At 34.9% G+C, this 133530-nt stretch overlaps 7 protein-coding genes, 2 long non-coding RNA genes and 3 other non-coding genes across 20 annotated transcripts in view; 7 read left to right on the forward strand and 5 right to left on the reverse strand.

The window, feature by feature from the left end:
• Positions 1 to 27146: 27146 nt before the first annotated feature.
• Positions 27147 to 40130, forward strand: LOC141664714 (uncharacterized). 3 transcript variants are annotated; one of them, XR_012552050.1, is made up of 7 exons: positions 27147 to 27334; positions 27820 to 27967; positions 28077 to 28137; positions 29241 to 29392; positions 31522 to 31602; positions 32428 to 32488; positions 37841 to 40130. It is a non-coding gene; the product is annotated as an uncharacterized LOC141664714 (long non-coding RNA). The 3 variants fall into 3 exon arrangements; XR_012552048.1 differs by lacking the exon at positions 28077 to 28137; XR_012552049.1 differs by lacking the exon at positions 28077 to 28137 and having other exon boundaries at positions 27876 to 27967.
• On the reverse strand, positions 31800 to 31883 carry TRNAL-AAG (transfer RNA leucine (anticodon AAG)). Its single transcript has one exon. It is a non-coding gene; the product is annotated as a tRNA-Leu (tRNA).
• On the reverse strand, positions 37085 to 37164 carry TRNAR-ACG (transfer RNA arginine (anticodon ACG)). Its single transcript has one exon. It is a non-coding gene; the product is annotated as a tRNA-Arg (tRNA).
• TRNAL-CAG (transfer RNA leucine (anticodon CAG)) lies at positions 39003 to 39086 on the reverse strand. Its single transcript has one exon. It is a non-coding gene; the product is annotated as a tRNA-Leu (tRNA).
• Positions 40131 to 42984: 2854 nt separating the features above from the next.
• LOC141664712 (large ribosomal subunit protein uL16c-like) lies at positions 42985 to 46696 on the forward strand. 2 transcript variants are annotated; one of them, XM_074470667.1, is made up of 4 exons: positions 42985 to 43184; positions 43261 to 43370; positions 44475 to 44947; positions 46539 to 46696. In XM_074470667.1, exons 1-3 carry the CDS (start codon positions 43078 to 43080, stop codon positions 44900 to 44902), a joined length of 645 nt encoding a protein of 214 aa, XP_074326768.1. In that variant the 5' UTR covers positions 42985 to 43077; the 3' UTR covers positions 44903 to 44947; positions 46539 to 46696. The 2 variants fall into 2 exon arrangements, with proteins under 2 accessions (XP_074326768.1, XP_074326767.1); XM_074470666.1 differs by having other exon boundaries at positions 42986 to 43184; positions 46515 to 46696.
• Positions 46697 to 46851: 155 nt separating this feature from the next.
• On the forward strand, positions 46852 to 49233 carry LOC141664711 (zinc finger protein ZAT9-like). Its single transcript, XM_074470665.1, has one exon. It carries the CDS (start codon positions 47894 to 47896, stop codon positions 49133 to 49135), a length of 1242 nt encoding a protein of 413 aa, XP_074326766.1. The 5' UTR covers positions 46852 to 47893; the 3' UTR covers positions 49136 to 49233.
• A 1715-nt stretch (positions 49234 to 50948) lies between these two features.
• Positions 50949 to 52094, forward strand: LOC141667194 (zinc finger protein ZAT9-like). The gene has a single exon (XM_074473590.1). It carries the CDS (start codon positions 50954 to 50956, stop codon positions 51932 to 51934), a length of 981 nt encoding a protein of 326 aa, XP_074329691.1. The 5' UTR covers positions 50949 to 50953; the 3' UTR covers positions 51935 to 52094.
• A 1762-nt stretch (positions 52095 to 53856) lies between these two features.
• LOC141667270 (asparagine--tRNA ligase, chloroplastic/mitochondrial) lies at positions 53857 to 59621 on the reverse strand. Its single transcript, XM_074473689.1, has 15 exons — positions 59112 to 59621; positions 58959 to 59027; positions 58268 to 58378; positions 57731 to 57835; positions 57220 to 57357; positions 56940 to 57020; positions 56239 to 56316; positions 56065 to 56133; positions 55891 to 55965; positions 55708 to 55791; positions 55482 to 55568; positions 55150 to 55245; positions 54983 to 55057; positions 54376 to 54502; positions 53857 to 54111 (listed from the first exon to the last, which is right to left on the reverse strand). The coding sequence occupies exons 1-15, from the start codon at positions 59538 to 59540 to the stop codon at positions 53996 to 53998; spliced, it is 1740 nt and encodes a 579-aa protein (XP_074329790.1). The 5' UTR covers positions 59541 to 59621; the 3' UTR covers positions 53857 to 53995.
• Positions 59622 to 60251: 630 nt separating this feature from the next.
• LOC141668734 (peroxisome biogenesis protein 19-1-like) lies at positions 60252 to 62895 on the forward strand. Its single transcript, XM_074475730.1, has 5 exons — positions 60252 to 60444; positions 60568 to 60616; positions 60740 to 61022; positions 61853 to 62169; positions 62702 to 62895. Exons 1-5 carry the CDS (start codon positions 60405 to 60407, stop codon positions 62745 to 62747), a joined length of 735 nt encoding a protein of 244 aa, XP_074331831.1. The 5' UTR covers positions 60252 to 60404; the 3' UTR covers positions 62748 to 62895.
• Positions 62896 to 65805: 2910 nt separating this feature from the next.
• On the reverse strand, positions 65806 to 71750 carry LOC141666875 (protein arginine N-methyltransferase 7). Its single transcript, XM_074473111.1, has 14 exons — positions 71385 to 71750; positions 70736 to 70970; positions 69764 to 69889; positions 69497 to 69661; positions 69302 to 69420; positions 69114 to 69208; positions 68112 to 68389; positions 67740 to 67976; positions 67564 to 67637; positions 67386 to 67479; positions 67163 to 67312; positions 66968 to 67042; positions 66777 to 66873; positions 65806 to 66207 (listed from the first exon to the last, which is right to left on the reverse strand). The coding sequence occupies exons 1-14, from the start codon at positions 71720 to 71722 to the stop codon at positions 66053 to 66055; spliced, it is 2238 nt and encodes a 745-aa protein (XP_074329212.1). The 5' UTR covers positions 71723 to 71750; the 3' UTR covers positions 65806 to 66052.
• A 961-nt stretch (positions 71751 to 72711) lies between these two features.
• LOC141664740 (uncharacterized) lies at positions 72712 to 73539 on the forward strand. The gene has a single exon (XM_074470694.1). It carries the CDS (start codon positions 72712 to 72714, stop codon positions 73537 to 73539), a length of 828 nt encoding a protein of 275 aa, XP_074326795.1.
• Positions 73540 to 131864: 58325 nt separating this feature from the next.
• Positions 131865 to 133530, forward strand: part of LOC141668865 (uncharacterized) — a 2740-nt gene continuing 1074 nt past the window's right edge. For 2 of the 6 annotated variants that reach the window (XR_012553243.1, XR_012553244.1), the window contains exons 1-4: positions 131866 to 132502; positions 132574 to 132774; positions 132862 to 133104; positions 133359 to 133457. This is a non-coding gene — a long non-coding RNA (uncharacterized LOC141668865). Of the gene's footprint in view, positions 132503 to 132573; positions 132775 to 132861; positions 133105 to 133358 lie in introns of all 6 variants that reach the window. The other 4 variants (XR_012553242.1, XR_012553245.1, XR_012553246.1 and 1 more) reach the window with 4 other exon arrangements.

The following is a 133530-nucleotide window of genomic DNA, read 5'->3' on the forward strand; positions in this document are numbered from 1 at the left end:
GAATTAGGGAGACAACTAGAATCCTAACCTCTGAATATGAATATTTCAAATCAAATCCAGGAGAAGGAATCACTGAAGTGTTTGAGAGGTACAATGCATTGATCAACAACCTGAATATTAATGGTAAATACTATTCCATCAGGGAGGTCAACAAAAGTTCCTTTTAAACACTGCCAACTCATCTCGAACATAGAATCACTGCCATAAGAGAAGCAAGAGATCTGAGTGAGATTTCTTTGGAAAGGCTCTATGGTGTGTTAAAGACTTATTGAGTTGGAGCAGATTCAGCAGAAGGAAGTTTACGGGAAAGGAAGAGTGGTCAGCACGTCTACTGCTCTAGTAGCTGATGACAACAACAACAAACCACAATATCAACATCAATCTCAACAGTCAGAAAGAATGGTACAGTCTTCCAAGGTTGAAGATAATGTGATAGTAGCAGAATTTGATTCTCCTACTACAATCAATCAGGAGATGATTATTATTCCTTGGAAGAACTGGAGCAATTGGAGGATGAGTCAATGGCCCTGATTGTCAAGAGATTCTCAAATGTCAGATTCAAAAGGAATCCCAAGTTCAGTACAAGTCCAACTATAACAGATTCCAGAAAGGTGGATCTTCATCCTCTAACACCAGCAGTGGTGGGTATAAAACAGGGATGGTTGATCGAAGCACCATTCGATGCTTCAACTGTAATGAGTTGGGACACTTTGCCACAGAATGCAGGAAGCCAAAACAAGCTAGGAAGAACTCTTATGATTCTAATCAGAAGAGTAAATCTGAAAGGGCGTACCTGGCAAGGGAAGAAGCTGGGATGATACTGACAGTGAAGATGAAGAAGTTGGGAATCTTGCTCTCATGGCTAGTGATGCAAGCACCTCATCGTCAAGAAAAGAGGTAAAACTTTCTGATGCTGAAATGGTTTATCATCTAAGAGGTAACTTAGATTGTGCTCGTCGTGATAATGAATTGTTAAATCAACAAATCAAAGACCTTGAGAAAGAGGTCAATGAATTAAGACTTGTGCACATTAATCAAGATAAACTAAAAGAACAGGTATCTTTTCTAGAGAATAGAGTTGATTGTTATAGACAACTCGAAACTATTCTCAAAGACAAGATCACCGGTCTTGAGGCTAAGGTTAAAGCTTACTTTAATTCTGTTCGAAGTCCAAAGAGTTTTACAATAAGCAAGCTGTTAATCAAACACATGGAATAGGTTATAATTACAATGCTGCTATTGGAAAATTAGGCATAAACTCCCCTCCTCATGTATGTGCTAAAGGCAGGGAAGTACCACATGTGCTTAAGGGTGTTGATGACCCCTCTATAAAGAATCAATTGCTGAATCATTTGATGAGACCTCTTTTATTATTCAAGAAGAAATCCGTGCTGAAGATAATGCTTATGAGAAAGCTGTCTCCAAGTCAAGTGTGTCAAAAGTTCCAGTCAAGGTTGTGAAAGCAACTGAGACTAACTCAGACACACATGAGTTGGATAGAACAGATGCCATGTCTACCATGCATAAGTTGCCTATTGTTAATCCTTCTCATAAAGCATGTGGTGTTCCTGATTGTATGTCTTGTGCTTTTAATCTGTTGTTTGCTTATTTTAATGGTAAGCATGTTTCTAATGATAAGACTACTCCTCGTCAGCATGTGAATAATAGAAAGCATGATAGGTCTAAGACTGCTAGTCCTCCTAAAGCTAGAAAGGAGACATTTGTGCCTAAGCCTAAACATAAATTTGATAAGGCTGTTTTAAAGGTCAAATGTTCAGTCATTGAGAATGTTGAGAATAGTGAAATTAAGAATGTTGTTTTGCCTGATAAAGGCCAATTTTACAAGTATGCCGGACCCAGCCAAGCTTGGGTTCCGAAGAAGTTCTAATCCATTTGTATTGCAGGGCATTAAACAGGTACAACCCGTAGTGTGGATTCTTGACAGCGGATCGTCAAGACATATGACCGGAGATAGAGCCCTGCTATCAAATGTGGTTGAGAAAGCTGGCCCAGTGGTTACCTTTGGAGATAACAGCAAAGGTTTAACGGAGGGATATGGCTGTTTGCAAGCTGGAAATGTTATCATTGAAAATGTATATGTTGTGCAAGGACTTGAACACAATCTGCTTAGCATTAGTCAGTTATGTGACAACGGCTACAATGTTTTATTCGACAAGCTGAAGTGTCAGATTCTGCACAAGAAAAGTGAAAAACCCTCCTTAATGGGAATCCGGAAAGGAAATCTGTTCGTAGCTGACATGAACTCTGGAAGCAATCTTGAAGTCAATTGTTTCTATGCAAAGGCATCGTCAGATGAGAGTTGGCTATGGCACAAGAGACTTTCCCATCTCAATTTCAAAACAATGAATTCTCTTGTCAAAAGAGAATTGGTAAGAGGTTTGCCTCAGCTGGAATTCTCTCCAGAAGGACTATGTGAGGCTTGCCAGAAAGGAAAGTCAAAGAAAGCAAGTCACAAAGGCACTGACACATCTTCCATAACTGGTGTTCTGCAATTATTGCACATGGATTTATTTGGTCCAGTTAATATCCTTTCTATGTCAAAGAAGTGTTACTGTCTTGTGATAGTTGATGACTATTCCAAGTATACGTGGGTTTTATTTCTTCACTCTAAGGATGAAACACCACAAGTTGTGATTGATCATATCAAGATGATTGAGTTAGATTCTAACGTCCCTGTTAGAGCAATAAGGTCAGATAATGGGACAGAATTCAAGAATACACTTCTCAATGGATTCTGTACAGACAAAGGGATTACCAGACAATTTTCAGCTCCTAGAACCCCTCAGCAAAATGGAGTGGTAGAAAGGAAGAATCGTACATTGATTGAAGCTGCAAGAACGATGTTAAATGAATCAGGTCTTCCAATGTACTTTTGGGCTGAAGCTGTCAATACTGCATGTTATACTCAGAATCGAACTCTAATCAACAAAGACTTCATGAAAACTCCTTATGAGATTTTGAATGAACAGAAACCTTCTATCAAATACTTTCATGTATTTTGTGCCAGATGCTTCGTGCTCAAGGATGGAGATGATCGTCGTGGTAAGTTCGAGGCAAAGGCATATGAGGGTATTTTTGTTGGATATGGAAGAAGATCATATAGAGTGTATATCATTGATCAACACAAAGTAACTGAAAGTGTCAATGTTACATTTGATGACACTAAACTCCCTAGTATCCAAACTGAAGATCCTTCTGAGAAACTGAAGTTTGATGATACGTCAGATTCAGAATCAGAACATGGTCAAGAACCTGAGGTTGTTGCTGGTGAAGAACTGTTAATCCTGATGATACTCAAGGTAATAGTGATGGAAACTTTGGCAACAATGGAGATACCACTGCTACTGACGGAGAATCATCAAGTCAACATGGCAACAACTATCATCTAGTAGGACACAACATCACAATGAATTTCAAGGCGAATCATCAAGATCACATCTTCCAAGACAGACAGTCTGGAATAAAGCTCACCCTTTTGAGTTGATTATTGGTGATCCAGATGTTGGAGTCAGAACTAGACGTGCTACTCAAAATGAGTGTCTGTTCTCAGGATTTCTTTCTGAGATGGAACCTAAGAAAATTGAAGAAGCACTGTCTGATCCAGATTGGGTGATTGCTATGCAAGATGAACTCAATCAGTTTGAAAGTCAACAAGTCTGGAAACTGGTACCTAGGCCTGTACACAAGAAAGCTGTTGGTACTAGGTGGGTATTCAGGAATAAACTAGATGAAGATGGTGTGGTTATAAGAAACAAGGCAAGACTGGTAGCTAAAGGGTATTCTCAAGCTGAAGGTATTGATTATGATGAAACCTATGCTCCAGTGGCTAGACTTGAGGCCATCAGGATATTTCTGGCATTCGCAGCATTTTTAAACTTTAAAGTTTATCAAATGGATGTCAAGAGCGCCTTTCTGAATGGAAAGCTGGATGAAGAGGTATATGTAGAGCAACCTCCTGGTTTTGAAGATCCAGATCATTTGGATTTTGTTTTCTTTCTTTTCAAAGCTATCTATGGGCTAAAACAGTCTCCAAGAAAATGGTATGACACTCTCTCTGAATTTCTTATTGAAAATAGCTTTATTAGAGGTGTCATAGACAAAACTCTCTTTTCTAAAAAATATAAGAATTATACTATATTAGTCCAAGTCTATGTGGATGATATAATATTTGGGTCTACTAATGATAATCTCTGTAAGAGATTTGCTAAGTTAATGCACAGCAAGTTTGAAATGAGCATGATGGGAGAGCTGAAGTTCTTTCTTGGATTACAAGTAAATCAAAGGTTAGATGAACATTTATTTGTCAATCCAAGTATCTCAAAGAACTCCTCAAAAAGTACAATCTAGAGGATTCTGCATCAGCAAGGACTCCATCAACTACAGCTGTCAAGCTTGGACCATGTGAAAACTCCATTAAGGTAGATGTCACAAGCTACAGAGGTATGATTGGCTCGTTACTCTATCTTACTGCAAGTAGACCAGATATTATGTATGCTACATGCTTATGTGCAAGGTTCCAAGCGGATCCTAGAGATATTCATCTCGTTGCTGTTAAACGAATCTTAAGATATCTTAAGGGAACACCAAATCTAGGTATTTGGTACCCTAAAGAATCTGGTTTTAACCTTGTTGGATATACAGATTCAGATTATGAAGGAAGTGTTGTTGATAGGAAAAGCACCTCAGGAAGTTGTCAATTCCTAGGAAGCAGGCTAGTCTCATGGTACAGCAAGAAACAGCAAACAGTTTCCAACTCAACGGCCGAGGCTGAATATATTGCTGCTGGAAGCTGCTGTGCTCAGATCTTGTGGATTAGGAACCAACTACGAGACTATGGCTCTGTATTGAACAAGATTCCTATTTTATGTGACAACACAAGTGCAATAGCCATTACCAACAACCCTGTGCAGCACTCGAGGACAAAGCACATTGACATCAGGTATCATTTTATTAGAGAGCACGTCATGAATGGTACTGTTGAACTATTTTTTGTTCCAACAGAAGAACAAATAGCAGATATTTTCACTAAACCACTTGACGAATCCACATTTACCGGATTAGTTGGTAAATTGGGCATGTTGAATAGTTTTAGTGATTAATTTAGTTAATATCCGGGATCTGTTCTTGAATGAATTTACAAATGAATTTTTCATAAATGAAAAATTCATTTGCAAATTTATTTTATCATTTTATCATATTTCTTGCTTATTTCTATGTAATATATATTATCTTATCTATTGTTATTTTCCCTTCTTGTTAATTTAAAATATCTCAGAATATTGTATTTCCTCTAAAAATATTTTTCTATGAATTTTATTTGCTAAAATTCAAGAGAAATCTATTTTTGGAATAAAAATAATAAATTTTGATATATTGTCTTTGTTTCTGTAAAAATTTTAAGTGTTTATTTCAGTTTTACTATTTTGTAATATAGTTTCAGTACATAAATAGAAGTCTGTTCCTTTTATTTTATTTTGTTTTCTACTGCAATGACAATCGGCAAGACAATTGAATTGTCTTGCTGAAAGTCATTTGCAAATATAATTGTCATTTCAGTGTTTTTCAGTATAGTTTTATACTGGCAAGACAATCGGTATGACTATTGATTGTCTTGCCAGTTATAAACATTATATATATCTATTTTATTTTATTTTGCCTGGTATGACAATCGGTATGACTATCAGATTGTCATACCAGTTATAATTTTAATACTTATTCTATTGTATTTCTTTTCCTTCTTTTGCCTGGTATGACAATCGGTATGACAATCCCGGATTGTCATACCAGCTGTTATATAAAGGCGTTTGGTGTATTGTTTTTAAACCATTTCATCAGTTCAGTTCATTTCAAAAAATCTAACAGTTTTTATCTCTTAATTTTCTCTCTTCTCTCTCTTCGAACCAAACCATCAATCTGAGTATTTCCTTGCTCGAGTTTTTACTCAGCTTACTATTTCATCACTTTGTGATATATACATACAAGTATATATATACAAAGGTGCTGTTGAATTTTTATTAAAATTTTTTTTTTATAAAAATCAGTTTGCCCCTTCAAATTCCATTTGTGTTGTTGATTTTGAACTTTTTATTTTTAATCTTAATTTCTGATTTGTGTCTTTTGGCTTATTAAAACTATGTTTGTGAGTTAAAAAATTCTAACGAGATACATTTCTGTCTAAATTTTTCGATTATAATTAATTTAATTCGAATTATTAAATTAATTTAATTAATTCGAATTTTCTTAATATTATTCTTAAAATTTTGAAAAGCGTGTGTCTTATTATTATTTTAAATGGTTCTCAATTTCCAAATTGTCGCGCATAATCAGGTTGGTTATTTTAATCCGGAAAAATGTGATGTTGAAAAATTTAAGCCTTGGATTAGATTTTTAAATGACCATTCGATTGTTAGCTCTGCTATTAAATCAAATGTGATTTTAAATATCGATCTTCTTAGACTGATTTGCACAACCTCTACTGTGGCCGATGATTCAAAATCTTTTTCATTCACCGTGGCAAACACACAGTATGTAGTTGATGAAACAGTCGTCAATCGTGCGCTAAATTTTCCACTTGACAATTTCTGTAATTTACCCTCTGAAAATGATATCACAAATTTTTTCAATGCTATTCACTATCAGGGGGTGATCAATTTAACCAAACTTTCTAAATCAAATTTGGTGTCTGAATGGGATATTTTCTTCGATACACTTTCCAAAGTGTTTGCCAACTGCACAAAATCCAATTTTCATAACATCACTTCCACTCTGCAGTATATTGGTCTTGCGGTTGTTTTCAATCAAAGGATCAATTTTGGCAAACTACTTTTTCCCATTCTCTTGAGACGTCTAACTTCTGCTTTACGTGATCATTCTACAAATCGTAGGGTATCATATTACTATGCTCGTTTTCTCATGCTTATAGCAGATCATCTACTCACACCTGAACACAAAGCCCTTTTTGCTAACTCTGCTGTAACTGAACCCCCTCCAGTTAGCAAAAAGATTTACACTCGCCAAGACACAACCTTCAAATTCATGCAAGTTCCAGTACTTGTATCTCCTTTCATGGCCAATTATATTCCCTTACCTATTTTCAATCTTCCCGGCCATGAACAGCAACCTCAACCTCCAGTGGTTCAAGCCACCCAGGCTCTTCCATTACAGGTAGTAATTCCTCACTCTCACTCTCTTCCTACTTCTGTTGACAGACCCCCAGTGGTTGATAGGGCTGACCATGAAGTTGTAGAACCACAGCTTCAATCCCAGGTCATAGAGCCAAATACAGCGTCTCATTCTATCTCAACCTCTCCCCCACTGTCTAAAATGTTACCCAGGAGATTACTAGGAAGTAGTACATTGTTAAATATGAGTGAACCCTCAGCTCTGCCTCCTCCTAAGAAAAGAAGAACATATTCTGAGGCATCTGAAAGCCCATCCTTGTCCTCCCAACAGGACATGGACTTTGAAATGGCCAATGAACAGTTACTAGATTCATTCTCTCAACAGGATGAATCTATTGAAATTCGCCATAGGGCCATGGCATCTTGTACTGAGTCAAGCACAATTCCATTACTCACAATGGAACCATACACTTCCCCAGATCATACTCAGGACACACAGCGAGGAGTGCACGTAGAGTCGGTTACAGTGCCTGCCATAGTTACGGCAGAAGAGCAGTCACATGCTTCAGAGGGAAAATCTGACTCTCCGCCATCTTTAATAGAGTCATTTTCTCCCCTCCCAGATCCAACACCTCTGGCTCCCTTATGGGATTCTCCACTCGCAGATTTATCTGGAGAAAGTGGAGGGCAACTCGGTCAATCTATCTCTGAAGCAATTCAGACATCTATTCCAAAAGATTTGATAGCATTGACTGAGGATCGGGACTCGCGAATTCCCATTGCACCACCACTGACCTCTCTTGAAGAGGCTAGGGTGATTTTTAATGCAGGTACACAAGAACAGCAACTGGAAGACTCCTCACGAGCAATTATATTGAGAGAAACACATGCACGTGAGATGAGTGAACCAAACACGAGTGAACTTCAGGTGAGAGCACACACAGACACTGATACTGTAAACCTGTTAGCTCAGATTGCTGCCCTAAAAGAAGAACTTGCTAAAAGCCAAGCTGAAGCTCAAGCATTCAAAGCACAAGTGGTTGAACGGTCTTCTTCTTCCACCTCTGTCAACAATCAGCTTGCAATTATAAGGAATGACATCTCAGATCTAAAGACTACTGTAATACCAAAGCTCAATTCTATTCAGGACACTCCAAATTTATCAGCTGATGACATATCCAACTTCTGCTCTCTACACACAAGAATGACTTCTCTTGAAGACCTCGTTGAGATGAATCATTCACTGGACTCCTCAAGATTTCTAAAGATAGAGACGGGCATGGAACATCTAAATGAAGGGATGAAGCACCTATATTACATGATCAAGAATTCTCATTGCCCTAATGAAGAACAAAGAGCTTATTTTGAAGGACCGTCTGGTGGAGGATCAGGCTCTGGAGGTGATGGAAGTTCCAAAGGAAAGTCAGTAGAGGATCCCTCAACTAAGGGGGAGAAGAAAGGGAGTAGTGCCAAAGGGAAAGAAAAAGATACTTCTGCTGGAGATAAAGGAAAGGCTGATGATGTCTACTACAGTGGAGAACAGGATGACTTCGATATTTTTGACATTCTCACTGAACCAGTTCAGGAAGATAAAGATGGGTTATTTGAAGCTGAAGAAGAAAGTGATTTTGAAGATTGGGAAGAAGAAGATACAGTGGATCCTAGGTTTGAGAAAGAATTTCAGAAAGAGCAGTCAGAGATGCTAAGAAAAGAAGCTGAACTCAAGAAGGTCTCTCAGATCATTGACAGGAGGAAAGACATACAAAGAACAGAAACTCTTCAAAAGCAACGTCTTCATGACATTAAGGCTCAAGAAAGGAGAAGAGATGTCAGACTAAAGATTGGTGAAAAATGGGATGAAGCTAGGAGAGTACTCGATATGCCTCAGCTATGCACTAACAATGATAGGCAATTCTTACATCTTCTTGACAAGCTGGAAATCTCAAATCCTAACAATGACATGTACATGAATGCTATCAAGACTGAAGTCTCAAGGATCACAGCTGCTTTTGATAGATCCCTAAATGAGATGAACATTTTTGTATATTGTCAGAGTGAAGGATCATTCAAGGTGTCACTTCATCTATTTGAGAATCGTTCGTTGTCAGAGATTTGGGTTCTTTTAAACAAAGTCAAAAGAAGCTCAGAATTGAATGAAGTTCTTCGGGAAAGGCTTAAAGAGTTTGCCAGCAGGGCTAGTCCTCAAGTGGTCAACAATCCTCATCAGGTGAGATTCTTTAAGTCTGATTGTCTTCAAATCTGTCAGCTAGATGTACAATCTCTTAAAGACTACTCAGCTAAGCATCTGGTCTGGATGGAACATCATTTGAGAACTGCTGGATATTCATCCATGTTGAAGACTCAAGCTGCTGACTTGATTCAAGCTTATTGTGAAAAGAATGTTAAAAGGTACAATCAACTCAAGAATAAGCTGAAGTCAGTTGGAGTTCAACCAGTCAGACCATCAAGCTTCACTTCAGAAAAGGATCGTGTCTTTGACAAGGAATTGCTTCAAGATTTAGAAGAAGGTGAAGTCAGGAGAGAAGACAACTGAAGTCAATTAGCTCAAAACTCAATGTAATATGATTAGAGCGTTATGAATCAAGATAGTCTAATGTAGTTATATGTTCAGGCTAGAGGAACATCTATCTTGTATTCACTTGTAAATTTCATTTGGAATCTGGAAAATGTTAAATATAATCCAGAACTTTTCTGCTATTTACTTTACCTTACTGTTTATATCTTTTTCTTATTTGTTAGTTGAGTTATCCTCTAGGTATTTGTTGTTATTGTCTAACAAGCAAATAGGGGGAGATTGAAAGGCATATGTCATATCCTACTCGTTTATTCGAGTATTTAACTCAACTCAAATAAGAATGTAATAAGTAAATAGTGGATCAATCATCAGAGAGATCTCACAAAGTAACATCTGTCAAAGATCAAAGAAACATTGTTCATCTGCAGACTTGAAGATTCACTGGAAGAAGTTCAAGAATTTGATCATGCCTCAGTGATGTAAATCAAGATCGTGGATTTAATCAAGTGACAGAGATCTCGTCAAGGTATCAATTTATTACAAGGATTCAATCAGAATATCAAAGTCAAAACATGAAGAAACGTCACGGAAGTTAGTCACTCATGAACCAGACAGTACATCGAGTGTCAGCATTGAAGTGGCGGAATTGATTCATAAGTCTCAGTGACTTTCAGAAGATTGTCAGAAGAATGGATGCTGCTCAGCGTTAGTATTAATTCTCTATTAATTAATTAAGTCATATAATTTAATTAAGAAAATAAATTATATCTGCAAAGATTAATTTATTGATTAATTGAATTAAATTGATTAATTAAGTTAGAATTAATATTAAGGATTTACAGAATTTTAATTGATTAAAATCTGTTTTAATTCTAAAAAGACAACTGATTGTACTAGTATGACAATCGGTATGACAATTGATAGTCATACCGAAAGTCATGCTAATTCAGTTGATTGTCTTGATAGAATTATTGTTTAGATTAAAATCACTTATTAATTCAGTAAGACAATTTCATTTGTACTACTATGACAATCGGTATGACAATCAATAGTCATACCGAAAGTCTTGCTAGTTCATTTTAATTGTCTTACTAGCTCTAAAGGATTGTCACACCAGTTCAACATTCTCGGTTGTGGTGATTAAAAACAAGCAGAGACCAATTCATTTACATAACACATACAGAGAGCAATCAAACAGAAGCCAAGAACAAAAAGAGAACAAGCAGCCAAAATATTTCATCTTATCTGCTAATTCAAGTTTACAATTTCTAGCTTGTAAAGTTAAATCCAATCAACTAGAAATCACTCTCTTGTTCTTGTGTATCAATCTAGCGGATTAAAATCCCTAGAACTTAATCTCAAATCGCTTTTAGCATTTGATCTTTTAATTACAAAAATAGAAAAAGTTCATGTCGAATTTATTCTAGATTTGTAATAATTGATTTGAGATTAATCCCTTGTAACCGATACCGTAGTTGTAACACCTTTCAAGTTTAATAAAAGTTTTATTTAACTTGAATTTTGTTTCACAATTTTATTCCGCATTTTATTCGATGAAACGGTATTGTTTGCATTCAACCCCCCCCCCCTTCTACAAACAAATTGGGACCTAACAAACATGAAACCATTCCAAGTTCATTTACCAATCTTATAAAAGTAGCTTCACATAGTGGTTTTGTGAAGATATCTGTTAGTTGTTGATCTGTTAGAACAAAATGCAATTCCACTGTACCTTCATCCACATGTTCCCTTATGAAATGGTACCTTATGCTGATGTGCTTTGTCATTGAGTGTTGAATTGGATTACCTGTCATAGCAATAGCACTTTGATTATCACAGTAAATAGGGATATTAGAAAATTCTAACCCATAATCCAGTAACTGATTCTTCATCCAAAGAATCTGTGCACAACAGCTTCCTGCAGCAATATATTCTGCTTCTGCAGTTGATGTGGAAATTGACTTTTGTTTCTTGCTAAACCAGGAAACCAATCTGCCTCCAATAAATTGGCAGCTTCCACTAGTGCTTTTCCTGTCAATTTTGCATCCTGCAAAATCTGCATCTGAGTAACCAATTAGCTTAAAATCTGATTCCCTAGGATGCCACAATCCTAGATCAGCTGTACCCTTAAGGTACTTGAAAATTCTTTTCACAACTATTAAGTGAGATTCTCTTGGATCAGCCTGAAATCTTGCACAAAGACAGGTAGCATACATGATATCAGGTCTACTAGCAGTTAGATAGAATAAAGAGCCAATCATACCTCTGTAGTTAGTAATATCTACTGATTTACCAATATCCTTATCTAACTTGGTTGAAGTGGCCATGGGAGTGGATGCAGTTGAACAATCTTGCATTCCAAATTTCTTCAGTAGATTTCTGGTGTACTTGGATTGACAGATAAAAGTGCCTTCTTCAGATTGCTTGACTTGAAGGCCCAGAAAATAGCTGAGTTCTCCCATCATACTCATTTGATATCTTGACTGCATCAGTCTTGCAAACTTCTCACACAGTTTGGAATTAGTAGAACCAAATATGATATCATTAACATATATCTGTACCAAAAGTAAGTCCTGTCCATGGTTGAGGTAGAATAAAGTCTTGTCAATTGTGCCTCTATGAAATCCACTTTCCAGAAGGAATTGAGCTAAAGTCTCATACCATGCCCTTGGAGTTTGCTTAAGGCCATAAAGTGCTTTGTCAAGCCTGTAGACATGATTGGGAAATTTAGGATCTACAAAGCCTGGAGGTTGTTCAACATATACCTCTTCTTCCAATTCTCCATTGAGAAAAGCACTTTCACATCCATTTGAAAGACTTTAAACTTCTTGTGAGCAGCATAAGCCAAAAAGATCCTTATGGCTTCTAATCTAGCAACTGGTGCAAATGTTTCATCATAATCAATACCCTCATGTTGAGAGTAGCCCTTAGCAACCAGTCTTGCTTTATTCCTTGTAATTATGCCATCACTGTCAGTTTTGTTTCTGAACACCCATTTTGTACCTACAACTGATCTGTTCTTTGGACTTGGTACTAGGGTCCAGACTTTATTTCTTTCAAATTCATTTAACTCTTCCTGCATTGCTTGCACCCAAATAACATCTTGAAGAGCTTCTTCCACTTTCTTTGGATCAGTCTGAGATAGAAAAGAATGATAGAGACATTCATTTGAAGTTGCAGTTCTAGTTCTGACACCTGCTTCAGGATCTCCAATGATTAAGTCAGGTGTGTGTGCTTTAGTCCACTTCCTTGCAGATGGAAGTTGATCTCTACGAAACTGGATCCTCCCTTATGATCCATGTTGTCTCCATCAGCATTTTCTGATGCTCCCCCTGTAGTTATGCTCTCTGAGACTTCAGAATTTGAATTTGATTTTTCAGGAGTTGAAGAATCAGAGCTTCCGGAATTATCAGAATTTGGCTCATCAGAACCAGATGAATCAGAACTTGAAGAGCCAGTAATAGGTTCTGATGCTTCTCGAGAGTCTTGAGATGTGGTAGGATCTTCAGCTTGCTCCCCCTGGACAGGTGCATTTTCCTTTAGAGTTGTTAACACAGTTTCAATGACATCAGAACTTAATCCATCAGAACTTACAGGATTAGAATTTTCAGGATCAGAAATTAAATCTTCATTCTCAAATCTCAGTTGATCATGATCATCGAAATCTTCAAGTCCAGTAATCTTCTTATCATCAAAAGAGACATTGATAGATTCCATGACAACTCTTGTTCTTAAATTGTAGACTCTGAAGGCTTTTGTGGAAAGTGGATATCCAACAAAAATTCCTCCATCAGCTTTTAGATCAAATTTTGACAGCTGCTCAGGATGAGTCTTAAGAACAAAACACTTACAACCAAATACATGAAAGTATTTCAGATTTGGCTTCTTCTTCTTCACCATTTCATATGGTGTTTTTCCATGCTTGTTTATGAGTGTAGCATTTTGTGTAAAACAAGCAGTCTGCACAGCTTCAGCCCAAAAATAGGTTGGTAGCTTTGCTTCATCAAGCATTGTTCATGCAGCTTCAATGAGAGTCATGTTCTTTCTTTTTATAACTCCATTTTGCTGTGGAGTTCCAGGTGCAGAAAATTCCTGTTTGATTCCATGATCTTTGCAGAACTCTTCCATGATTGAATTCTTGAACTTAGTGCCATTATCACTCCTTATTATTTTAACAGAATCTTTGACCATCTTATCCAGTTGTCTGACATGATCAGTTAGAGTAGATGCAGTTTCAGTCTTCTTGTGAAAGAAGTACACCCATGTGTACCTTGTGAACTCATCCACTATAACCATAGCATATTTCTTCTTTGCAATAGACATGACATTGACTGGACCAAATAGATCAACATGCAGCAGGTGATAAGGCTCAAGAATTGATGACTCAGTTTTGCTCTTGAAGGAAGATTTTCTTTGTTTTGCCTTCTGACATGAATCACAGAGGCCATCAGGAGCAAATACTATTTTTGGCAGTCCTCTCACAAGATCTTTCTTTACAAGCTCATTTATATTGGTGAAATTTAAATGAGAGAGTTTCTTGTGCCAATTCCAGCTTTCTTCAATTGATGCTCTACTCAACAGACAGAATGCAGAACCATCAGTACTTGTTGAAAGTCTGGCTTCATAAATGTTACCATGCATGTATCCTTTCAGAACCACTTTGCATGTTGAAATACTTAAAACTTCACAGTGTTCTTCAAAGAAATCCACATGATAACCTCTGTCACAGATTTGACTTATACTCAACAGATTGTGTTTAAGTCCTGAGACTAGATCTACTGATTCAATGATGACATTCCCAAAATTGATCTTGCCATATCCCAGAGTTTTCCCAATATTGCCATCTCCATAAGAAACTCATGGGCCAACTTTCTCCACAAAGTATGATAGCAGGGCTTTATTTCCAGTCATATGTCCTGAACATCCATTGTCCAGAACTAGGATGTTCTTCTTGTTGCCCTGCAATCACAAAGACCACTAAAGGTTAGTTTTAAGGACCCAGACTTGCTTGGATCATTTGGCCTTTTTAAGTTTGTTAACATTTGCAGCGGATTTAACATCAGAGTTTATGCTAACATTTTTCTTATAAGATTTTACAGTATCAGACTTTGCATCATGCTTTACACTACAAGGAATTAAAGTAACTTTCTTCAAAGAAGGTTTTATCTGATAATAATCATAGTACAAACTATGATATTCCTTACAAGTATAAATGGAATGCCATATACTATCACAATGAAAACAAGGATTTTGTGGCTTAAACCTAACAGACTGACTCTTAACTCCTGACTTTGAAGGTAAGGAGTTTATATTCTTATTCTTCCTGTAAAAAAAAGCAAGATGGTTAGAGTTTCCACAGTTATTGCATTTATTTCTAGGAGCATTAGGAACAGGCATATAATTGTTACTTTTATTCACTTCTTCCTTTCCATTCCTATTTTTCCTAGCTTCATTTACCTTGTTTACACTGGTAATCTCTTCCAGCTTATATTTAAGCTACTTCTTTGTCATTAAGCCTATGTTAACTTCAGTTGGTTTATCCTGTTCTAATTTGTCAGAAGTTGACTCTGCTATCACTTTTGTCTCAATATCATTCATCTTTTCAGAATCAGACTTTACAGTTTTAGCTACAAATTTAACTGGATTTACCTTTGGCTTAGTAGTCTGTTTAACAATAATTAGCTTAACTTGTTCAGTTCCTTTTTCACTTTTCTCATCTCCATAACCTAAGCCCTCTTTCCAGTTTCCACTACTGAGTATATCCTGAGTTGTTCTGCCAGAGTTAGTCCAAGTCCTGATAATCTCTCTCTCCTTTTCTAACTCAGTTTTTAGAGATTTATTCATTTTTAGCACTTCATCTCTCACATAGAAAGCATCATCTCTATCCTTCTGAGTTTGATGGAACATAACTAACTCTTTTTCTAAATAATCATTCCTCTTTTTAAAAGAAAGATTTTCAGAAGTTAATCTTTCACATGTTAAAGTTTGATCTCTATAGCTAATAAACATGGTTTTAAGATATAATCTCAACTCAGTAATATTATCAGTATGAAAGGCATAAGTTGTTTGAGGTACCTTTAACTCAGCAGCATCAGAACTGCTATCAGCATTTGCCATCAAGGCATAGTTCTCCTCATCTTCAGAATATGAGGTGTCTGTCCAACTTTTCTTCTTTGTGACAAGTGCCTTGCCTTTGTCACTCTTTCCTTTCTTGCATTCAGGAGATATGTGACCTTTCTCACAACAGTTGTGGCATTTGACATTTGAGTAATCTCCTATGTCAGACTTTCCTCCTTTGCCTTCAGATTTTCTGAAGACCTTCTTATCTGAACTTCTACCTTTCCTGGAAAACTTCTTTCCTCTTCTGAATTTCCTGTATGTTATCTTTGTGATACCCTTCACCATAAGAGCACACAGCTTCATCATCTCTTCATCAACATCTACTTCAGGTAGACTTTCAGTTTCTGAATCATCGTCATCAGAACTTGATGATTCTGAATCAGACTTTATGATGAGAGCTTTTCCTTTTCCTTTCTTTGAGACAGCCACTTTGGGGGATTCCTCCTTAGCATTAAGAACAAATGTTCTTGACTTTCTCCCATGTCTCTTGCTTCTTTGATCCATCTCAAGTTCATAAGTCTTGAGCATTCCATAAATTTCATCAAGAGTAGTTTCATCAAGAGCATAGTTATCTCTTATAATAGTAGCTTTCAAATCCCAACTTTCAGGAAGAGCTAAAAGGAATTTAGATTTGAATCTTCAATGTCATATTCCTTGTCCACCAGTGATAAATCATTCAAGAGTTTGACAAACCTGTCATATAAGTCAGTTAATGACTCATCACTTTTTGAGTCAAAGTGCTCATACTCTTGAGTAAGTATAGTCCTCCTGTTTTTCTTGATTACATCAGTTCCCTGACACCTTGTCTCCAAAGCATCCCATATCTCCTTTACAGTCTTGCATTGTATTACCCTATTTGACATGACATTATCAATGGCACTATGCAGCAAATGTCTTATCTTTGCATCCATGGCAATAGATGAGATATCTTCAGCTGTGTATTCACTTTTCTCCTTTGGTATGGTCTTTGCTGGCTGATCTGCAACTACAACAGAGAGCTTGGCTGGCTTATGCGGTCATTCATTAATTCTGTCAAGGTATTCTGGATCTGTAGCTTCCAGAAACATAGCCATCTTCACTTTCCATATGGGATATTCAGACGGTCTCAGCATGGGAACCCTGATAATCTCATATCGACTATGGGTTTGAGTCTTTGGAGTTTCTTCAGTTTTAGCGGGCTTGGTTGGATTTTCTGCTTCTTCAGACATGATTTGTTTTGGATCTTTACTGTATGTGTATTAACAGATAGGCTCTGATACCACTTGTTAGGTCATACAACACTGTAAAAGGGGGTTGAATACAGTGTAGAATACAATCAAATCGATTTAAAACACAAGTAACAGAAAACAGATGTATTCGATATAACAAACTCTGTTACAATGGAACTGTTCTCTCTCAGTGATGAACAAATATCACGAGAGCTGCTAGGTTACAATTATATGATCTTCTCGATGATCGTAACTCTTTTAGAGTAAACCTATGTTTGTGTTTATATAGACACACAGTTACAAGATAACTTCTAGTTTATATGGAATATAATTCTGTCTCCTAAAATATATCAACCAGATATCTTATAATTCTTCTAGTCCTCGAACTCTTTCCTTGCATATCTTCTTCTTGTATTAGTCTCTATCTTATTTCCTGTAAATCAGCTTCCTTCCTTAACTGTAAGTCCTCCAGTACTTAAGTTCTGACATCCATTTTCTGATATTATCTTCTGATAATCTAAGTTCTGATATCCTTAAGTTCTGACTTCTAGTAAGTCCTGATTACAATAAGTACTGATATTTCCTGTTTATTAAGATCTGAGAACTAAACATGAAACATATTAGACATGACATCTCAAATATATTCAACAACAGTGAAATTCATAATTATCCCGATAGGGTTTTTGTGTTTTTGGTGCTCTTGGAATCAACTCAATCGTTGGAGGTGTTAGGATTGATTGTTTTTGGAGTTTAAGTAACCAAAACAAAGCTTGAATCAACAACTTTCTGTTCGTACCAATCGATTTCGCAAAGGGTAATTAAATCGAAAAATACGATTTTGTTCTTAACCTTCGAATTTTGGGGGTTTCAATATATTGATTGTTTGATTGTTTGATCAATATAAGTAGTTTTATCTGTTAATTTAGAGTCGATTCATGTATGAATTTCAATTGTTTATTTATGGGTTGTGATAAGTCGAGGTTTTGGATTTTATTCGATTTAAATTTGATTTTCTGGATTATATAAGTATTAATCATTTGTTTTGATCATGTATATAGATTAAGCATATTCATAGCTTTATTTTCGTATGTAGAACGTTAAATTTGGTTGAGGAATCGCGGAGTTTGGTTTTGGCTAGGAAAGGTACGAAGTTGTCGGCGTTAATGGAGTTTTTGGCCGGATTTTTCGGTGACGAGTCTGACGGTTGATTCTGTGATCATGTGCGTGTTTCTGGGTCATTGTTATTGTAGTTTGAATCGGAAAAATGCTCCAAGGCGATCTGAATTGCTATTTCGGGACTTGTCCGAATCCGACGAAGTCGACGGTTTCTAGGTAAATCCCACATTCCGGTCGATCTTCGACCTGGATCCGACTGAGTTCTTGGCAACCCATTTTATCAGCCAAGCAATCCGGTTTTGATCCCTTTTTGGCCCAAATTCCTTTTATTAAACTATTTGTATGATTTATTTTATAAAAATGAATTAAAAATCCTATTTAATTTCAAAAAAAATTGGTTTTAATTTAGAAATTAATTTAGTTAATTATTTTAAATAATTAACTGAATTATTTTAATTCCAGAAAATTATTTTCATTATTATTTTCAAAAATTCAAAATTTGATTTAATTATTTATAATTTATTTTAGTTAATTATCTATTGATTTAATTAATTGATTAATTTATTTAATCAATTAACTTTATTTGTAAATGGATAAATAAAATGTAATTATCTATAATTAAGCCAAATAATAATTTAAAAATCATTTTGAGCTTTTAAAAACTTTATAAAGGTATTTAAAATTCAATTAATATTATTATTAATTAGATTATTCTTATTTTATTCGTAATAAATAGACCGTTCATCCGTTTAATACGAAACGAACGCGTCTATACTCAGAAAATTATTTCGCTTTCATTAAAAATACTTTCGAGACATAAAAATTTTTTATTTCGAAAGGTCGCTTGATTTTGTAAACGTTTCTTAGTCGCATAACTATCAAATAGTTGTATTTTGACTCGATTTCATTTCTAAACGTACCAAGTCGAACGTTGTGATAAATTGAGTTATATGTTATATGAATTATGTGCTATGTGGAATAGGTGCATACATGTTATATGAATTATGTGTTGGTAAGAGTGTTAGAAAACTGGTTTAATCGTATCTTCTAATCTGTAATTCAGATTCGGACGAAACGAAAAGTGATTAAAAGTTTATATTCTCTATTTTGATATTTTGTAATAAAAGGAATAAGTCGGAAATGTGAATACATGGCATCGGATATGCATAATGTGATTATGTGTGATCTGAATAGGTATTAATTGACGATTATGTGAAGTATATGTTTATTGCTTGCGTTAAGAACGTGATACGTGAATTAAGTAACATAATATAGTGTTTAGATTGATATTGGAATTCAGTTTGATTGGTTGGTTGTGGATTGAAATAGAATAACAGGGGGATAATCTAATAAATAGACGGGATAATGTCAAATTTTTGATATAATCTGTACTCGTAATGATTTATAGAATATTATGTTTAAAATGGTTTGATTGTAAGATAAAGTCAAAGCATGATTATGTGTTAATTGATAACTGGTAAGTCAGAAAGGTTATATAGGTTGACTTGTGATTATGTGTTAAGTGTTTGTCGGTATACGTGATATGTATATGCGATGGGGGTATAGATACGGGGTTTGATAGTTATAAGCTAATGTCGATAGACAGTTTAGTGATTTTAGTATTGTGATATTCTCGTAAAGGATCTGGACGAGACGTGCAATATCGAAGACGTACAGAAGTTCAAATGATGTCGCAAAGCGAATAAGGAATAAGGTGTGAAAGCAACAATGTGTGGTGAATAAGAGTATAGTCAGAGGTTATCCGTGAGTTACAATATGCATAGATTGTGGAATATGAAGTATGAGATTGAGCTGTGAGTTTGGTATCGGATTTAAGGCAAGTTCCTAAATCCTTTCTTATCTATGTTGCAAAGATTTGATATCTCTTTCTTGATTGTGATATTATGTTTTATACGGTGAACCGCACCTGGGAAACCTTACTTCTAAAAATAAAACCCATGAATTCTTTCTACCTTCAAGATCTGAACAACCAAATATTTATCTAATGCTACTGTACCACTTCAATGTCACCAGATACATTTCATTCATCGAATACACACCCTTTGCATACCTAATTCCTTTTAAGGAATACTAAACCCTTGTTTTTACAAAGTTGAAACTCTTTCATGCAGGATTTTATTATCAAATGCAATGTTGATTTAGTTAAATGTTTTAACAACTGTTGATTATGATTAAGTTTACGAATATGAATGTTTTATTTTAATTGAATTATTAGAATTGGATTGATTTTATAAAATATATGGACCAGATACGTGGTCAATTGTAGGTCAAAGTGTGTTTTGGATCCAGTATAGAGAACACGGTTGTGTGCCATGTTCGGGGTTAATGTGTGACTGATCAGCAACCTAACATTGATTTTAGTTAAAATGAGATAAGTCCATTTCTATAATTCTTTCGAATGATTGAATTTCCTAGTTTTCAATTGATTCAAAGATTGATGAATCTTTTGTTTAATACCCTGAGCTTATGAACTCTTGATAATCTATTGTTGTTGTTATATTGGTACTTGCTGAGCATTGTTGCTCACCCTTGCTTTTCTTATAACCATTTCAGAAAGGCTAAAGATAAGTTGCTCGAGTTCAATAGCTAAGGTTATGAGAAGAGTAAGAATGGTTAAGTTATCCAAAGGTCAAAGAAGGTATCCAGGGAATTGGAGAAGGAAGATTCAAGTTAGAGTTGGTTATAGAGATTCAGTGGTAAATCGGGTTTATAAATAAAATGGTAGTGATTCTTCTTGTCGAAGATGACTTGTCATTGTAAGAGATGTTATTGATTAATAATAGTGGTTGATTCTAATTTCAATGTTGTAACCTGTATGCAGTCCTGTTTTTAGGGGGTTAAACTGTTTTCTTTTAAATTCTTTTCAAATGATCAGGTTTTAAATTCCTTGGTTTATATTTTCTTTTAAAAAATACAGGGTTTTAAAAGTATTTTAAAAAAGTGTTTTTGTGCGGTGACGTCAAATCCAGGCCCCCGAATTTGAGGGACGTCACACAATAAAAGATGTTAAACCACCTGTAGCTAACCCATGCACTACAACCCAAACACTTCCTCAAACCAATCCACCTCGGGTACCTCCCAAAAGACGCATGTTTTAAGAAGGAAGAAACCAGCAAAAGCTGATGCTAAGGTTATTATTTCAATTGAGAACCCACAGGACATTATTGTCCATTCTTCTAGGCCTTCTGGTCAAAGAGGTAGTGTTGTAAATGCTGATGTAGCACAAAAAAACAAGCTTCTCATTCTTCTAAGCCTTCAGACCTTGTTAAGAGAAAGCTTGTACTTGTTGATTCAGAATTAGATGATGAGGACAATGCTACCTTATCATCTAAATTCAAGAAGTTAAATCCCGATTCTACTCAGAGTCCAGTTGTATATTCAACTGATGAGGGCGGTGATGTTGTTCAATATGATTCAATTCCGAGACTAAGGATTAAGAAGAAGAAATTGGTCAAATCCTACATTACTCAAAGTCTGATGCAGATCAAGAAAGAAATTGATGAGGAGACACAAGGTGCAACTACTGGTACTGATTAGTGGACTAGCCAAATTTCTGATGAACCTATGAAAATTACTAATTTTTCAGTAAAGAAGAAAAGAGTAAAGGATATCACTCATGAGCAAGTGGAGGAATCTATCAAGAGGCTGCAGAAACAAAGATTTTTTTCCTGGATCAAGCACATAAGAACTGTATCTCAAAGGGATATAGCAGCTACTAAAAATTCTGATCCTATCACACAAGAACCTGTACTTCAAAGTAGTACAACAGACTTTATTCAAGTAGAGCCTCTTGCTGAAAATTCCATTGAAGAATGGCATGATATAACAACTGCAAAGATAACAGCTGAAGCTGCCAGAATCAAAGACATCTGCAAGTATTTAGAAAGGAACACTTCAAAGCATAGAGCTGGTTTTCCATTTGTAGCAGCTCAGGAGTTAGAAACTGAGGAGAGGAGTACACAAGAACCTGAATGTCAACATCCAGTTGGAAAATCTTTTTTTGGCTTCCCCCGTCAATTCCTTTGAGTTTCGACCCACAAGAACCAATACCTCAAAGTGGTAATGAAGGCTTAACTCCTGATCAAGTTGTCTTAGCAGTTGATTCTGAAGTGAAGATACATCATACACCTACATCAGCTGAACTTCTCTCAGTTCGACCTCTGGATGTCTACAAAGAAGCTGACCCTTCAGAAACACAAGATATAAATATTGATTTATCTTTATCAGCATTTACTTTAAATAGTGATTCTTAATTATCAGCATGTACTATAAATCCCGATGATATGAATATGATTAGACATTTACAAAGGAATACCTCTAGTCATAGGATCATAGAAAATTCTTATCAGCCGCTTCTTATTTCTGTAGGACAAACTTATTTGAGCCTTTCATAGGAGAATGAGAGAAAATATTTAGAAAAAATAAATTAAAGAGATGCGGAATCCTTACCCGACAAAAGGAGAGGTAGATGAGTGTCAGAAATTAGTTAATCCCTGTGAGGAAACTCTGACTATTAAAAGTCATGAGATGAGCTGCAGTCCACTCATATCTCTATTTCATCCACTACAACAATCCATGTTCTTGTTGGAGGACAGTCCACTCATTCTATAGCTCCACCATCTATTATTTTCCTTGTCACTGTTGTTGATGTAAATGCAAGACAGTCCATTCAAGATGAACCCATCATTACAGAATCACCACAACACTCCACTGGTACTGAGGTTCTGGAGATAAATACCGAGGCTCCACCTCACATGTCCACTATTATTGAAGATCTGGAATTAAATGCCGATGACATGGCAGTTTTTGAAGCAACTGATTCTCATACACCTCCAATTCCTGATGATTTACTAAATATTGATGCTGGAGATGAAGTAGCTCAGTTTGTACAAGAGCCAGTTGTTGGTGATGAATCTCTACATCGGAGTGAGTCTCATGGTGTAGAGAATGTTAATGTAGATTTAGATCCCGATGAGGATCTTGATGAGCTTTTCTTTCTCGAAGACATGCCTAGACATGAAAAGCAAAGAAGATTAGCTGAGCTTGATTCTAAGAACAATAAGAAGTTTTCTGATGCAGAATGGAATTCTAACTGGAAGGATGCTTCTTATCCTATCTCTGTTGTAAATGCTTCTCAACATCTAGAGATAGCAGAGCAGAGTATTGCAAATCTTGATATTCTGACACATCTCAAGGCTTCTACATTATTGGTCAAATCAGTTCTGTACACTTAGTCTCAAGCTAATACTCAAACTGATAAACTTAAGTAATCCTTTCTTGAAACCAAGCTGACCACAACCAAGGAAATACAGAAGCAATTAGCACCTATCATTGCTAGAAAAGATAAAATGGAAGCCAACCATGTTAAGTTGGAAGCTACTCAAGCTAAACTATCTAGTCAATTGGATGAGGTACAACAGTCTATGGAGCCCATTATTTCCCTCCTACTTGGTGATGATGTCAAAAAGGGGGAGAAAGTGTTGAAATCCAAATGCAAGCAGCTCCAGTTAAAAGATGCCGATGACAAGGATGGTACTGATGTTGGTGGTGATGGTAAGAAGAAGGAGCTTGTTTCGAGGAAACAAGGTGGAGATCTAATTAGTTCTAGTGGTACATCTAAAACCACTAGTCAATATAGACAAGGTGGAGGAAGAAGGAGATCTGGAAGACAGGTCTCAAAGACTGTGCAAAGTAAAGAACTGACTGTGGCTAAATCTCAAACTCTAAAAGTCACAAATGCTGATGAAGACCAAGGCATTCTGGAGATAGAAGTTGGTGTTGAAGTAAGTTAGTATCTACAAACTCTCAAAGTAAAAGGCAAGAAAATAACTCTATCCTACAAGGACCCAAAGATTTAAGTTTTTAATTCTAAGATAAGTAGAAGAATATTTGAAAGAGAAAATTCTGGAGTTGACATGGAACAGCTTAGGCTTTTGGAAGAAGAATACAAATCTTTGAAGTCAGCAAATGCTGATGCTGTCTTACCTTATAAATATATTCCTGATAGCAGACCTACAAAGGTTGTGGTAATCAAGGAAGTCAGTCAAATTGATATTGAAGGGCCTTTAAGGTCTCAAGCAATTTTAATGTTGACAGGAGTTATATGGGGAATGAGAAGATTGGTGAAAAGTCAAAGCCAAAGCTTAAAGCTAAGACCAAGAAGAAATCAACATCTAAGAGTTCAAAATTACGAACACTGATAGATCCAATATATTCAGTAGTTGCAGCTCATGATGATGCTGATGATCAGAAGATACAAGAAGAAGAAGCCAAACAGATTCACAAAAGAAAAAAGATGATTCCTGGAGCTGATTGGGCTAAGAAATTGAAGTTAACAAAAACCTATGACAATGCTCAAGTTGTAGAAGAAACAAATGCTGAAGCTCAACCACTCACAAACTCTGATACTACTCAAGTTGTTGACATTTCAAGTAAAATGCAAGCTGAAGTCATAAATCCTGATTCAGAGGACTTAAACTGTGATATGCCAGAATTAACCTTTGAAGAAAAGAAGAACCTATTATGGGGAAGCAAGACACCGACACCGGTAAAAGATTCTTCTGAGACTATCGAAAAGATTTATAGTGGAAATTCTTAGTCTAGAAGATATGGTAGAAGAAGTCGCTCGGGTCTTCCAAATGTTGATTCTTTTATTGCTGATGCTCTGATTCTAGGGAAACCTGAAAATCTGACAGAGATTGGTGATAACACAAAGCTTGAAGATTTGAAGAAAATTAAATCAGTTCATATTGTGAATGATCTAGTTGGTGAAAAGCAGATCTATTTTCTGGAAACTAGAAGAAGGTTGAGGCTCACTCAAGAGCATTTGAAGAATAAACCATGGCAGGAGTTGGAATTCATCACTAATTTACTCAAGGTATTTAACTCTACTACTGCTAGATGGTCTAAATTTTTGAAGAACTTAATACACATGAAGTAGAGAGGAATGACATACAAGTCCAATTATATTCCAAAATATATTCATGAATCTGGAAATGCTGTTGATATGCCTACTGGAGGAGCCAAAGTGGTTAAGTCTCTAGGAAGAGAAGTTCTCACTTTTAATCCTGATGGAAAGAAGATTGGATTTCTGGAACTGGATGATTTGGCACTTGAAGAATCAAATTTACATGACCTCAAAGCAGTAGTTTATCAGAATGATGAATCTACGGAAGAGCTCAAGGATATCAAACAACAAATGCAAATATATGTAAATATTCTTGAAAGACAACTACTCAATAAACTCCTTGACTGAAAATAAAGTTAGAAGCACTGACTGTAAATTATTATTTGGTTGAATTTCATGCATTTAGATAGTTTTGACATCATTAATTTAGAACTTGTCCATATTTCATAATGCACAAGTTGGGGGAGATTGTTAGAAGAAATTGATGATATCGGCACATAAACTATCAGCGTTTATTATCAACATTTGATATCAGACTTTAGTAGAAGGTGATGTCATCAGCATTTGTCATCAATATTTGCTGATCAGTAAATGACATCAGTATTAAGTCATTACAGCTAAAGATTAGGAGATATCGAAGATAGAAAGAGTTTGCAGAATTCAAGTCGGTGAAGGACTTTACTTCTAGTAGCAATCAAATTAAAGATATGTTTTATGATTCCTTATTGTAATAGAATATGATTCCTTATTTGATTGTGTAGTTGTCCGGTATATAAGCACAAATTAGGTTAACACTTTATATGCCGCATATTGATATATCTTTTGTGTAATCTAGCAGCTCTCAAGGATATCTGTTTATCCTTTGAGAGATTAGTTTTTAATCAATTTTTATCAATCAATAGAAAATTGTTTATCCTGTGGAGTGCTTAAATCGATTTATCTGCATAAACTGTATTCACCCCTCTACAGTTTTATTAATGACCTAACAAAAGATATTAGTTCATTACGAATAAAATTAAAAAAATAAGTATAGAGAAGATCATATTAATAAAAATATCATATTAATAAATTATCTGTTAGAATTTTTTTCAAAGTACCTAAATTACCGAAAGTATTATAAAAATGCAGTGTGATCTTATATTCAACTAAAAATGCAATCTTTGTAACCTTATACACAATTTCGGGTATCATATGCATTCTCGTATGCAACTTTTATCGTATTTTTTTAAAAAAAATTAAAAACATGTGTATTTTTGATAAATTTTCTATTTATAAATATTATAAAATATTAAATTACAAAAAGTTCCTAAGCATAATGCATTTTTAACTATTAGTTCCGTCAGTTAAACATTGGTAAATAATTTTAATTGAAAATTTGAAACAACTAACTGAGCAGAAAATAAAATTACTGCTGTAATATAGAGTGGTGACCTTAAATGTCACTTTGCGGTAAAAAATGATCCAAAATGTCACTTCTAAAAATAATGGCCCAAAATGTAATTTAGACAAAAAGTCCAAAACGCTACTCCCTCCGTCCCAAAATACAAGTGTCTTTGACTTTTTACGCGTATTTTAAGGTGAATAAAAATAATAGCTCCACAAATTATTTTTAATTTTTTTAAAAATAAAAGTATACATGTTAAATTTTAATTTAAAAAAAAATATGCGGAGTTATGATTTTTATACATTAAAATAATCGTAAAAAATCAAAAAAACTTGTATTTTGAAATAAAGGGTGTACATCGTATATTGGTATGCACTTTTTTTTAATATGCAAAACCTGACATAGAGTTGAGTTTTGGCACCAAATGACAAACGCTACATTATTTAGTGTTTTGACATTATAACGGTTTAAAAAAGGAAGTAAAACGCGACATAGCGTTTTAGTTTGTTTTCCAAATAATTCACAATTTAATGTGATGAAGTGAAATTTTAAATCATAATTTATTGATTTGAAATTTTTGAACCATTTTTAATATACATTTTGATCTATTTTTCCTTAATTTACTAATTTTTTTATTGAGCGTCTTAGGTAAAATAAATTAATCCGGTTAATCCTCACAGTCAGTAGTAGACAACTCTCTCTGAAGTCTGAGCAGTGCCCAAAATAAAACAAAAACCCCATTTTAAAACCCTCTTTATTTTCTTCTGTGAATCTTCAATCCTTAATCTTGTTAAAACCCCCAACTTTTTAACACCCCACTTGGCTATTATCAATGTCTGTATACATCAATCTATATATACACGCTTGCAACATTTACGTTTTAAGAATTTGGGGAAAAAGGTGACAACTTTTGGTTAAAGATTCATTTGGGCTCATTAAAATCTTGATTTTAGAATTATTTTTTGTTGTTTTATAACTTGTCTTGTTTGTGAATTTGATATATTTTCATTGTTCTGTTGCAGCCTTATAGTCCATTTCTTAATAATTAAAATCATGGTTTTTTTGTATTTTTAATAGTATTGAATCAACTGTGAATGCCACCTAACTTATTTTTGTAAATGCTGATGATGATTGATGAATTGGAATTAGACATAAAAATCCATTTTTTTTTACTAATGGGCCTTTTTCTGATTCACTGCCCTTTTCTCGATTTTGAAATATGTTCTTAAGTGTAGCAAACTGGCAATGCTTAAAAATGGCTAGAAGGTAGGTTCACCGCCTGGCTGATTTTTAGAACACTGTACTGAATATACAATCCTGCTACTCCTGTGTTTTATGGTTATGTTTTATTAGTGTGTTTCTGATCGGTATGCGTATACTTGTAGGTTCTAGACTAATGACAAGATGCTCTCTATAAAGATGTAATTTTTTTTGCATATAGAATGGAGCTCCGTGGGTATCTGAAAATTTGAGCTCTCCAAGTACTGCTAAGGATGGAATGGAAGAGGTCTGCACGCATAATGCTTCATGCTTGTAAGTTGCTTTTGCGTCTACTTATAATTTTCTCAACAAGTATTTTTTTTGCGTTGATTTTTGGTAGCTTGCTGTTATATTTATTTTAGGACTGCCTTTCTTTTTGCAGCTTGTTCCTTTGGATGTTCTCTCTTCTCTCTACCAATTATTATTTGCTTAAGAAAAAAAAAGTGAGCAGAGCGTAAATAATAAATTTATTCCCTTTCTTTTTGTCTTGCTGGAGATGCTGAAGGCTGCTTTTGTCATCTCATTATCACATTATAATTCAACAATCTTGTTAAAACAAAAACCCCATTTTTAACCCCTCTTTTCTTCTGTGAATCTTCAATTCTTCACTAATCTTGTTAAAGACCCCAACTTTTTAACACCCACTTGGCTATTATCAGTGTCTGTATACATCAACATCTATATATACACGCATGCAACATTTACAGTACAAGATTTTGGGGGAAAAGGTGAGAAATTTTTGGTTAAAGGTTCATTTGGGCTAATTATAATCTTGATTTTAGAATGATTTTTGTTGTGGGTTTGATTTTTAACTTTTCTTGTTTGTGAATTTGATATATTAGATATATTTGTTATTGTTCTGTTGGAGCCTTACAATCCATTTCATTGATTGTAGCCTTATGTTACATATATCATGGTTGTTTTATGTTTTAAAAGTATTGGATTCAACTGTGAATTCCACACAACATTTTTTTGTAGATGCTGATGATGACTGACGAATTGAAATTATATATACCAATATAAATTTTAAGTAACCAGTCGCACTAAAACCTTAAGGTGTTAGAGGAAGGCCCGAACAGGATCTTATACTCTTTAACACTCCCCCTCAATCGTACGATACTTTTCGCTACGATTGACAACGACAAATGCAACCGATACCAATACCAATATCAACAAACAATATTTAAATTAAATAAATGGGGGTGGGAGGACTCGAACCCGAGTCACTCCCTAAACCGAGCTCTGATGCCATGTTAAGTAACCGGTCGCAGTAAAACCTTAAGGTGTTAGAGAAAGGCCCGAACAGGATCTTATACTCTTTAACAATAAAAAACCTTTTTTTTTTAATTTTTTGATGGGGGACTTTCTCTGATTCACTGTCCTATGTTCATTACTGAAGCAATGTTTATGAATCTGTAGAAGGTAGGTTCACCGCCTAGCTGATTTTTAGAAAACTGTACTGAATATGCGATACGGGTACTCCTGTATTTTCTGGTTATATTCTATTGGCGTGTTTCTGATCGCATCGGTATGCATATTCTTGTAGATTCTAGACTAATGACAAGAATACAAGATGCCTGCCCTCTATAAAGATGTAATTTTTCTTGCATATTGAATGGAGCTCGGTTGGTATCTGAAATATTAGCTCTCCAAGTAAAGCTAAGGATGTAATGGAAGAGGTCCGCCCGCATCTTGCTTGTAAGTTGGTTTTGCTTCTACTTATAGTTCACTCAACAGAGATTTTTTTTTTTTGCATCAGAAATGATGGGATTATTGTCATGTTTTTTAGGTTTGCTGTTATTTTTGTTTCAGGACTACCTTTCTCTTTGTGGGTTGTTCCTTTGGCTGTTCTTTCTACCAATTATTATTTGCTTAAGAAAAGAAGAAGAGAGCAGAGTGATAATAAAATCTATGCCTTCTCTTTTTGTGTTGTTAGAGATGCTGAAGGCTGCTTTTGTTACGTCATTATCACATTATTTATTCAATCCAATTGAAATATATTGATTTTCTATATAATTTGTTTTTGGAATTCCGGATGGTCTTGTTCTTGTGTTGTGTTTAAAGTTGCTTTGCATTTTTATGGGTGGGGGTGGTTTTATATTTTCTTGCTTGAACATGTTTGGTAAAATTTCAACTTACAGCTTATGCTACTAATTTATTTTTTTTGCTAAATTCTTCTGCTACTAAATTTACTGCACTTAAATACATACATATAACATTAACAATTCTTCTGTATTGTGTGTGTGTGTGTATCGGTAAGAATACATATGTTAAAAACTATATATATTCATGTACTTCACGGTTATAGTCTTATCAATAAAACCATTATGATCAGTATAAGGAGTGTAAGGAGTGGAATTTGAACCCACGCCCTGTGGGACCTGGACACTGGCCTGGCGCCTTCGATCACTCGGCCATCCTGACTTGTTGCTTACAAGATATACTTTTTCTCAATAAGAAGATACATGACAGAGACAACAAATACTTTTTTTAGCAATATACATGTATATATAAAAGAAAGTGGAGAAGACAAACCTGGTGTGGAGAACTAAGGTGGAGAAGAAGAGGGCGGTATTAAAAAGGAAGAAGTGCAGTTGTTAATGATGTATATCAGAAGGATACACAAACAAAACAGAACCAATAATTTCTAAATTTCTTATTTAGTTATAAAAAAGAAAACACCATAAATAATTTAGAAAATATGTGTCAGCATTGTTGTGTTGTCACGGCGGTCGACTAGTCTGTTTGAGAAAGTCGTCTGGAGAGCTCGACTTGCGAATTGTCGACTAGTCTGTCGACTTGGTTGGTTGACTTGTGCAAAATCCAATCATAATTTAAAATAAAAAAAATTCTAAAAACAGACTCAACATCAACAACAATCAACATGCTAATTTCAACTTATATATCTTTGTGTGGGTGTGTTTATGTATGTATAAATTGATTAATACGGAATATACATGTAGTATAATCTATTTATATATTTGTATAGCCGGCTTATCGATGTGAGTATATAAAAGGGAAAAAAGATATGTTTGTGTTTAATATATCTATTTTGTGATTGATATACATACGAGCATGAGAATGTTAAACTTTTGTTCTGGGAAACCACATATATAAGATATATATATATTATATATTATTTATTTAATTATTATTATTATTTTGTCGACTATGACTATTCGACTAGTCGACAAGCTGGACCTCCATCTACTCGACTCGACTTATCGACTTGACAACCATGTATGCCAGTGTCAGTAGTAGTATTAACTTTGGTACGTGGTGACAGTAACCTGGATTATTCGGTATTGTCATACATGTTCACACGTGTAAATACATCAGTCTTCCAGTCCTCTTTTCCTTATGACATTCCCCTGTCCTCCGTCTTGGGTGTCCGCACTATGTTTACCGTCATCTGCACTATAGCTTCTTCCATTCCTTATTTCAGCTTTGTTTTAATTGCTTAGATAAGTTTGTTTTGTAGCGTGGGGGGATATAAAGTGCTTTCTCCTGCAGTAGGGTAAGGATAGATTCAATTGAAAAAATATCTTGAAATCAGTGATTAATCATCAGAGAAGAAGTTACAAATGATGAACCCTAGCATCTGGTTTATATAATTGAGGAGTATGTATTAATATGTACGTGGCAAACCCTGACTGCTGTTAGTAGATTAAAACTTTAGAGTTATAATTGACGAGTATGTATTATTATGTATTGATCGTTTTGTATGTTTTGGTTATGTTCTATTAGTTTGTTGCTGATTTGGTATGCGTATACTCGTTGGTTCTAGACTAATGACTTCTTTAAGATGTAATTTATTTTGCATATAGAATGGAGCTTGGTGGAGATCTTGAAATCTGAGCTCTCCAAGTACCGCTAAGGATGTAATGGAAGAGGCCTGCATCATGCATGTAAGTTGGTTTGCGTCTACTTATAGTTTACTCAAAAAATATTACCAAGCACAAATTTATAAAGTTTTTAAAGATGTACCTCCTCAGTTTTCATAATTTAACTTATTAAACAAATGGACATATATTTAATATTAACTATTAAGCACAAAATTTATTTTTAAAATATGATTCGAGTCTAAAGCAATTAGCAAAAAAATTGTCAGAAGTGGGATTTGAACCCATGCCCTCATATGAGGACAGGAACCTTAGTCCCGCGCCTTCGACCGCTCGGCCATCCTGACTACTGTTACTAAATTATTGATTTTGAATATAAATTTTAAGTTATTAAGTAACAAAATGATATAAAATAAATTTAACAATTCAACTTGTAAGTTTGAGCTTGAGAAACAGATATATTTTGAAGATTATTCTGTCTTAGTGCCCTATTGCTCAAAACGTGAACTGTCACAAAAAAATTGTAATGAAATTTGAATACACTCCGTGCTTAGAGGACTAAAATCGAACTCAGGCGTTTGTTATTAGAATACATGCATATAGCATTAAATACATACATATCTATTACTATTATGTAAAAGACGAAATATAAAAAGTTTTGGTACAATACCTGTTTTTTAGTACACGCTGATTTTACCGAATTACCCTTACTTTACTTAAAAGTTTTATTAAAAATTATCAACAATTAAATTCAATTATTAGTAAAAGACTTATATTTTGTAAACACCTCCGTAAAGAGTATTTTTCATCCGCCAACTTACAGAAGTGAAACAATTTTATGTGAATTGCCTAACGAGTACTATCTTCACTGCCTTACTTTGTTGTTTGTAGGATCAAAACAAATGGCATGTCCTTCCTTTCTCCTTTGAGGCAATTTTTACTATTTAATAAGGTATGCGGTCACTTACTCATAGGGGTGTACACGGATCGGGTTGGGCGGGTTGGGAGAATTTAGCAACTCAACCCAATTAGTTCGGGTTTTCAAAATTTCAAACCAACCCAAACCGTTTAAATTTGTAACCCAAACCAATTTGTATACTTCGGTTTGGTTCGGTTTAGATCGGTTTGATCGGTTTATTAAATATACAAAATTAATATAAAAAATTATAATAAAACATAAGGTTTCAAAGTTTAAAACACTTGAAAATAGTTCAAAACAATATTACAATCCTCCATATTGAATAGTCTTAAGCATCTAATTTTCGACATCAAAAGTACTAATAATATTGCTTACGCTTTAAATATTGGAATGAATCATAAATGCAAAAAATATAACACTAATCAAACATCTATTGTTGTTACGAAATGAACTATGAACACGGAGGTTATAAGTTACATTTAGAGTTAGAGATATATGGATCTATGTAAATGGCCTAAACATAATTTTGGATTAACTTATTAGCATGTACATATATATTTTAATCGGGTTGGGTTGGATTGGTTTAAAATTATCGAAAACCATATCCAACCCAATTAAATCGGGTTGACATATTTTCAACCCAACTATATATCGGGTTGAAAAAAATCGGTTTGGTTCGGCCGAAATACGGTCGGTTCGATTTGGATTGGTTGGGTTGGCCAAACCGTGTACACCCCTACTTACTCATATGCATACAAAAAGTATATTCATTAAAACATGTTTATTGTCTTGGTTGGGTTCGAAAGGAACTATTACATAATTGGTTATGTACAAATAATAATTTTATGTGTCTAACGGCTGTCCAACTAATTGTTGTATTCAAATTTGTGATATCGATAAAATTATGCAATTGGATATTGTATCACGTATTGTATCATGTACTGATGTGGTATCGGTCGGTCAATTCTAATTGATATTGAAATTTAATTCCTTTATCAATTTAAATTCTATTTTATATCAAACTCTATATTATTTTAATTAATTTTAAAGTTAACTTTTTTATCAATTTAAATTTGGATTCATACTAAAATTTATGTTATTTTTTATTGATATTGAAACCAACTTATTCTACTAATTTAAATTTTATTTAATTAAATTATAAAACAATCTTTACTCTAAAAATCAAACCAGATTAATTATTATACAATTGAACTATTAAATATATATTATAATGTATACTATACAGTGTTCCAGAAATCGGCCGGATCGCCGATAAATCGGCCGATATATCGGCCAGATCAGTGCTACCGATCTAATTAGGGTGAATCGGGGCATAAAACGGTTTTCTAATATCGGGTCAAAAATCGGGTCAAAATCGGAGAATTAACGGGTCAAAATCGGCGTTCAATCTCACTGATATGATGAAAGAAAGAGATGAAGACATATTCGAGAGCGAGAGATAATGACAGAGAGTCACATCGAGCGATGGTAGATGGTGAAGAGCCGATAGAAGTGAAGTAACTTCTTCCGAAACGGCGGGCAGAGATGGGAGAAGAGAGAGAATTGGGATTTTAATTGAGTAGCTAAGATGAGATGAAGTAGATGTTTGGACAAGGGAACTACGGGGAATATACTTTATTTTATTAAATTAAATATATTTATATTTATTTTTGTGTAATAAGATAGGTAGGGTCATTGTTCCACAAATTCATTCATGTACGTTTTTTTAGGAAACAATCGTATACTTTATCAAACAAATCTAATATAGTGACAAAATAATAAATCTCTTAATATTAAAAAAACTTTTAAAAGTAAAAGTTTAATATATTTGTGTTTATAATAATAATAATCTAATTTGATATGTATTTTATAAAAATAATATTTAAATATATCCGATTTTTTTCCGATTTTATATACTGATAAATCCCCGATTTCCGATAAATCGCAAATCGGTAGCTCAACCGATCTATCTCGATTTCCGATTTCTATAACACTGATACTATATAGATATTATAAATATGTTTATCTATACTATCAAAACATAACATAATTTGTTGCTTTGTATAAGGGTCTCAAGATAAAATAAAATAATTTACACTTTTCATCTGAGTTACAACAAAATTAAATTATTGATCCGGACTAAAATAAAATTTATTGCAATCTAAATTTAATTAGTTGGATTCAGTTAATATAATATAATGTGCCCCATGCTACGACAAAATAATAAATATTATTAATCCATCTGAAAAATTATACTATTGAACTGAGTTAAAAATAAGATATTATACACAATTCATCCGGGCTAAAAAAATATTATACAATTGATCCAAACTAAAATAAAACTAAAACCAACACATAATTCGACCAAATAAAATAAAATCACATATATTATTTATCCATGCTAAAAGAAAATTATCTTATTGAACCGGGAATAAAAATATTAAAATAGAAATAAAAATTATTTGTTAGATTTGGTCGATTCATGGGTCTCGGGTTAAAACACAATAAAGTAAACTATTGCTTCGGAATAAAATAAAAGTAATATCAGACAAAGCATAATTTGTATCTATAATATATTATAACAGACAAAACATTAAAAATTTGGTTGGTCGGTTGGTCATTTGGTCAATTCTAATTCTAATTGATATTAGCTGTCCTTCAATTCTAATTTTAATTGATATAAAAGTCTTATCCAACAATTTAAATTCAAATTTCTATTAAACTCTATATTATTTGATGTTCGAGTCAATTTCTTCTAATAATTTAAATTCTAAATCATATTGACCAATTTAGTTAAACTTTAAAATAAATATTATAGATATCCATAATTATACTATCAAAAGATAATTTGTTGCTCGGTATGACATCGAGATAATACAAAATAATCTACAATTTTCATTCGGGGGTACAACAAATTATATTGTTGATTCGGGTTAAAGTAAGATTTAAAGCAAAATAAATGTAATTAGTTAAATTTGGTTGACATAATGTGCCTCGGTTTAAGATACTATAGATCCTCGCTAAAAATATTATACTATTAAACCAGATTAAAATAAAATAATATATATTTTTCATCTAGGTTAAAAAAAATATTATACAATTTATCCAAACTGCAACAAAATTAAACAAAAATAGAATTCAACCAACTAAAACAAAATCATATAGTTATTTATCCGGACTAAAACAAAATTAAATTATCCTATTAATTTGTGCGTAAAAAAATTAAAATCAAACAAAAAATAATTAATTGAACTTGTTTGTGTAACGGACCTCGAGTTAAAACATAATAATGTAAACTATTAATACGAGATAAAACAAAATCAATATCATATTAAACATAATTCGCATACTTTGATCTGAACTTCAACTTAAATCTAGACTATATTATAATAAACGAAACATTAAAAGTTTGGTTGATCAGTTGGTCGGCCGGTCAATTCTAATTCTAATGATATTAAAGTCAATTTACTCTACGAATTTAAATTATAATTCATATCAAGCTCTATCTATTTATCTATATATCTATACTATACAATACTATATTATACTATTATAATAGACGAAATATTGAAAGTTTGGCAGTCGATCGGTACTTGCTGAAATTATTTAATTACTCTTACTTAATTTTAGTATATTCCAATTCAAATTATATTAAAGTCATTAAAAAATATCTGCTTCTAATTATAATACGACAAGGATTCAATACTTAATTTTTTCAAACACCCAATACCAGGAGGAATGAACCCTGACAGACAAATTATTCCCAGAAATATCAAGAAAAGTAAGATTTCTCAAACTCCCAAAAGAGTTAAGCCCATTATTAGAAAAATAAAAAGCACTCAAACTACTTAAATTAATACGATCAACAATCAAACATTAAACACCTTCTGAGATTAAGAACCTTAAGTCCACTCAAGGTTATCCCAAAACACTCAGGGTGAAAATTGAAAATCTAGAGGTATCTAACTGGGTTGGCTATATATTTTTTTAAACCTATTTAAGGGGTCAGTTTATGAACTTATTTATTTTAAAATTTAATATTATAAATATTATACTTATACAAACATACTTATTTTTTAACAAATATAATTAATAAAATATTAAAATAACAATTATTTAAAACAACTGTGCATCGCACGGGTTTTAAGATAGTACTATAATATATAACCGGAATGTGGTATATTTTGGTTCAATGGTTATCTCCTTATTTTGGTTATTAAAAATAAAAAAAAATAGTGTTATACACATGCTAAACTACTAAATTGCTAAATTACTAGATATAATCTTCTTATCCCTCTAAACTACGACCAATTTGTATCCTACTAAACTACGATCACAGCTCCTTCCTAATTCTTGTATTATTTTTATTATAAATCTATACTTATTATATATTTATATAAATATATTATAATTAATATATGATTGGATAAATAAAATATAAAATTTATTTAAAACGGAACTCGTGCATCGCATGTGATTTAAGCTAGTAGCATTAACAAGTCTTCTGTATTGTGTGTGTGTGTCCGTGAATAATACATATGTTAAAAACCGTATATATCCATGTATATTTCACGGTTATAATCCTATCAATAAAACCGTTATTATCAGTATTAGATTAGCGAAAAAAAGTGTCAGGAGTGGGATTTGAACCCACGCCCCGTGGGACCTGGACCGTGGCCAGGCGCCTTCGACCACTTGGCCATCCTGACTTGCTGCTCACAAGGTATACTTTTTCTGTTTTAAAAGAATATAAAGTCTATAAAAAAAATTAGAAATTTAGAAAGTATGGGTAGTGTACTGACTGTTGAAAAAGTCCATAAACAATTTAGAAATTATGTGACAGTGATGTATTAAATTTGGTGGTACATGGTGACAGTAACCTGGATTATTCTGTATTGTCATATATGTTCACTCGTGTACATACATCAATCTTCCGGTCCTCTTTTCCTTTATGACATTCCCCTCTCCGCCTTGGTTGTCCACCATGTCTTCTCCACTCTTATCCTTCTGTATATACCATATGGTAAAGGAGTCCCACACCAACTGTGTATTTTGTTGTCATGAATGAGGATTTTGATCTCCATATCTCTGGCTGAAGATTTATTGGAGAGCAATTGAAAAAATATCTTGAAATTGGTGATTAGTTCATTAGAGAAGAAGTTACGAATGATGAACCCTAACATCTGGTTTATATAATTGACGAGCGTGTATTATTTTGTATGTGGAAATCCTGACTCTGTTAGTAGAGTAAAAATTTTGAGTTATAATTGATGAGTACGTATTACTATGTATTGATTGTTTTGTATGTTCTGGTTGTGTTCTATTAGTTTGTTCATTCTTGAGAGACTAATGACTTAAATAAGATGTAATTTATTTTGCATATAGAATGGAGCTTGGTTGATATCTTGAAATCTGAGCTCTCCAAGTACATCTAAGGATGTAATGGAAGAGGCCTACATCATGCATGTAAGCTGGTTTGCGCCTACTTATAGTTTACTCAACATATATTACTTTTGCATATAAAACGATGTTGACGTATCGTGGCCGAATTTTCAGTTATGTTATAATTTTTTGGTGGCGTATTTTAATGTTTATCTGGGAATTTTCTTTCTCTATGCGGGTTTGCCCTTCGGATGTTGTTTCTATCAAATTAGTATTTGCTTAAAAAAACAAAAGAGAGAGAGCACGGCATCGTCAGAGGACCGTTAGAGGACCAGAACTCGTTTATATTTACCCATTCCATTGTCATTATATTGTAGTGGTGGGGATTATAAAAAAATTCACGAAAAAAGAGTTAAAAATTATACTATGTGTTTTAGAGTAATAATAAAACAACAAATTCTTAAATTTTTCAAGTCAAACGACAAACCTTAATAAGTTTAAAGTAAGTACCTCCTCTATTTTCATAATTCTACTTATTAAACAAAACCAAACTAAATATACCCAGTTTATCCTACTTAGAGCGGGAGGGTAAGATAACCATGCCCCTATCCTGAAAAATAGGGAGGCTGTTTCCGTGAAGACCCCCGACTTGGTGCATGATAAAATAGTGTCACAAAAGTAAATAATAGTGAAGATGATGAATATTAATACAATAATAAAAGTAATTAAAATAGAAGAGACAAAACTGAGCTCATAATTGTATTCACATCGGACATGGAGGCCGTAAAAGTTTCTACCAAACAGATGTGACTTTTGCTGATGGGGTTTGGAAGGAATGGATGAGTAACCGCCTCAGGTTTTTTCCCGACTGATTAACAATGATCGGGTATTGGCTGCCGTACACACTTCTTAACCAAATGGTTTATCAATTTCAATATCAAGACGAATTGGAACAAGATTATCGGCAGTTGGGATCTCCATTGTGGGTTGTGTTTTGAATCTTATAAATTGTTGTAACTTATGAAAATGACGATTAGAGATGACAAATATTATTCTACTTATTAAACAGATGGAAATAAATTGAATATTAACTATTAAGTATTAAGCCCATAATTTATTCTAAAAATATTATTCGAATCTGAAGCAATTAGCAAAAATAAAAAGTTGTCAGAAGTGGGATTCGAACCCACGCCCTCATACGAGGACATGAACCTGAGCCCTGCGCCTTAGACCGCTCGGCCATCCTGACTACTGTTAATAAATTTATAAATTTAGAATATAACTTTTAAGTTTAATAAGTAACAAAATGATATAAAATAAAACTAATAAATTCAACTTGTAAATTAAAACTTGACAAACAGATTTATTTTGAAGATTCTGTGCGAAACTTTATGAATAATGGCAAAAAGTTGGGATAGAATTTGAATACCGTCCGTGCTTAGAGGACCAAAACCAAAGTCAGGCGTCTGTTACTTATTAGAATCGGAAGCAATTAGCAAAAGGAAAAGCAAAAGAAAAAACTGTGGGATTTGAAGCAACTTACAAATCAAAATTTTGTCTAATAAACAGCAAAATTAAAATAAGTACTTCTTTCGCGGTTTTCACAATTCACGTTGTAAATAAAAATTTAACACACAGAATTTGTGTAAGTGTCCTGTTGCTTATTGTGTTATATGATGAAGAAAAGACTTTGAAAAAGTTGGATTTGAAGGCACTGAGGACTAAAACCTTAATGAGGCGTCTATTATTTTGTTAGATTCGGACATGATTCTGTATTCGCATACATCTTGGAACAATGGATCATCATAACTATCGAGTATAAATATTACTTTTAACTGCAGCTGAAATTAGTTTCCGAGGTTTTTGAGGCATGACTAATTGTTTGTTCTTGTTCCAATAGAAACTTGGATTTATCATAGTGGAAAACCATCAAGAATCCAACCCCTTCTATGCTGTACTGTTAGATTTCATGTTTGTGTCCCTTGCAGCTTCTGGTATCTGAAGGTGTTGCAGAGCTTGTTGTCCATCTCGAAAGGAGATCACATGATGACCAATGGGTTGAGGTTCTTAATGATTGGTGCCAAGGGGTAAAAATCGGAGATATGCTTTCCCCGTTTATCAACGATGTGCTTCTCAGTACTTCATCTGTAAAAACTAGGTTGTAGATTTTCATATACACACACACACACAGTTACTAGCGTTGATTATGTTGTTATATCCTGGATCCTGCTCTGATTTAACAGGTTGTATATGGAAACACCACGTGAAGTCGAATATTCAGCATCGTGGTTTATTTTTGTGTATTTACTGTTTTTAACTGTTTTGCCTTGGGACATGCTTCTTTAGTTTCTGGGGAAGTATTCAAAGAAAAATCTGCATATTTTTCCCCATTGTTTTTTTCTGTTTGCTTACTCTTGTTTTACTTTTATATCTTGGATAAAGGCTCGCAGAACATATATTTCTCTACGGGCCGAACTCCGAAACCTCTGGCATTGAAGCATATTTCTCACAAATCTGGCTGCAAATTTATAACAAGTAGCAACAAGAGAAGGTTCTGTTTTTCCCAGAGTAAAACTTATGTGAGTTGCTGTCGGTTGTATAATGACATTTCATAGATCAAGTTGCATCTTCCAAATTGCTAATGGTTTACGTCCTCTGTCTTAAATTAAACATTTTTTTAGGGAAGCGACCCATTTTTCACTGATAATTTTATTTAATTATTTACAATTTTAGAAAATTGAAATGTATATTTTAAAAAATATTAATATAGATTTTTTTAATGATGTTTCTTTTTATAATTTTCAATTATATGGTGCACATGATTTTTAATTATATATGAAAATACAATCAAATACATAATATCTAATTATTTATTTTTATAACACGTGTATACTTGACCCAATGTACATACTTCCTACGTCCCATTTTTATTGTCCATCAATATATTATATTCAATCAAGTAAAATATATTAATAGGTTAAATGGCAATTTTGGTTACTTGCAATTGGATCATCCAACTCAAAAATCTTCCGGTCACATTATTTTACTCTTAAAAATTTTCATTCAGATCACTCGTTGTTACATTCCGTTAAAAATTTGACAGATTGCTGAATAAGCTCAGTAACTTGATTTAAATTAATTCGTAGTGACATGTACAGTATTAAGTGGCGTTTTGGTCAATCATTTGACTCAAAACTTGCAATTTGGTTATCAAACTGAAGAAATTTTTATTTAGGTCACTAACCATCATGTCCATTAAAAACCGAAAAGAAAACCAAACGAATATTTCTCCTACAATCCCTTTTTTCGCTTTTAAAATATTCATGCTTATTTATTTAACCATAATCAATTAAGAGCTAAGTTTTGGTTTTGATTAATGAATTAAAAAAAATGACATCTAAAAAAATGACATCTAGGTAAAAATATATATGATGGAATAGTTTGGGTTCCTTTAAAACTATATTATAATTGTTTTGTATAAATTTTTTAGAAGTTAAATTGGAAAGTAAAATAGGATAACTATTTGACATTTTGGCTAGCTCTAAATAGATTTAGGGAATGTATATTAGAGAAATATAAATTGCGAAATTTAAAAGTACAAAATGCTGAGAAAGGACAAAGAATGACAGTTGGAAAAATGGTTTTGTGCAGCTCGTGGGCTGCGATGACACTGAATTTTTAAAAATTATTTAATTTTTTGTTCGTGTATTTTTGTGAGTAAAAATCATTGATGTTATGTTTATAAAACGATCTCTTAAAAGATTTGGTGTGTAAAATTATTGATATTATATTTGTGTATTTATCACATTTATTTACACATTTCGGAATTTTTAAGAGAGAAAAGAGGGGTTATAAGAGAGCTCCTCGTTCGAATTTTTTTTCGGTTTTTAATGGACGTAATGATCAGTAAGCTGAATGAAATTTTTTCAGATGGTCAAATTTCAAGTTTTGAGCCAGTTAAGTGACCAAAACGTTGTTTCATTTGGTTTTTTTTTATCGTAGGTAACCCGCAGTCGCTAACCTTCGGGTGCGCACTGAATAAACCTTACGGGCTCACGCAATAGCCTGCAAAACACGTGAACCAAGGTAAACCGTATTTAAGCGACAGTCTCTGACTCAGGAGACATAATCATAAATTATCCACACGTGGGATTCGAACCTGTGACCAAGAGGATAGTTATCATCTCTTTAAACAATTGAGTCAACCCTTGCGGGCTTGTTTCATTTGATTGTGCATGTCACGGTAGATTTATTTAAGCCAAGTTATCGAGTTTAGTCAATAATCCGTCAAGTTTTTACGGAATGTAACGGCGAGTGATTTAAATAAAAATTTTAAAAGTAAAATGATATGACTGAAATTTTTTTAAATTGAATGACCCAACTGCAAATTTTCGGTCAGTTGAGTGACCAAAACGCCCTTTAATAATATAGTTGACATTATATAGGTCTTTGATCAATATATTTACCTTATATTTCTTTTTATTCACAAATTTTTTTACCATAATTATTAAAGTGGACAAATTTTTAGGACAAGCGATAAAGAAAATTGTGGATAAAAAAAATTGGAAGGGAGGAGGTATAATATTTCTATTAGATATTTTAATATTACCTCATGAAAGTTTCTTGAAATAAATTCAGGAACTTTATTCTATTTGGTTAAATAAATTAAAAACTGAACAAGAGCTAATTTGATACAGGGTGAATAACAGAGGAAATAATTTGTTTAAATATTTAAAATATATTAAATGTAATAAATATTTATTTTTTAAAAAAAAATTCGATGTTATATATATATAAATTTCAAAATTTGGTCAATTTTGATTGAATATATTTATATAAATATTATAACATTAAAAATATTAAAAAAAATTATATCAATTTTTATCCGGTAAAAAATACCATTAAAAACTATATTTAATATCGTTCACTATGTAATTTTCGATCTTTTGAAATAACAAACATATGATTTCAAATATTTAATCAAAAGTTGACCAATTTAAATAAGGAGGTATACACAAATTTAAATAATTTGATCAATAAATTTAAATTAAAATGTAAAATATACATACATATATATTTAAATGACGAATGAAAGATATAAAATCCATGTAGCCTATAATAGAAATCGTATAAGATTGTATCGATAATTGGTATCGGTCTAAACGTACAAGCCCCCTTATAAACCCTTACAAATCTCATTTCGTAGAGATACAACTTAACTTACATACATACATATAAGAATGGTGTCAAGATTCACCAAATTGATGAACCTATCTTCAATTTCATCTCTTAATTCAATGATTAAATGCAACCCAGCTCCTCTGCTTCATCGATTCTCGCTCTTCAGGTCTATTTTTTTATATATATATCTTGTACTTCAATATAAAATACTCATCTGCTGCTAATTTGATGAAAATGTGTAGGTCTCCATCGGAAATTGGATCGGTGCATACAATGATGCCGCAGTTGAGTGCCGCTAGGTCATCGGCGTGGATGAGCACTGCTTCTAAGAGCTCAAAACCTACTTCACAAGGTTTTTTTTCTTATTTTAATCAAATACGTACTCGTGTTTTGCACGGTCAAGTGTCGGGTTCAATTATAAAGTCCGTATCAAAGTAAATGAATTAAGTTTAAGGCTGCGTATATTTGGAGTCCTTATTTAATAGACAAGGGGCTAATGTATAGTTTTTTTTTTACCTTAGAGGCGAGACTGCTTCATTCCTAGTTTTCGAGATTTAATTTTTGGCACGATAGTCAAATGTCTGCTTGTTATTAGCTAGCACGGGTTTAATTATGAATTATGTGTCTGTATTACAGGAAAATGAAAAAATGTAGTTCTGCGTATATTTGGAGTCCTGTGCATCGGATATTACTTATTTAATAGAGAAGGGGCTAATGTGATAAATTTTTGTAGTGATCGTTTTTACTTTAGAGGCGAGACTACTTCATTTTTGGTTCTCAGGATTTAATTTTTGGCACGATGGTCAAATGTCTGCTTGTTACTCCCTCCGTCCCATTAGATAGTATACGTAAGGGGTTTGGCACGGAGGTTAAGAAAACGTGTAATTTAGTGGGAGAAAATAAGAAAAGTGGATGAAGTAGTGGAATCAATTAATATTTAATATAAAGTGGGTGTAGTGGATAAAGTAGTGGATGTAAATGAATGTAGTTAATTTTTATATTATAAAACTTTACTAATTTTGGGATGTATACAATTGAATGGGACGTCCCAAAAAGGAAATTGTATAGAAGTGAACATGACAGAGGGAGTATTAGCTAGCACGGGTTCAATTATGTGTCCGTATCAAAGGAAAATGAAAGAAGTGTAGGGCTTCGTATATTTGGAGTTTTGCTTATTGGAATTGGATAGCACTTGTTTAATTAAAAAGGGGCTAATGTGATTAATTTTTGGAATGGTAGTTTTACCTTAAGAGGCGGGGTTGATAATCGTTGGACTCGAGTAGGTTTAAAAAAGGTATACAATGTTGACAAGAGCGATGCTCTGCAGAATATATGAGTCAAGCCCGTATAGGTTATTTGAACTCTTATCGGTGGTGTGCCTACCAAGATGAATGTATTTAGTAAAGTATGTCATTAGCTTGTTGTCATATTGTGATGAGATTCTTCTTGTTTGTAGGGGGGAAAACAGGAAGAGTTCGTGCAGCTCCACTACGCTCCAAGTTTGCTAAACATCATAAAGGAAGAATGGGGGGAATATCTCATCAAGGCAATCAAATTTCTTTCGGTAATTATGCTCTTCAGGCACTTGATCATTCTTGGATCACGTCTAGACAGCTTGAAGCAGGTCGAAAAGTACTGGTACAAAATGCACGCCGCACTGGAAAAATATGGGTACGTATATTTCCGTACAAACCAGTTACATTAAGACCCACAGAAACACGTATGGGTCGGGGAAAAGGAGCCTGTGCATTTTGGGTAGGTGTGGTTCAACCAGGTCGAATAATTTATGAAATTGGTGGAGTAACAGAACAAATGGCCAGAGAGGCAATTACTATAGCATCATCGAAGATGCCTGTACGAACAAAATTCATACGTTTGGGATAAAAGGAATCGTAAAAAAATGGTCCTGGGAAATAAAAGCGATCACAGGTGCTGGCTTCTTTCTTTTGAACGTCAATATATATCTTTTCCTACATTCTTTGCTTAACATTAAAAGAAAAGTTTTAAAAAGGGGTGATTTGATCCAACCTTAGACCCTTGTGAATGTAGCAGATAATGGAGGGGCTAAAGAATGTTTTAAAAGCTTTGTAGTTAGAGAAGCATTTAATTGTAGAAAACCGCCTGTGATTTGATGATAATTTGATTCAAATTTTTAGACTGCAAATCTTGATAAACCTCAGACCTATTATACCTTCAATGCACATAATTTTCCTCAAGCGTGAGAGAAGATGTAAGGGATTTTTACATGAGCCACCAATTAGTCATAACTTTACATATATAAGTTCAATGCTTATAGCAGTCTTTTGAAGGTTTAGATTTTTATTCAAAAAATGTTTAAAATACCTATAAATTACTGATTCTCCAAATTGTTTTTATGGGATATATGGAAGCTTACGAGTTACGAGCACAAGTTTTAATGACGATTTTAGTAATCTTTTTAAATTTTGTGGAGGATTACAGTGGCATTCTTATTTGACTTTATAATTGACTGTAACTTAACCCGAATTGCTATTTTATAATCTGTTATAGATCTTTGTTTGATCATCCAACCATTGCGCATAGGAGGCACTATATCAGTTATAGTAATAGGCTTCTAGGAAGTTATTTATAATGGTTTTTGTTGTGTCCTCCCCTCCCCAATGTCTATTACTCACAAAAAATGAAAAGAACCGTCTACTCATATTTTTGGAACCCCAACATCTTTGATCAAACTGACGAACAATAGATAATGCTATATTTGAATTTTATCATCTTTTGTAAAACATGAGATAAAATCTGTGCTTCCGGCCTTCAATACGGTCCAGGGAATGATGTATTATGCAATGTCTCAATGCCAATGCAGCGAACAATGTAATATGTATCCCAGTCCCTTCAAAATATCTTAACACTTGTGGAAGTTTCTTTCAACAAGCGAATAAAAATAATTATTATGCAACATTTGTTGGTGTTTTAAGAAATCACGAGATGATAAATCCAAGCCTTTTGACCAGTATATTGGTTTGAGAAGACTTCATTCCTAGTGATTACGTTTTAACTCTCAAAGTATGATATAAATCAGGGCTTCTTGTTTTCTCGAATGAAATCGATGAGATGTGATACATGAATATTTTATGTCTAGCCTCTTCTTTTCATTTTTATATCTTTTACTAGACAAATTACGTATATTTTTATGTCTAGGATTTACATATACAACATAGGCCACTCTAAGGAGGGAATTTCTTATTATTCAAGTTACATTTAAGTGGTTCAATCCAAAAAAGGAAAAAAAACATAAGAATTGGGTTGCGCCATATATATGAAACAGTATATCTCTAGTAGACAATAATTGTGTAGAATTTAGGTTCGATTCTGAAGACAGTTACTAGATACCCTACTAAATAACCATGCTTAGCTGGCTTGTTACATATTGAATTAGGGAACTTGTTTTGATCTTTCACATATTAGACTAAGACTTTCTCTTACTAGTTTCTGATGTGTGACTTTGTTTGTTGATTAGAGCTGGGTCTTTTTTATTTCCAAGGTGCGGACCATTCCAGCGACTTTGTTTGAAGACCAAGAGAGGAAGGTTTTGTTTGTGAGACTATGATAATGAGCTAGACACTTGAATTGATGATAAACAGCTTTAGTGCCTTCCATTGATGTAATAAGCTTTGATGTAATAGAGTTTCCTTACTTTCATCTTTTTCAAGTCTTTATTGCTTTGCATCCTTTTGGAAATTGCTTTGGTTGTAGGTGCTCTATTAATCTTCAACCATGGAAGATATATGTTGATATATCTAACGGACCCAGGTTGACAAGTACAATTCTATCCTTGAAATGAACTCAATTGAGATGTGAACAAATATTATACTCCCTCCGTCCCAATTTATCTGGCTTGTTTGACTTTTTACGGTCAAACTGACCTAACTTTGACAGAAAACTTTACATAGTGGATTATAGAAAGTATTTATAAAAATTATATCATTTGAAAGCATGTTTAATGTACTTTAATATGTATTTTTCAGTTTTTCAAAATAATGAAAGAATAAATTTTTATTTATGGTCAAAGTTCAGTCAATTTGACTATCAAAAGTCAAACAAGACAGATAAATTGGGACGGAGAGAGTATCAGTCATTGCTCTGTGTTCTGTTGTTTTCTTGTCAAGGAAGAAGTATACTCCATCATTCTTATATATGTCAAATCTGCGATTAAAAGTTTGGTTGCTCATTCGTGCCTGCAACTACATGACTACGCCCAACTACAATGCATGTTTATGTTTTCTGGATTCTTAGATATGCACTTTTTTATTTGAGTTACATAAATTATTACGAAAGATATAAAGCTAGCAGAACTAGGAAGTGTGTCAATTTAACTGTACATTCATATATTGAGATCCAGATGTGAAGTAAGTTTCTGTACAATTTTTTTGTTACATTCATCCTGATGTAGTACTTAGCACACATTCCTAATTTCTATCACCAAATGTATGTTCAAGTCAAAAATTGGAGATGCTAGTACCTTGGTGATCCGTACAGGTGTGGTCATACGTACAGGTGCCCTTATTTTGTTAAAACCATTAGCGCCACTAATTTTCAGAAATAGTCTCTTGACCATTAATAGTTTTATGTACACCTAGTCATACTCTCACTCTTCTTCCTCTACTCCACAACCAACTAAACTCAAAACTAGGACTTCCATCAATTTCGGACCATTGTGCAAGAATAATAAATTATATTACACATATATATGTAGCCACTTCAGGCACCTCTTATTTTCCTGGTGTCCAGCTTACTATTTCCCTTGTCCACCCATCACTCACTTTATATGAGTTTAAGGGCTACACACACTTGCAATTTAGCTGGATCACTGTTAATCTATGGTGGTCCTGGTGGATAATGGTGACAACTGAAAATAAACAACAAGGTGCAGTGGTGCACTATTGCAAAGTTTGCCACAGGGGGTTCAGTTGCGGTGGAGCCTTAGGGGGGCATATGCGAGCCCATAACATTGCTGAAGTGATCAACCGCATTCATGAAGACCAACAAGAAGGATTGCTTATTGGCGATAAGCCGGAAGGCAACAAGCATTCCTACTTCCTAAGGACCACATCGAACAGGTTCTTGAATCTCCATTCACCAGAACGGGATGAGCATTCTTCTAAACGTGCATGTTTAGAAGATGACAAACTGTCAAAAATTGAAGATGGAGGAGCTAAAAGGGCTTATCTTTGGAAGTTTCTGGGAAAAGAAGGTAACGAGAATGGATGTTTTACGAGAGAAGAACAGGATCTTGCCAATGTTCTGGTCGCATTATCAAACAATAGTATCGATAACAGCATCTGCAAAAACAAGACTAAAGATCAGGTGTCAATGCCACTGGCTAAAGGGTTGTTCCAATGCAAGGGTTGTAAGAAAGTGTTTAATTCCCATCAAGCACTTGGAGGACATAGAGCTAGTCACAAGAAAGTTAAGGGATGTTATGCTGCAAAGCCCGATGATGATCTCACAGATGATGAAATGCCTGAAGAAGATTTCATTACCCACAACGAAATCTCGATGGCTCCAGAGTCCCTGGATCCCGATTTCAATCTCAACAATCTAACTTCCCAGAACACTTCCCCCGATGATCATGATATAACAAGGGAAGGAAAAGTGCACGAGTGTTCGATATGTCATCGAGTGTTTTCATCGGGACAAGCCTTGGGAGGACACAAGAGGTTCCACTGGCTACAAACTGATAGTACATTCATAGCACCTTTTCATGAGCAATTTCAGTATTACTATGGTGCAGAAGATTACAAGAAATTAACTGCAAGCTTTAGTAAAGACGCGGAACTGCTTGACCTCAACCTCCCTCCAGATGAAACAGTTGATGAGAAATGTACAACAACAATTTTATCACCAGGGATGAACAATGTTATTAAAATAAACATCGACGAGGAAAACAAAAATTACGAAAACAGTAAAAAGATTGAAGTTTGCGGTAAAAGGAAATTGCAGGAATCAGGACATAAGTATAATGGAGAAGAGAGCAGGATATGCAAGTTGGCAAAACACTGTAACGTGAGAGATTTGAAGTTGGATGCAGTTTCTTCTTCTCCATGGTTGCAGGTGGGGCTTGCTTCCAACAAGTACTAGTAATTGCTTGGATTGAGTTTTATACTGGAATTCAAAATTATTTATTTTTTTGTTAGGTAGATTTATACTCAATTTACCATTAATTGAATCTTGCAGCTAGCTCTACTTTAACATTATTATTATAATTTTTTATCTTATTTTTTTAATTGTGTGTCACTTATATGAGTGCAAAGATTAATATAGATACGAGTTTTATATATTTGTGTGAATATAATTATACAAGAATTATGTAAGTTAACTGGGCTAGCTAGGACTAGGAAGCCCAAAAAAGGAGGAGTTTGAAAGAGTAAAGGGTAGATAGGGGGACAGGGAGAGGCTGGGGGCCTGGGGGTGGCAAAGCAAGCAAAAAACGAAGCATGGAAGAGGCATTGGTTTTAGAAAAAATGACAAAAATAATCGATTTTTGAAAAAATTTAACAAAAATAGCGATTCTGAAAAAAGTGGTCAATTTTGACCGATTGAATACTCCACTGTCAGTTGGGTATCCCAATTTGTATAACATACACCACTTGTAGTTGGGTATTTCATATATGGGATACTCCACTGCCAGTTGGGTATCCCATCGGCCAAAATTGGCCAACTTTTCAGAAATTGGATATTTTTGTCAATTTTGTGTAAAAATAAACTAAATTTGTCATTCACCCTTGATTTTACGGAATACACGCGTGATTTGTTTATCTACGCTACATTTGCATCTCTGTTTATTTATGCACCTTAATGTACGCACCTGTGCCCTTTTTTTAATTTTACATCATCATATTTATTTTTCTCTTAATTGCCATTATTATATATTTTATAAGCAAAGTTAGACTATCAATCTAATCTCCCTCCATCCCATACATTTCTTTACCGTTTTATTTTATATCTGTTACTACCTAAACTCCGATTATGTAAAGCATTGGATCGAAATCTTCTTTAATGTCAAGGTAATAGCTATGAATAGTTATTCACCTAAGGGAAGAAGAATGGGACCTATTATGGGACATACAATGCATTATAATTATTAGAGAAGAAAATGATAAAAATACTCACTTTTTTTAGAATTTGTGACAATAATATTATTTTTAAAAATTTTGGCCAAAAATATCGTTCCAATACTTATTTTTAAGTTGGATATTACTAATACGAATTTTATAAATGAGTAATTTGTCTAAAAAATGTTTTAAATGGAGATACACATTCAAGAAATGTGTATCACCCCTTTGACTCTGGTAATATGCATATGAAAAATTTGTATATATGTATTCTGCTTTTTTATTTTTACGTTATATCCATTTTTTAAATCTGTCATAAATCTACTTATTTCTTAAATGCGTATTAGTCAGATATTTTTAATCATAAACTTTAAAAAATGGTATGGCATTACTATTTAAAAAAAAAGATTATTTTTGACCATCACCTATCATTAAACTACACCCTGGTAATTTTATTCCACCTCTTAAAAAAAAAGAATTTAAATCAAAATATTTAATAGACGATAGATTTATACAAAACTTCCGCCACTAGCATACGCAAACGAACTACGAGGTCATGAACAAGTTGGGAGGTGCCGAAATTTATCAAAAAATGGGCCTAACAAATAAGTTATATTAAAAAAAAACAAATAGTATCTAAAAATATTAATTTATAAGCTATTTGATAAAATATTTAATTACTTTCATTTTAAAACTAATAAACACTATAGTTTCTACCTCAGACAAATGAATAAAAAATAACCCAAAATTCTTGATTAAAACTTTTATTATGGCATTGATCGTCTAACATGTGGGACCCATGTTTGTGTATATATAAGGTAGGTCGCGTCTTTTCGGTGGAGGAATGCTTGTCACCTACTTCTACTACTACAAAATCACACACACAAAACACACACACAAAACACACACAATATTTATATCGACAAAACACACACAAACACACACAATTATGTTTGTAGTGATGGAAAGACAGCAGTGCAAGCTCTGTACAAGAAGCTTTTCCAACATCAAAGCTTTAGCAGGTCACATGAAGTCTCACATGTTTCCTCTTCCTCTTCCTCCTAAGCATCAACTCAGTAACGATTCAACTCACTCATCACCATCTTTTAAACCCCCGAAAGATTTTATTTATGGGTTGAGAGACAACCCCAAGAAGAGTTACAAGCTGGTTGATCCTCACTTTCATCAACTCGGCTCAGCTTTACTTCTTCAAGATAGTGACACTGAGTCAACAAGCCCAACTCAGACGAGATTAACTCGGGTGGTGCAGGAAGAGGATAGTGGTATTGAAGAGGTCAAGCTGAAGAAGAAGCTTAGTTCAACTGAGTCAGTCACCGAGTTGGAAGATGTTGCTGCATGTTTAATGATGCTGTCCAGGGATAAATGGAGAGTTGAATCAGTGAGTCGGACTCGGAAAAGAGAGTACACATGTGAGACATGCAAGAAAGAGTTTGGAACGTTTCAAGCACTGGGTGGACACGCAACGAGTCATAAGAAAGTCAAGAAGCGGCTAGAAGACCATGATGAGTCAATGGAGGAGAAACCAAGTAAAAACACCCAAATTAATAATGTGGTGGTAAAAAAGAAGTTGCATGAGTGCCCGGTTTGTTTTAGAGTGTTCGGGTCGGGTCAAGCACTTGGTGGGCATAAGAGGTCACACTTTTTGGGTTCCTCGTCAACTAGTGTTTCAACTAGTACTTCATCTACTAGTCCTAAACAACTACTACATGAAGATGATGGTTACATTTTTCAACAAGAAAAGAAATATGACAACATGAGTTTTAGTTTCATAGATCTTAACTCCCCCGCTCCAGCGGATCTGTGACCTAACGGATAGCAAGTCGAAACAGGGTCGTAAAAATATTGATTTTTTCCGAACAATGCTATATTAATAGATACATTTATTTGATTCGAAAGATATTAATGTTGTGGTATTGGTATTTAGGACTCGACCTTTGATATAAAAATGTTGATCATTTTGAGTATGTTTATGTAGTTGGCAGTTTTTGGAAATTTGTTACATTCAGTTGAGTGTTTGTTTGGGTTTTTTAGCTAAGAAATTATGAAAATTTTGTTTTTATAAGTAATGGCATATTACAAATACATTGCTTGGAGTCTTTCTCAAGCAAATGTAGTAGGAGTACTGGCAGAGCAGAGGAGGCATTAGCATTTTTAGACTTTTTCAGTAGCTGCAAGTTGCAAGATGCTTTGGGGTCGGTCCCTTGGTTTGTTATGCTACCAAGTTATTCCTTGTCATGGTAGGGTGAGAAATTGTCCAACTCTTGTTGCTCGCATGAACTTGGTTCAATTCTGAGCAGTCGCATCTCGTATTTTCGAGCTCCGTTACCATGTTAAATAACGGAAGGCTAATAATGCCCAACGTGTGAGGGCTAGATAACTAGTTTACCAATGCTATACTCCAGCATTTTTACAGCCCAAAAGCATATGTTATGCACATTAGCACATAACTCTGGGAAGATGTGATCTGTGGTCCTGTGAATTTGGGGGGGGGGGGATCTTTGTTGGAAAAGAAAGGAAATCATGTTTACTGTGTGTTTGGGATGAGAGATGGGGGGTAATTTATTGGTTTTTCATTTCTTTTACTCTAAAGAGCCAAGCAAGTGGCTACTCAGGCAAAACTGTATCTTTCCATTTCATGAGTACTTCAGCTTTTTCTGATTTTTTGCAGTTAAGGCCTTGAGGGATTAGTAGAAACAGCAGTTGTTCTGATTCACTTTCCCAGTACTAGCAGCAGATGCTTGTACTGTGTGGGTCACAAACGTATCCTCATCCGCTGTCATTTTCTGCGAGGAAAAGTTCCAATCCGCGGAAAATTATAGCGGATTGGTAAAAAAAATGCAACAATCTGAATTCTTAAAATATTAGATCTGACGTCCGTGAAACGTTGTGTTAAATAAACGGTACCTTAAACACGTTTGCGTTTGTCAAGGATCGGAGATCTACGTACCTTTAACTTTTATAACATTGTAATTTCAAATTTGACATGAGCAATTACAATTTATTGATTCAGATATAGTTTATCATCTCAAAATGTATACAACGAAATTTATCGAGTTCATACGTGACCTGTTTTACCATTTCGGATTTAAACGTGCCTGGATTACTAATTTTGCAACTCTTATCATGTCAGATTCGCAGCTTGAAATTACTGACTTTGTAAGTCTTAGTATGCAGATTTTGCACCGTGTGAAATTCGGTATCTTAAGCAAATGCAGAATGTATGAACAATATGATCCTATAAATATAATTTCGATGCATCTTAAATTATCGCCTAAATTTGACTAATCTCGTGTTGAACTTTGGCAACCTTATTACTATTATGACTTCTTTAGGAGTCTAGATTATTCTAGATTACAATTCTTATCCAAATATATTTGTCGGAACGTTTAAATTTCATTCATCCTTAGGTTGCTAGTCACGTATGATATGCACGGGTTGACATTATCACCAAACTTACCAATAATTCGTTGCTTCTCCCCCGCTTAAAAATCATTGTTCAACAACAGAGGGGAAGTCTCATAGGAGCTCACTAGCGCTAGAAAAGGTATTTTCAAATTTTTTATGTATTGAAGATTCACCTTCAGCATCAAGTTTTGGGCACTTCAGTACATCGTAAACATGGCAGACTGTCCATCACCGATAAATATTCAGGCATTGCAAATTTACAGTACATTTATACAAAAGCATAATCAATTCATATCAATACACTTTCGTGATGTTGTAATCTTTATATCAGAAATTATGTCCTTGTATTGAATTTCTTTTGCCAAGAATTTTAACTAGTAGAACTATATCAACTAAGAACTAAGAAGAACTGAAACTGAACCTAGAGAAATGAACCACATAATCAACAATGTATTACACATCAAAACTCAGCCGAGCCAGGTGTCCGCGGGAAAGGTATTGCATCTCTAATGTTCTCTATCCCAGTGGCAAATTGCACTAGCCTCTCAAACCCTAATCCAAAACCTGCATGAGGAACTGGAAAACAGAAATGTGAGAACAAAGTTGACCACTTGCACTTTATTTGCTGAAGATCTTGAAAACGTTGAAAGTTGAAATGTATACGCTAGTGAACACTCAGTTATCGGATTCTGAAACCACTTGCCTCTACCTTCGTGTAAGTGGAAAAAAACACATTTTTTCCACTATCAAGAATTAGTTCTTCCAGTATCAAATACTCAGTTCCGAGAATTAGTTACCACACAATCCCTGATGATGGAAAACAACAGGCAGATGATTTACCTGAACCATAACGCCGCAGGTCAAGGTACCACCAATAGCTTTCTTTACTAAGCTGCAACTCTTCTAGCCGATCTTCCAAAAAATCAAGACGCTCTTCTCTTTGGCTTCCACCAATTAGTTCACCAACCTAACAAACAAGGTGTATAAATACGCACAACACCAAGCGTTACTAAATGGATGAAACATTTGACAGAAGTTCTAAAATAGCAAGTATGACAAATCTGGAGCACTTTCACTTGTTATTTGTAACCCTGCAAGTTATAAATATGGATGCCGGTGAAATTACTACTGGACTATCCTGTATCTCAGGGATTTTTTTTTCTGTTTTATTTCCTATTCTGGAAAAATGAGGATTATCAGCAGCTAATAAGCCTTTAGCAAGTCTATTGGGCAAGTTCAGATGTGGTTTGGAGGTCCAGGGGTGTAAAGATGCATCAGACTACGTGATCCATTTGCTTTTTAAAGTTTGCTTTTGTTTTCATCAGACCCTGTATATGACATTTGTGCGGAGGCCGGTGCCCCCTTAGAGTCCACAACTGAATCGGAGATCTACATAAAACGCTTCTGTTCAGAAGACAATGGTAAAAAATGAGAATGCATATAGTACCCGAGGAACTAACAAATCCATTGCTGCTACGGTCTTTCCATCATCATTTTGCCTCATATAAAATGCCTTGATCTCCTGAAAATTTTTGAAGATAAACTTTCTCATCAGACCTAGAAATACTATTTGTTTAGGCAAGAGGTTCAAAGATTCGTTTTTAATGAACCTGCCTTTGGATAATCTCTAATGATTACAGGACAGCCATTATATGCCACCTCAGTGATGTAACGTTCATGTTCACTTTGTAAATCGCATCCCCATTTCACCTATAAATAGACAAATATATGTTAAAGTAATTTTAAAAAAAATGCAAATTTGTTGCTAGATGTAGCTGTCTGCACATCTACAAAAATATGCAACTCAATTTTTTTTTTCTATGAGTTTATTTAGAACTGGAAACATATATTCCATCAGAGCATTTGAGATTTGTCTAACATGTGTAATGTGTGGCGTAACAAAAATTCATTCTTAGTTAATGCGAGAAACAGAGTTAGTCATTTACCGGGTATTCAAACTTCTTTTTGGCTCGTAGAAGAAGTTCAACTGCATCTGTATATGTTAATTGCACAAAGTTCTTCTCAACCACATCCTGTTGATAGGACAAATGTTTTAACGAGTAATATATAAGAGTAAAAAGGAAAGAGTGAGGTAGTTTCCCAAATTATAACCAAAATTTGCATTGAACACAACAAAAGTGTTGATAGATAGGTTACGCTGAAAATTCATACACTCAGTCGACTGACAATTCCTTTCTCAATCCAAGTATTAAAGAAATCCATATCTTCCTTGCAATTTTCCAGGACATATTTAACCTAACCAATAGTCAAATCCAAAGGTCAGCCTGATAACCTAATAAATGCAAAAAAAACCATAATAGGTAATCCTGAGGTAAAAGTGATAAAGAAACATACTACATACTGGAGATAGGCAGTTGCACAAGCCATGTCATCATCTAAGTTGGCAAATGCGAGCTCTGGTTCAATCATCTTACATTACATGGTGAACTGTTAGTTTCAATAAATTATCCCAAAATACCAAGATAAACATTTGAAAGAACAACACGATATCAAGGAAAAGGTAGACACCCAAAATTCTGCCAAGTGTCTTGACGTGTTAGAATTTTCTGCTCGAAATGTGGGGCCAAATGTATACACCTGTTAAGCATATAAAAGTTAAAATTATATATTGAAAGGAACAACTCGGGGTACTTGTTCCCTAATTATATTCTTCTGAACTGGAAAGATAATACAGAGGCTTACATCTGAAAGAGCAGTAGCATATGTCTCGGCATTTAATTGACCTGAGACAGTTAAGAATGCTGGCTTTCCAAAGAAGTCCTGTCAAATGAATATTGAAATGTAGATCATGCCAAAGCATTATACAAACACATGCTAAACTACACACGTTTTAACAATCTTGGTACACGTTTGCTGTCAGAGGCTGAAAGATAGGCACAACGAGAGAGGAAAAGAAAAGCCCAATTGTAACATGAAAAGGCTATATATATTTATTCAATTTAACAGGGATTTAGTTTTATTACAATACTAATTAAACCTATCAGCATTGCAGCAATTATATTTGAAAGGATATTCTAGCTTGCCACCCCATTTATTAATTGATTTTAAATCCCAACCACAAACATTACCCAGCACCCTCCATTGTTCTGTCTACTATCTTCGGTAATTATTTACTGCCTCGAGCTATGTCCACTAATATTGCAAAGGCTTGGAAGAAAAGGCTAGGGGCAGGATTGTACGATAAAATTGGAATTACTTCTATAGAATTTTTGTTGCAAATGTAAATTGAAAAACGAGTAAGCATAACTGACTTGCCGGTAACACTAGGAGTGAAAACAGCCTTATTCTCATAGTTATTGCAATGATGTTGTATACTTAGTTAACTATGCAGGTACAGAAATATGAAAACTTCAGAACTTATAGCAAATTGAGCTTTTACTCACTTGTGACCAATCAATAAGACCATCTTTAGTTTTAGGTAAGGCATCAGCTGGAGATTCATTAGCTTCTCTGGAGCTTGGAATCTGTAATAGTAACTATTATCTTATGAGAACCAATTAACAAGAAGAGATAACAGGAAAATATGTAGAACAAGAATGCATGATTTTGATAGTACATAGAGTACATAGATACGCCTACAAGTTAAAATCAGTACAAACTGTAAGCAAACAAAAAAAAAAGCCGTCTGCCAAAATTGAAGAGGAATATGTCTGGAGAGCGTACCAAAGTAGTCACACAAAACTGCTCACCAGCTCCTTCACAATCTGAAGCAGTAATGATAGGACTTGAGATCCAGACAAAACCATTTTCATTAAAAAATTGATGTGTAGCATAAGCCAGAGCATTTCTCACCCTTGCAACCTGATGCATGTAAAATTATAGGCCATAAGGAAAAGTAATGCAATCAATGAATCCATAGGAAGGGTCTTGAGCCTCGGACTTCAGTAATGATAAAAACAATATTAGCTGAGAGAAAATTTAACATATTGATATCTGATTTCACATAACGTTAAAAAGTTAACAGGACTGGAACAAATAATTAAACTTAATATAACTCAAGTTTGTTAAAAGTAACAATTGAGTCACATATGCAACATATATATCATTCTACTCGAGCAAAGATATTGCAAATTAATTTTATTTTGACCAAAAAATAAAAATAATCACCGGAAGAATGACTAAATAAAAAATATACATAAAATAATAGACTGCTAAACAAAAAACTATACCATACCGCACCAAAGGTGTTTGTTCTTGGACGGAGATGAGATTTTGTTCTCAAAAATTCTCTGCTGACCCTTTTCTTCTGAATGGGGAATGAAGGATCACTTTTACCGACCTATGGAGAAAGAATATAATATGGTATAAGCACTAAAGTAATTACTAGAAGTTCAAATGAATACACTATAGTTTAGGGAAATCCCAATCTCAATGTTCAGATCAAAACTTAAACGGCACTCACTGTTTTCTCTCCACACAAGAACAGGATTATCTATATAGGGACTTCTTACCCTGTGTAGAGAAAGTAAAGCATTCCTATGCATACAGTGCAACAATTCTAGTAGTAATACTTCTCTCTCACACACAACCAATTTGTGTAAAAGTTCACAAATTTCATATTAATCGTAGAGATGCAAACAAATCAGACATTAATTAGTTTAAAAACAAATTGCACACCTAATTTACATCAATACAACGGAGGAAAAGAGTTAACTATTACATACTTACTGTAAAAGCTTAAGAGAGATATGTATCAAAGTTTAAGCTGTACCGTTATGAGCTTCTCGACCTTTAATTCTACTTTCTGCTTAGAGCCTTGACTAGCTACCAGAATCCCTTCTACACATACTGATGCACCTGTCGTTGTCAAGCCATTCTCTACCTACAGATAAAGTGCAAAATGTTTAAATCTATGATACTAACATTATATATGAATATATGATACATAAGCTGACTGGGACAAATTGAATAAGTATTATAAGAAATAAATTATAGAATTGACCGCTAACATAGATCAATACTTGCTCAATAGACTAGGGGTGTAAACGAGTCAAGCTACTGATGACTCATGCTCAAACTCAACTAGTAAACACTTTATTTTTTACTCAAAATAATTGATCCAGGATCAAGCTTGTACTATATTGATTTGAGCTCATGTATTAAATGACATATATGCCTTTCTATAAATGAATTCAGAATCAACTGTACATGCTTAATCTAATCGAGCTTATCGGGTTTCGACTGAACTCAACATCATTTTTTGTATGATTAGTTAGAGAATAACTTGATCGTTTCAAGCTTAAATTTTGTGACTCAATGCTCAACTTTATGCTTATTTGTCAAGCTCAGCTCGAGCTGACAGTGTTCCAGTCGGCTTAATTATCGCACAATCATTTTTTCCCATATCATCATCGAATGCTGAAAAGTCCAAAATATACATGACAAAAACTGTACATTATTACCTGATCATAACCTTCAGCATCTGAGCTAACAACACATTGCATATTCGACAAGCACGATCCATCATTCACCTAACAACAAACTCCACATTTTAATCAAAACTCACAAACAAACTTCAAAATTCACAAAATTTCAACAATCAAAACCACAAATACCTCAATAAATGTGACACTACTCTGCACTCGAAGAGTCCGAATCCAACCCTTAACAACTAAATTCTCCCCTAATCTATCCAAACCCTCATCACCACCTCCTTTAATATCCACAATTCTCAACCTTTTTCGAAACTTCTTAACCTCACTATCACTCCCCAAGACTTCACCTTTCTGCTTCTCCACAGCCTTTTCCGGCAAGATTGCTGAAGCAATGACACTACTGAACTTCCGGCCGCCAGAAAAAGATGGGTTCACATAGTAGTGCGTGTAATTATGTGGGGATGGATGAGTGATTAATGTGGGTTGTAGGAGGGAGGGGAGAAGGGTTGTTGGGAGGGTTTTGCGGCGGAAGGAGAGGAATCTGACGGTGGCGTAAAAAGGGTTTAGCCGGAGAGTGGTGGCCGGAGATAGAACGGCGGCGGTGGCCATTAAATTGGAAGCCTTTGTGGTTTTATTTTCCCGGTGGTGAATTGTTGGCCACTATGGTTTTAGCCTTTGGATTTGTTTGTGTTAATAATATCCAACAATAAATTTATAATTTTCCATTCAGAATATAAAAATAAGAATAAATTTATAAAATAATATTTTTAAAGTTTTTTCTTTTACAATTTTACTGTAAATATTTAAAAAATACGATTTTGTAAATAAAATCAACCAACAACTTTTTTTACATTTTATTGAAAGATAAGTAAATAACACGAATTGGTTTTTAATTTCATTTAGACATTATTTTTAGTTGCAATGACATCCAGTGATATTTGCTTGGATATAAAAATTGACCGATTTTTAAAATTTAAAAAATTACCGGTAAATTGATCTAAACTGAATTATTGAATTACCGATAAATTATTATTAAGTTAGCAAATCTTTCAAAAATTACACGATAAATTATACATCAAAATCGTAACTAATTTATTTCGATTTCCTGAACCTATAACCACCAATATTTTTTAAAAAATATTTAAAATGTTCATTAGTGCCTCTACTATAAGAAATATATACAATTTATGTGATATGGTTTTTTAGTTTTATTTTTGACACAAAGATAGAAATTTTAGATTTTTACCGTGGAGCAGTAATAAAAAGTTACCCTGCCTGCCCACCATTGTAGACCAAAAAACATGTTTTAATAATCAACCAGGTGAGGATAGCTTTGTGCAGTCAGTCACCTTAGCTTTGCCCTTCTCAACAAGACTCTAAAAAGATCCAAAGAATCATAGATACATAAACATATACACACAGGGACACAAAAACAAGGTGAGAAATTTTTAAGTGGGATATCTTGAGGCAATCATGACAGACCAATCTGATGATTTAGACCAACTTCTTGACAGTAAGACCTTTTTTTTACCCTGTCTTTTTTCTTTTTTTGTAATTAAATTATGTTTAGTTTCTATCTTATTGATTAGAATTTAATAAAATTGAATTTGTAACTCACCCTCAAAGTTTAATTCAGGCGCTTTGGATGATTTTCAGACCCTTAATCTCACTTCTGCCACTCAAAGGTCCTTACTTTACAATTTTCTTGTTTTTTTAATTTCTGTGTAATTGTGTATTTTGGGTTTATTTGATGTAAAGATTCAAATTTGAATGATACAAGTGAAGTTAAGTAATATGTTTTGTAACAGAAGTGGAGATAATGGAGGTAGTAAAGAAAAAAGTGAGTCTTTTGTGTCTGGTAGTGGAGTACAAGGGCTGGGGATGGGTTTACCTGATTTGAAAGCCAAGAAAATGGGGAAGCAAAAGGTTTCTAAGGAGGCTCACCATGTTTCCGAGGCGCTTGACAAGCTTAGGGAGCAAACTAGGGAGACTGTCAAGGGATTGGAGTCTATTACTGCTCCAGTACCGGACTTTAATGACGCCATGATGGAAGATTTCGTCAAGCAGTTTGAGGAGCTTGCTGGTTCTCAGGTAATTTGCGGGAGTAAATTTGGGATTTTAGGATGATGGGTTCTTGATTTTGTTCATTGTATGTTATTGTTTGACTGCTTCACCATATTATTTGTTGGTTCTAGCAACTTGAGTTGAAGAATTTGTATATACTACTGTGCTTCTCGTGGCTATAGGAACAACATCTTTTTTATTGGGGGGATCTGGACTGGACACTAAGATTATAACATGATCTCGTGAAAAAGATTGAATCATTTACTTTACATATCCTAATCTTTGTTTTGGGCTACAATAATAGCTTCTGGTTATTTTACTTTAGTACTGGTGCTTATCTAGATAATCGTTGTAAGTATGCATAGAGGCAGTAACGGTTGTATCTTTCAGCAAGTGTCCTCACTTTTGCATCTGTGCTTAAGAATAAATACAAGTGCATGAAAGAATCCTGGGGTCTGATGCATGCCGGAAGTCTTACTAGACAATTTAACCTAGAAGCTGGTAACATGCAAAAGATAGCAAAAAAATAAAGGGATTTCAAATATAATTATTGTTTTGAAAGTTTTAAAAAAATATTTGGATACATCTCTCGACGTTGAACATGTAGGCAGAATGAAATGGCTTGTCGGCAATGTCAAGATTTGGAAGGAATCAAGGGGCAGAACAATCTTCCTTCTCTTGCCTGCTGCTACCTGAAAACATGTTATATTGATTAATTTTTTAGGCAGGTGTTGTTTTGTTAAGTTGAAGTTGTGTACTTCTCGTGTGCGATTTAACTGGTTACAGATGTCCATATGTATGGTTTTGTGGTATTTGATGTACAAAGGAATAACCTTAAGAATATTGACATTGCTTAGGACATGGACTCTATTATGGAGACAATGATGCAGCAGCTCTTGTCTAAAGATGTGCTTCAGGATCCTATGAAAGAGATTGGTGAAAGATATCCAAAATGGTTGGAAGACCATAAAGCTACATTAAGCAGTGAGGAGTATGAACGATACTTTCACCAGCATGAACTCATAAAAGAACTTAATGGAGTTTATGAAACCGAGCCGGGTAACTTCAACAAGATTGTTGAACTCATGCAGAAAATGCAAGAGTGCGGCCAACCTCCTAATGATATCGTGCAAGAGCTTGCTCCTGATTTTGATATATCTACTCTCGGACAACTGTAAGTGCTTATTACGTATCTTAAACTAAATATATTGGCTTGCCTGTAGAAGTTCACATTGTTGCACCATTAACATCCTTATAATTAGGTGTGGAGTAATTACAATGAGATGATTTTAGGAGAATGTTTTTAGGTTACATGTGCTTATGCTTCTTCGTTTTTAACACTTTATGAACAATTTTCATAATCGTAGTGTATTGCAAGCTCCTGGTTATATTTGGTATTTAAATTTCTATAAATATACCAGAGAAGGAGGAAAACGTACTCAATGTGGAGTGTTTTCTGAGATGTCATTTAATTAAAGTGTATTAGATAGTGGGATACTGTCTGCAAGAGTGGAACACTTCTAAAAAGGACTATTTGATGCCATTGTTCTAGTTTCTAATGTTAATTGTTCGAATTGTTAAATTCTTCCATAGAATTGCCTGTTTCAAGATGAGGGAGGAGGGAGGGGGATAATATGCAGTGATTTTTTTCTCCTGATTGATAGTCACTTCTTGCTTATAAGCTGCATTTTTTTTTTATTTTGCAGATCTCCGGAGATGCTCGACTCCCAACAAAATTGTTCAATAATGTGAGAAGATTATCGTTTCCTTCTTGCTTGTCCTTTTGCAGTTTCCCTTGTATTTTAAAGAGTTGTAAGCAACACACAAGTAAGAAATAACTGATCTTCATTTGAAATTTCATGGGATCAAATGCTAAATTAAGACTACCTTCGTTTCAAAATTGCCTTGCGACTTTTTGGCGTTTAGGAGTAAAAAAGCATAATCAATTTTGAATTCTTGCATCACATAATAAATATAGATTCAGTTATTTTTTTTTCTTTATTTCTCTTTTAAGATAAATCGCCACTCATATATCTGTGTTCCTACATCAAACCACAAATTTAGTGCAAACCATCCATTTTGCGGCATATTAAAATGGCATAGCTTCTTACAAAAGAATGCCAGATACTCTTAAGAGAGTTTCCAGGGAAGCTTCTGAGAGGGTATAAAAGGGGGGCTGGGCTGATGCTATAATGAGTACAGAAGAATGCCAAATGCTTCTTATGAGAATTTCTCTAGCAGCCATTCTATCTCATGGGCTTGCTCTGGTAGCCCACATAATTTTTTATATTTTTATGTGATCAGATGGTTTGCTACCCTACCCGGTACTTTTTACCCACACTGCATGTATTAAACTTGGTCGGATTTTGAATGTAAATATCAATACTGTCCTGTCCCATTGAATTTTCTATATTATTGAATTTTCTATATTATTTTTCGACACGTTTTTCAATGGTTTTTTAAAACATAATTTTATAATTTTTTTTTAATTTTTTTTCTGAATAAAAATTTTATGTTTAAACTTTTATTCAAAAATAAAATTTTTAAAAAATATTATGAAACTATAATTTATAAAAGTCTCGAAATACGCGTAAATAGTAGGGAGTGGAGGTGATATTATTTTTCTAAAATTGACTGTATTTTGCTTAAAACAGTACATAAAGTATCTATTGATGTATTTCTACACGCAGTTTCCAATACAAGCCACAATAGAATGCTAGCAAACTGAATCTAGTACTGTAAATAAGCAGACTTTATCTTCAGCTATGTTAAGATTATGTTCCTTTGAAAAAGGTTGTTCAAACATCAAACTGCTATCACTGCAATGCCATACAAGCCATTTCCATAACCCGAAGAGATCTGCGAATCAGCTTGTAGTGTTGCCCGGCTGATCATTTCATCGATTAGCCGGACAACCCTCCTCCATCTACCACCATTTCCACGATCTTCCTCCCGCCTTCCATGAAAAACTATACGGCCTAAACGAAACAAGAAGAACCTTGAAAGGTGTGCAAGATTTGCATGAAATTCAGGCAGACCAGATCTCAAACCAATGCAAAGTTTAAGCACAAATGGATATGCCAAGCAAGAAAAAAATGAATTAGAAGCACAATGGGATGTGGTGGCTAAGAGCTTTAGTTTTCCTAGAGCTAGAAAATGAAACACCATGGCTACAGCCAGCAGGAGGCACAATTGAAGACGATTTTATGATGGACTGCAAGTATATATATAAGGTTTTGATTGTTAGATAAGGACAATAGCATAGAGACTAATGCTATATAATTTTGTTGAAACGTATGGATTAAAGCAAGAAAAAGTGGAATTATTCTCTCGTCTGGAGGAAAAATTGAAGACTGATGAATGTAGCAGTATCCTGATCTTTTAGAAAAAAAGTAACTAGTAAAAAGTAAAAACAGCCGTTTATTTTTTGTAACTCATTTTTTTGGTGGTGTGATTCTGTATAGTCCGTTACACATGTAACGGTATATATGTAATTCTCTTTGTAATCCGTTACATTTATGAAATTAACATTATCCTAAAAATTATCCTAAAAATTGTGACAAGTACTGATGTTATGTTGTTAACCGTCGTCGTTTGTCCTAGATCATATTCTATTATAATTATAGTAGTGATTTTGAAGATGTCTTTCAGTAAAGTGCAAGAACTGCTAGTAAATTCAGTTGTATAGTTATTCTAGAAAAAAACTAATCAAATGAAATATGATCGTTGTATAAAAATAGTAATATGGATATTCTATATTAGAAAATTAATAAAAAAATGCACAGCTTTAGTTAATAAATCTAACATTCTCTTTTACTAATACAGGAGATGAGTCTTAACCCATATGCTTGTTTTCTCTCAAGCATCAAACTGCTATGACTGCAATGGCATGCAGGCTCTCGTCTGACGAAAACCGCGAACCCGTTGCTGGTGTTGCAAAGCTGATTATTTCCTCAACCAGCCGGAGAGCTCTCCTCCATCTACCTGCACTTCTAACATCTTCCTCTTGCCTTTCCACGAAGATTATACGGCCTAAACGAAACAAGAACCACCTGGAAATGTATGCAATATTTGCATGAAGTCGACGCAGATCATATCTCAAGCTAATGCAGAGTTTAAGCACAAAAGGATATGCCAAGCAAGGGAACAATGGAGCAGAAGCAGCATAAGGTGTGGTGGCTAAGAGTTTTAGTTTTATTAGAGGTAACAAATGTAGAACCATAGCTACATCTAGCAAACAAAGTTGAGCAGGAGTTTATGTTGGAATGCACTTATTTAAGGCGTGTTAAACAATTAATTGTTGGATACTGACTATGGTATGGAGCAGGGACAGATGATAAAGAATATTATGAAAACTTACCCTTTGCTGAATTATGAAGCAAGAAAAAGTGCTGAGTTATTCTTCTTTCATCCTAAAGGAAATGTGACTAATGTACTTAACAGAATGTGTTCTGTTACTTTAGTGATAAAGAAATCAATGTTGACAATCTGTTTTCATAACAGAATTTAAACTTGTACTAGGTACTGTAATAATATAAATTACATAGCTAATTATTATTATGCTGGGTGATAATTTCATAAGTTCTTTTGGTTTTTGTGATAAACTATGTTAACATTCCTTTTAATGTAATTTGTTAGTATTCTTTTTAGTAATTTTCTTCATTCCCAATAACTTTTTCATGGCCAATTAAGTAGCATGCAAGTGGCGAACAACTTTCTACCTTGTCTTTAAACAGTTCACATCTTGAAACAATGTAAATAAAATTAGGGAACTGATATGTGGGGCATACCCTGATGATGTATAGCTGCACACCCATTTAATAAAATTAGGACCAATTTATACTCATTGAACAGGGAAGAAGGCTTGAGTTAAATATATACATAAGGGTATTGTGGTCTTAATAATAACAAAGAACAAAGGCGTGCACCTATAAATTTACGGTGCAAATATCAGCTCCCTAAAATTATTCCCAAAACATACTTTTTAACATTTAACTACTATTTGATTCAAACTATTGATCAATAGTGCTAGCTACAAAACGTGAATTAAAATGTGTTTATGAGAAAATGTGTTTAAGCTCCATTTCACCACTTGAAGGGTCGAAGAATGTGCTGATTATTGTTGAGCAGCATTTGTCCATGCCAGATCCAGGTTTTTCAACTTCAACTGGCTTGTTCATGAGTTTTACTCCTTGCTTCCAAAATCTTTGATCTGACAAGAACTTGAACTGTTAATAGCAATCCATTTGAATATTGCACGTTGGATGAGAAAAAATTATATTATTAATTAAAGAGCACAAACATACGAAATTAGTTTTGACTTAATAAACAAGAGCGTATAAACAATAATATTACTCCCTCCGTCGCACAGTACTAGTCTATTTTGTGAGATTTTTTTTTCATAATACTTATCCATTTCCAGCTTTCAATGCAAATATGTGGTCAATTTTCCTTAATTACCCTTATTGAAGATTGTATAATAATTAATGAGGTGTGACTTGTGAGTATGAGTCTAGAGTAGTATATATTTTTATACAATCAATGCATTTATTATGAGTACAAGTGGAAAAAAATATCAAATTAATATTTTCTTAATATGCATAATATAACTTGTATTGTGGGACGGAGGGAGTAAATAAATATTCTGGCTTTAGCCTAGCACACACCCTCTCTTAGTAATAAGACATCATGTACTCGTAGGCACGTGTGTATCAGTATTTTAATTTTTGCAGTTGACCGCTAAAAACAAACGAAAACAACCGTCTAATTTTCTGAATGTACCTGGCCCTGTTGGTATCATAACAGAATTCTCGGCATCCAGCACCCAATCAATCCAAAGTGCAAATCCATGGCATATTCCCGAATTTGTGAATTTCATCTGTTGCAATATGTTTCAAGTATAGATGTTGCACCTTGTTATTAAATGTGCAAACATCTTTTAGTTGCCAAAATACACATGATGAAACCATTACCTCAACTGACCCAGAGCATGATCTCATTGGCTTCATAAAATCGAACTCCATTACAGTAAAACTTTCACTAAGACTCTAAAACGGATCCATAGAAATGCCTCAGTATAGAAATAAGAGTCACTTTAAGAAGGTGTTAATTTCTTCACATTATTAGTACAAATTATATTGCCCAATTATCATTAATTCAGATTTTACCTTGGTTTCTCCACACTGCCAAAGAGAAAAGGGCAGAAAGGGACTTTCTTCCGAAGCAGGTAAATCACCACAAGCACCTAATGTTGCATTCACGACTGCGTGATCAAAACCTACGATCTCCCTCAGGCTCTGGCGACTTCTCCAAAGATCCTATATCATTAAATATTACAACAGTGGTATTTCACAAAACTGCGTTCAAATAAAGTAGATACTATGAACTAACCGGAAGAGACATAGCACAAGCCCTTAAAATTCCTTTACAAGGCATTATTGTTACATCTTCAGAGAGGATGGAATTAAGCTTGGTTCGTTCACTCCTAAATGCATATGAATAATGTCAAATTCCAAATCAACATGTATATTGCAAGTCTACAACCCAAATGAATATAGGTAGTACATACCAAAATCGTAAATTGTGCCATGGAAGCATATTATCACCTCCGTAATAGAACGGTTCTCCTATCAACAAGTCAACCTGCAGTTTAAAACCAGTAACAAATCACTTTCGTAAAATAGATAAAGATAACTAATCCTAGCAACACCTTCATGATCAAAAGCATGGATAACAGTATTGTACCTTTCTCTCATGAGTATCATCATGCAGAGATAATTGTGATTTTTTATTTAAGACAATTATTCTGTCCATCGAATAACCATTTGCAACTGAAACATCCTGCAAATATAGAGCACCCTGCTCCCGTAACCCAGGAAGGAACGAGAGCACATTTGATGTTTTTGAGAGATGGGCTGTGGCAATTGTTAAAAAAATGCTATCATCTGCAACAACACAAATAGGAGAAATCTTTTTTTCCAACTGCACCAAAGGAAATTCAAATTAGAAAGCAAATATTAAGTTATCACAATTCTGTTCATCGTATTGTTTGAACCCTTGAGTATATTCATGCTGATTGAGGATTCATGGGAAAGGGGCGAGGGTCAGAGAACTTACAACATTCCTTAAAACCTTTAAAAAGGAACACCTCCAGTTTTTGTCTCCATAGATTGCCATTCTTTCTGGAGCTAGAGTGATCTGACTTTTTTGATTTCCAGCAGCACACTGTTGATACCCAACCTCTGTCAGACAGCTTTGAGGCTCAAACTCATATGAGATGCTAGTATTTGTATGAATTGCACGTAAATGAATGGCTTCGTCCGTGCATACACGCAAACCCTTTTCTGGAGTAAACCACACACATTGCTTCCAATGGTCACACCAATCCCTGGCAACTATAAAAGATATAGGATTAGTACTTCATCTCCGACAGTGGCAGATGGTCTTTTTAATTTTTTAGACAGATGGCCTTGGGGAGCTGGTCACTAGGTACAATGTCATTTATCACTGGACATTCTACCGTAGAAATTTTTGAGGATCAATTAAGATGGATATAGTAGTTTGCTCTCAGCTAATGGAAAGAGCAGGGGTTTTATTTTGCCTACAGGAATTTAGCACAAATTAGGTGGATCATTGGCATGTTTATCCTCTATTTACTCCTCCTATAGGTCACTTGGATAAATACTATCTACAGAGCACTTTAGTAATATACAAGCATTAAGTGACCATCATATTGTTGGCTAGTGGATTCTATAATTTAAGAATGGAAGCCAGGGTGAGACTAGCATGAGTTCTTTTGAAACGTCAATTCTATATACTTCACAAATAAGTCTCTCGAACAAAACATTTCCTATACAAAGATGTAAGACCTGCAAGACAAATTGCACCTTACAACCAGTCTCAACACATATTGTAACTGTAGCTGACATCAACTCTTTCAAATATACTGTCCAGTTTACAAATTATAAATTTCAGTGCTGCTACATAGTTAGAGCACCATATTGAACTGTATCAATCTGAGGGTTTACGGTCATTCCAACTAATTAAGTTTTCATTAATGCCACAACACTCTCAAAAGATGGTAAATTTGGAAATAATCTTTGAGATGCCTCTACATACCAGGGAATAATGACCTGTTCATGGACGGGCAACTTATCCATTTTGGGGCAGTGGAATAGAAAATGGATCCTTCACGATCAAGCTGAAGAACCCACCTGCATAGATAGCAGAAACATACATAAACTATCCCACGAGGGATTAATAACCACAGAAAAGTCTGAGAAACATTCTTGTCAAGATATAGATACCACGAGACAACAGCATGAATTGTGCCATTCTTAGTTGTCTTTATGTGTTGCTCAACCTCCCCATGACTGTCTGGCCTTTTGGAAAAGTCGAATTCAAATATTTTGAAGGGTTCTGACAGCTGAATGAGTAAACAGGTCTGAGAAGATAAATAAAATAACTTTTTGAAAAACTACTTTTAAAAAGAATTGCAATACCAATTCCATTTCTTCCTTGAGAGCATCACAATGCATGGCTAACTGTTGCGGTTTGACGTATAAACTCTTCTCAAACCCGGCTGGGACAAGATTTATGCCATCTGACACATTTGCTTCAGTGTTAACTAGATCATGCAGCCTCCACAAATGTGTACATTCAACAAGCTAAGAGGAAAACAAATGCAAAATTGACGGTGTGAAAATATAGAGATAAATAAGATGCTTTCTTCATAAAAAATAAAAAGTAGGATAGGTAATGAAAAACACCTGGCCATATGTAGTTGCGCGGTAAGGCACTGTTTCCGGATTTTCCACCAATAGATTGTCATGGGCATGTTGCAAAGTCGGAATCAACCCCTCACCCAAAAACTCTGAGTCTAGTATTTCGCTGACCTGAACTTGGAATGATACTTAATTACAAAAAGGAAGAAGCTTGAAGCAAACTGACTTAACACAAATCAAGACACTATATTAAATTAAATGTTAACTAAATGAAGTGTCCATTACAAGGTAAATGCAAAGACAGGATTAGCCATTTAGGCAACGACTACATCCTCCGAGGTTCGATCACAAGAGGAGCTACAAATCCCGAGCTGATGAGAAGATAAATGAACATAAAAAATATAAGCATAACCACCGAATGCACAAACAGCTCAAAAGAGCCTGATATAAGCATATAACCAGAAACAATATGCCTATGATATTAACTTTAAGGTGGAAAGAAATCAAAGGGAAGATATTAATATAATATACCCTCCAGTTTGTATAAGACCTCCATTTAATTCTCATTATAAACTTCGTTAACAGAAAGGGACAAAAAGTGCAGAAGAAAACCTTGAGTCCGTCTGCTACTATGATACAGAAAAAGTAAAAAAAAAGAAATGATTTTAATTTATACAGAAATCAGAAAGTGTAACAATTCTGAATGAAACCCTTATCAATTGAGGAAGAGATAGGAATGTAATTTTATTTTGTGATAATATGATTATATGAATGCCACAGAGTAGCACAAAGCCACAAATACTGCATTTGAAGAGTATTCAAGTTCCTCCCACCGTTGATAGTAGATCTTTCTAGTAGATTTGATATCTAGTAAGGAGTGTGAACGACTTTTGTTACTCTTCCTCAAAGTCATCCGACTTTGCTCTATCAAAGAATCTAGTATAAACAATCTACAATTTTGATTTTCTCCGATGCGCATCCCCAGATAATTTGTCATATAATGTTAAAAAAACTCACAAGAACATCTGCGCGTGAAGCAATATCAACACCAACTTCTACTTCATCTGACCTCTTATTAATAATACGAACTTTTCTCTCCATACCATTGGCACGCAAAACCTTCCTCATCAATTTTACCATAGGAAGATAAGATTCACATGCTGTCACCATACCCTTTGTAGTAGAGCATGTAGTTTCATTTCTAGAAGACATTGCTCGTGCAGCCATCATAGACAGTAATCCGGTTCCAGCTCTACGTTTCCATGAACTCATATCAATAAACTAAAATTTTAAAAAATAAATAAAATTGCATACCAAATGTCCACATATGGCATAACTGAATTTCTTTTGCATTAGCTTACGGAAAGTACTATGACTATCAAACGTTTAAAGAAACATAGCATTCATCATTCATGTACATTATATCAACCTAACAACAACTTACAACATTTTTAGTTTGTAATTCGACTCGATAGTCAATACGCCTCAGTAAAGCATTTCACACATTTCACACATATCTAATTCCATTTACACATATAAACAAACATCAGGGAACTATCAGAACTTAAGAAAGAGTGTAACTTTGTAAATAAAATTAACAGCACTAATGATAATAATAACAAGAATTAAGGTATTTTTATAAAGAAGTATAGTAAAAGAGTTGTACCCAATATCAAGAACATGACAAGGCTTAGTAACAGTCTTGTTAATAGCATCACAATAAGCTCTGTTTCTTGGAGAATCATTAAGCATGTCTAGGTACGAGGTTGTTGCCAAAAGGGGTTTAGGAAACATGTCTTGTTGTGATTCTTCTTCTTCAATAACTACCCATTCCGAGTTACCAGTGAGTGGGTCAACTCGGAGTTGAAATTGGCGTTGAGGGGCTGTTGATACTGAGCTCATGCTTCGAGTTACAAATTGGGTCTTGAAATTAGGACAAGAACGAGGTTTTAAAACTTGGGTTTTGGAGATGACGAGAATGTTGCGGATGAATTGACGGCTCATGAGTTCACAAATTTTGTCGGTGTAAAAAAAAATAGAACTTTGTTATAATTTATTGTAATTTTTAAGTCAATGGTAAAATAGTAAAACTAGTCTTAGAAGTAGAAATTTTGATAATGCATTTAATGTTTTTATTTTTCAACTTGGCTATAAATACATGAGTTTGGTGAATTGCACCAAGCATCTTACAAATATGCTCTCTATCTCCCTCCGATTATCATTCTTTTCCTCTCAGATTTAGTAGCCCCTTCTAAAATATTAAAACTAGTATATTACAACACGTTATCAGCACGAAGCCCTGCCGAAACTGAGAAGGTATAATTTTAATTTAAATATACATATATATGAGTAGACGTGGTTACACCCTCTACATATAATTCAAATATATATAACCGTAGTAGACGTGGTTACACCCTCTACTAATAATTAAATATATAAGGCCGGAGCACCGCCTATTAAAATTATTTTACGGTACCATTTAATTTTGGGTAATACCGAAGTATAATGGGAACCTTAATTTATAAATTGCATACTTATCGGATAATAATTTTGTTGCCCCTAACTAACTTATGCAGGATTGTCCACTTTAATTTATTATTGATCGGAGATAACCTGCATACGCAGACATCCGTATGGCGGGTGAAAATCCATTTGTCATTTTATATATAGATTTGTTTATAATATCAATGATAATAATGATATATACATTGATTATTGCGTACTTGTTAACGCACCCGATTAACTAGGATTTTATGTAATATTTACATTGATGAATTAAAATTTAATAATTTTCATGTTAATTCAGATTTAGTATGACAAATATTACAAGCTTGTCGTTCGTTGCCTTGGACATTTCTGGCGATAATTATTTATCATGGGTACAAGATGTAAAGTTGCACTTGGGTTCAAAGAAATTAAGCGATACAATAAAGGCAGAAAATAAATCAACAACCGAAGAAAACTTTACCTCTATAATTTTTCTCTGACACCACATGCATGAAGATTTAAAATCTGAGTACTTAGAAGTCGAGGATCCCTTTATTTTATGGGAAAATCTAAAGGATAGGTTCGATCACCAGAAACTAGTTTATCTACCTGCAGCTGAAAATGACTGGGCTAATTTAAGACTTCAAGATTTTAAGAGTGTCCGAGCATATAGCTCTGCTTTGTTCAAAATAAGTTCTAGGCTTATTATGTGTGGTGAGAAAGTTACGGAAAAAAGAAAAATCGATAAAACACTGTCAACTTTTCACCCCAACAATATCAACTTAGCAGAGATGTACAGGGAGCGCAAATTTACTAAGTTCGGGGATCTTCTATCAACTCTCCCCGTTGCTGAACAGAATCATGAATTGGTGATTAAGAATCATCAATCACGTCCAACAGGATCTGCCCCATTACCTGAAGTAAATAACATGTCATTCCAGCAGAATGTACGTGGAAAAGGGTATAGAGGTGGACGGGGCCAAGGGCGGTACCGTGGACGAGGTCGGAACCACGGGCATTTTCGTCCATATAACAACTCTGGTCACCGGAAGTGGCAATCTGAATCACAGAGTAAAAGAAAGGCACCACGAGGAGGAAATACTGAAAATGTTTGCTATAGGTGCGGCATGGATGGGCACTGGACACGTAATTGTCATGCCCCAAATCATCTTGTTAAGCTATACCAATCTTCACAAAAATCAAAAGAGAAAATGGTAGAAACAAATTTCGCCAACAATAACATAGATGATTTCCCGAGAATCACAACCGGAGGAATAAACATTAATGGTCCGAATGAACCTAACGAAACTCCCATATGGGAGGTTGAAGATTAGTTTCATATAATTACTATAGTAGTGTGTATTGTGTGCTTTATTTTGTTTGAACTATGTAGTGTGTCATGTTCTTATCAAATAAATTATGTTTCTTAATTATATACAGAATGGATTATGAAGATATATGCATTGCTGATTGTGGTACAACTCATACGCTTCTACATAACCGAAAATATTTTACCCAAATAACCAAAACCGAAGCTCAAGTCGGAACGATTTCCGGCGTATCTAATATAATCGAAGGTTTTGGAAAAACTAGTTTTATCCTCCCTAATGATACTCACATACACATTCCAAATGCATTATATTCTAGTAAGTCTACTAGAAATCTTCTTAGTTTTAAAGATATCTGACTCAATGATTTTCACATCGAAACTACCTCTGAGGCTGATAGAGAATATCTTCTTATTACTTCCGCTAATTCTACAAACAAGAAAATCTTAGAAAAGTTTCACTCACTTTCTTCAGGATTATATATGATGAAAATTAGAACTACTGTTAGGACTATGTGTATTAGTTTGATGATAAGTCCAACAAAACACTTAAGTAGAAATCTAGTGTTTGTAGCCTCAACGGATAAGACCATCTTGGCTATCCGTTGAAGGAGTAGCCTTACTTAGCAATAAGTTTGGTATTGTAGCACATCTCACTCTCTGGTTTCAAGCTGTAATTCTTAGATGTTGTTAGGAGATAATCAGTCATGTTGACTACTAATGGATGTACAAATAGGAGGGCTAATTGTAAATATTTCATGCCTTGTAATTTTGTATAAGTGAAGAAGTGTCAACGGATATTGAAGACCTTCAACGGATAAGAAACTAAGCTTCAACGGATGTCTCTAACGCTTCAACGGATAATATCCATCAACGGATAAGTGCTTCAACGGATAAAGCTTCAACTGCTAGAGCTTCAACGGATAAAGCCATCAACGGATGAAAGCTTCAACGGATGCACTGCTAGAGCATCAACGGATAAAGCCATCAACGGATGAAAGCTTCAACGGATGCTCAGTCTCATAGCAGTTGATAGTGACAGTTAACAAAGCTGACAGAGGCACATGGATTAACAGAGATGTGGTAGCCTATTTCAGGAACAGCAGAAAAAGCAGCCGTTTTTAGTCTGGTTCATAATGGAAAGTCAACAGATAATTCCATATTACACTGGATAAAAATGGAACAGAAACAAGTGGAGAACTATTGTCTTATTGTACTTTATCTTTGTCTTCACTTGTAAACTTGGTGTTATATAAATCAAGTAGTAGCTAGTAATTAGATGTGAATTTTCCCTGAGTTGTTTAGAAATATCAAGAGAGAAAATCATCTAGTTTGTACTAGGAAGCAGCTGTGATTTAGTTTTGAATCACAGATTTTCTGAAATAACACATCTCTGGTGAAACAACAAATCCACCATAAAAGTTTTTAAGTTCCTTGTGTTCATAACATTTGTGTTTGAATATAAATTTGTCTGCATCAGCTCCAAGCAATTCACACACATTTGATCACCCAAACACTTAGTCTTACAAACTGCTCAAAACTTGAAAAAGTTTTGAGATTTACATTCAACCCCCCTTCTGTAAATCTCATTGTTAGTCCACTGGGAATAACAATTGGTATCAGAGCAAGCTCTTAACATACAAAGAGTTTAAAGATCTATTCTGCTAACATCATGAGTAAGAAGAATATTGGTGTAAAGATTCCAATCCTGGAAAGAGATAACTATCATCACTGGAAGGTGAAGATGCATTTACATCTTCTCTCTCAAGATGAAAGCTACATCAACTGCATTGAGAATGGTCCTCACATCCCACACAAGGTGGCCACAGCTGCTACTGCTACAGTTGCTGTTGGACAGTCTATTTCCAAGTCAAAGGCAGAATGGACTGTTGAAGATATTGAAGAGGTCCACAAGGACAAGAAAGCCATGAACATTTTGTTTAATGGTCTGGATCAAGATATGTTTGACAATGTCATCAATAGCCAAACTGCTAAGGAAATTTGGGATACTGTGCAGCTTATCTGTGAAGGCACAGAGCAAGTTGCTGAGGATGAAGACAATTCCAGTCAGGATGAATCTGATGATATTGATGAACATCTGGCCTTTCTGTCCAGGAGGTTTGCAAAGATGAAGTTCAGGAAAAACACAAAGTTCACTAAGCCAAACAAAAACATGGTGGACAAATCAAAGTTCAAATGCTACAACTGTGGCATTAGTAGACACTTTACAAGTGAGTGTAGGAAGCCAAATTCTGAGAAAAAGAAATTTGAGCAAGTTGATTACAAAAGGAAGTATTTTGATTTGCTCAAACAAAAGGAAAGAGCTTTTCTCACTCAAGATGATTGGGCAGCAGATGGGGTAAATGAAGATGATGATGTGGAATATGTCAACCTAGCCCTGATGGCTAATTCTGATGAAAATGAAACTAGTTCATCAAGCAACCAGGTAATTACTACTGATCTCTCTCAACTTTCTAAACATGAATGCAATGAAGCCATAAATGATATGTCCAATGAGTTATATCATTTGCGTGTTTCTCTTAAATCACTAGCTAAAGAAAACACTAGGATCAAAGAAAATAATGTGTTTTTAAGTGATAGGAATGCTGTGTTAGAGAGTCAGGTAATTGAGCTTGAAAAGATTAAACTTAAATGTTTGACTGTTGAGGGTGAACTAGAAGAAGCTGTTAAGAAAGTAGAAATTCTTTCTAAACAGTTAGAAAGTGAGCAAGAGGTAATCGAGGCCTGGAAAACATCTAGGGATGTTGGTGTTCAAATTGCAAGGTTCAGGGAATTGAATCATTCTGTGAGGATGCCTGGAAGAAAAACAAAAAGAAGTTAGAATTAATTGATGGATTGTCAACAGATGTGGAATCAACGGATGATGAAAGTTATCCGTTGAAGGAAGAAAAGGAGCATCCGTTGAAGGCTCATCAATTAAAACAGGCAAGTTCTTTTAAAAATAAAAAGAATGATTCAACTCTCAAGAACTTTGTCAAAGAAGGAGCTAGCACATCCAGAGATGTCAGTAAGGTGAATATAGGACACATGACTTTAGATCAGTTGAAAGATAGGCTTAAGTTGGTTGAGGATAAGAAGGAAACTAAAAGAAAATCTAAAAGAAATGGGAAGGTAGGGATTAATAAACATAACAATTACACACCTGATAGGTATGCTCCTAGAAAAAGCTGTGTACATTGTAAAAGTGTTAATCACCTATCTGATAATTGCAAATCTGTTAAAAATGCTCCCATGCCTTCAAATCCCTCCATGCCTAACATGTCTATGTCACCTCTGCATGCTATGCCTGTTATGTCTCACCAGAATCCCCATGCACATTTTGCAAACATGTCATACATTAATAATCCTTACTTTACTGCATTTAGTATGTCTCAAATGCCATACAATATGCCTATGTGGAATAACATGTTTGCACAACCTATGCCTTATCAAATTCAATCAAATGTGTTAAATGATTCTGTGACTAACCCTACACTTCAACCAACCACATCTGAGACCAAGGTTGACCCAAAGTTACCTAAGTCAAAAGATGCAGGAGGAATGAAGTCTAGGAAAAAGACTAACAAGGCTGGACCCAAGGACACTTGGGTACCAAAATCAACTTGATTGATTTTGTTGTGTGCAGGGACAAAGAAGGAATCTATGGTACTTGGACAGTGGTTGTTCAAGACACATGACAGGAGATTTCACCCTGCTCACAGAGTTTAAGGAGAGAGCTGGCCCTAGCATAACCTTTGGAGATGACAGCAAAGGATTCACTATGGGATATGGCTTGATTTCAAAAGAAAATGTCATCATTGATGAAGTTGCATTGGTTGATGGTCTCAAACACAATTTATTGAGTATCAGTCAACTATGTGACAGAGGGAATACTGTTTCCTTCAATTCTGAAGCCTGTATTGTCACAAGTAAAAAGGACAATAAAGTGGTTCTAACTGGAGTTAGAAAAGGGAATGTGTACTTAGCTGATTTCAACTCTATAGATGCAGAATCCATTACTTTCTTCTCAGCAAAGCAAGTCGAGTTGAAAGTTGGCTATGGCACAAGAAGCTGTCCCATTTGAATTTCAAGACAATGAATGAACTAGTCAAAAAGGACTTAGTTAGAGGAATGCCTCTAGTGGAATTCACAAGGGATGGACTGTGTGATGCTTGTCAGAAAGGAAAGCAAAAGAAAGTATCATTCAGTAAGAAGCTTGAATCTGCAATTGATGAACCACCGCAACTTCTATACATGGATCTTTTTGGACCAGTCAATGTATTGTCAATTTCAAGGAAAAGATACTGCCTAGTGATTGTAGATGATTTCTCAAAGTTTTTATGGGTTTATTTTCTTAGATCAAAGGATGAAGCTAGTGAAATCATCATCAATCATATCAAGCAAGTCAACAATCATCCTGATTTCAAAGTAAGGAATATTAGGAGTGACAATGGAACTGAGTTCAAGAATTCAACCATGAAGATGTTCTGTGAAGAAAATGGGATCATGCATGAGTTCTCAGCACCAAGAACTCCACAACAAAATGGTGTGGTGGAAAGGAAGAACAGATCACTAATTGAAGCTGCAAGGACAATGCTTGAGGAGTCAAAACTCCCAACTTATTTTTGGGCTGAGGTTGTTAACTGTGCATGTTACACTTAGAATATTTCTCTAATCAATCAAGCAAAATGCATGACTCCCTATCAATTATTCAAGAGAAGAAAACCAACTTTAAACTTTCTACATATATTTGGTTGCAAATGTTACATCTTAAGGAATCAATCTGATCACAAAGGAAAGTTTGATGCAAAGGCTGATGAAGGAATATTTGTTGGTTATTCTGCTGGAAAATCATATAGGGTCTACAATCTAAGAACCAACATTGTCATGGAATCTGTACATGTTGTGTTTGATGATAAAAAGATTGATGGACTAACAGATGAGGGACATCATGAATGACTCAAATTTGACAATATTGAGATATATTGTGATGATAGTGAAGATGAGAATGATGAAGAAGGCATCTCAAGAAGAAACCAGAGTCTGCCTTTGGATAATGCACAGAATGCTGCATCCGTTGAAAGTCATAATTCAGCTTTTGTTGAAAGAAGCAATGCAGCATCCGTTGAAAGACAAAGTGCATCATCCGTTGAAGTTCATAACGAAGCATCCGTTGATCACAGTCTGTCAACGGATAATTAATTCACCTCATCAGTTGATAGAACTCACAATTCCTTTCAAAGGATCAGCAACTCAGGGGGAGTTTCAACAAATCAACATTCTATCTCACATCATGACAATACTGAGGCAACCTCATCAAGGGCTAATCTACCACCTCAAAGGAAATGGACAAGAATCACCCTTTTGAACTGATCATTGGTGATGCTACATCTAAAGTACAAACTAGAAGGGCTACTCAAGATGAATGTCTGTATAGTAGCTTTTTATCATAGGAGGAACCTAAGCGAGTGGAAGAAGCTCTTTTGGATCCAGATTGGATTTTAGCAATGCAAGAGGAGCTAAACCAATTTGAGAGGAACAAAGTGTGGAAGCTGGTACCCAAGCCAAAGAACAAGAGTTCTATTGATACAAAATGGGTATTCAGAAACAAGATAGATGAAAATGGCATTATCATAAGGAATAAAGCCAGATTGGTTGCCAAAGGCTATTCTCAACAAGAGGGAATAGATTTTGATGAAACATTTGCTCCAGTTGCAAGACTTGAAGCCATCAGAATCTTTCTAGCCTATGCAGCTAATGCCAATTTCAAAGTCTATCAGATGGATGTCAAGAGTGCATTTCCAAATGGGGAATTGGAGGAAGAGGTTTATGTAAGCCAACCTCCAGGTTTTGAAGATCCAAATTTTCCAGACCATGTGTATTATTTGTTGAAAGCACTCTATGGACTAAAGCAAGCACCTAGAGCCTGGTATGAGACTTTATCAAAGTTCCTTCTAGATAATCACTTCACAAGAGGTACTGTTGACAAAACTCTCTTCTTTAGAAATGTTAATGGCTCTAAGATACTTGTACAAATTTATGTAGATGATATTATATTTGGATCTACAGATGATAAACTTTGTAAAAAGTTTGCTAAATTAATGCAAAGTAAATATGAAATGAGCATGATGGGAGAGCTAACTTACTTTCTTGGTTTACAAGTTAAACAAGTTAGTGGTGGAATTTTCATTAGTCAAACTAAATATATTTATGATCTTTTAAAGAAGTTTGACTTAATGGATTGTTCACCTGCAAAAACTCCCATGGCCACTGCCACCAAGCTTGAATTAAACAAGGCTGAAAAGTCTGTGAATATTACAAGTTATAGAGGCATGGTTGGCTCACTTTTATATTTAACTGCCAGTAGACCTGATATTATGTTTTCTACATGTCTCTGTGCTAGATTTCAAGCTGACCCTAAAGAATCTCACTTAGTGGCTATTAAAAGAATTTTCAGATATCTCAAGGGGACTCCAAATCTAGGAATTTGGTACCCTAGAGAGTCTGGTTTTGATCTAATTGGCTACTCAGATGCAGATTATGCAGGATGCAAAATAGACAGGAAAAGCACAACAGGCACCTGTCAATTTCTAGGAAACAAGCTTGTATCATGGTTCAGCAAGAAGCAGGATTTTGTTTCCACATCAACAGCTGAAGCTGAATACATTGCAGCTGGTAGTTGCTGTGCACAAATACTGTGGATGAGGAACCAGTTATTTGACTATGGTATAACTGTTGACAAAATTCCAATATTTTGTGACAACACAAGTGCCATTGCCATTACTGAAAATCCAGTGCAGCACTCAAGAACCAAGCACATTGATATCAAGTACCACTTCATTAGGGAACATGTGATGAAAGGTAAAGTGGAACTTCATTTTGTTCCAAGTGAAAAGCAGATTGCAGACATATTTACCAAGCCACTTGATGAATCAACATTCACAAGACTAGTAAGTGAGTTAGGTATGCTTAACTATTCATAATCTATGTCATCTATGTAATCTGTCTTGTAGCCTGAAATGAATTTGCTGCAAGAATAAAGTTGGCTTTAATCAAGACTTATCCTATCAACGGATATTCCCTATCCGTTGAAAGCCAAAATTGTTCTATCAACGGATATTCATTATCCGTTGAAAGACAAATACATTTCTGGTAATTTTATCCTTCAACGGATAAAATAGTGTTGTTCATCAACGGATAACTATTTACCTTATCCGTTGATGTGTCACGTCAGTGAGTCACAACCGTTGATTCTTTTACTCAACCGTTGATACAGATATACAGTGTTTGTATTTACGGTAGTTTTCAGAATTTCTACAGTTTTAGTTATTCCTGAACGGCTATCACTTACTTAAAAGTATCATTTAATAATTTTATTTGTGTTTTAATTCAAGAAAGTATAAAAGCCCAATTGAATTCTTATTTTCACTTTACGCTTTCTTGCAATTATCATTCTCTTTCTCTCTCAATTCTCAAGTTTTTCTCTGCAACCTCTACTCACAACAATGGCACCAGTAGTCAAAATTATGTCTCAAACAGGATTTGTTTATGAAAAGAATAATTTCATAGTCTTGGTTGAAAAGAATGAAGCCCATTCTGATTATCACAAGATGATGGACTTCATCAAGAACTGTAAACTGAGCTATACAATGCTGGAAGCCCCAACCATCTACTGTGAAGTGATTGAGGAGATTTGGACAACTGCAGAGTTCAACTCCACATATATGACTATTGTCTTCTCTCTCAAAGGTAAGGACTATTGCATTAATTGTGATGATATACAATCTTGCTTTAAGTTGCCTGAAAATAATGCCATGACACCACATACTGATAAAGATGTCTCTGCAATGCTAGATTCCATAGGCTATGCTTTTGATTCTGCTAGTTTAGGTAGTATTAGAAGGAAAGGCCTTAGGAAAGAATGGAGTTTTCTTGGAGATGCCTTTATTAAGGTTTTCTCTGGGAAGATTAGCAATTTTGATGCTATCACTTCATCTCTTGTTAATATGCTCTATATGCTAGTTTCTGATAGGTACTTTAATTTTAGCAACTGTGTTATGCTAGAATTAGGTTTCAGATTAGGTAACAAAGCTAATAGACCACATAACATCTACTTTGCTAGATTCTTTATGTTATTGGCTAACCATGTTGCTGAAGATTTGGTTATATCCAATGAGAATAATAAACTCAAATGCTGGGCACAAGAGAAAAGGGTCCTTGCAGACCTTTTGAGAATGAACCTCAACAGCCAGGTGCCATTGGTATACTTGCCAATCATGAATGCACCACAGGTAAGTGAGGTAAATATTTCTATAACTCCTACTTTTTCTAACCCCAATGTTTCTTTGCCTTCTAGTGTGGCTATGGAACCTGTGTCATTGTCCAAACAGGCTCCTACCAAAGCCACCAAATCTAAAATTTCCAAAGTCAAGTCAAAGAAACCTACCTCTGTTGTTTCTCAAAAGACAACATTTGTAACAACTACCATAAACCCTGAAGGGAGTGAACAGGGTGTGAGTTGTGAGGGGAGGGGTGAACATCAAAAAGCCCCCCAGGATAAGGTGGGAGAGGTGAGTGGTACCCAAACCAGCCAAGCCACAGTCTCTCAAAAGACTGTAGTGGTTCAAAAGGAGTCCAGTTGCATCCTCCCAAAAGGATGCAACTATTGAAAATAGTCCCCAACCAGGGACACAGAACAAAAGAGGGAGGGACACTGAAGCTACATATTTACCAATTCAAGCCTTTTCAAGGAAGAAGAAGGCCAAAACCCTAGTTTCCACACAAGAGACACACACAGCACAGATACATCCACCAGTATCTGTGCCTTCTCAAATTCAGCTTGATGTGATTCCAGCAAATGTGGAATCACATCCCCATTCTCTCAATATAGAAACACACCATTCCTCAAACTCTCCAACACCCTCTCTGGATGTGGATATGATATTCACATCAATTCCTGATTCTCCCTCATTAAAACTCAGGGAGGAGCCCCACTCAAAACCTGGTGATCATCATCTTTTAGATGATTTGTTGGATCATCAGCCAATTCTTTCAGATACAGTTGCAGAATCTGTGTCACCACACTTAAAATCAATCCACACAGATTCAACAATTATATCACTTTCTATCTCTACATCATTTCCTTCTTCAACGGATATCTCTCATCCGTTGACAAGTGGTTGTTCTTCAACGGATAAGCTTAACAGCAGTTATCCGTTGATACCATCAGTTTCTACTTCAACGGATACTCCCTATCCGTTGATGGCCTCTACACGCTTAACCGAAACAACTCCAACTGTAGAGGACATGGCAACTGTACAATCACTTTTAGGCTTGAGGGAAGGGAGTGATTTTTTGAGTGAGAGGCTGGGTTGCTCCCAGGCAAAAGGAGAGGTTGAGAGTCACCAAATGCATGCTATTTCTTCCAGCATGGCAAAAGTAAGTGAGAGGAGTGCCGCCTTAGAAGGTGAAGGTGAGGGTGTGAGGGTGTGTGTGAGCCAGGGGGAGCCCCTGATGCAAGAAAAGAGAGAAATTGAGAGAAAGGCAGGTACAGAAGCTATAAGGGTGGATCCAGCCATTGCTAGTGAGTTAATGAAAGTGGATGATGCAGATAAGGGAAGACAATTTCAGCAACATTACAAAGCTGTCATTGATAACATTTCCTTGGATGCTGACACTTTTACTCACCCTATTTCAGCCTATCAATTATTGGCTGCACAGGGCAATGTGGAGGCAGAACAGACACTACACATTGTACACACTTCAGAATCTCTTCTCAGAGACAAAGCTGCTGTCAACAGGCTGCCTTCTCAAGCTGGTGAGCCATCTGAAGAATTTGGAGTAAATTCTAATGATGATGAATCTAATTCTTTGAATGAGAGCATGAACTTAGGGGGAGTAGCAGGCCCAAGTTCTGTTCCTACTCTTCCTGTATGGGCATGGGCAAAACCATCAACACCAGGAGAATTTGGTGTCACTTTGGTCAAACAAGTCATGATAATTCAGCAGGCCATTCAGGGGACTCAGGATGCTGGTACCAAGGCAATTCTTCAAGCTCATCTGGAATCTCTGCATCTCTTGCAGTTGCAGCATTACCAGCAAAATCTAAGTGTGGATGAGCTCAAGCTGGACATTGCTGATCTGAAATCCTACAATGCTGAGAAATTGGATTCAGTTATACCCTATGGTACTATGCAAGATTTGTTGGGGAGACTGAGGAAGGCATCTGATGCTGACAAGAGGCTGGCCAGATTGGAAGATAGGGTTCAAATCATTGAAGACTCTATGGTCACCATTCTTCAGAATCAACAAACTCAAACAAATCTACTCATGCAGCTGGCACAAGCACAAGGCTTGACCCCTACCCTTGATGATAACAAAAAGGGGGAGAATAAAGGGAAAGGGGAAGGAGAGCCATCTACAACAGTTCAGATTTCTCAAGTGCTAGTTCCTGTCATCACAACTTCTCCACCAATTCAAGTCAAAGGAAAGCTAGATGGAATTGATCTAATCCAGATAGCAGCAGCTGAATTGCAAGTCAAAGAGCAAAGGAAGAAGATTGATGAAAAGATGCAACTAATATTTGGTTCTACAACTTCTCAATCACAATCTGTGAAGCATAGCTTAAAAGTGGAATCAATTATTATGGAACTCAAGCCAGTAGGGAGGCATAAGGATGGAGAAACTTCTTCCAAAGATCTACAACCTATGATTCTCAAGCCCAACAACAGATCCAATAAGGACTCTACAAAGAATCCTCTAAAAGAGGTGGATTTTCCTCTTCCAAAAGCAGATGAGGACAAGCTTTTAGGAAGAAGTATTGCATATCTCAAAGAGACCATGGATGAGGCTGTAAGGAGAAACATGGCTATTATCTTCAGAGAGGGAAAGAGCATATGTGTGATGCAAGGACATCCCAAATTCTCAATAGCCAAGAGGGAAGAAATCAAAAGGTTGAAGGAAGAAGCCAAACAGCTAAAGGCTGACAAAAGAGCACAAGCAAAGCTTGAAAAATAGCTAAAGTTAAGTCAGGCTGAAGAACAGAAAGAAATTGAAGACAAAGGTGAAGATGAAGCTATGGGGGACATGGTTGGCACTGAGATGGAGGAAAGAAGTAAGGAAGAATGGCAGAAAGGGAAAAGAAAGAAGGTCAATGCAAAGAGAAAGAAGGTAGATAAGACTGAAGAAACCCAATCAATATCCAAACCACTACCCTCTATTCCTGAACCCATTGTACCTGACCCCTTCATGAACATTCATGGTGAAACAATCATTCCCAAGGAGGAACCAATTGATTGGGACACCATCAAATTGCCCACCTTCCTAACCTCTTCTCCACCATCAAAGAAGCAGAAAAGAAGAATCAAATTAACACCCTCTAAAGCCTCAATCAAATTCACACAGAAGCCTAAGCCTAAACCTCAAACCTCTAAAGATGATTATGTTCACATCTGTGACATAAAAGAATTTTCAGACATTGAACTCTATCTGGATGAGCTGGAGGATGTAAGGGGAATAGCTGCCTACAGACAGCTACCAGAAAGACTAGTGTTCAAATACAAAGGAGCTGGGGAAAGAACATGGCCTCTTCACAGAATTCTGAATGAAGGCTACTCTACCTTGATTAGAGTCTACTCAGCCATACATAAGGATTCTGGCTTTACCAGAACTGCCAGGACTGAGATTCTCAACAAGATTGCCAACATAAGGAAAACTTGGAGGGAGCCCAATGCCTTGCCTAGGACTTTACTCATTCAAGAGAGAGGTATTACAATTCACAAATCACCTCATTGGTTGATGGAGTTCAGAGACAACAAAGGAGTCAGAAGATTTTTCAGAATTGAAGATCAGCTAAAGATTGCCAGTAATGAAACTCTCAAGGATATGCAATCTAAGTTAGATATCAATGAAGAAGATGAAGCTGAATTCTACAGACAACTTCAACTTCAAATAGAGGAGAATGACAGGAGGCTAGGAAAGAAAACCAGGGATCAAAGGAAAAGAAAGTAATTTGCTCAGGCTAAAGGAGCACCCTTGGAAACAATGTATTTCTTCAATTTCATCTCAGCATATACACTTTTGTAGCACTTTTGAATTTCTGCTTTGTTACAGTTTATATATTTGTTAAGTATTTTGTTATCATCAAGCTAAACCCAAATTTATGCTTACAGTTCTAGTAGACATAAATAGGGGGAGATTGTTAGGACTATGTGTATTAGTTTGATGATAAGTTCAGCAAAACACTTAAGTAGAAATCTAGTGTTTGTAGCCTCAACGGATAAGACCATATTGGCTATCCGTTGAAGGAGTAGCCTTATTTGGCAATAAGTTTGGTATTGTAGCACATCTCACTCTCTGGTTTCAAGCTGTAATTCTTAGATGTTATTAGGAGATAATCAGTCATGTTGACTACTAATGGATGTACAAATAGGAGGGCTAATTGTAAATATTTCATGCCTTGTAATTTTGTATAAGTGAAGAAGTGTCAACGGATATTGAAGACCTTCAACGGATAAGAAACTAAGCTTCAATGGATGTCTCTAACGCTTCAACGGATAATATCCATCAACGGATAAGTGCTTCAACGGATAAAGCTTCAACTGCTAGAGCATCAACGGATAAATCCATCAACGGATGAAAGCTTCAACGGATGCACTGCTAGAGCATCAACGGATAAAGCCATCAACGGATGAAAGCTTCAACGGATGCTCAGTCTCATAGCAGTTGATAGTGACAGTTAACAAAGCTGACAGAGGTACATGGATTGACAGAGATGTGGTAGCCTATTTCAGGAACAGCAGAAAAAGCAGTCGTTTTTAGTCTGGTTCATAATGGAAAGTTAACAGATAATTCCATATTACACTGGATAAAAATGGAACAGAAACAAGTGGAGAACTATTGTCTTATTGTACTTTATCTTTGTCTTCACTTGTAAACTTGGTGTTATATAAACCAAGTAGTAGCTAGTAATTAGATGTGAATTTTCCCTGAGCTGTTTAGAAATATCAAGAGAGAAAATCATCTAGTTTGTACTAGGAAGCAGCTGTGATTTAGTTTTGAATCACAGATTTTCTGAAATAACACATCTCTGGTGGAACAACAAATCCACCAGAAAAGTTTTTAAGTTCCTTGTGTTCATAACATTTGTGTTTAAATATATATCTGTCTGCATCAGCTCCAAGCAATTCACACACATTTGATCACCCAAACACTTAGTCTTACAAACTGCTCAAAACTTGAAAAAGTTTTGAGATTTACATTCAACCCCCCTTCTGTAAATCTCATTGTTAGTCCACTGGGAATAACAATTGGTATCAGAGCAAGCTCTTAACATACAAAGAGTTTAAAGATCTATTCTGCTAACATCATGAGTAAGAAGGATATTGGTGTAAAGATTCCAATCCTGAAAAGAGATAACTATCATCACTGGAAGGTGAAGATGCATTTACATCTTCTCTCTCAAGATGAAAGCTACATCAACTGCATTGAGAATGGTCCTCACATCCCACACAAGGTGGCCACAGCTGCTACTGCTACAGTTGCTGTTGGACAGTCTATTCCCAAGCCAAAGGCAGAATGGACTGTTGAAGATATTGAAGAGGTCCACAAGGACAAGAAAGCCATGAACATTTTGTTTAATGGCCTGGATCAAGATATGTTTGACAATGTCATCAATAGCCAAACTGCTAAGGAAATTTGGGATACTGTGCAGCTTATCTGTGAAGGCACAGAGCAAGTTGCTGAGGATGAAGACAATTCCAGTCAGGATGAATCTGATGATATTGATGAACATCTGGCCTTTCTGTCCAGGAGGTTTGCAAAGATGAAGTTCAGGAAAAAACACAAAGTTCACTAAGCCAAACAAAAACATGGTGGACAAATCAAAGTTCAAATGCTACAATTGTGGCATTAGTGGACACTTTGCAAGTGAGTGTAGGAAGCCAAATTCTGAGAAAAAGAAATTTGAGCAAGTTGATTAGAAAAAGAAGTATTTTGATTTGCTCAAACAAAAGGAAAGAGCTTTTCTCACTCAAGATGATTGGGCAGCAGATGGGGTAAATGAAGATGATGATGTGGAATATGTCAACCTAGCCCTGATGGCTAATTCTGATGAAAATAAAACTAGTTCATCAAGCAACCAGGTAATTACTACTGATCTCTCTCAGCTTTCTAAACATGAATGCAATGAAGCCATAAATGATATGTCCAATGAGTTATATCATTTGCGTGTTTCTCTTAAATCACTAGCTAAAGAAAACACTAGGATCAAAGAAAATAATGTGTTTTTAAGTGATAGGAATCCTGTGTTAGAGAGTCAGGTAATTGAGCTTAAAAAGATTAAACTTAAATGCTTGACTGTTGAGGGTGAACTAGAAGAAGCTGTTAAGAAAGTAGAAATTCTTTCTAAACAGTTAGAAAGTGAGCAAGAGGTAATCAAGGCCTAGAAAACATCTAAGGATGTTGGTGTTCAAATTGCCAAGGTTCAGGGAATTGAATCATTCTGTGAGGATGCCTGGAAGAAAAACAAAAAGAAGTTAGAATTAATTGATGGATTGTCAACAGATGTGGAATCAGCGGATGATGAAAGTTATCCGTTGAAGGAAGAAAAGGAGCATCCGTTGAAGGCTCATCAATTAAAACAGGCAAGTTCTTTTAAAAATAAAAAGAATGATTCAACTCTCAAGAACTTTGTCAAAGAAGGAGCTAGCACATCCAGAGATGTCAGTAAGGTGAATATAGGACACATGACTTTAGATCAGTTAAAAGATAGGCTTAAGTTGGTTGAGGATAAGAAGGAAACTAAAAGAAAATCTAAAAGAAATGGGAAGGTAGGGATTAATAAACATAACAATTACACACCTGATAGGTATGCTCCTAGAAAAAGCTGTGTACATTGTAAAAGTGTTAATCACCTATCTGATAATTGCAAATCTGTTAAAAATGCTCACATGCCTTCAAATCCCTCCATGCCTAACATGTCTATGTCACCTCTGCATGCTATGCCTGTTATGTCTCACCAGAATCCCCATGCACATTTTGCAAACATGTCATACATTAACAATCCTTACTTTACTGCATTTAGTATACCTCAAATGCCATACAATATGCCTATGTGGAATAACATGTTTGCACAACCTATGCCTTATCAAATTCAATCAAATGTGTTAAATGATTCTGTGACTAACCCTACACTTCAACCAACCACATCTGAGACCAAGGTTGACCCAAAGTTACATAAGTCAAAAGATGCAGGAGGAATGAAGTCTAGGAAAAAGACTAACAAGGCTGGACCCAAGGACACTTGGGTACCAAAATCAACTTGATTGATTTTGTTGTGTGCAGGGACAAAGAAGGAATCTATGGTACTTGGACAGTGGTTGTTCAAGACACATGACAGGAGATTTCACCCTGCTCACAGAGTTTAAGGAGAGAGCTGGCCCTAGCATAACCTTTGGAGATGACAGCAAAGGATTCACTATGGGATATGGATTGATTTCAAAAGAAAATGTCATCATTGATGAAGTTGCATTGGTTGATGGTCTCAAACACAATTTATTGAGCATCAGTCAACTATGTGACAGAGGGAATACTGTTTCCTTCAATTCTGAATCCTGTATTGTCACAAGTAAAAAGGACAATAAAGTGGTTCTAACTGGAGTTAGAAAAGGGAATGTGTACTTAGCTGATTTCAACTCTACAGATGCAGAATCCATTACTTGTCTTCTCAGCAAAGCAAGTCCAGTTGAAAGTTGGCTATGGCACAAGAAGCTGTCCCATTTGAATTTCAAGACAATGAATGAACTAGTCAAAAAGGACTTAGTTAGAGGAATGCCTCTAGTGGAATTCACAAGGGATGGACTGTGTGATGCTTGTCAGAAAGGAAAGCAAAAGAAAGTATCATTCAGTAAGAAGCTTGAATCTGCAATTGATGAACCACTGCAACTTCTACACATGGATCTTTTTGGACCAGTCAATGTATTGTCAATTTCAAGGAAAAGATACTGCCTAGTGATTGTAGATGATTTCTCAAAGTTTTCATGGGTTTATTTTCTTAGATCAAAGGATGAAGCTAGTGAAATCATCATCAATCATATCAAGCAAGTCAACAATCATCCTGATTTCAAAGTAAGGAATATTAGGAGTGACAATGGAACTGAGTTCAAGAATTCAACCATGAAGATGTTCTGTGAAGAAAATGGGATCATGCATGAGTTCTCAGCACCAAGAACTCCACAACAAAATGGTGTGGTGGAAAGGAAGAACAGATCACTAATTGAAGCTGCAAGGACAATGCTTGAGGAGTCAAAACTCCCAACTTATTTTTGGGTTGAGGCTGTTAACTATGCATGTTACACTCAGAATATTTCTCTAATCAATCAAGCAAAATGCATGACTCCCTATCAATTATTCAAGAGAAGAAAACCAACTTTAAACTTTCTACATGTCTTTGGTTACAAATGTTACATCTTAAGGAATCAATCTGATCACAAAGGAAAGTTTGATGCAAAGGCTGATGAAGGAATATTTGTTGGTTATTCTGCTGGAAAATCATATAGGGTCTACAATCTAAGAACCAACATTGTCATGGAATCTGTACATGTTGTGTTTGATGATAAAAAGATTGATGGACTAACAGATGAGGGACATCATGAAGGACTCAAATTTGATAATATTGAGATATATTGTGATGATAGTGAAGATGAGAATGATGAAGAAGGCATCTCAAGAAGAAACCAGAGTCTGCCTTTGGATAATGCACAGAATGCTGCATCCGTTGAAAGTCATAATTCAGCTTCTGTTGAAAGAAGCAATGCAGCATCCGTTGAAAGACAAAGTGCATCATCCGTTGAAGTTCATAACGAAGCATCCGTTGATCACAGTCTGTCAACGGATAATCAATTCACCTCATCAGTTGATAGAACTCCCAATTCCTTTCAATGGATCAGCAACTCAGGGGGAGTTTCAACAAATCAACATTCTATCTCACATCATGACAATACTGAGGCAACCTCATCAAGGGCTAATCTACCACCTCAAAGGAAATGGACCAAGAATCACCCTTTTGAACTGATCATTGGTGATGCTACATCTAAAGTACAAACTAGAAGGGCTACTCAAGATGAATGTCTGTATAGTAGCTTTTTATCACAGGAGGAACCTAAGCGAGTGGAAGAAGCTCTTTTGGATCCAGATTGGATTTTAGCAATGCAAGAGGAGCTAAACCAATTTGAGAGGAACAAAGTGTGGAAGCTGGTACCTAAGCCAAAGAACAAGAGTTCTATTGAAACAAAATGGGTATTCAGAAACAAGATAGATGAAAATGGCATTGTCATAAGAAATAAAGCCAGATTGGTTGCCAAAGGCTATTCTCAACAAGAGGGAATAGATTTTGATGAAACATTTGCTCCAGTTGCAAGACTTGATGAAACGTTGGTTTTGATTCCACATCTATAATTAGATATCTGGAGCCTCTAACCGGAGACTTATTTACCGCAAGATATGCAAATTGTCATTTTGACGAGTCTATGTTTCCTCCCTTAGGGGGAGATAAACATTCAAATAAAGTTAATCCTGACATAACATGGAATGCATCAGGATTATATTTTCTAGATCCACGTATCGGTCAATGCGAACTTGAAGTTAAAAGAATTATTCATATGCAAAATATCGCAAACCAAATGCCTGACGCATTTAACGATTCTAGAAATATAACTAAATCTCATATACCTGCAGTAAATACTCCAGCTAGAATAGATATACCAATTCAAAAATCAGATACAAAAGAATTGGTTACAAAATCAAAGCCACGCCTGAAGCATGGTAGACCGGTCGGTGCAAAAGATGTTGCACCACGAAAAAGAAAAATAAAGAAAATTGCCCCTGAAGTGGCACATGCTCCAGAAGAAGCAAATACCCCTAAAGTGGTATTATCTCCTGAAGAGATTCTAGTCCCTGAAGATATGGGGTTAAACAATCACGAAATTTCAATAAATTATGTGCATGATATGAAATTATGGGATCGAAGTAAAGCCATAATCGATGATGTATTTGTATATTCCGTATAATTGGATGTAGACATAAATTCTGATCCTGAACCACAAAGTATGGATGAATGTCGTCGAAGAAAAGACTGGCCAAAATGGAAAGAAGAAATCCAAACAGAATTAAATTCATTGCATAAAAGAGAAGTATTTGGACCTGTTGTCCAAACACCAATCGGTGTGAACCCTGTTGGGAATAAATGGGTATTCATAAGAAAACGAAATAAAAATAATGAAATTATGAGATATAAAGCCCGACTTGTAGCACATGGGTTTTCTCAAAGGCCTGAAATTGATTATCAAGAGACATACTCGCCAATGATTGATGGAATTACTTTTCGTTTTATATTAGGTATGACATCTAAAGAAAAATTGGAAACACGTATTATGGACGTCGTTACTGCATACATATATGGTTCACTTGATAGTGAAATTTTTATGAAAATCCCAGAAGGGTTAAAAATGGATGAGTTCAAGAAACCTCGTCATATATGCTCCATTAAACTTCAACGATCATTGTATGGGCTGAAACAATCTGGTCGTATGTGGTATAATAGACTAAGTCGTTATTTACAAAAGAATGGGTATATTAGTAACCAAATTTCTCCATGTGTTTTTATCAAAAAATCACAATCTGGTTTTGTGATTATTGCTGCATATGTGGATGATTTAAATCTTGTAGGAACTGCTACGGAGGTTAATAATGTTGTCATATACTTAAAAACAGAGTTTGAAATGAAAGATCTTGGAAGGACAAAATATTATCTTGGGATACAAGTCGAGCACTTGTCAATAGGAATTTTCCTCCACCAATCCACATATACAGAAAAGATTTTGAACAGATTTTACATGGATAAATCTCATCCATTAACTACTCCAATGGTGGTTAGACCTTTAGAGCCTGATAAAGATCCATTTCGACCATGAGAAGATGATGAAGAGGTTCTTGGTCCTGAAATCCCATATATAGGTGCAATTGGTGCACTTATGTATCTTGCAAATAATACAAGGCCAGATATTGCATTTGCTGTGAATTTATTGGCTAGATTTAGCTCTGCTCCGATGTACATACATTGGAATGAGATCAAACATATATTTCGTTATCTTTGTGGAACAACAGACTTTGGATTATTCTTCCCGAAAAAATCAACATCTCAGTTGATTGGATATGCAGACGTTGGATATTTGTCAGATCCTCATTTTGATAAATCACAAACTGGATATGTATTTACATATTGCGGTACAACCATTTCCTGGAAATCCACGAAGCAAACTACAGTGGAAACCTCAACAAATCACTCAGAACTCATTGCAATTCATGAGGCCAGTAGAGAATGTGTTTGGTTGCGATCTGTCATCAAGAATATTCGGGAATCATGTGGATTATCATACATCACTAGAAGTCCTACCATTATGTTTGAGGATAACACTGCATGCATTGATCAACTTAAGGAAGGATATATCAAAGGAGACAGGACAAAACACATTTCACCAAAATTCTTCTACACTCATGAGCTTCAAAAGAATGGTGAAATTGATGTTCAACAAATTCGGTCATGTGACAACCTTGCTGATTTATTCACGAAATCATTACCAAATTCAACATTTGGGAAGTTATGACATAACATTGGAATGCGTCGACTCAAAGATTTGTTACAACAAAATTCAGACAATGATTAGTTTTCCAGGGGAGATTGTACTCTTTTTCCTTCGTCAAAGTTTTTATTCCACTGGGTTTTTCTTTGAACAAGGTTTTAACGAGGCAATCTATGATCAATGTTGAATGACAATCAAAGGGGAGTGTTATAATTGATTGTAATTTTTAAGTCAATGGTAAAATAGTAAAGCTAATCTTAGGAGTAGAAATTTTGATAATGCATTTAATGTTTTTGTTCTTCAACTTGGCTATAAATACATGGGCTTGGTGAATGAAAAATTTGCACCAAGCATCTTACAAATATGCTCTCTATCTCCCTCCGATTATCATTCTTTCCCTCTCAGATTTAGTAACCCCTTCTAAAATATTAAAGCTAGTATATTACAACAAACTTCAATTTATACCAAAAAAAAAAACTTAATGTAAATGTGAACATTTTTTTTTCATGGAGTGGATATCTATTTTTTAATGGACCAAGTATAATATTTTAGGTGATGATATCAGATTGTGGGCCGAAGATATTCATTTATGGGCTTTGCAATGGTCTAGTAAGCTTCATAGAAGTAAAGAGTTTTAGTATTTGGGCTTTGTTCAAATATTTTTATTGACCAGGTAATGAGATACATCCGAATTTACAAATGTAAAATGATCCAGAAGTTTTGAGAAGGAAAAAAATAATTCGGTTACGGTGTAAATGAACCTTTTCTGTGAGCTAATCAAGTCGATTAGTGAAATATTTAATGTGACTAGATAGTAATTGTCCGATAAAAATCAAGTCAAAATCGAGCTATTTGAATTGGTTGAATTGAGCTCGATTTTCAGATTATTCAATTTATAAACTCGTAACATTAATCAATTTTTTATACTTTTTTAAATAATTTTTGTAATATAATATAAATATATAATATTATACACTTATTACATAATTAATTGAGATAAATTTGAACCAAATTTATTGTTTGCAACTTTTTCTTGATATTTAATAATATCGATTTGACCTTTCGAATCGAACTCAAGCATTTTAAAATTTTGTCGAGTCAAATTTTAAATTAAAATTTACTCCCTCTATCCCATCAAATTCTTTAAATCGTCGAATGTAATCTCGACACGCACTTTAAGACTCTCATTAAATATAGTTACGTAATTTATTTTTAAAATAGTTTTTTTCATGAATTAAAGTTTAAAATTAAATTTTTATTTTTAAAAAAAATAAAAAACTTTTATGAAACTATATTTAACAAAAGGTTTAAAATGTGTGTCGATCAGTGTCAGGAACCCGTTGTAACGGAGGGAGTATGATTTAGTCCGGTTCAAACTTAAATTATTATTTGAACTTAACTACAACAGTGTTAAATTCGACTTAACTCATTTATTATTTTAAATTCCGGTGGAGATTGAAAATTTAAATAAGCTAACTATTATTGATAATTATGAAAAAACAAAATTAACAGGTACATAAAAAATCCTAAATTTAACTCTCTTTTTTTCTCACAATCGTCTCCGTGTTAGACTCCATAACGATCGGAATTTCATCGGTTTTATCTTATGAAAAATTCTAAAACTTTTTTTTTATTCAATAATCTTCCTTACGGGAAATGATTTCAATCCTTTTAATTAGGTTTAGTATATTTTATAGATTTGTATTATCAGAACTTTCGGTTTGTTTGCTTTTTTTCCAATTCAAGCAGAGTTTATTAGATTAAAGAGTTTATCGCCTATCTTGTGGTTTTAACCGTCAAATTTAAGTTTTTTTACTTTCATTTATTTTCAGTTTTTTTTTTCATTTTAACTTATATTTTTAGATGATTTATCTCCTTGGTGAGAGTTTTATTTTTCGCTTATTAATTATAAGCGAGATTTTTTATTTGGTGATAAAATTTTGTATAAAATCACTGTTCTAGTCATAACTCAAACAATAACTCCTTCGAGAGATATGGATGACGATGCTAGTATTTTAACGTGTATACATGAAATGGATAATTGTAGTTATATATACATTATTTTCAAAAAATTGTTTAACTGTTTTTTTACGAGAATAAAGGATTACAATTTACTCTTTTTTCGAGTCCATTATTGATGTAAATGTCGTATAATTTTTTGTTATTAAATTAACGCATTTACTTTTAAAAGAAACAGGTAATGAAAAAGTGGTAATAACAGTCAAAAATTGAAATGAGTACCAAGTAAAGGACTGCTCTGTCTTGTACGACAATGGATTTCTGTTACGCTAATTTCGTCACTACTTTGTTTTTCCAAAATTATATTTTTTGTCTCGTAACAGTATTTTATTAAAAATAATAATGACAAACAGTTCCAGATTTTCCAACTCGTCAACTCTTCGTAAAACTTTCTTTAGAAATCCTAAAATTTAATCCTTCTGTAATCACAATTTTTTAAACAAAAAACATGTCGAAAAAACTTGTCAATAAATCACTAATCCCGTATCAAAATTTCAATTTCAAAATCTCGAAATGGTAAACGCTTTTATTAACATATAGCTCGTCCAAATAAATGTATTTAAGAAAAATAATGAAAGTAAAGCTTGACGAATAAGTTATGAATTTTTTTTCTTTTTTATGATGCATGCATGATAATTATTAGACTTGGTGTATTAATATTAAATCAGAAAGTTCCAAATATATTACTGGCAATGTCTAAATACCGATTAAATATTTTCATCGTCCCTAACATGGACGGAGACAACATGTTCGCTACTTGATTAAATAAAATGATTTTAAATTGTTCATAAGTGCAGTTTAACTAATTTCTTTTTAAGTTATTAATAAATTTAAGATGATTTTGATAGAAATAATAATAGCTTAAGCAGATATAAGACGAAGTTGCTGTGTATCCTATGTAGCGAGGAGAAAGAGGACAATTGGGAAATCCATGAAAGATATGAATTTGCATAGACTATATTTTATTCCAAGGTAGGTATACAACACTCTCAAAGTGAGATACATATAATCGGCGCAAAAACTACTAAAATAGACCCGGTTAGATTAATAGTATTAAATAAATAATCATAGTATTATGTACTCCCCCGTCCCTAATTAGGTTTCCAATTTTGATTTTTGAGAGTCAAATTGACCGAAAATTACATATATTATATAATTAAAAATATTTCAAAATTTTATATCATGACAAACTATATTTAATCTATTTTAATATGCAACTTTCAGTTTTTAAAAATAATAAATGGATAAATTTTTATTTTTAGTCCAAGACCATGAGTGCATAGTTTCCAAGTTCTTCATCTATGAGTCATCCCAATTTTTACCTTCTGCAATATAAGTTTTATTTTGTTGTTTCTTTAGAAGAGCTTCATACTTTGCTTCAAGTTCAAAATAAGCCTTATCTTTCTTTGCCTTCTTGGGTTTCCTGCATTCTGTAGCAAAGTGGCCTGGTTCATCACAGCTGAAACACCTCATATTAGATCTGTCAACAAATCCAGTTTTGTAACCACTTTTGCTAGCAGAATTGTACTTCCCTTTCTCTTTCCAGCTGTTGTCTTTGTTGAAGGATTGTCCTTTATTTCTGAAGTATCTTGGCTTCTTTACTCTAATGTTAGAGAATTTTCTAGCCAGATAGGCCATTGACTGATCTAGCTCATCCAGTTCTTCAAGAGTATAGTACTCATCCTTTTCCAACTCTAGTATGACTTGCTCCTGTGAATCAATTGTTCTCTGCTCACTTGTTGAGGCAACTGTGATATGAGATCTTGGTTCATCATTGGATGTTTGGCCTTCATTTACTATTAAAGCACTTGAACCATCTACAACATATCATTGGCCAGATCTCAATGATTGCCTTTGAATCATCTCTAGTTCATAGATTTTGAGAATTCCATATAGAACTTCCAGAGTTATCCTGCTCAAGTCTCTCCCTTCCCTGATTGCTGAGATTTACTGTTCCAAATGATCAGGAAGAGTAAGCAAGAACTTTAGATTCACCTCTTCAGCTTCATAATACTTGTCATGAAGCTGCAAGTCATTTATCAGCTTATTAAATCTTTCAAACACTTCAGTAATGCTTTCCTTGGGCTTAGCCATAAAACCCTCATACTGTGCAATCAGTATTCTTCTTTGATTAGATCTAACTTCCTCAGTTCCTCAGTTCGTTCACTTGTTATATTTATTGACTAGTCAAATTTATAAATTGTGATCCTTGTATCATGTGTATATTTTTGTACACATTCTAATATTCGTTTCGTGTTCTCTATCTTAAAATTGTTATTGTCAACTCATATATTTTTATTATGTTTCGCAATTATTTGCGATATTGTCCCGCTCTGTTCTGTTCTGTTAAATGAGTTTGACAATATTTGTAACCTACTTATTGGGCTCTTAAACCGATCTGTGTGGGTTAATCACAGACAATGTTCACATGAAGTTCAGAGTAAAGGTGAACTAGGAACTTACTCGTATCAGTGTTATAAGTATACGAGCACATCTCTGGAGTATGAGATTGTGTATAGATCATGGTCGTTATAGTATTGTTGGGATGTTTATACATTCCTTATTTTTTCTCGTGGATTACCAGGGAAGAAACGCCTGGACCGTGTTCGCTTTATGATCCGGACTTAGCGAACACGGGTTATATAAGAGACCCTTATTGTACCCACCTTATTGTGATTCAGCCTTGTTTCTGTTCAGCTTGATTGAATTCGATGTATAAAATCCACTGTTAGTTGTAAATTGTGCTTCTGTTATATTGTATTCGTATTGGGCACTTTTGCACACTCGTATTATCCTCTTTCCGCAGGTAATCAGGGAAAAACGGGGATTGAGATGAGTGATGTCCAACCTTTAGCTACAACCTATTAGTTGGTTTTAATAATTTTGAAAACTCATTAACATTTTTTTCAGATTATTTAGTATTTTCATATTGAGGATTTAAAACATCGTTATTTATCAGGATTATCGTTTATCTTATATTTTGATTTATTATAATTCATATTTTACTTCGATATCCGTTATTTAATTAACGGTCTGTGCGGGCTGTTACAGACAAATTATATAATATTGACGATAATAATTATGCGAAGATCAAATTACATACGATTAACGATAATTATCTAATTTTAAACTAATAATAATTAATATTTGAAAATTAAATAATTACACTTACATGGTTTTGATAAATATTTGTTAAGAAAAATGCGAGAATCCAAAGCATAGAAAATATGTACTTCACTTATGGTGAACTAATCCATTGGGGAAAGTAAGATAAAAATAAACAATCACAAACACCTGCACGACTTGTCATTGAGAAGATAAGACGGAATATATATTGTTTTTCTTGTGATGCGTCCTATATTTCTCAACCATTCTATAGTTTTTTAATCTTCTCCACCAGAATGTCCCAGGATCCCAAGCTTCGTAAAAATTCAACACAATCCCATGAAAAATTTGAAGCAGATCATATTTCAGGAATCAAGCACGAAGATCAAAGTCATGAACAAGAAGAAAAAATGGTACAAAAAAATGACGATTGAAAAGAGAAAGAAGCAGGTAATGAAGTAAGCAAATATGATGATGATGATTGTAAAATTCCATGTTTAGAAGAAAACAAGATTCCAGGGTATCAGAGTTTCCCGCCAACACCATCACGCATGAGAAGACAAGAACAAGTAGGTTTGTCACTTAAGAGAAAATTATTCTTTGAAAATTCGGTTGGAGGTGCTGAGCATATAGAATCATTGTTTGAAAATTCATCATCTGCAACTGTTAATGAGGTCTCCAGCGTGTCCACTGTTATTAAGAAAAGACGCAAGAAATGACAGAATTTTATTATCATGCATAAATTAAATACTCATGCACGACGTTTCCGGAGCTGAACAACTAAACCAAGAAGAAGGGAGAATCCAAAGCAAGTGATGGAGGTGATGAGGATATAAACCTAGGTTAATCAATATTTAAGTATTTATGTATATCCGTATATACTAAATAGAATAATTCTATATGTAAAGGTAATCATGATCCTATCTCTTTTTAGTTTACGATTTTTTTATGCATTATTCTTGAAGTTGTTTACTCTTTCTATTAAATTATGATTCAGCAGTAACCATGTTCTTATATGATTTATTTTCAACTTTGGCCTACTTAAATAGTTTGAATGCATCACATAATAGAGTTGCACACATAATTGGTGTGCAAGAGTCAGTGATTATATGTGTATTTATATACTAAATAATAAATTAAACTACCCCGTAAGATTTATGTGTACTGTGTGTAGTTTTAGACCAGTACTGTATAATTTGTCACGCGCTGTCAATATATGTAAAATGCTAGAAAAGATTCCGATAAACTCAAATCAATATCACTCTGCAAATTATATGGATCATATCACAAATTCTTTAAAACATTCTCACTGAAGTTGTTTGACTAAATTATTGTTAGTTGAAGTTTGTTGAACTTGCTCAAACTACATTGGCTAATGTAATTTGTTAGATTAAAAATAACATCTTTATTATGTTTCAACTTACTATAATTAGAAAAAAATAACGGGAATTTTCTTACTACTCTTTCCAAGTTTAGCATTGTATAAATTGACCAAGTATTATGAAGTTGGTTAATTTTTATTGGAAGGAAAGGACCGTCATTTTAACTAATTTCATATAAGTTTAATTTTGGTATGCAACACCTATCTAATTTAGTTAAATGTTCGAGTTCGGGATGCTTCTTTCAAAATTAACATAATCCGCACATTTCTAAATTTATCTTAGTACACCCTAAAGATAAATGTGATGTCCATGTACCAGTGAGGTGATGAGGGCGTTTGTGCAAGACTAGAGAAGATAAAATCTGAGAGAAACTAGTACATGTTTTGGTGCTTTTGTTAAAATTAACAAATTATTTTGAACAAGTAAAATCAAACCTCAAATATCAAAGACTTAAGTAATTATTTTTTGAAAAGTTAAACCGGATACCTTGATTTTATTTAACTAATAAAAGCTTGATTTTACTTTACTAAAAGTCTAAAACACGAACAAAGTGTTTGCTTTGGTGGTTTAAAAAACAAAGAAATACTTATTTGGGCCAAGAATTGGTATTATTATGAACAAGCTTCCGTTTAACATGTTGAACGCGAAGCGACAAATCATATCTTATAAGGTTAGTAAATCAATCTACACCGTCCAAAAGAATATTGCCTGGGCAGTCTAGACTCTAGCCTAATTGTAGACTTTTCTGGTAATGTACAAACCAACATGTTGGAGGCCCAACCCAAATAAGGGACTAGCCTATAACCGAAAATCCATTTTCAAGGTGAAGGTCCAGATTTATTGGGGTGAACAGATTCATCCGTTACTCCGTCATTAATGAGAGAATTAATTATTCTTCGACCGTTACGTCCCCTATTGACTCCTCTCCATCAAGAAGGACCACTCCTATATAAGTAAGGAACATATTCATATTTAAAAATAATACACTTTTCACACAAACACTTTTACATTTACCTTTTTTATAACCAAAAAATCATTAACTTATTCTCACACCGGAGGTGAATCGGAGGACAAATCCCTCGCATTTTTCTCTCCAAAACTTACAAAAACTGGTTCTAGCACAACACAATAATTCTTCTAAATCAAGGGGCAGTTGTCGTCGTAATCAAATGATCCAACCATTTACACAGCAGATTCTTGGTAACAAGTCCACATTTCATATGAATTGGATATGCATCTTATTGAATGAATCCGCTGAGAAGAAGAAAATAATCTTGTGGAATCGAATGTTCGCCATTTACATGTTTGGTAAACAAGGTCCTGTAGCTCAATATAAGAAAACTAAAAACCACATAATTAGTATTTGCGAACATAAAATTGATAATTGCAGTAACAGTGCAAATATTCCAAGATCAGAGTATTTTTACTTTTTAAGTAAACTAACCTTTGTCAAAAGTGTTTATCAATCATGTTAGTTCATTCGTGATGCTTGTTTATCACTAATTTACTTTCCTTTATTTGTACTCTTGCCTCCCTGCACTACTGTATAGAACATGCACGGATCACCTCAATTACTGGTGCCCGACACAGGCACATTGGGCATTTATCTCTGCCCTCGACTAGCTCCTGTGCACATTTTAAGCATGCGTAGAAATGACCACACCTGTAATAACAAATACATTCAAATTAAAAACATGAATTAGATCTTATTGTAAGATTATCCATGTATAATTTGAATTTTTTTCCCGCAATTTATTAGGTTTACCTGTACAATAGAGAATCTATTTTAGCACCACAACATATGCAGCAAACCCCATTATTCACATGTTCCAAATTAGATTCAGTGGGAAGCAAGTTTACGCAATCTACATCAAAGAAATAACCTGCGCTCAGTGGTTGTTAATTCTTTTAAAAATGAAATATATAGAAACTAAAGATAATAATGAATAGGGTAAGAAAGATGGTGCATGTCGTCACCTAAATGACATTAAAAAGTGATATCATTAAATTATAAAATGGGAGGAAGAATGTTAGTTTACCTGCTGATCTCGATTGCCAATTAAGAGCTGCATAAACTTCCTACCTGACTGAACGCTGCAACTCAACTTGCATATTCATGGAGGTTTTTAGCATCATCTGCATTATGTCCATCCTTTGATGAAGCCTAACCATGTTAACTTTTAACCCATTAATGATAACCCATTCCTGCTCAAATTTAGAAACATGTTTTCATTGAGATTATTAAATATTTAGAAAAGAGATATTACAGTGTAAACATTATTTTCTATAAATAATAATTTTTTTATGCAAAAAATGCATTTGATCCCTATCTTATGATACATTTAAAAAAATGAAGTGGAAATAGACATAGAATCTGAAGCAAAGATGATATTCAATTCCTTTGCAGCTTCAGAATGCTAATAATGATTCTTGACCTATAGATGCATACAGTGACGGATGCAGAAAATGGATGCGAACTGCAAAGTCATATGTCCTACAAAATGGACGCTGAAGTCATATATCCAACAAAATGGACGCTTTACAAACTACAATTATATAACTAATAGAGCGATAAAACTGACAACACATTAAGATTTTTTAAATCATATGGAAAATTGGAGACTACTGAAAACTTAGCAGTCACAGCCCAGTGACAAAATTTTCTAGCATAACAAAAAGCTTCTACAACCAATGACCAAAGTACATAATATTTAAGTGCTGGAAAATGTAATAGCAGCCTAAACTAGTTTTAAATATGAAATTGCAAACTCACATTTCTTGAATGCTGCAGGCTGTTTACTTGTTATTGGTAAGCATTATGGTCTCTTGCAGTCTGTGAAGACGAGATCTGTTGTGAAGGGAGAATCACTGTTGGGAGTGTTGTACCCAGAAGATCTTCTGAGTGGCTCATGCGCAGATGTCCAATCTGTTGCAGTTTTTCCTCTTCCAAAACAGCTGGAAAAGGATGATACTCCCTCCACTTCCCAATCAGCAGGAGCATGATCTCACCTCTCTACATGAGATTGTATTAACTGGTCTAAACTTGTTCGAAAATCACTTCTAAGCATATTAGAGACTCTTCTTCTGCATTTAATAATGATAAAAATAATTCATCACACTTTTCATTAGTCTGATAAACAAATGTTATGCTTTAGTGATCATGTGATATACCTGCTCAAAAGTTGTCTGAGCTCCAGACTCTGCCCATTATCATTGTCAGATAAATGAAATGTGTAAATAATGGTAACTTCCTCAAGAAAAGGTTCATTTTTCCAATCATCCCTTGCATCTATTAAAGCATTATCATGCCACTCTTCATGTGGTACTTCCACATTATAATGTTCACTGTCGTTGTGTAATTGACGTTGTCTCTATCTACTGGCATGTGAGTTTGCTTCAGTGTTATCTTCACTGTCAGTCTCCATCTAACGTTGTTACCATTGCTTAATTATCCTCGGTCAGTGTCGCCATCTTCTACAACTGAATCTTGTCAATCTTCTAATTTATGAGACATGTTTTTCCAATTCACATATTTGATTATGGTCCCTTGCAACAGATCTATGTCACTAGATGGACTATGTGCATATATTTCATTGTTTTAAGGTCAGAACCTTGAGTAATTGATTCTAGCAGAGTCCATTTCTCAATGCTTTCAATGTCTAAGGTTTTGAGCCACCTACCATTATCACTATTTCTTCGTGAATTTTTTGATGCAAAGATTCACCAAGAATTGTATTCGACAGTGGATGATGGTTGCTCCCTGTCCACTCTTTCTAAAACAACAAGATTTTTACCAATCAAAGCTTCAGATTCTTGCTGATGTAAATCATCACTAACATCGCATTCTGGATCCTCTGTACATGATGCGTTAGTATCTGTTTCCTCACTAGTAGGCTTAGACTGTGTTAGGAAATGAATAACACACAGAGGGGATGTGAATGTGTTTTAACTGTTTTTAGGCTTTTCTTGAAACTTTATGGTTGAACAAAGTAAATTAAATCTTGTAGAGAATTGTGTTAATGCAGAATATAAACGTGCAATAATGAAGAACACAAATATTTCAAAACTCACTTAATTTTATATTAAAATTAAGAATGTTTTGCTATAAAATTTATAGGCTCTTTGTTGAGAAAAAGCTTAGCTTCTTCTTGAGAGAGTTACAAGATTTTCTATCTAGAGTGTTACAACTGACTAAAGACCAGTGTTAACTTTATAACTCAGTTAACTACTTGTTTACATAGTGTACAATAAGACATGCTATTAACCTTTACTAAGATGTCTGTTAGATATATTTGAGATGTCATGTCTAATATGATTCATGTTTAGTTTTCAGATCTTAACAAACAGGACATATCAGGACTTACTGGAAGTCAGAACTTAATATCAGAAATTAAGCTCATATCAGAACTTAAGTGCGAGGAGACTTTCAAATAAGGAAGGAAGCTGATTTACAGTAGAAGATCGAGACTAAAACAAAAGAAGATATGCATGGAAAAAGTTAGAATACTGGAAGACTTGTAGAAGATATCTGATTGATATATTTTAGGAGACAAAATTGTATTCCATATCAATTAGAAGTTATCTTATAACTGTGTACTATATAAACACATACTTAGGGTTTACACTATATGTGTTATCATTATCGAGAAAATTATACATTGTAACCTAGAAACTCTTAGTGATATTTGTTCATCACCAAGAGAGAACAACAGTTCATATTGTAACAGAGTTTATTTAATATACTTGATCTTTGTTACATACTTGTGTTAAATCGATTTGATTGTATAAACACTGTATTCAACCCCCTTCTATAGTGTTGTGAGACCTAACAATTGGTATCAGAGCTTATCTGTTAACACACATACAGTAAAGATCCAAACAATCATGTCTGAAGAAGCACAAACTCCAACCAAGCCCACCAAAACTTAAGAAACTCAAAACACACAAACCCACAGTCGATATGAGACTATTAGGGTTCTCATACTGAGACCTTCTGAGTATCCCATATGGAAAGTGAAGATGGCTATGTTTCTGTAAGCTACAGATCCAGAATACCTTGACAGAATTAATGAAGGACCACATAAGTCTACCAAGCTCTATGTTGTAGTTGCTGATCAACCAGCAAAGACCATACCAAAGGAGAAATGTGAGTACACAGTTGAAGACATCTCATCTATTGCCAAGGATGCAAGGGTAAGGCATTTGCTGCATAGTGCCATTGATAATGTCATGTAAAACAGGGTAATTCATTGCAAGACTGCAAAGGAGATATGGGATGCTTTGGAGATAAGATGTCAGGGAACTGATGCAATCAAGAAGAACAGGAAGACTATACTCACTCAAGAGTATGAGCACTTTGACTTAAAAGCTGATGAATCATTAACTGATTTATATGACATGTTTGCCAAACTCTTGAATGATCTGTCACTGGTGGACAAGGAATATGATCTTGAAGATTTAAATCTAAAATTCCTTTTAGCTCTTCCTGAAAGTTGGGATTTGAAGTCTACTACCATAAGAGACAACTATGACCTTACTGAAACTACTCTTGATGAAATTTATGCTATGCTCAAGACTCATGAACTTGAGATGGATCAAAGGAGCAAGAGGCATTGAAGAAAGTCAAGGACAGTTTCTCTTAAAGCTGAGGAGGAATCTCCTAAAGTTGTTGCCTCAAATAGGGGAAAAAGAAAGGCTCTCATCATAAAGTCAGATTCGGAGTCATCATACTCCGATGATGATGATTCAGAAACTGAAAGTTTACCTGAAATGGATGCTGATGAAGAGATGATGAAATTGTGTGCTCTTATGATGAAGGGTATCACAAAGATAGCCTACAGGAAATTCAGAAAAGGCAAGAAGTTTTCCAGGAAAAGTGGAAGTTCTGATAAGAAAGGATTCAGAAAGTCTGAAGTTAAAAGAAAGTCTGACAGAGGAGACAACTCAAATATCAAATGCTACAATTTTGGTGAAAGAGGCCACATATCTCCTGACTGCAAGAAAGGAAAAAATGACAAAGGCAAGGCACTTGTCACAAATAAGAAAAGCTGGACATACACTTCAGATTCTGAACATGAGGTGGACTATGCCTTGATGGCAAATGTTGATGGCAGTCCTGCAACTGCTGAATTAAAGGTACCTCAAATAACTTATGTTTTTCATACTAATGATATTACTGAGTTGAGATTATATCTTAAAACCATGTTTATTAGTTATAGATATCAGACTTTAACATGTGAAAGATTAACATCTGAAAATCTTGCTTTTAAAAAAAGGAGTGACTATTTAAATAAAGAGTTAGTTATGTTTCATCAAACTCAGAAAGAAAGAGATGATGCTTTTTATGTTAGAGATGAAGTGCTAAAATTGAATGAATCTCTAAAAACTGAGTTAGAAATGGAAAGAGAAATTATCAGAACTTGGACTAACTCTGGCAGAACAACTCAGAATTTATTAAGTAGTAGAAACTGGAAAGAGGGCTTAGGTTATGGAGATGATAAAAGTGAGAAAGGAACTGAAAAAATTGAGCCAGTTGTTGTTAAACAGACTGCTAAGCCAAAGGTAAATCTTGTTAAGTTTGTAGCAAAAACTGTAAAGTCTGATTCTGAAAAGATGAAAGAGTCTAGGACAGAAGTCAAGGAAAAGTCAATTTCTGACAAATTAGAACAAGATAAACCAGCTGAAGTAAACATAGGCTTAATGACTAAGAAGCAGCTTAAGCATAAGCTGAAAGAGATTAGGAATGTCAACAAGGTAAAGGAAGCTAGGAAAAATAGGAATCTAAAGGAAGGTGTGAATAAAAGCAATAATTATATGCCTATTCCTAATGCTCCTAGAAAGAAATGTTATAATTATGGAAACTCTAACCATCTTGTTTCTTTTTGCAGGAAAAATAAAGATATAAACTCTTTACCTCATAAATCAGGAGTTAAGAGTCATTCTGTTAGGTTTAAGCCACAAATTCCTTGTTTTCATTGTGGTAGTTTATGGCATTCCATTTATACTTGTAAGGAATATCATAGTCCGTACTATGATTATTATCAAATAAAACCTTCTTTGAAGAAAGTTAGAATTGTTCCTTCTAGTGTAAAGTCTGATGCAATGTCTTAAATAAATTCTGATAAACAACAAGTTAGCATAAACTCTGAAACTAAATCCGCTTTAAATGCTAATAAACTTAAAAAGGCCAAAGGATCCAAGCAAGTCTGGGTCCTTAAAACTAACCAATATTGGTCTTTGTGATTGCAGGGCAACAAGAAAAATATCCTAGTGCTAGACAGTAGATGTTCAGGACATATGACTGGAAATAAAGTCCTGCTATCAGACTTTGTGGAGAAAGCTGGCCCAAGAGTTTCTTATGGAGATGGCAACAGGGGAAAAACTCTGGGATATGGAAATATCAATCTTGGAAATGTCATCATTGGATCAGTAGCTCTTTTCTCAGGACTTAAACACAATCTGCTAAGTGTGAGTCAAATCTGTGACAAAGGTTATCATGTGGATTTCTTTGAAGAACACTGTGAAGTTATAAACAATTCTACAGGCAAAGTGGTTCTGAAAGGTTACAAGGATGGTAACATTTATGAAGCCAGACTTTCAACAAGTTCTGATGATTCTGCAATTTGTCTGTTGAGTAGAGAATCAATTGAAGAAAGCTGGAATTGGCATAAAAGACTCTCTCACTTAAATTTCAACAACATAAATGAACTAGTAAAGAAAGATCTTGTGAGAGGACTGCCAAAATCAGTATTTGCTCCTGATGGCCTTTGTGATTCATGTCAAAAGGCAAAACAAAGAAAATCTTCTTCCAAGAGCAAAACTGAATCCTCAATTCTTGAGCCTTATCACCTATTGCATGTTGATCTATATGGTCTAGTCAATGTCATGTCTATTGCACAGAAGAAATATGCTATGGTTATAGTGGATGAGTTCACAAGATACACTTGGGTGTATTTCTTGCACAAGGAGAATGAAACTGCATCTACTCTAACTGATCATGTCAAACAACTGGATAAATTGGTCAAAGATTCTGTTAAAATAATAAGAAGTGATAATGGCACTGAGTTCAAGAATTCAATCATGAAAGAGTTCTGCAAAGAGCGTGGAATCAAACAGGAATTTTCTGCACCTGGAAATCCACAACAAAATGGAGTTGTAGAAAGAAAGAACATGACTCTCATTGAAGCTGCACGAACTATGCTTGATGAAGCAAAGTTACAAACTATTTTTAGGCTGAAGCTGTGCAGACTGCTTGTTTTACACAAAATGCTACACTCATAAATAACCATGGAAAAACACCATATGAGATGGTGAAGAAAAAGAAGCCAAATCTGAAATAATTTCATGTATTTGGTTGTAAGTGTTTTGTTCTTAAGACTCATCTTGAACAGCTGTCAAAATATGATCTAAAAGCTGATGAAGGAATTTTTGTTGGATATCCACTTTCCACAAAAGCCTTCAGAGTCTACAATTTAAGAACAATGGTTGTCATGGAATCTATCAATGTATCTTTTGATGATAAGAAGATTACTGGACTTGAAAATTTCAATGATCATGATCAGCTGAGATTTGAAAATGAAGATTTAAGTTATGATTCTACAAATTCTGATGGTTTAAATTCTGATCCTGTAAGTTCTGACGGGTTAAATTCTGATATCATTAAAACTGTGGTAACTACTCCAAGGGAAAATGCACCTGTCCAGGGGGAGCAAGTTGAAGATCCTACCACAACTCAAGACTCTCAAGAAGCATCAGAACCTGTCACTGGCTCTTCAAGTTCTGATTTATCAAGTTCTGATGAGCCAAGTTCTGATAATTCTGGAAACTATGATACTTCAAATCCTGATGGATCCAACTCAAATTCTGAAGTGTTAGAGAGCATAACTACAGGGGAGCATCAGAAAATGCTGATGGAGACAGCAAGGACCATGAGGGAGGATCCAGTTCTAGAGAACAACTTCCATCTGCAAGGATGTGGACTGAATCACATACACCTGACTTGATAATTGGAGATCCTGAAGCAGGTGTCATAACTAGAACTACAACATCAAATGAATGTCTCTATCATTCATTTCTATCTCAGAATGAACCAAAGAAAGTGGAAGAAGCTCTTCAAGATGCTGATTGGGTACAAGCAATGTAGGAAGAGTTGAATGAATTTGAAAGAAATAAAGTCTGGACCCTAGTGCCAAGACCAAAGAACAGATCTATTGTTGACACAAAATGGGTGTTCAGAAACAAAACTGACAGTGATGGCATAATTACAAGGAACAAAGAAAGGCTGGTTGCTAAGGGTTACTCTTAACATGAGGGTATTGATTATGATGAAATATTTGCACCAGTTGCTAGATTGGAAGCCATAAGAATCTTTTTGGCTTATGCTGCTCACAAAAAGTTTAAAGTCTTTCAAATGGATGTGAAAAGTGCGTTTCTCAATGGAGAATTGGAAGAAGAGGTATAAGTTGAATAATCTCCAGGATTTGAAAATCCAAAATTTCCAAATCATGTCTACAGATTAGACAAAGCACTTTATGGCCTTAAGCAAGCTCCAAGAGCATGGTATGAGACATTAACTCGATTTCTTCTGGAAAGTGGATTTCACAGAGGTACAATTGATAAAACTCTGTTCTACCTCAACCATGGAAATGAATTACTTTTGGTACAGATATATGTTGATGATATCATATTTGGTTCTACAAATGCCAAGCTTTGTGAAAGATTTGCAAAGCTAATGCAGTCAAGATATCAAATGAGTATGATGGGAGAACTTAGCTATTTTCTGGGACTTCAAGTCAAGAAAAATGAAGAAGGTACATTTAACAATCAATCCAAGTACACCAGAAATTTACTGAAGAAATTTGGAATGCAAGACTGTTCAACTGCATCCACTCTCATGGCCACTTCAACCAAGTTAGATAAAGATACTGGTTCATCAGTAGATATTACTAACTACAGAGGTATGATTTTCTCTTTACTCTATTTAACTACAAGTATACCTGATATCATGTATGCAACCTGTCTTTGTGCAAGATTTAAGGCAAATCCAAGAGAATCTCATCTAATAGTTGTGAAAAGAATTTTCAAGTACCTCAAGGGTATAGCTGATCTAGGATTGTGGTATCCTAGAGAATCAGATTTTAAGCTAATAGGTTACTCAGATGCAGATTTTGCAGGATGCAAAATAGACAGGAAAAGAACTAGTGGAAGCTGCCAATTTCTTGAAGGGAGGTTGGTTTCTTGGTTTAGCAAGAAATAAAAATCAATTTCCATATCAACTGCAGAAGCAGAATATATTGCTGCAGGAAGCTGTTGTGCACAGATTCTTTGGATGAAGAATCAGTTACTGGATTATGGGTTAGAATTTTCTAAAATACCTATTTACTGTGATAATCAAAGTGTTATTGCTATGACAGGTAATCCAGTTAAACACTCAATGACAAAGCACATCAGCATTATGTACCATTTCATAAGGGAACATGTGATGGAAGGTACAGTGGAATTGTATTTTGTTCCAACAGATCAACAACTAGCAGATATCTTCACAAAACCACTATGTGAAGCTACTTTTACAAGACTGGTAAATGAACTTTGAATGGTTTCAGGTTTTTTCTCTAAATCTGCTTAGTTTTTGTTCTCATGCATCAGATTTTATAATCAGTGTTTACAGATTGTCTTATCTTCATGTAATATGTGCTTAAATTGTAATACATTAAATGCTGATTGTTATCTGATGTGGATCTATATACTCTGATAGTTATTTGAATGTTCTGTGATTATTCAATCCAATGAGGATAAATGTGCTAGATGCTAACCTAGTAGTCTTTGACATACTAGAAATCACATGTTTGAATTAGTTGTTTATGTGGAAATTCATTAACACAAGCAAATTCTGATTTTGAGCTTAGTCAAATTTACTTTGTGTATCTTATTACTAAGTCACAAACTAGAGTCTTGCTTCTTATCTGTCAAATTCTGGTGTCAGTAAATCTTAAGGATGAACCACATGCTTGATAAGCCTCACTTATCCGAAGAAAAGAAAATTGAAGTTAGGTACTCCTTTGAGATCTAGAGTAAATATGTGGAAGGGAAGACCCAAGTGCATTGCTGGTATTAAGTAATATGCATTCGAAAAGTAAATAAATTTTTCTTGGTGACTTTTCACATTCTCTGATTACTAGAGAAATACTCTTATAATTGCATAAATTCTGATAGCAATTGTGACTCACTTACACTGAGAAGCTACTGTGAAAAAGAATGTTAAAAGATGCATAAAATGAGCATAAATAGTTGAGGTGGATTCTTGCATAAATTTATTCTATAGTAAACTTCTTTATTAATGACAGATTTTAAGCACTTTTATTAGTTATGCCTTATTTCTAAGATATACTGAAGTTTATCAGACTTTAATCTTTATCTGATATTTTGCTAAATGCACACACTCTCACTCTATATGAATAATGAAAATTATTGTGGTGATTAAGTTGTTTTTGACAAACAGTTAATTGTTATTTGCATAAATTCTGAGGACAAGTTCTGATGGAAGTTCTGATGATTAAATTCTGAAGAAACAAGTCAGTATTTGTATGAAGAATCACAGATACAAACATTTACTTTTTGAGTAAAGAAGCCATATTCTGATGACTGTTAAAATCTGATAAAAGTCAAGTTCTGATATTAAATCCTGATGGAAACTCTGATGCTTACGTGACATTATTTATTTACTTGACTTATTTGTGGTAAATACTGATACGGTCATATTTAATCAGAATATAATTAGGTGAGATAAAAACAGTCATAATCATTTGGTTAAGTGGGAAACATGTTTCTCTTGAAAAACTGTATGTGCACATTAATTACTGCTTAGTTCTCGTGCCCACTAACTCCTGCTTTAACTTTTTACTGACTGTTCACATGTTGCCAGGTGTAAATTATCTGCCATGCTTCAAAAATATAATTGTTATCACATGGCTGTATAAATAAGAGAGTTAAAAGATTTTCTAATCTTTTACCTACTTTTCTTATTATCTCATCTCTCATATTTTCTCTCACCCACTAATATTCTCTGAAGCCATTTTTCATACTGGCATTTTATCAAACACCTTGCAAATAATCTTTTTCTCATTTGATTTTTCACAGAATTAGCACTAAAAGATATTGTTTTCAATGGAGCTAAGTTTGTTCCCAACAATTACTTGGCTATTCTTAGCAAGGGTGAAGCTCCATCAGAACTTCACGTTATATAGGACTTCCTTACTAATTCTGAGATTGGGTATGCTTTGACCCAACCAGAAGCCATCTCTGGAACTCAAGTGTTGGAGTTTTGGAGAAGTGGCATATATCATGGTGGTGCTCATGGATCCCCAAGTATTATCTTTTCAACATGGGAGGATGAGAATGTAGTTACTTTGGCCACAGTTCAACAAACACTCCATCTGCCAGCAAATTGCACATATTCAACAGTTGTGGAGCCAGCTCTTCAATAGCTAATGGAAACTCTGGGCTATGAGAAGACCTTGGCAAAGCTGGGACAGTTGAAGAGACCCAATATTAGGAGGGAATGGAGTTTCTTCTTTGATTGCATCACAAGAACCTTTGCAAACAAGTGTTCAAACTTTTATGCAATTCCTATCCTCGGTCAGCAAATTGGGTATGCTCTGATTACTCAATCTCATTTTGATTATGCTACTGTTGTACTAGGATTCATAGGGGATAGGATGACATAAGATAGAAAAACTGTATATTTTGCTAGATTCTGTCAACTTATTTATAGCTTTTGTAACTCTGATGCACCCTAATTAGCAAGTGAGTTGATTTCACCATTTAAACTTGCTAAGAGGGCCTTTACTGACTTATTATCTACTGATAATAAGAAGACTGTTTTGAGACCCCTCCAGATTCCTACTTCTGTCAAACAGTTCTTGGTAAATTCTGATCCAACCACATATTCTACCATATATCCTGATGTCCAACCATTCCAACCTCCATCAGCACCTACACAACAAACCACTTCTCAACCTCAACCAACTCAACCTACCATCAGAACTTACTTCCAACCATCAGCTCAATCTTCACAATAACAATCATCAGCACATACCATCAGACCTTCATCTTCCAAGCCTAAGAGGGCAAAGTATGTTCCTCAACCTCCACAAAAGAGAAGAAGGATGATTCTCAGAGATGAATCTGACAGTGAAGAGGAACAAGTACAGGTTCATGCATCAGAACCTGTGACTATTGAAGCTGAAACTCTGGTTTTTCAGAAAGAAACAGAAGCGGAAGGGCCAACCCCACAGATAAATGTTGAAGCTGAGAGTTCAGGAAATTTGAAAAGAAAGAGAACTGCTAGTTCTGATGCTCAAGCAACTCCTTCAATATCAATGAGATTGAAGAAAATGAGGGCTAATAGGCATTTGGATAAGCCTCCATCATAAGATATTGAAGAAGCTGAGGAAGGGGATCATGAATCTTTGATCTCAAAATAGCCAATTATCATTGAAGCTCTTCCAGAACCAAAAGACACTGTTCAGGATACAGTGGTTACACCTCCTGTCTCTCCTCTTCATGATGATGTTACAGTTGAAGATTCAGGCTTAAGTCCTGAAATTGACATCAATAGGCTGCACATTCCTACTATTCTTTATTTGGAAGCTCCTAAAGCAGCTCAGCCATCTACTGATAATTCTCCAATCTTAAATGTTGATGCTGAGATACCATCTACACCAATTCTGGATCAACAAACTGAAGATCAGAATTTAGATGAAGTTAAATCAGAAACTCCTATAGCCTCACACACTGTTGTGTTATCAGAGGATAATGAGTCTTCTTCAAGCTCTGGAGACAGTGTTTCAGTACATACTCCAACTCTTGTACTTGGAAAGGAAGCATTGGTCAAGAAATTTATTGAACAGGATGCTCCTGTACCTTGGGATGAAACTCATAGAGGAGTAGAGTGGACCAAGAAGTGGAATGATTCTGATTTCATTCCAAGCTCTAAAGTTCTGACATAGCACATTGCTAAGGCTGATGAGCTGATGACTAGTATTGATTTCAAGACTCAACTTAAAATCACAGCTCTAACTACCAAAATCCTTCAAGGTCTACAATCTGAAACTCAAGCAAAGGTTGATAAACTACAAGAATCAGCCAATAAGCTAGATATGCAGATCAAGCTTGACAAGATAAGGATTATCAGACCTACACTTGAGAAAGTGGAAGCAATTGAGAAAGCTAAAGAGGAGCAACAGACCCAAATCTCTGAACTCCTGGCTAATCAAGCTTCTCAACAGGCTCAATTGAATGATATTCAATCTTCAGTGGAACTTCTTCTCTCACTCCTACTATCAGATGATGCCAACAAGGGGGAGAAGATAGTTAAGTCCAAATGTTCTAATGATCAAATACTGAAGAAGAAAGATGATGAAGCTGATGACCAGGGAAACCCTGACAAGGATAGAGGTCAAGTTCAAGGTAAAGAGCACAGCAGCAAGGTTTCTTCTAGGAAACTAATTACCGATGCAAGCAAATCTTCTACTCAAAAGAAGACAAGTTCTGAAGTTTCTAAAACTCAAAATTTGATAGCAAGTGCTGATACTCAAAATCTGATATCAAGTTCTGATGAGCAAAGTTTGATGACAAATACTGATATTCGGATATAAGGTGGAAGTCAAGACTCTCAAAAGTTTATGCAAACTCTGAAGCTAAAGGGGAAGCGGACTACAGTTTACTACAAAGATCCCAAGATTCAGACACTTGATGAGGAAATTACTAGAAGATTATTTCTGAAACATAATCCAAGAATGGATTTAAAAAATCTCAAGGAGGAAGAAGCTAGATATAAAGCAGAAAAGACAATTCTAAAGCCAAAAGCTTCTGTTGCAAAGAAACCTCCAAGGCCTAAGGTAAAAGGCACTGTGATCAAGAAATAGCCACATATTGAGGCATCAAAGCCCAAAACAAGATCACAATCTGAGATTGATCCCAAAGACAAAGGGAAGGGAAAAGTTGATGAACCAATCAAGCCACTGGAGATGAAAATTCCTCAAATTCTGATAAAACCAGTGTGTAAAATGGTTCAAATTACTGATGATACTCTTGCTGAAGATGAAAATGTTCAAATTCTGTAAAGAAAGAAGATTACTGAAGAATTCAAGACAACCTCTGACAAGGCTCGAGTTGTTCAGAGTGAAGAAATGCAAGCTACAACGGAAACAACAAGTTCTGATAAAATCATCAAGACATCAACCTCTGACAATGCTCAAGTTGATTTAGACAAGATGAAAGTAGCTGTTATTCTTAGTGGACTAACAATGAGATTTACAGAAGGGGGGGTTGAATGTAAATCTCAAAACTTTTTCAAGTTTTGAGCAGTTTATGAAAGTTGTGTGTTCAAGAAGAACAAGTGTGCGAATTGCTTTAAGCTAATACAGACAGATATATATTCAAGCACAAATGTAAAGAACACAACAGAACTTAAAAACTTTTCTGGTGGATTTGTTGTTCCACCAGAGATGGTATTTTAGAAAATCTGTGATTAAACAATGTTGATCACAGCTGCATCCTAGTACAAACTAGATGAATTTTCTCTCAATATTTTTCTAAACAGCTCTGGAAAATCTCTCCTCTAATTACTAGCTTCTACTTGGTTTATATATTACCAAGTGTACAAGTGAAGAACAATATAAAATACAGTAATAAAATAAGATCTTCACTTGCTTCTTTTCCTGTTCACTCCAGTACTTTGTTGACTATTGCATCTTTGTACTAAAGAAGAACGGCTGCTTTTTCTGTTGTTCCTGAAATTCGGCTACCACATCTCAGTTGTCTCTATCAACCCATGTGCCTCTGTTTATAGGTACAACTACCCTTTATCAACGGCTAATCATCAGAACATCCGTTGAAGCTTTCATCCGTTGATGCACTCATCCGTTGAAGGATGTTATCCGTTGAAGCTTTCATCCGTTGATGCACTCATCCGTTGAAGGATGTTATCCGTTGATGACTTTATCCGTTGAAGCTTTAGAGACATCCGTTGAAGCTTAGCTTCTCATCCGTTGAAGGTCTTTAAGTCATCCGTTGATACTACTTCACTTATACAAAATTACAAGGCATGAAGTATTTACAATTGGCCTTCCTATCTGCATATCATCTAGTAGTCAACATGACTCATAGTTTCTCTCAACTTCCGAGAATTACATTTTAAATACAGAGACTGAAATATGCTACAACACTAGACTTATTTCTAAGTAAAGCTACACCATCAACGGATAGCCAAAGTGGTCTTATCCGTTGAGGCTACAGACACTAAATTTCTACTTAAGTATTTTGTTAAACATATCATCAAACTAATGCACATACATTCCTAACAATCTCCCCCTATTTATGTCTATAAGAATTGTAGGCATAAATTCAGGGTTAACTTGATGATAACAAAATACTTAACAGATATATGAATTGAAACTAAGTAGAAATTTAAAAATGCTGCAAAAGTGTATGTACTAGGAGATAATTGAAGATTTACAGTGTTTCCAAGGACACTCCTTTAGTCTGAGCAAATCATCTTTTTCTTCTTTGTTCCCTGGTTTTCTTTCCTAGCCTTTTGTCATTTTCCTCAATTTGGAGTTGGAGTTGTCTGAAGAATTCAGCTTCATCTTCAACACTGACATCCAACTTAGATTGCATTTCTTTGAGAGTTTCATTGCTGGCAATCTTGAGTTGGTCTTCAAGTCTGAAAAATCTTCTGACTCCTTTATCATCTCTAAATTCCATCAACCAATGAGGTGATTTGTGAATTTTCATTTCCCTTTCTTGAATGAGTAAAGTCCTGGGTAAAGCATTGGGCTCCCTCCAAGTTTTCCTTATATTGGCTATCTTGTTGAGAATTTCAGTCTTGGCAGTTCTGGTAAAGCCAGAATCCTTTTGTATAGCTGAATAGACTCTAATCAAGGTAGAGTAGCCTTCATCCAGAATCCTGTGGAGAGGCCATGTTCTTTCACCAGCTCCTTTATATCTGAACACTAATCTCTCTGGTAGCTGTCTGTAGGCAGCTATTCCCCTTACATCCTCCAGCTCATCCAGATAGAGTTCAATGTCTGAAATTTCTTTTATGTCACAGATGTGAACATAATCATCTTTAGAAATGGGTGACTTAGGCTTAGGTTTTTGTTTTTGAGTGAATTTCTTAGAGGTTATGGGAGGTGTAGATTTTGGTTTTCTTTTCTGTTTCTTTGGTAGTGGAAGAGTGGTTAGAAAGGTAGGCAATTTGATAGTGTCCCAATCAATAGGTTCCTCTTTTGGAATGATTGGTTCACCATGGATGTTTATTGTGGGATCAGCAACAAGGGGTTCAGGTATGGAAGGTAGTGGTTTAGATATAGATTTGGTTACTTCAGTGTTATCTTCACTCCTTCTATGTGCCTTGGACTTTCTTCTGTTTCCCTTCTGCCATTCCTCTCTTTCTTCCACACTCTCACCAAAATACTCCCTAAAACCTCATCTAGGTTTGTAGTCTTGTCTTCACCCCTGACTTCAATCCCTTTTTCTTTTTCAACTAGACTTGACTTTAGCTGTTGTTCAAGCTTTGCTTGTGCTCTTTTGTCAGCCTTTAATTGCTTGTCTTCTTCCTTCTTGGCTATTGAGAATTTGGGATGTCCTTGCATCACACATATGCTCTTTCCCTCTCTAATGATAATAGCTCTATTTCTCCTTACAGCCTCATCCATGGTCTTTTTGAGATAAGCAATACTCCTGCCTAAAATCTTGTTCTCATCAGCTTTTGGAGGAGGAAAGTCCACTTCTTTTAAAGGATTCTTTGTTGAGTCCTTATTGGATCTTTCATTGGGCTTGAGAATTATAGCTTGTAGTTCTTTGAAAGAAGCTTCTCCATCCTTATGACTCCCTACTGGCATGAGCTCCATGTTGATTGGTTCAATTTTTGTGCTGTATTTCACAGATGTTGATTTGTCTTGAGTAGAACCAAACAACAGTTGCAACCTTTCATCAATTCTCCTCCTTTGTTCTTTCACTTGAATTTCAGCTGCTGCTAGCTGAATCAAATCAATTCCATCAGGCTTGCCCTTGATTTGAATGATTGGAGAAATAGTGATGGCAGGAACTAGCACTTTAGATATGTTGACTTTTGTAGATGGCTCTCCTTCCCCTTCCCTTTTACTCTCCCCCTTTTTGTTATCATCAAGGAGAGGGGTCAAGCCTTGTGCTTTTGCCAGCTGCATTAGGAGACTGGTTTGAGATTGTTGATTGTGAAGAATGGTGGCCACAGAATCTTCAATAACTTGAACTCTGTCTTCTAACTTGGCCAACCGTTTTTCAGTAACAGATTCTTTCTTCAATCTCAAAACCAAGTCCTGCAATGTACCATAGGGCATGACTGAATCCAATTTTTCTGAAGTATAGGTTTTCAAGTCAGCAATATCCTTCCTGAGATCATCCATACTCAGATTCTGCTTCACTTGCTGCAGCTTCATGAGATGCAGTGAGTCCAGGTGAGCTTGAAGGATAGCCTTGATACTTGCATGTGAAGTATTCTGAATGGCCTGTTGAATAGTGTTGATTTGTTTGACTAAAGAGACATTGAATTCCCCTGATCTATACTCCTTAATCAAGGCCCATTCAGGTAGATTTGGAATTGAACTAGGGCCTTCATCTCCCCCTAAGTTCATGCTTCCATCAAAAGAAATAGAGTCATCATCATCAGAATTTGCTCCAAATTCCTCAGATGGCTCACCAGCTGTAGAAGGCATTTTGTGAATGGCAGCTTTATCCCTTTGAAGAGATTGTGTTGTGTGCACTAGATGTAGTGACCTTTCTGCCTCCTCATTGCCCTGAGCAACCAACAGTTGATAGGCTGTCACAGGATGAGTAAAAGTGTCAGCATCCAAGGAAATGTTATCAATTACAGCTTTGTAATGTTGCTGAAATTGTCTTTCCTTTTCAGCATCATCCACAATCATTGACTCATTAGCAATGGCTGGTTCCACCCTTGTATCTACTGTACCTGCTTTTCTCTCTTTTTCTCTATGTTCTTGCATCAGGGGCTCCCCCTGGCTCACACAACTCACTCCCTCACCTTCACCTACTAAGGTGGTACTCCACTCACTTACTTTTGCCATGCTGGAAGAAATAGCATGCATTTTTGAGCTCTCAATCTCTCCTTTTGCCTGGGAGCAACCCAGCCTCTCACTCAAATTGTCACTCCCTTCCCTCAATCCTAAGAGTGATTGCACAGTATTCATGTCTTCTACACTTGGGATTAATTCAGTTATTTGTGTAGAGACTGTCAACGGATGTGGAATATCCGTTGAAGGTGAAACTGATGTTATCAATGGATAACTGCTGTTAAGCTTATCCGTTGAAGAACAACCACTTGTCAACGGATGAGTGATATCCGTTGAAGAAGGAAAAGAAGTTGAAATTGAAAGTGATATAACTGTTGAATCTGTGTAGATTGATTTGAGATGTGGTGACACAGATCCTTCAATTATATCTGAAAGAATTTGCGGGTGATCCAACAAATCATCTAAGAGAGGATGATCACCTGTATTTGAGTGGGGCTTCTCCCTGAGTTGTAAAGAGGGAGAATCAGGAATTGATGGGAATAACATATCCACATCCAGAGATGGTGATGAAGTGTTTGGTGATTGATGTGTGATTATTGTGAGAGAATGGGGCTGTGACTCCACATTTATTGGAGTCACATCAAACTGAGTTTGAGAAGGCATAGATACAGATGGATGTATCTGTGCAGTGTGTGCACCCTGTGTAGAAGATTGGGTTCTAGCCTTCTTTCTTCTAATAAAGGCTTTTGTTGGTGAGTGTTTGGCTTTAGTGTCCCTCCCTCGTTTGTTCTGTGTTCCTGGTTTGGAACTATTTTCAATAGTAACATCCTTTTGGGAGGATGCTACTAGGGATGTGCTAGATACCTTTTCAACCACCACAGCTTTTTGAGAAACTGTGGCTTGGCTAGCTTGGGAAGCACTCAACTTTCCTTCCTTATCCTGGGGGTTTCTTTGATGTTCACCCCTCCCCTCACCACTCACACCCTGTTCACTCACCTCAGGGTTAATAGTTGGTGTTACAACTGTTGTCTTTTGAGAAACAACAGAGGTGGATTTCTTTGTCTTTGATTTTGAAAGTTTAGTTTTGGTGACCTTGGTAGAAATCTGTTGGGGCATCACAGATTTCATGGCCACACTAGAAGATAAAGAAATAGAGGGGTTGGAAGAAGTAGGAGTTGTAGAAGCAATTACCTCACCTACCTGAGGTGCATTCATGATTGGTAAATATACCAATGGCACACTGCTGTTAAGATCCATTCTCATCAAGTCTGCAAGAACTCTTTTCTCTTGTGCCCAGCACTTGAGTTTATTATTCTCATTGATTATGACTAAACCTTCAGCAACATGGTTAGCCAATAACATAAAGAATCTAGCATAATAGATGTTATTAGGTCTATTAGCTTTGTTACCTAATCTAGTACCTAATTCTAGCATCACATAGTTGCTAAAGTTAAAATACCTATCAGAAACAAGCATATAGAGCATATTAACCAGAGATGAAGTTATGGCATCAAAATTACTAATTTTCCCAGAGAAAACCTTTATAAAGGCATCCCCAAGGAAACTCCATTCTTTCCTAAGGCCTTTTCTTCTAATACTCCCTAAATTAGCAGAGTTAAGAGAATAACCTATGGAATCTAACATGCTGGATACATCACTATCAGTGTGTGGTGTCATGGCATTGTTCTCAGGCAATTTAAAACATGCTTGTAAATCATCACAGTTAATACAGTGAGTTTTACCTTTGAGAGTGAAGGAGATAGTCATATCCATGGAGTTGAACTCAGCAGTTGTCCAAATCTCCTCTACTACTTCACAGAAAATTGTTGGGGCTTCCAGCATTGCATAGCTAAGTTTACAGTTTTTGATGAAGTCCATCATTTTGTGATAGTCTGAGTGGGCTTCATTCTTTTCTACCAAAGCTATGAAATTGTTCTTTTCATAGATGAACCCAGATTGAGACATAATCTTCACGACTGGTGCCATTGTTGTGAGTAGAAATTGCAGAGAATAACTTGAAGTTTTTGCAGAGAGAAAATGGTAAATGTTTGAAATTTCAAGAAAGCGTAAAGTAAAAATGAACAATCAGAAGGACTTATATGCTTTCTCAAATTAATAAACAAAAATATAAAATAAAGATTTATCAATAAATATGCGTTAGTGAATTTCAGCCGTTTAAGAATAACCTGTAAGTATTCTAAAAACTACCTTTAAAACCAATACATACAGATGTATGTATGAGTATCAACGGTTAAGAGAATAGAATCAACGGCTGTTAAACACCTGAATCGATTGATGTGACATTTCAACGGATAAGGCAAATTGTCATCCGTTGAAAGGTACTTCAGTTTTATCCGTTGACGGATAAAAATTCCAGAAATGTATTTGTCTTTCAACGGATAATGACTATCCGTTGATAGAGCAATTTTGACTTTCAACGGATAGGGAACATCCGTTGATGGAATAAACTATGTTAAAAGTCAAATTTGTTCTTAGCAACTAATATATTTCAGGCTTCAATTCAAATTGCAATAAAGACATGAATTTTAAGAGTAATTAAGCATACCTAGCTCACTTACCAATCTTGTGAATGTTGATTCATCAAGTGGCTTGGTAAATATGTCAGCAATTTGTTGTTCACTTGGAACAAAATGTAGTTCCACTGTACCATTCATGACATGCTCCCTAATGAAGTGGTACTTGATATCAATGTGCTTGGTCCTTGAGTGCTGCACAGGATTCTCTGTTATGGCTATGGCACTTGTGTTGTCACAAAAGATAGGAATTCTATCAACATGAAGTCCATAGTCAAGGAGTTGGTTCCTCATCCATAACACTTGAGAACAGCAACTTCCAGCAGCAATGTATTCAGCCTCAGCTGTAGAAGTAGAGACTGAATTTTGCTTTTTGCTAAACCATGATACAAGCTTGTTTCCCAGGAATTGGCAGGAGCCTGTTGTACTTTTCCTATCTATTTTGCAACCTGCATAGTCTGCATCTGAATAACCAATTAGATCAAAGCCAGATTCTCTGGGATACCAAATACCTAAATTTGGTGTACCCTTGAGATATCTGAAAATCCTTTTGATAGCAATTAAGTGAGACTCCCTAGGATCAGCTTGGAATCTAGCACATAGACATGTAGCAAACATTATATCTGGTCTGCTAGCAGTTAAATATAAAAGTGAACCAACCATGTCTCTATAACTTGTAATATCCACAGACCTTTCAGTCTTATTTAATTCAAGTTTGGTGGCAGTGGCCATGGGAGTTTTTGCAGATGAACATTCCATTAAGTCAAACTTCTTTAAAAGATCATAAATATATTTAGTTTGACTAATGAAAATTCCATCACTAACTTGTTTAACTTGTAAACCAAGAAAATAGGTTAGTTCTCCCATTAGGCTCATTTCATAATTACTTTGCATTAGCTTAGCAAACTTTTTGCAAAGTTTATCATCTACAGAGCCAAATATTATGTCATCTACATAAATTTGAACAAGTATACTAGAGCCATTAACATCCCTAAAGAAGAGAGTTTTATCAACAGTACCTCTAGTGAAGTGATTCTCCAAAAGAAATTTTGATAAGGTTTCATACCAGGCTCTAGGTGCTTGCTTCAGTCCATAGAGTGCTTTCAACAGATAATACACATAGTCTGGAAAATTTGGATCTTCAAATCCTGGAGGTTGACTTACATAGACTTCTTCTTCTAATTTCCCATTTAGAAATGCACTCTTGACATCCATTTGATAGACTTTGAAATTGGCATGGGCTGCATGGGCTAGAAATATTCTGATGGCTTCAAGTCTTGCAACAGGAGCATATGTTTCATCAAAATCTATTCCCTCTTGCTGAGAATAGCCTTTAGCAACCAGTCTGGCTTTATTCCTTATGATAATTCCATTCTCATCCATCTTGTTTCTGAATACCCACTTTGTGTCAATAGGACTCTTGTTCTTTGGTTTGGGTACCAGCTTCCATACTTGGTTTCTCTCAAATTGGTTCAGCTCTTCCTGCATAGCTAATATCCAATCTGGATCCAATAGAGCTTCTTCCACTTTCTTAGGTTCCTCCTGAGACAGAAAACTACTATACAGACATTCATCTTGAGTGGCTTTTCTTGTTTGCACTTTAGATGATGCATCACCAATGATCAGTTCAAAGGGATGATTCTTGGTCCATTTCCTTTATGGTGGAAGATGTGCTCTAGATGAGGTGGCCTCAGTATTGTCATGATGTGAGACAGAGTGTTGACTAGTTGAAACTCCCCCTGAGTTGTTGGTCCTTTGCAGGGAACTTGGAGTTCTATCAACTAATGATGTAAATCGATTATCCGTTGATGAACTATGATCAACGGATGCTTCATTTTGTACTTCAACGGATGATGCACTATGTCTTTCAACGGATACTGCATTTTGTGCATTATCCAAGGGCATGTTTTGAATCCCTTTTGAAGTGTCATCTCCATCAGTCTCCTCTTCACTATCATCACAATATATCTCAATGTTGTCAAATTTGAGTCTCTCATTATGTCCCTCATCTGTTAGTCCATCAATCTTTTTATCATCAAACACAACATGCACAGATTCCATAACAATGTTGGTTCTTAGATTGTAGACCCTATAAGATTTTCCAGCTGAGTAACCAACAAATATCCCTTCATCAGCCTTTGCATCAAACTTCCCTTTATGGTCAGATTGATTCCTCAGTATAAAGCATTTACATCCAAAGACATGAAGAAAGTTTAGAGTTAGTTTTCTTCTCTTGAACAACTGATAAGGAGTCATGCCTTTAGCTTGATTGATCAAAGAAATATTCTGAGTGAAGCAGGCACAATTAACAGCTTCAGCCCAGAAATATGTTGGTAACTTTGATTCTTCAAGCATTGTTCTGGCAGCTTCAATTAAAGATCTGTTCTTTCTTTCAACAACCCCATTTTGCTGAGGTGTTCTTGGAGCTGAGAACTCATGCATGATTCCATTTTCTTCACAGAACAGCCTTAATGTCAAATTCTTGAACTCAGTTCCATTGTCACTCCTGATATTTCTAACCTTCAAGTCAGGATGATTGTTGACTTGCCTGATGTGATTGATAATGATTTCACTTGCTTCATCCTTTGATCCAAGAAAATAGACCCATGAGAACTTTGAGAAATCATCTACAATCACTAAGCAATATCTTTTTCTTGCAATAGACAATACATTGACTGGTCCAAACAAATCCATATGTAGCAGCTGTAATGGTTCATCAATTGTTGTTTCAAGCTTCTTTTTGAATGATGCTTTCCTTTGTTTGCCTTTCTGACAAGCATCACACAAACCATCCCTTGAGAATTCAACTAGAGGGATTCCTCTAACTAAGTCCTTTTTGACTAGATCATTCATTGTCTTGAAATTCAAGTGAGATAGCTTCTTGTGCCATAGCCAACTTTCAACTGTGCTTGCTTTGCTGAAGAGACAAGTAATGGATTCTGCATCTGTAGAGTTGAAGTCAGCTATGTACACATTTCCTTTTCTAACTCCAGTTAGAACCACTTTGTTGTCTTTCTTACTAGTGACAACACAGGCTTCAGAATTGAAGGAAACTGTATTCCCTCTATCACATAGTTGACTGATGCTCAGTAAATTGTGCTTGAGACCATCAACTAATGCAACTTCATTAATGATGACATTCCTTGTTGAAATCAAGCCATATCCCATAGTAAACCCTTTGCTGTCATCTCCAAAGGTTATGCTAGGGCCAGCTCTCTCCTTGAACTCTGTGAGCAGGGAGAAATCTCCTGTCATGTGTCTTGAACAACCACTGTCCAAGTACCATAGATTTCTTCCATTTCCCTGCACACCATAAAATCAATCAATTTGATTTTGGTACCCAAGTTTCCTTGGGTCCATTCTTGTTAGCCTTTCTCCTAGACTTCATTCCTCCTGCATCTTTAGACTTAGGTAAGTTTGAGTCAACCTTGGTCTTAGATGTAGTTGGTTGAGGTGTAGGGTTAGTCACAGAATCATTTAGCACATTTGTAAAATTATTAGGCATTGATTGTGCAAACATGTTATTCCACATGGGCATATTGTATGGCATTTGAGGCATACTAAATGCAGCAAGATAAGGATTGTTAAAATATGGCATGTTTACAAAATGTGCATAAGGATTTTGTTGAGACATAACAGGCATAGCATGCAGAGGTGATGCAGACATATTAGGCATAGAAGAGGGTACAGTTATGGGAGTCTTCTTAATGGATTTACAATTAGCAGATAGATGATTAACACTACTACAATTCACACAGCTTTTTCTAGGAGCATACCTATCAGGTGTGTAATTGTTGTGTTTATTAACTCCTACCTTCCCATTTCTGTTGGATTTTCTTTTAGATTCCTTTTTATCCTCAACCATCTTGAGCCTATTATTTAACTGTTCTAAGGTCATGTGCCCTACATTCACCTTACTGACATCTTTGGATGTGCTTGCTTCTTCTTTGACAAAGTTCTTTGAAGTTGAACCAAACTTTTTGTTGAGTTTCTTTAGATTCTCTCTTTTAGAAACATCTGCCTGTTTTGATTGAGGAACCTTCAACGGATGCTCCTTTTCTTCCTTCAACGGATAACTTTCATCATCCGTTGATTCCACATCCGTTGACAGCCCATCAATTAATTCCAGTTTCTTTTTATTTTTATCCCAGGCAGTTTCACAGAATGATTCAATTCCTTGGACCTTAGCAATTTGAGCACTTACATCCCTAGATGTCTTCCAGGCTTTAATCACCTCTTGCTCTTTCTCTAATTGATTGGAAAGTATTTCTACTTTCTTAACAGATTCAGCTAGTTCATTTTCAACAGATATACAATGCAACTTTGTTTTCTCTAGGTCAATCATCTTATCTTCTAACAAAGCATTTCTATTACTTAAAAACAGATTGTTCTCTCTAATCCTACTATTTTCTTTAGCAAGAGATTTAAGAGACACACGCAAATGATATAATTCAGTAGACATGTCATTAAAAGCATCATTGCACTCTTCTTTAGTAAGCTGTGTTAAGTCAGTAGTGATTACCTGATTGCTTGATGAACTAACTTCATTTTCTTCAGAATCAGCCATGAGAGCAAGGTTGACATACTCCACATCTTCATCCTCTTCATCTCCATTAGCTGCCCAGTCCCTTTCTTGAGTAATGAAAGCCCTCTCCTTTTGCTTGAGTAGATCAAAATATTTCTTTTTGTAATCTACTTGTTCAAATTTCTTCTTTTCAGAAGTTGGCTTTCTGCACTCACCTGCAAAGTGTCCACTTATACCACAATTGAAACACTTGAACTTGGATTTGTCCACAGTGTTTTTGTGAGGTTTAGTGGCTCTAGTGTTTTTCTTGAATTTCATCTTTGCAAATCTTCTGGACAGAAATGCAAGATGCTCATCAATACCATCTGAGTCATCTTGGCTGGAGTTGTCTTCATTTTCAGCAACTTGCTCTTTCCCCTTGCTTGATTCCTGATTTCTTATACCATCTTTGGAGTTTGATGTAGATCTCGCAGTTTCTTGTCTGCATTTCCTCTCATCTTCAGCTACCAATGCAACTGAACTTCCTTTCTTTCTCCCCTTCTCCAATACCTCATCTTGTTCCAGCTCTAGTTCATAAGTCTTCAAGATTCCATACAATCTTTCAAGAGTGAAGTCCTTATAATCTTGAGAGTTTCTTAAGGAGACAGTCATGGGTTTCCATTCCTTTGGCAAGGATCTTAAAAATTTAAGATTTGAATCCTTCACCTGGTACACTCTTCCATACAGCTTCAGTCCATTCAACAGCTTTTGGAACCTATTGAATGTTTCATTTAAAGATTCATTTTCTTCAAAATGAAAGTATTCATACTGTTGAATGAGAAGCTGCATTTTGTTTTCTTTCACTTGTTCTGTACCTTCACACAGTAGTTGAACTGTGTCCCAAACCTCTTTGGCAGTTGTGCAATTTATCACATTATCAAACATATCCATGTTAAGACCATTAAACAAAATGTTCATAGCCTTCTTATCCTTGTGGACTTCTTCTGTGTCTTCCATTGTCCATTCTGCTCTAGGTTTTGGAATGGATTGACCAACAGCAACTGTGGCTGTAGCAACTGTTGCTACTTTGTGGGGAATGTGAGGACCATTCTCAATGCAGTTTACATAACCTTCATCTTGGGAGAGTAGATGAAGGTGCATTTTCACCTTCCAATGGTGATAACTTTCTTTGTCAAGAACTGGGATTTTTACTCCAATATCCTTCTTACTCATCTTTGTTAGATTCCAAGATCTTTAAACTCTTTGTATGTCAAGAGCCTGCTCTGATACCAATTGTTATTCTTAGTGGACTAACAATGAGATTTACAGAAGGGGGGTTGAATGTAAATCTCAAAACTTTTTCAAGTTTTGAGCAGTTTATGAAAGTTGTGTGTTCAAGAAGAACAAGTGTGTGAATTGCTTTAAGCTAATACAGACAGATATATATTCAAGCACAAATGTAAAGAACACAACAGACCTTAAAAACTTTTCTGGTGGATTTGTTGTTCCACCAGAGATGGTATTTTAGAAAATCTGTGATTAAACAATGTTGATCACAGCTGCATCCTAGTACAAACTAGATGAATTTTCTCTCAATATTTTTCTAAACAGCTCTGGAAAATCTCTCCTCTAATTACTAGCTTCTACTTGGTTTATATATTACCAAGTGTACAAGTGAAGAACAATATAAAATACAGTAATAAAATAAGATCTTCACTTGCTTCTTTTCCTGTTCACTCCAGTACTTTGTTGACTATTGCATCTTTGTACTAAAGAAGAACGGCTGCTTTTTCTGTTGTTCCTGAAATTCGGCTACCACATCTCAGTTGTCTCTATCAACCCATGTGCCTCTGTTTGTAGGTACAACTACCCTTTATCAACGGCTAATCATCAGAACATCCGTTGAAGCTTTCATCCGTTGATGCACTCATCCGTTGAAGGATGTTATCCGTTGAAGCTTTCATCCGTTGATGCACTCATCCGTTGAAGGATGTTATCCGTTGATGACTTTATCCGTTGAAGCTTTAGAGACATCCGTTGAAGCTTAGCTTCTCATCCGTTGAAGGTCTTTAAGTCATCCGTTGATACTACTTCACTTATACAAAATTACAAGGCATGAAGTATTTACAATTGGCCTTCCTATCTGCATATCATCTAGTAGTCAACATGACTCATAGTTTCTCTCAACTTCCGAGAATTACATTTTAAATACAGAGACTGAAATATGCTACAACACTAGACTTATTTCTAAGTAAAGCTACACCATCAACGGATAGCCAAAGTGGTCTTATCCGTTGAGGCTACAGACACTAAATTTCTACTTAAGTATTTTGTTAAACATATCATCAAACTAATGCACATACATTCCTAACAGTAGCTGATAAAAAGAAACTTCTGTGGAAAAATGTCAAACCATCATATTAAAAGAAAAGCCAATTGATGTCTACTATCATGACTATTGGGTTAAATGCTAGAGAACCCAGAGACAGGGCTGGGCTAGGTTCTGATGAAGCAAAGATCAAGACAGGAGTTGAAGTTGCTACTAGAGATCCATTTCTATTGACTGACAGACATCTTGAAGATGTTGCACGGAAACACCTTGATAAGGTTATCTCTGTTCAAGTGGTACTGGATGTTCATGACAAGCACAATGTCAAGGAATATCTGATTCTATTTCTTGAAGATGGAAGGACATATCAGATATCAAAATCAGATGTGCTAAACAAATCACTGATAGAACTTCAATTCTTTCCTTACCTTCTAGAGGTAAAGTCTGATATTACCTGGAGATGGTCAAATTTCATATTGAAGACCATCAGAGATAAAGCATGAATTTCTGGTTCAAGAGTTACAGAATTCATTCCTAGTATTGTTGAAGATGATGGAAGTGAAACTTCATTGAAGAAGGATTCTGCTAAGTTTGAAGTGTTACTGAATGAGAAATGTATGTGCTATAATGAAGATTCTTCTCATCCTAGGGTAATAAGACTGAATGATGGTTTAGAAAGAAAATATATCTCTACTTTAAAGACTGCAATCTTTCAGATTGGGAGTCAAGATGAAGAGATGAAGCAAGTTAAAGCTACAATGTCTCAAGTCCTGAGGAGTAAAGAAGAAAAACTGTTATCAAGCTTTGTCAAGAATCATTATGGATTCAGATTGACTCGATGAGATTAGTAAAAGTTACAAGGACTGTAAGTTGTAGTTAGTTATCTAGTTAAACTATTATTTGCATTTGTACTTAAATTTTTTTAACATCATCAAATCTATTAACTTGTATATTTTGCATAATTTACAAGTTGGGGGAGATTGTTAGATATATTTGAGATGTCATGTCTAATATGATTCATGTTTAGTTTTCAGATCTTAACAAACATGACATATCAGGATTTACTGAAATCAGGAATTACTGTAAGTCAGAACTTAATATCAGAACTTAAGGTCATATCAGAACTTAAGTGCGGGAAGACTTTCATATAAGGAAGGAAGCTGATTTACAGTAGAAGATCGAGACTAAAACAAAAGAAAATATGCATGGAAAGAGTTAGAATACTGGAAGACTTGTAGAAGATATCTGATTGATATAATTTAGGAGACAGAATTATATTCCATATCAATTAGAAGTTATCTTGTAACTGTGTACTATATAAACACAGACTTAGGGTTTACACTATATGTGTTATCATTATCGAGAAGATTATACATTGTAACCTAGTAGCTCTTAGTGATATTTGTTCATCACTAAGAGAGAACAACAGTTCATATTGTAACAGAGTTTATTTAATATACTTGATCTTTGTTACATACTTGTGTTAAATCGATTTGATTGTATAAACACTGTATTCAATCCCCTTCTAGAGTGTTGTGTGACCTAACACTGTTGCTTGTCATTTCCATTTTAGTAAAAGTGAACCTTCTATTTATGGCTTAACATATCTTTGGCATCCTGTGATTATCTTGATCTTCTTTTGTCGGTTAATCTTCACCATTGATCTTGCACATCCTTCAAGCTGCTTTTTGTAGACTTGTCAATCCAGTTGGTTTGATTGTTTGTTGATTGTATATCTTGGATATTGAACTGGTCTGCATTTTGTATTTTGAGAATTTACCTCGAGATCTCAGTTAGGCATATAGAGATCTTGACATCTCGATAAGTATAATGACTTATCGAGATCTCTAATACTCTATAGTGAATTCACTTAGAGTTCTATAGTAAATTTTGACTTATCGATATCTTTGAGTTCTCTAGTGGACTTTGACTTATCGATAACTCAGAGTTCTCTAATGAATGTAGACTTGTCGATAATTCTGAGTTCTCTAGTGAAGAAATGGCTTGTCAATATCTCCAAACTTCATATCTTCAGTTGACTTGTCGATATCTCTCTGAGTTCTCTAGTAGTTTTCCTGACTTCTCGATAAGTCATTTGGAGTTCTCGAATGACTTCTCTATAACACTAAATCTGTGACTTGTAGAGATCTTGACTTGGAGTATTTTTATCCAAACAGATTTATTCAACTCCAAACTTCTTCAAAATTCTTCTGAGACATGATCATCTTGATCTTCTTCCAGATAGAGTCCTTAGGCTTGATACCGTTGAAGGAAAAAGACTCCAGTCCGCTCCTTTGCATTTTTACAGACTTTAAAATGTTATAAGTACAAATACAAGCTAAGATAACAATACAACGTACTTAGGGTTGTCAATATGACTTAATCTTGTTGAGATACATGCATGTCTTGCATAACAGACTGACTACAGAATTCATCTAGAATGATAGCCTGCAAACTACCATCTCGAGTGGATTCATTTCTGTAACCATACACATGTCATTACGAGATAATATGTCTGACTGAACACTACACACTGGACCAGAAACAAAGTTTACCAAATCGGATGAGAGAAATCCTTCCTTGCATATATTGCTTATGTGTGAATGTTAACAAGCTCTGACATATGTTCCACGCATCCTCATAATTAGGTAAGATGCCTATATATTGGTTTTTTATCTAACTCGATTTGCCACCCATTGCACCATCAAATACACAAGAATGGTATGAAATTTTAGAATGAGTTGAAAGTTAAGTGATTTTTTTCAAAAAAAGGTCATATGCGTGCCATCATAAATCCGCTTCAACAGTAGTACATTTTTACAAAGTGTAATTTGAGATACCAAATAATATGAAGGATGAGTTTTATACGGAGATGAACTTTGTAATGATCTCTAATATATAAGGCAAAACCCCCTAGCAAAATCCTAATTTAGAAACACTATTTGAAGATAATTTGGGAAAATAAAAATAAAAATTTCTAGCACAAAGCTGTAACACCTCATTTCTTCAAGAAGTGTGTGTTAGATAGCATTTTTCTAAGTAACAATGAATGAAAAAATAGATAAGGAGGAGTTTGCTCGAACTTTTAGACATGTAAGTAGAAAATGACACCTCCGCATTGTTACCCTTATAAAATGGTTAATAATGTATATAACTATCATTACTGCAATTTCTGGAAATGTCATCTTATACTGCATTCTCTCATACACATACCAAGAATAGATTGTTAATACCATATGAAAATATCTGAAAATATCATTGATCTTTCTCCGTTATAGTTCAATAGATCCTATGATATTTACAAGAAAATATTGAAATTTCACGAGAAAAAAGGGTATTAATTGTTTTTTTTAGTAAGTGAGATATTCATTGCACTAAAGTACTTTCGTTTTTTTTAAAAAAAGACTTAAATGACTAAATGTCCATTTTTTCAAAAACATTCATGTAGTTTAAAAATATCCATTAGTTTTTTTAAAAAAATATATCATACATCCTCGTATGTAATTTTATATAAAATTTTTATCACATCTTTTAAGAAAAAACAAAAAATAAGTATATTTGAACAAATTTTCATAAATAACATTAAAATTACAATACTAAAGATTAATCAGATTTTTTTTCAGACATAACTCAAGTCGAAGTTGCACTATTTGTTTAGTACTTATGGTAATAAAAGATCGAAAATTTTAAAAGCGAATTATTAGGATTGGGGATGGGACCCGAACAATATTATTGACAAGCACAAGTCCAGTAAGAATATGAAAAATTGTAAAGAGGGTCCTAGGTTAACAAATCTGTCTCCATCCGTAACACATCTCTCTGCAATGTCCAATCCTATTGGTGCCGCGTAATCACGAAAAAGAAAAAGAAGGGATATTAAGTTGACTCTTGGAGATCTGAATCGTGTACGGGGGATGCTAAATTACTTTTTCTTTGAACTCGAGCGCAATTAATATTAGAATTATATTTGTTGAGTGAAAATGATGATTATATTGGTGTTTTGTTAGCATATTTGGGGGTTTCAATTTATTTGTTTATGATTGTTAGGTGTTTGTTATAGTTCCCCATTCTCAAAACTATGACAATCTTTATTAAAAAAAAGAGTACAATAGTGTTAAATTTGACTTATGAAATTAATTTAATTGATAGACTTGTTGCAATTAACTCACTCCATTGTTTGGGTAGGATCTTTTTCCGATTCATCTCCTTTTTGAATGTGCCTCGGCATACGCCCTTTTTGTTGCCCATGACATTTATGACGTTGATATGAAAAAGTTTGAAGCAGTTGAGGAGTACCTCAGCCGCTCTGACCAAATCTTTGAGCTCAAATCTTTTCTACTCTTTTTATCTGATGATGAAGCTCTTGATCAAATGAATGCTCTATCCAACTGTAAGTTCATCCTCAGCCTTATTCCGCCCTGTGCATTTTACACAAAATTTATTTTCTGTTTCTTTGTGTAGCAACTATTACTGACAAGCTAAAAGACTTCCTCAAGGATTATTTTCCAGCACCAACCCATCGCGAAACTGTTGGAACTTGTGATGCTGTTATGGGAGGAATCATGTCAAGGAAAAAAAGGACTGGGCTCCCGACGTGCTACTGTGATTGATGATGTCATGCGTGGTTTATGGGAGAAAATTGATCAATTGATCGGCTTGCAGGTATGTTGTTCTTACTTCAAGCTATCACTTACAATCCATATAAGTATTTATAATTGCTTACTAATCCAAACTTTTGATTATATGCAGCATGGTGAGTTGGAGAAGGCCCAAATCAATCTGGCGCGCCTTTATATCAACCAAACACGTATTAAAATGCACACCAAAAGTCCTGTTGTGGTTTCATCATCTTCTTCTTTACAAGAATAAGTCAGGATTGTGCCACATAGATTTGAAGGATTTTTCAGTGTCAAGGGTAAAGAGAACATATTGTGCACAAGAAATCTAGTGCCCAGTGAAGCTCTTTATGGTGAAAAATTAATATGTGTTCAGGTGAGTTAATTATATATGATTAACATCTGCCTCTTAATTGATTTATGTACTTCATGAATATCCATGGATATTAAACACTCTTGAGGTCACTTGTTAAACCCTTTAAGACCAGTGCATTAGTACTGAATTAGAGTTTTGAACCTTTTTGTTTTTACTGTTATCAATGTTTAATGCGCAATACTGTATAGCTTTATGTTTCCACCTGCTGACCCAGTTCTATGTGTTGGTTATTATTTCAATATTTATATACTCAGTATGAGGAGGACAGAACTGAAGTCGAGTACATAGTATGGGATCCGCTTAGATCGAAGTTGGCTGCTGCAATTCATTTTGGTGTTACCAATATATGGATTGTAAGTATTATCGTTTGTTGGAACTTGGAATAGCATATGAGTTGTGCAATAAATTTATCAAAATTAATAATTA

Source organism: Apium graveolens, chromosome 6, assembly GCF_009905375.1.
Source record: "Apium graveolens cultivar Ventura chromosome 6, ASM990537v1, whole genome shotgun sequence".
Classification (NCBI taxonomy): Eukaryota; Viridiplantae; Streptophyta; class Magnoliopsida; order Apiales; family Apiaceae; genus Apium; species Apium graveolens.

Excerpts from the sequence above, each read along its gene's own strand:
- LOC141664712 (XM_074470667.1), top strand. The coding sequence starts at position 43,078 with ATGGTGTCAAGATTCACCAAATTGATGAACCTATCTTCAATTTCATCT. Across the intron at positions 43,185-43,260 it reads CATCGATTCTCGCTCTTCAG|GTCTCCATCGGAAATTGGAT; the intron begins GTCTATTTTTTT and ends GAAAATGTGTAG. Across the intron at positions 43,371-44,474 it reads CTCAAAACCTACTTCACAAG|GGGGGAAAACAGGAAGAGTT; the intron begins GTTTTTTTTCTT and ends TCTTGTTTGTAG.
- LOC141664711 (XM_074470665.1), top strand. The coding sequence starts at position 47,894 with ATGGTGACAACTGAAAATAAACAACAAGGTGCAGTGGTGCACTATTGC.
- LOC141667194 (XM_074473590.1), top strand. The coding sequence starts at position 50,954 with ATGCTTGTCACCTACTTCTACTACTACAAAATCACACACACAAAACAC.
- LOC141667270 (XM_074473689.1), bottom strand. The coding sequence starts at position 59,540 with ATGGCCACCGCCGCCGTTCTATCTCCGGCCACCACTCTCCGGCTAAAC. Across the intron at positions 55,246-55,481 it reads AAAAGAAGTTTGAATACCCG|GTGAAATGGGGATGCGATTT; the intron begins GTAAATGACTAA and ends GTCTATTTATAG. Across the intron at positions 55,058-55,149 it reads TCATTAGAGATTATCCAAAG|GAGATCAAGGCATTTTATAT; the intron begins GCAGGTTCATTA and ends AAAAATTTTCAG.
- LOC141668734 (XM_074475730.1), top strand. The coding sequence starts at position 60,405 with ATGACAGACCAATCTGATGATTTAGACCAACTTCTTGACA. Across the intron at positions 60,617-60,739 it reads CTCACTTCTGCCACTCAAAG|AAGTGGAGATAATGGAGGTA; the intron begins GTCCTTACTTTA and ends GTTTTGTAACAG. Across the intron at positions 61,023-61,852 it reads AGGAGCTTGCTGGTTCTCAG|GACATGGACTCTATTATGGA; the intron begins GTAATTTGCGGG and ends GACATTGCTTAG.
- LOC141666875 (XM_074473111.1), bottom strand. The coding sequence starts at position 71,722 with ATGAGCCGTCAATTCATCCGCAACATTCTCGTCATCTCCAAAACCCAA. Across the intron at positions 70,971-71,384 it reads TGTCATGTTCTTGATATTGG|AGCTGGAACCGGATTACTGT; the intron begins GTACAACTCTTT and ends ATGGAAACGTAG. Across the intron at positions 66,874-66,967 it reads CATGCTCTGGGTCAGTTGAG|ATGAAATTCACAAATTCGGG; the intron begins GTAATGGTTTCA and ends ATATTGCAACAG.
- LOC141664740 (XM_074470694.1), top strand. The coding sequence starts at position 72,712 with ATGCATGAAGATTTAAAATCTGAGTACTTAGAAGTCGAGGATCCCTTT.